Source organism: Rhinoderma darwinii, chromosome 13 (genome assembly GCF_050947455.1).
Source record: "Rhinoderma darwinii isolate aRhiDar2 chromosome 13, aRhiDar2.hap1, whole genome shotgun sequence".
Taxonomy (NCBI): Eukaryota; Metazoa; Chordata; class Amphibia; order Anura; family Rhinodermatidae; genus Rhinoderma; species Rhinoderma darwinii.
Genome location: NC_134699.1, coordinates 14,435,274 through 14,579,452, shown reverse-complemented (window position 1 = coordinate 14,579,452; position 144,179 = coordinate 14,435,274). Strand labels below are relative to the sequence as shown.

Here is a 144,179-nt window from a genome sequence, read left to right as displayed (position 1 = left end):
CAGGAAAAATAGATTAAAATGGAATTTCTGCAAAAAAATAAAAAATTTGCAAATTTCCCTTCCACTTTGCTTTAATTCCTGTGAAACGGAAAAAGGGTTAAGAAACTTTCTAAATGCTGTTTTGATTACTTTAAGGGGTGCAGTTTTTAAAATGGGGTGATTTGTGGGTGTTCCTAATATATAAGGCCCTAAAAGCTACTTCAGATCTGAACTGTTCCCTAAAAAAAGGCTTATGAAATTTTCTTGAAAATGTGTGAAATTGCTGCTAAACTTAAGCCTTGTAACGTCCTAGAAAAATAAACGGATGTTCAAAAAATGATGCAAACATAAAGTAGACATATGGGAAATGTTAATTAGTCACTATTTTGTGTGGTATAACCATCTGTCTTACAAGCAGATACATTTGAATTTAGAAAAATTCAAATTTTTGCACATTTTCTCTAAATTTTGGTGTTTTTCACAAAAAATATTCAATTTATCAACAACATTTTTTCACTAACATAAAGTACAATATGTCACGAGAAAACAGTCTCAGAATCGCTTGGATAGGTAAAAGCATTCCAGAGTGATTACCACATGTCAGATTTAAAAAATGAGGCTGTGTCATTTGGTCCAAAAGTGGCTGCGTCCTTAAGGGGTTAATATGGCATATTTCATCGGTTTCATTAAAAAAATATAAAAAAAACACAAACACTACAAATTTTAGGATGTCTACAGTGCATCTACACTTCTAGATTTGCAGAGATGTAATTTTCTTATCCTCCAACCCTGAAGAGACCGAACATCTGAGATGAAATCAATGTGCCAGTTTGACAAGGAACTATATATATATATATATATATATATATATATATATATATATATAAAAATTACTTGTTTTCCTGTGTAGACAATGATCACTCATCTGTCCAAATCTGTCACAAATGGGAACAGGGCAGAGTGACAACCCATAGGTCATTCTCTGAATCAATAATTAAACAGACAAGGCAGGATTAGTTTGTGGACTGTGCCACTGCATTTGTGGAGAGGAGGGTGTGTGACAGATATGCAGTCGTTTTATACGATTGTGTGGGACAGCACAGTATCATTTTGGGGCTGGTTCGGAATTTTATAGGAATGATCTTAGATTTTTGTTAAAATGTGTAACAGGAAAATAGAATACAAAGAAGTCATACTATGCACTCCATACAGGACATCTTCCATTCACTAATACATTGAGGTTTATCAAAAGGCTGCAAAGGTGGTTAGAGGTGGTTAATGCCATTAAGCCCATCTTATTCCTGCAACAATTGGATACAACATAAATTATGACATATCATGTTTAGATTTTAAACCACTTGTCACTTTTTAAATAGTTTCTGACAAAGTTAGTATTTGTAAATCCTTCAAGGCAGAATTGAACTAATGTTTGTGTTGAGTCTTAGCACTATTCAAACTCGACATCGAATGATTATTGTAGTTAGTTCTAAGCAAGAAGGAAATTCTACAATCAATTTTAACCAGGAGTACAGCTAAAATCCAGAAACTGAAAACTGCATGTACAGTTCCTGGCCTCCTGTGGCAAGTCAATTTCAATCTCTCTTCTCTCCTTTAATTCTTCAGCACCTAAAAATGACTTGAACTACCCACAGACTAAGCATAAAAAGACAAACTCTGCTTCACATTGACTGCAAATGGCAGTAAAAAAAATATCCTGGATACCATTATGTATATACTTTGTAACCTTTTGGTACTATATCTAAATATTCTGTAGCAAAAAAGTAAATAAATGTTGCTAGTTGAACATATTTTATTAACGATACACAATGTACTATATAAAACGCTATTTTAAAGTTTCAATTAACCAGTTCAGGACCGGGCTATTTTGAGCCTTCAGGACCAGACACCGTTTAGCCCGCGTTAGTTAAATGGCTATAACATTTTCTATTTGTTGGGATAACTACGTGATTTTCGCGATGTTTTTTCTATAGACAATGCAGGTTTCTTTTTTTATCGTTTTTATTCACATCCTTTTTGCTATTTTAGAATTTTTATTCAGAAAGTTTGAAAATAATAGTGAAAAAATAAGCTTTTTTACGTTTCAGCTATTTTTTCTTTGGTAATCACATAGTTTTACCCTAAAATAGACCTTTTATTTGTGATCGTCATTGTCTACCGTAAATTTTAATATATTACATGTCTATATTAGGGTAATTGGGTCCGGGGGTACAATCACCACTCTGAAAAGAGCCCATCGTGCTTGTTAAAAAGTGTATTAAATATATACTGCAATTGCTGGTTCGTTTGTGAACCCTCCTCTAATGGAGTATGCTTAAAGATTTTCCAGTTGGACCTCATCAATAGGTCTCTGGATAAGATATATTGATGACATGCTGTTACTTTGGAATTCCACAGTCGAAGATTATCATGCCTTTGTGGCAGCTCTGAACGAGAATGATCTAGGGCTGAGATTTACAAGTGAGATTAGTGATCTTTAACTATCATTCCTGGATCTTAAGATCACAAAAAGTAAGGAAGGCACAATTTGCACCAAAGTACACCGAAAACAGACAGCAACAAACAGTTTTTTACAATGGGACAGCTGTCATCCCTACCCCCTAAAACAAGGTATCCCCAGGGGCCAGTTCATGAGGATACGCCGGAATTGCAGCTCCTTAGATGACTTTGAGCTGCAGTCACAAGATCTTGCTACTAGATTGAAGGAGAGGGGTTTTCCAAAAGGGGTAATCAAAAAGGCCTATGAGGTGGCAAGAGATTCTGACAGAACGAGTCTCTTAGTTCCAAGAAAAAGAAAAGAGGAAAAAATGACTAGACTTATAGGCACCTTTGACTCCAAACAATCAGAGATTATGAAAATACTAAAAAGATACTGGCGTATTCTCAGTGCAGATGTAGACTTGGTGGATCAGATCACTCATCAGCCACGTTCCGAAGGGGTAAGAATATCAGGGACAGAGTGATGAATAGTTGCTTTGATCCTATACTACAAAAAGGAACATGGCTTGATAGGAAGATTCCAGGTACATACAAGTGTGGTAGTTGTAGAGCTTGCAACTTTATCCAGAATGGGAGAAAATTCATAAGTGTCACCACCGAAGTCGAGTATGATATACGAGATTTTGTGAACTGTAAAACAGCAGGGGTAGTGTATCTTATCACATGTCCATGCCCACTGAATTATGTGGGTAAACCTGTTCGGCAATTTCGGTGCCAGATTAGAGAACATGTTGGAGATGTGACAAATGAAAGGGATACTCCCATATCTAAGCATGTACATGCTAAACATCAGGGTAGAGCAGAATGCCTAAGATTTCAGGCGATTGAACTGGTGCGTCCTCCAAAACGTGGAGGGGACTGGGACAATCTAATTCTGAGAAAAGAGGCCCAGTGGATCTACAGATTGGCTTGTACACAGCCAAAGGGTCTAAACGAGCAGACGAATTATACCTGCTTTATTTAAACATATTAGGGAATGGATAGAAAAATAGGAATTTCCCTCTGGCTCATCCTTCGCAAATTCTGCACAATTTCTTGATTCTTTATCTCTGTTTCTCAATGAATTCCTTCTCTATACCATGCAGCATCTCTCAGGTTCAGCTAAATATCCAGGCATCGTCACCACGGAACAAAAGACGAGGAGAAGATCTACTCACATCCAGTATCGTCTGAAGCGGCTACGTAGGAGATGTGCACGCGAAAGGGCATCCCTAGGGGGAATAGAATACAGGCTACTCCAGACTTCGTAGTCTCCGGTCTGAGTTAATTTATTTTTTTTGCACTTTACTATTTTTTTTAATACTATGGTCTGTCCCTCAAAGGTCAAAAAAGACCTTCGAGGAACTTTATATATTTTTTTTCTTTCCTTTACACCATGCTTTTCCCCTGTAACTGGAGCTGCACAGCAGCCCTAGTTACAGGGGAAATCAGCCCTCTCATAGTGACGATTGTCACTAATAGGGCTGTGCTGGGTCTAGTAAGACCCAGCAGCAGTCTGTCAGTAATGGCACCCGGCGATCATGTGACCAGTCACATGAACACCGGGAAGAATAGAAACAGCGGCGTGAAGACAGAAGCAGCGAAAGCCGGAGACCCGATATTCAGCGGCCCGATCGCGCGGGCAGCAAGTTACAAGACTTTTTACAGCTCGGGTTTTAAGGACCCTGACCGCTGGCCGTAAAAACACAGCCAGCGGTCGGGAACCAGTTAAAGCGGTTGTATGAGATTGGAAACACATGGCTACTTTGTTCCAGAAACGGTGTCACTCTTCAGCCTATGAACATGGTTGGTGCAGTTTCTGGAAAAAAAGACGACTTGTTTTTCTAATCCCATACAAAATCTATTTTAAGATGTCGGTCAGGTTGTCATGATTATTACTAATGAGTTAATTCAGGGTTGGACAAATCCCAAGAGCCAGACACTAAATGCACCTACAAATTTGCAATTGGTACTTACCTTATTGGTTTGTTTTGGATTAATGTCTGTCTGTCTGGATCCTAAATAAGAAAACCCAAAACAGCTTCAGGGATGGCCCAACTAGCTCCTAAAATCCAAAGTATTTTGTCCACCCATGAAACCGTTTCACTTATATAAAGCTGGTCACATTCTGATTTAAAAAACAAAAAAAACATACATATACATGCATATAGTGTGTTTCCAGATCGTGGAGTCAATAAACGGCCTAATTCGGCATAGAAGGGTAATTAGAAGAGCGACTTCTCAACCTCTCACTCCATTTCTGGTAGCCCCCCCCCCCCCCCCCCCAATATGTGACAGAGTGCAAGTATGCTAGGTTTTTTCCCGATTACAGTTTTGATAATTTCTTCCATTAAGGTCTGTGGACTGGTAAATCTTTGAATCAGGAGAAACTATTTGCTCGTGCCTGCCACAATGGACCTACAAGATCAATGGGTTTACTGTTCAGAATCATGAAAAGGGAGTTAAGAATAGAAATTGTTAAGAAGTCAGCTTAAATGAGCCGTGATCTACCTATGTGTACTTAAACACATACACACTGTGTGGAGGAGGATGAGTGGGAACAATTGTTCAGGTAAATGTTCTTGAGTCAGAAAGTAATTTTAAAAATTCTGAATAATTTACTGACTGTAGAATCACTGCCTTCATCACACATGACTTACAAATGAAAATATGTACTCTTGCTTGTTGATTAAATCACTTTTTAACTTTTATCTTCAAAGAGAGTTTGTCATGTTATCAGCTCTGCTTTATATGGACAGTAGGAATAAAACTTAACTTCTTTAGCTCTTGGCAAAAGCAAGACACTACTATAATAACTTATTATCCATCCAGCACGATGTCATTCTGTAGCATCATCCATGATAGTATGATTGCACCACATTATTATTTTTTTTAGATGCACATGGCCGCGGCCATTATTTGCTATGAGCCTGGACCATGCCATGCACGGACCGTGGAAACCAGATTACACTCAACTTCCAACTAAGGCCCAGAGGAAACCGCGGCAGAATCAGCAGCAAAAAAAAAAATGGCCGGAACCAACTTCCATTGATTTCATTGGGAGACTAAGACTTTTTTTTCCGCGGCGACTTTTAACCGCTTGTGGTCAAAAAAAGCGGCATGCTCTTTCTTGCTGTGCTTCCGCCTTTGACCTCCCACTGAAATCGATAGCCGCAGCCGAGAAACGCCGCCAAAAAAATTGCAGGCAGGTAAAAATCTGCCTCAAAATTCCTGAAGGAATTTTTCTGCAGATTTTTTTGCCTGCAAAAAAACTTTGTGTAAACGGGGCCTAAGAGTGTATACTCAAACCTAGATCCCCCAGAGAACATCGCTAGTAATCTCTCATGAGTGAATCTCTCTTCCAAAAGCCATGGTTTAGCTAGTTCACATTTCTCACGTCCCCAGTGGCTCTGTGTCTCCAGTCTTCCTGTCATGTTAAACACACTTCCCGCTTGTTCTGCCTTTTTCTGCTGTCAGAATTATTTTTTAATTTTCTGTTTAAAGTGGAACGTTTAATTTTCTCCCTAGGTAAATAACTGCAAACTCCTGAAGGGTGTGGAGAGGGTGTAAACTAAATCTGCTCATCAAATTATAAACAGGGAAATCCTGATTCTTATATACACTTTTTATGATCATTCATAGAACATAAACTCGACTTGACTGGAGCAATTAAAGGGGTTATCTGAGATTATGAAAAATACAGAAGAGTAACTGCCAGTGTCTGAATGCTCACTTGGTGATGCCACCATAGTGCAGGAGTATTTTTTTTATTTCATTATCTATGTGCAGTACTGTTATATTGATGATGGCAGGACTTTCTGTGGACGGGATTACCATGTAATCCCGTCAACAGATTCCGATTCCCATGATTCCTCTCTTCTTTTACAGACGTCGCTTCTCTTTACAGCTCCTGCATGTCCCTTTATTACAAGGTGTAAGGTAGAGCTGTACTTACTCACTGTCTGCTATTAGGACATATCTCTGGGAAACACCATCCCTTGAGACAGGGAGGGATAGCAGGGGAGATAAGAGTCATGTGATGTGCGACATTTCGTACTTGTGAGGGAGAGAGGGGAGGAGGAGATAACCACGTGTTCAGAATACAAAACGTCACACAGTAGGAGATAAACACCAAGAGCATGATCATGTGACTGGATGTGAGACTTGTTTACAGAGGAATTTCAGCTACAGACAGTAAATTAGTAAGTGACTAATCTTACTGCACAAAACCATCTGCCCACAATTTAAGACCAGATAACTTCTTTAAGCAAGATCTGGACCACATTAAACACACCACAAAGGCTTAAAGGGGGTTTTGCCACTCAGCTTATTTATTACCTATCGTGAAGCGATCGTACAGTGAGGAGGAATGGGGGTCGAGGCTTTTTCACCCGGAATTCCCCGGATTATTACGCATTTTTTCCACCCTGTGTGAACTCAGCCTAAGTGGGCACCTTTGAGATGCCATTGTTTAAATTGCTTCTCATGCTTTATGACAAAAGCACAAATACAGTAGCATAGAATGAATATAACACACCCAAAGAAATCACACATAAAAAAAGTGTAAATACTGTACCCTATATACAGCAAAAAACAATTCAAAATTCAATATGCTGTACCAGTGGAATAATCGTTCAGATGCTCGTCTCTCCGAAAACTTTATTTAAATTCGGGAATAAACCTTATATTCTAGGCTATCTGTATTTTTGTACTAGTATTCCTAAAAATCCTGAAAATCTGATGCTCATGCTTGAAATATGATGCTGGACTGTCCTAGTTGTAGTGTAAATATGTATTTTTTAATTTAATTTGCACCCCTGTTAATGCCCATATAATTTGCTTTAAGACAATGTACTAATATCATATTTGAAATAAACGCTAGTACTCAACCTAATTATACTTATTCTGATTTTCAAAATATGATAACATTGATGGATTAGATTTATATATTAATCTATTAAAGAACTCCCAAGTTAGTTTTTTCTATTAGATAGCACAGTGCATGCATCGTTCACCCTCTCTCTTATAATTTTTACCTTTGTCCTCATTCATTGTGTAACTGCCTTCGTATCTTTCCGTGTCCAGCACCACGTGACTGCAATTATACTCACTAAACTGTTCTTGAATAACCGAACCATAAGACAGTTTGAGCGAACGCAGGGCAGATCTGAACTAAAGTGTGATGTCGCTCAGTGATAGCACCACAAACATCCTCCCCTGCAGATTGCACTTCCCCCCTACTGTAGTTACCGCTATTTGGGCTCCCTATGCGAGCAGAACCCCCAGCCAGAGCGTTGCCAATTCTCTGGCTGGGTATTCCGCTCCTAGAGGGAGCCCCTGACGTCCCTGTCCATACATGGACAGTGACGTCAGGGGCTCCTCCAGGGAGCGGTATACCCAGCCAGAGCGTGGCCTACGCTCTGGCTGCGAATTCCACTCCCATAGGGGGCTCTATTGGCTGTTAGTACAGGAGGGGGGAGAGCACGATCTGTAGAGGGGATGTGGGAGGCGCTATCTACAGAGAGGGGAAATGTGTGTTGCTATATACAGGGGGGTATGGCACTAACTACATGGGCACTGTGGCACTATCTACAGGGGACACTTTTTTTGTCAGGGGTTGATGGGCTTACCTGTCATGTAGGACTTGCAGTCACAGCCCTGGAAGAAAAGAAGGAGGAACTCGGCTAGACATGCCTCTTGCGAACTCTCCTATGTACGAGGCATTATGCGAGTTGTAGAAAGTAGAGACTTGCGTGGGGACTCAAGTTTCACGCTGTAGCACCCATATCTGGACCAGAGGGAAGGATAAAATATCAGATAAAGATGGCAGCGGAGATATAAGAATAGTTAGACTAAATTTCTATTACTAGCAATACAAAACAAAAGGCTGTAACATTACAATACTTCGGGTAAGATGACAGGCAGCCTTAGCCCAAAAAAAACAAAACAAACAGACAACTTGGGAGTGTTACTTTAACCCCTTCACTCTTTGGCCACTTTTGACCTTCCTGACAGAGCCTCATTTTTCAAATCTGACGTGTCACTTTATGTGGTAATAACTTCGGAACGCTTCCACCTATCCAAGTGATTCTGACTGTTTTCTCGTGACACATTGGACTTTATGTTACTGGCAAAATTTTCTCAATACGTTCGGTATTTAATTGTGAAAAACATTACATTTTAGCCAAAAATTGCAAAAATGTGCATTTTTCTCAATTTAAATGTATCTGCAGTTATACCACACAAAATTGTTGCTAATTAACATCCCCCATATGTCTACTTTAGTTTGGCATCGTTTTTTGAACATCCTTTTAATTTTCTAGGATGTTACAAGGCTTAGAACTTTAGCAGCAATTTCTCACATTTTCAAGAAAATTTCAAAAGGCTATTTTTGCAGGGGCCAGTTCAGTTGTGAAGTGGCTTTGAGGGCCTTATATATTAGAAACCCCCAATAAGTCACCCCATTTTAAAAACTGAACCCCTCAAAGTATTCAAAACAGCATTTAGAAAGTTTCTTAACCCTTTAGATGTCTCACAGGAATTAAAGGAAAGTAGAGGGGAAATTTACAAATTTCAGGGTTTTTTTTGCAGAAATTCATATTTAATCATTTTTTTTGTAAAACATAGTTTTACCAGAAAAATGCAACTCAATATTTATTGCCCAGATTCTGCAGCTTTTAGAAATATCCCACATGTGGCCCTAGAGTGCTACTGGACTGAAGCACCGGCCTCAGAAGCAAAGGAGCACCCAGTGGATTTTGGGGCCTTATTTTTATTAGAATATATTTTGGGCACCATGTCAGGTTTGAAGGGCTCTTGCTGTGCCAAAACAGTGGAAATCCCCCCAAAAGTCACCCCATTTTGGAAACTACACACCTCAAGGGAATTATTTAGGGGTATAGTGAGCATTTTGACAGCACAGGTTTTTTTACAGAAATTATTGTAAGTAGGCCGTGAAAATTAAAATCTACATTTTTTCAAAGAAAATGTAGGTTTAGTGATTTTTTTTCTCATTTGCACAAGAACTAAAGGAGAAAAAGCATCGCAAAATTTGTAAAGCAATTTCTCCCGAGTAAAATAATAGCCCACATGTGGTAAATCGCTTTATTCTGCAGGTCAGTCAGATTCCGCCGATACCTAATTTTATAGACCTTTTTTTTTTTTTTACAACATTCTGCACAATAAAATTACATTTGTAAAAATAATGTATTTCTTGCTGTCGCCAAGTTGTGAGAACCATAACGCAACTTTTTCGTCGACAGAGCTGTATGAGGGCTTGTTTTCTGCGAGACGAGCTATAGTGCGACTTTTTGATCACTTTTTATTCCAATATTTGTAGGGCAAAGTGACCAAAAAACAGAAACTCTGGTATAGTTTTTTACGCTGTTCACCGTGTGCAATAAATAATATATATCAAATACGTATGGTTTATTTTTTATTTTTTCAATAATAATGGACTTGATAAGGGAACAGGGCGATTGTGTTTTATTTTATTACTTGAAACTTTTATTATGTTTTCAAACTTATTTTATTCACTTTTTTTCAAGTCCAACTAGGGGGCTTGAAGGTCCAACTGTCAGATTTGTTTTTTTCTAATACATTGTGGGGCCTAATCGGCTTCCGTAATGGCAGAGCAGGAGGCTATTGTGTCTCCTGTTGCCATAGCAGCAGTCGCCAGTCCTGATTGCCTGTCAGGGCTGGCGATCTGCTAGCAACCGCTAAGATGCAGCGATCGCTTTCGATCGCTGCATTAAAGGGGTTAATGGCAGGGATCGGAGTTAGCTCCGGTTCCTGCCGTTACAGGTGGATATTAGCTGTAACATACAGCTGACTTCCACCGCTGATGACGCCGGATCAGGCTCCTGAGCCGGCGCCATCTTGCCGGCGGCTACGGAAGACGTTCAGGCTCCGCCACCGGGCGGGGGCTGCAAGTTTTCCATGCTAGGCAAACCGGGAGGTTAGTATTAGGCCTCCGGTTGCCATTGCAGCCACCGGAACCCCGGCAATTTCATTGCTGGGGTTCCGATGAGCTGCAAACATCTTAAATGCAGCGATCGCGTTTGAGCGCTGCATTTAAGGGGTTAATGGCGGGGATCAAAGCTAATTTCAGTCCCCGCCATTACAGCAGGATGACAGCTGTAAGATACCGCTGACATCCGGCAATGATGGCACCGACTCAGCTTCTGAGCCAGTGCCAAGCATTTGGCGTATGGATACAGCAAAATGCGGGAAATACTAGCTTTCCATGGCGTACCGATACGTCAAATGTCGGGAAGGGGTTAACTGTTCATACTGCAGGGGACTGAAGCAAATTACTATTTAGAAATTCACAACATCTTTTTTGCCAATTGAGGGTTCAACTGCATATTCACACCATTCCAAAACATCCAAGTGCTTACAAACATCAAAGAAAAACAGTTCACTTGTAGAGGTCAAGGAACCCTCTTCTTAGGCCCCATGCACACGACCGTGCCCGCAATCACGGCCCGCGATTGCGGGCACGGCCGGTCGCTGACTGACTGACAGCCGCATTTTCGGGCCGTGCTCCCATACACAGTATGGGAGCACGGCCCGCAAAATGCGAAAGAACGGACATGTTCCATAATTCCCGGAACATTTCCACGGCACTGACACCCTTCCGTAGTGCTACGGAAAGGTGTCAGTGTTCAATGAAAGTGAATGGCTCCGTTTTTGCGGACCGCAATTGCGGTCCGCAAAAACGGAGGTTTTTTGCGGTCGTGTGCATGGGGCCTTAGTCCTCATCCTCCAACTATAAATATCTCATAATATAAGCTAGGTATTTTGCTCTTGACATTTATTGCCTCCTAACATCCCCCACGCCCCAGGGGAACTGAAGCAATCTCATCTTATACAATTACTGGTCACAAGTAAGACAAAGCTCTAAAAGGGGAGGGAGTATGTACACACAATTCCCTATCACACTTCATTTCCAATAATGGCATCCCAGAACAAGGCTCCTTTTTAGTCAGGACTAGGTACTGATGTTGCTGTAATGCAGTCAACCACAAAGCTTGAAACACCATTCTTATGATTTCCAGCTTGCTGTCAAAACTGAAGTCCAAATTAATTCTTGTATGGCTTGTTTTTGCTATGAATGGTAAGCAATTTATCTTTACTTTGGCATTAACAGAATGTGTTGCCAGGAAAGATTTTGAACAGATTTTGTATGCAGATCTGGGCCCTAAACAGGGGAGGGTTTGAATGTTTGAAGGAAAACTTCATTCCTCCTTTTTCTGAATCCAATTCCAGTTTTGGCTTTAAAAAGATTAAAAAAAATAATAATAATAATCCGCTAAATAGAAGCATTTTATTATGCTAGGGCTAAGCAGCAACTTTGGCTGCGACACAAAGGACCAAAGATTGCAGTGTTGCCCCGCCTTAATAAAATTGAATCTGACCGAGTTGTGACCCGACAGTTGCAGAAAAGCCATCCGGGGCAACCTGGGGTCGCAAGACGCCCACATTCATTACACCGTGTTGCAGGCATGGAGACACAGCGTCTTTTGTCGTGCAACCCGTGTTGCGGCCAAAGTCGCCATGTATCCCTAGACTTAAGGGAAACATATACTGTATATATATATATTTATTTATATTATTTGCACAGTCACTGGTTTGGAGACCAAATAAATCTGTTCTTCCAGGATCGGAAGAGTTGCTATGACGTTAGATAGAGGTCAACTTTTCACAGCATGGTTTACAGCAAAGCAATATAATTTTCAGCTGAAGTTGTGAATGGTGAATAATTCAGTATTTGCCTTCAGCTAACTATCCATTCAGTGAAAGAGACTGGTTATCCTCTCAAGACGGTTAACAATGTTTATCTTGCGAAATCGTAAGGATGCTCAAAAGGTCAAAAGAGATTATCAGGTAAGCTCATGGGGACTTCATATGTGCAGACCTTGAAATTACTTCATGTCATCAGTCAAATCGTTCCTCATCCCATCTCCAGGTCCTTTACATACGTAACCGCTGTTTTCCTCGTCTCCACTCATGTTAGGGCCTGTTCACACGGAGTATTTTGACAAGCTTTTTGGAGCGGAAACCGCTCCGCAAAACTCGTCAAAAACCGACCGAAAATGCCTCCCATTGATTTCAATGGGAGGCGGGGGCAGTTTTCTCCCGCAAGCGGTAAAACCGCCTCACGGGAGAAAGAAGGGACATGCCCTATCTTCGCACGTTTACGCCTCTGACCTCCCATTGACATCAATGGGAGGCAGAGAGAGCGTATTTCGCAGAGTTTTTTGTCCGTAGCACTCAATGGCTGCGGGCGAAAAACGCGGCAAACGACGTGCAGGAAGGACAAAATCTGCCTCAAAATCCCAAACGGAATTTTGAGGCAGAATTTTCCTTCTGCAAAAAACTCAGTGTGAACACAGCCTTATAGACATTATGGTCAAAGAAGCAAAACACTGGGGAGCAATTTTAATGTTTTGTTTGTTTACTTGATTTTGTTAATTTTCTCTCTTATCTATCCAAAAGGCACAATGCTAGTTAACATAGCTAGATTCACATATGAAGGAAAAATACCATGAGCTGCTGGAGAATTGTAATTGTCTATCAGAAAAAATACTATCACATACAAGATATATATCACATACATATCATTATTCAATTTATTTGTACTTCGCACATAAATGTCTAAAATACACGGCTTAGAAAAAAATCCGACATATGTACTTACCCAACAATTTACCTTGGACAAGCTTGTTATTCACATATAAATGATAATGTATTGTGATAATTCTACAGTATGTGCAATGTGCATTTATCGTTCAGCACCATGGACAGTGTGATAAAATGTGTGAAATGTTCATAGTATTATGCACGTGTTCTCAAACAAAATGTTTTAAAGCGTAACTAAACTTTCGATCAACTTTTTATTTTCTAGTAGTGTGTGTGTAATATAAATCTATTTTGTGATATACTTTATTAATAAATTTGGGATACATTTTGTGTTATATGCGTTTGAAATAGCCACTCTGCCACTTTTCTACAACGTTTTCTTTCTTTACTTTTTGCTGTTGCTAAGAGAAATCCGTACACCATTTGAATGTATCAGTGTACGGACTCTGCTGCCTGTGAGTATGGGTAGGCGGAGGCCCCATCCTGACGTCAGATGTGCACGCACCCATCGTGACGCCAGGAAGGTCTCTCTGCATCTATATACTATACACAGTTCTCTATAAAGTAGCAGGCAGCAGCAGAGCGCAGGGAAGAGAATGTGATGCGCTCCGTTGCTGTCCGTGTGTACAGAGGTGCTTGGGAAGAAGAAGCCTCCATCCATCGCCACCTCCCTGCGCCCTCTCTTCCCCTCTATATACACTATGGAACCGGCAACAGCAGAGAATATTATGCGCTCTGCTACTGCCCGTTCCATAGTGTATATAGAGGCACTGTAGAAGAAGCCTCTATCCGGTGCACCCTCCCTGCACCCACTCTTCCCTTCTATATTCACTAGGGAACCGGCAGAGGCAGAGAATATGTTGCACTCTGCTACTGCCCGCTCCATAGTGTATATAGTGGCACTGTAGAAGCCTCTGTCCGGCGCCGCCGCCTCCCTGCCCCCTCTATATAGACCAGTAGTCTCAACAACGCGGCTCACGCCCAGCATACGGCCCCTGAGGCAGTCATCTGCGGCCCGCGGGACATAGATCCGCTAGTATAGGCTCTGCTCCGGGACTCTGTGGAATCCCGAGACATATATGGACAGTGATATCAAGGGCATCCACCAGGGCTCTGGGGTTGCCCTGACATCACCGTCCATATTTGGACAGTGTTGTCAGGAGCAGAGCTGGAATTGGCTCTGCAGCTCTGGGCAAGCCCCTGACATCACTGTCCATATATGGACACTGATGTCAGGGTCTTCCCCAGAGTTCCGGAGCAGAGCCTATACCAGTGCTCTGCTCTGGGACACCAGCTCTGGGGTTGCCCCAGACATCACATTCCGGTCCAGGAGGATCCCATGACGTCACTGTCTATAGTAAACTTGAGCTCCAAAAGTCCCTTCTGAACCCTGTCCTGTCTCCAAACAGCCGTTTATTACCACATATGGGGTGTTGCTCTGTTCAGAAGAGTTTGCTTTATGAAAGTTGGGGTGTTTTTACTCCTTTATTGTGAAAATGAAAAAAATCTGAGCTAAAACTACATTTTATTATAAAAAATTTAAGTTTTCAATTTCACGGCCTAATTCCAATAAGTTCTGCAAAAACACTGGGGTCAAAATGCTAACTATACCCCAAGATAAATTTCTTGAGGGGTGTAGTTTCCAAAATGGGGTCACATTTTGGAGGTTTCCACTGTTATGCTCCCTCCAGGGCATTGCAAACACAACATGGCACTGAAAACCATTACAGCAAAATCTGCGCTCCAAAATCCAAATGGCGCTCCTACCCTTCTAAACCCTTCCATGGGTCCGTACAGCAGTTTATTACCACATATAGGGTATTGCCATAATCGGAAGAAATTCCTTTACATTTGTTGGGGTGCTTTTTCTCCTTTATTCCTTGTCAAAATTAAAAATTTCTAAGTTTGTTCAGAAAAAAAGTCGTTTTTCATTTTTATAGACTGATTCCAATAAGTTTAGCAAAAACCTGTGGGTTCAAAATGCTAACTATACCCCTAGATAAATTTCTTGAGAGGTGTCATTTCCAAAATGGGGTCACTTTTGGGGGGTTTTGGTGTCACAAGACCTCTTCAACCTGACATGGTGCCTAAAATATATTAAGAACAAAAACAAAAAAAGGAGGCCCCAAAATCCACAAGATTCTCCTTTACTTCGGAGGCCGGTGCTTCAGTCCAGTAGGACACTAGGGCAACATGTGGGATATTTTTAAAAAAATGCAGAATCTGTGCATTAAATATTGAGTTGCGTTTCTCTCGTAAACCCTTCAGTATTGCAGAAAAAAAAGGTTTTACAAATGAATTTTGGCAAAAAAAACGAAAATTGCAAATTTACTTTGCTTTAATTCCTGTGAAACGTCTCAAGGGTTAAGAAACTTTCTGAATGCGGTCTTGAATACTTTGAGGGGTGCAGCTTTAAAGTGGGGTGATTTATGGGGACTTTCTAATATATAAGGCACTCAAAGCCACTTCAGAACTGAATTGGTCTCTGAAAAAATAGCCTTTTGACATTTTCTTGAAAAAGTCAGGAAATTGCTGCTAATGTTCTAAGCCTTGTTAATGGCCTAGAAAAATAAAAGTACTTTTAAAAAACGATGCAAACATAAAGTAGACATATGGTAAATGTTAATTAGTAACTATTTTGTGTGGTATTACTATCGGTCTTACAAGCAAATACATTTAACCCCTTCCCGACATGTGACGTATCCATACGTCAAAGGCGGGTCGGCGGAAAGTATGGAACGCGCTCACGGAGTGGCCAAAATAGACTGTGTCCTTAAGGGGTTAAAGGGGTTGTCCCACAAAACACATGTATCCCCACTCTATTCATAGGAAAGGGGATACATATTTTATCGTTGGGGTCCGACCACTTGAACCCACAGCGATCTGGAGAACGGGGGACCGAATGAGAATGGAGAACTTGTACGCACGCCTCACCAGCACTCCATTCATTTATATGGGACATCCGGGACCGTTTTTCGGTCCCTAAATCTCCTTATAGCTGGGGGACCCAGCAGTCAGACCCCCGGCGATCACACATGTATCCCCTATCCTGTGGACAGGGGATACATGTGTTTTGTGGGGCAATCCCTTTAAGATTGTTTTAATTATATAAAGATAATTGAAGTCAAACTAAGTGTTTTTAAAAGTCACGCATGAAGGCTTTTTATCCTAATCCCACCGACACCAAACCTTTATTAACAGTCCCTGTAGACCCTTTGTGGCAGTCACAAAAACTTAGTTATCACTAAAGTTACCCTGCTGCCTTCTTAAACTAGGACTATCTGAACAACTTGTTTCCATTCCTAAGGTTCCAGCAGTTCAACTTCTCAGTAAACCTTTTAATAAAAGGATATAAATTTTTTGGAGGTCTGATTTTAATGTTTTTAAGACATTGGTAATGACTTAAAAAAATACCTTTAAAAGGCAATGTCACTTTAGGTTATAGCGTGAACAATTCTATATTGTGCAGGCTCATGTTGGGGCACATTTAATCAGTGACTGCCATGTTGTAATTTCCCTTTATCACATCTACAGAGCAGATTCATTACAGCTCCTTGGCAACCTGCTCAGTTTGGCTAAAAATAAAGTGCTGTCCTGTGGATAAAAAAGCTGTCCGCTTTTCGTGTGCTAATTAAAAAGGACATGGTGGTGTTCATTACTCTGTTTATTTTATTGTTCACATATTAGTAGATTTGCTGTGACCACATCTCACTACCATAGTGCGCCACACAGCAACTCCGCTCTGATCTCCACCTTTTTAATTATCTTTCAAAAGAAGCTATTTGCATTCAGTCTCAAAACCAAAATTGCTAATATTTTTTTAAATAAATTTATTTTAATCATTGCCGATTTTTTGTCTCTGAGGGTAAGACTAGACAAGGCCAGTATTCCAGTCCAAGAAGTATTTTTCTTTTGTCTCTATGAATTTGAAGTGTATTTCCTCCCTTGTGTAGCAGTATATTTTTATAACTAATAGTCTACGTTTTTTGTTTTTATTATCAATGATAAAGTTAGTTATATGTGATGAATAATTAAAATGAAATTTGTTTTACAACTTACGGTGGTGCTACTAATCTTTGTAGGTTTGATATGCTTCGGTTGGGGGCAGACCCGATTGATCACTAAATTGGTGGTAAATATAGGTTTTTAAAAAGTATAATACTTAGCTGTGTAAGTTTCATATATTAGCATTACACATTGGAATTTTGCTGTTTTATTGCGGCAGTCATTAAAAAATAAAATACAATAAAAAAAAAAAAAGGTAGGGCAGTCATATTAGTTGTGATTTTATAATGAGTTTGTGGTTAAACATGCTTAAAGAATGACACAGTAGAACCTCATTCACATCACATTTTTGCCTTCCGTCTGAGGTATATGCTGAGAAGACTCCCGATATATACCTCCAACGAGAGACCAAAATGTATCCCACTGTATGGCATATAGTGGGATACATCACCCAGGGACTGCCTCTGGGAAAGCTCCTGAAGTCACTGTCCATATATGGACAGCGATGTCAGGAGCTTTCCCAGGGTCGATGTCCTAGAGCAGAGAATATACTAGCGCTTTGTCAGGAGTTCCCGGCCAGAGATTCGGAAACGCTCATGCCAGGGATTCCGGCCCTGGAGAAACTCACGGACGTCACTGTCCATATATGGAATAGGACAACTGGGTTTTACCAGTTGGAGGCATGTCCCTACACAAACTGATAGTCCCAATCAGTCAGTTGTAATTTGACATTATGTAGAGACACGCCCCTTTGACAAGGGAAATGGTAACACCCAGTGGTCAATTTAATCATACATTTCTAGGAGGAACAGAGGAATGGCAAAACACAAAATTCTAAGAGAATACAAGTATTTACCAAAATAGGCATGTCAGGAGAGGGGACACGTCCTCTTTAACCCCTTAATGACCGCCGATACGTCTTTTTACGGCGGTCATTAGTGGGCTTTATTCTAGAGCGCCGCCAAACTACGTCGCTGCATTAGAATAAAGTAAACAGAGCAGGGAGCCGTGAAATCTCCCTGCTGTCAGCTGCCAGAAGCAGCTGAGGGCTGGGGGCGTCCCTGCTCTGCCGGGTGAGATCGATATTAGTATCGATCTCACCTGTTTAACCCTTCAGATGCGGTGCACAATAGCGAGCACCGCATCTGAATGGTTTTGGAGAGAGGGAGGGAGCTCCCTCTCATCTCACTGACACCCGGCGATAAAATCGCCGAGTGTCTGTGTCTTCTATGGCAGCCGGGGGTCTAATAAAGACCCCCAGGTCTGCCTGCAGCGAATGCCTGCTAGATCATGCCGCAGGCATGACCTAGCAGATGCCTGTCCGTTTTAAACGGACAGGCAGTAATACACTGCAATACAAAAGTATTGCAGTGTATTATAATAGCGATCGGAGGATAGGGAAGTCCCCTAGTGGGACTAGTAAAAAAGTAAAAAAAGTTTAATAAAGTTAATTTAAAAAAAAAGTGAAAAAAAAAAAATTAAAAACCCAGCTTTTCCCCTTACAAAATGCTTTACTATTAAAAAAAACTACAATAAAGCAAAAAAGTTACACATATTTGGTATCGTCGCGTCCGTAACGACCCCGACTATAAAGATGTTACATTATTTAACCCGCACTGTGAACGCCGTAAAAAATAAAATAAAAAACAATGGAAAAATTGCTGTTTTCTGTTAATCCTGACTTAAAAAAAATGTGATAGAAAGTGATCAAAAAGTCGCATCTACTCTCAAATGGTACCAATAAAAACTGCAAGTCGTCCCGCAAAAAACAAGACCTTATACAGCTATGCCGACGCAAAAATAAAAAAGTTACAGCTCTTCGAATGTGACAATGGAAAAATCTAAAAAATGGCTTGGACATTAGGGCCCAGAATGCCAGCAGGGGTAAGGGGTTAAAGACAACTAGAACAGGATAGAAAAAGAGACACGGCGCCACATGGTGCAAAATAAAAGCTAGGTAAAGCAAGGGAGCACACTTATGAGGAATATGCTCACCTTGATCTGTGGACACTGGTAAGTGTCAAAAACGTATAGAAGCTGCTGCTGAAACGCGTAGCCCTTGTCATTAAAACCTTTTCTGTGATGTCCGTTTAAAAGTCCTTGCATTATTCCTTCACCTAGCAGCGCCGGTGGTCCTAACTTTTTTATTTTATCAAGTCTCTTTAAAGACAACACACTAGGGTTGGGCGATTAATCAAATAAATTCGAATAATTTAGTGGCGCCGTGCTGCAGGAGGAAGCTCCGCCCCGCCGCCTTTTCACTGCCTGATCTGCCCTGTCTGACAAGCTGCTCCCCGTTCTGTCTCTGCTTCCCCACAGGACTCCTGTTCTGTAGTGAACAAAAAGATACAGTACGGAACAGCAGTTCCGTGAGGTAGCAAAGACTCCTAGTATATATAGGCCCCCCCCTGTAGATACTACCCCTCTTCGCAGTTCGCGCCCCCATCCACCCCTTGCAAATCGCACCCCCCTTGCAGATCGCACTCACCCCCCTGGTAGATCGCAGCAACACCCCCCCCGCCGGCAGATCACAGCAGCAACACCCCCCCCCCCGCCGGCAGATCGCAGCAGCACCACCCCCCCCCCCCCCGGTGGATTGCAGCACACCCCCCCCCCCGCCCCCGGTACATGGCAGCACCACCCTCTTGTAGATATCGCCACTGTAGCTCCCACTAGTAGCTGTATCCCTGCTTAAAGTGTCAGCTGCGGGGCTGCGATCTACAAGGGGGGTGGGGGTGCGATCCACAAGGGGGGTGTGATCTACAAGGATGGGGGGTGGTGTTGCAATCTACAAGTGGGGGTGAGGCTGCGATCTACAAGGATGTGTGCCACTATATGGGGGGTGGCACGGTGGCATTATATGGGGGCACTGTGATACTATATGGGGGCACTATATTTTCACGGTCGTGTGAATCGGGCCTTAATATAATTTATTCAACCCTCCATCTTGAGGCCGGTACTGCACAGGGTCCTGCACACACTTCAGGCCCTATCTGCCTGGCCCTGCTGCAATTTACACTGCTCTCGTTTGCAATGTTGAAGACTGGCTTAGGTGGTGACGGGCAGAGGGGTATGTTCGTGCACGCAGCGCATCATTGATTATAGATTCTGTTAACCTGTTCCCTGCCGGGGAACACAGAAATTATAATCAATTAGACAAATTTTTCCAATACTATTAATGATAAAGTATTTGCAGAGGTTAAAAGTTGTGAAGTTACATACAATCACTATAGCAATATATGTTAAAAAGTTATTTATGTAAAGAAAATAATTTATTAAATGATCTCTTGGTATTTTTTTCAGTTAACCATTAATAACGAAGGGCTGAAAAAAATAAATCTATATTTTATTTTTTGGCAAAATCGCCCAGCCCTATAAGGAGCGCGGCTGAGCACCTTCCAAAATTCGCCCGCTCACTAAACTTTAAAGCCCGCGCACGGTCACGGGCGGCGGGCGGATGCAGTGGCGTCGCTAGCACCACAGGGGGCTCAGGTGCTAGCGACAGCCACATTCACTTGTATGTGCGTCCTCAGGATGCACATACAAATGAACACTAGAGGCTGCAGGTCACATTAGGCCTGCAGCCTATAAGGTGCTGGGAGTTGCACAGGACGGAGTGATGACGTCTATACAAGGGGAGGAGGGGGGCTGTGTAGTGCTATATACAATGGGAGGGGGGCTGTGTAGCGCTATATACAAGGGGAGGAGGGGGGCTGTGTAGCGCTATATACAAGGGGAAGGGGGGCTGTGTAGCGCTATATACAAGGGGAAGAGGGGGGCTTTGTAGCGCTATATACAAGGGGAAGAGGGGGCTGTGTAGCTCTGTATACAAGGGGAGAGGGGGCTATGTAGCGCTGTATACAAGGGGAGGACGGGGGCTGTGTAGCGCTATATACAAGGGGAGAGGGGGCTGTGTAGCGCTATATACAAGGGGAGAGGGGGCTGTGTAGCGCAATATACAGGGGGAGAGGGGGCTGTGTAGCGCAATATACAGGGGGAGGGGGCTGTGTAGCGCTATACACAAGGGGAGGTGGGGGGCTGTGTAGCGCTATACACAAGGGGAGGTGGGGGGCTGTGCAGCGCTATATACAAGGGGAGGGGGGATGTAGCACTATATACATAAGGGGAAGAGGGGGGATGTGTAGCACGATCTACAGGGGGGAATTGCTGTGTGGCACTATCTACAGGGGGGGTCTGTGTGGCACTATCTACAGGGGGGTCTGTGTGGCACTATCTACAGGGGGGTCTGTGTGGCGCTATGTATAGGGGGCTGTGTGACGCTATCTATAGGGGACTGTGTGACGCTATCTATAGGGGGCTGTGTGACGCTATCTATAGGGGGCTGTGTGACGCTATCTATAGGGGGCTGTGTGACGCTATCTATAGGGGGCTGTGTGACGCTATCTACAGGGGGGGGCTGTGTGGCGCTATCTACAGGGGGGGGCTGTGTGGCGCTATCTACAGGGGGGTCTGTGTGGCACTATCTACAGGGGGGTCTGTGTGGCATTATCTACAGGGGGGTCTGTGTGGCACTATCTACAGGGGGGTCTGTGTGGCACTATCTACAGGGGGGTCTGTGTGGCCCTATCTACAGGGGGGTCTGTGTGGCCCTATCTACAGGGGGGTCTGTGTGGCACTATCTATAGGGGGCTGTGTGACGCTATCTATAGGGGCTGTGTGACGCTATCTACGCTATCTATAGGGGGCTGTGTGATGCTATCTATAGGGGTTGTGTGACGCTATCTACGCTATCTATAGGGGGTCTGTGTGGCGCTATCTACAGGGGGGTCTGTGTGGCACTATCTACAGGGGGGTCTGTGTGGCACTATCTGCAGGGGGGTCTGTGTGGCACTATCTGCAGGGGGGTCTGTGTGGCACTATCTACAGGGGGGTCTGTGTGGCACTATCTACAGGGGGGTCTGTGTGGCACTATCTACAGGGGGGTCTGTGTGGCACTATCTACAGGGGGGGTCTGTGTGGCACTATCTACAGGGGGGGTCTGTGTGGCACTATCTACAGGGGGGGTCTGTGTGGCACTATCTACAGGGGAGTCTGTGTGGCACTATCTACAGTTGGGTCTGTGTGGCACTATCTACAGTTGGGTCTGTGTGGCACTATCTACAGTTGGGTCTGTGTTGCACTATCTACAGTTGGGTCTGTGTGGCACTATCTACAGTTAGGTCTGTGTGGTACTATCTACAGTTGGGTCTGTGTGGCACTATCTACAGTTGGGTCTGTGTGGCACTATCTACAGTTGGGTCTGTGTGGCACTATCTACAGTTGGGTCTGTGTGGCACTATCTACAGTTGGGTCTGTGTGGCACTATCTACAGTTGGGTCTGTGTGGCACTATCTACAGTTGGGTCTGTGTGGCACTATCTATAGGGGGCTGTGTGACGCAATCTACACTATCTATAGGGGGCTGTGTGACGCTATCTACAGGGGGATGTGCGTGACGCTATCTACAGGGGGATGTGCGTGACGCTATCTACAGGGGGGTTGAAGCTGTCTGCAGGGGGATATGTGTGGCGCTATCTACAGAGGCTGTGTGGCACTATCTACAGGGGCTGTGTGGCGCTCTACAGGGGGTCTGTGGCACTTTCTACAGGGTGTGGGTGTGTACGCGTCGCTATCTACAGGGGGGTCTGTGTGGCGCTATCTATAGGGGCAGTGGTGTAATGAAGAATTCTTTCAGTGATGCCTATATTTGGTGTTTATAACTTTCTATTTTACTGCTGTACTTGTAATATAGTATTTAAATATACTAATTTAAAATAAAAGTTTTTTTATTCTCTTATCAATCAACCATATTTCTTTATCGCTCTGCTCCATTAGGTAACAGCTATGATCAAGGACTGCAGTTTGGCTGCATTGTCTATTAGTGCTTCAGAAATCCATCTCTCATTAGAGGCTTAGGCTGCTGCATTCCCCCCTGATACCCACCATGCACCAAGCTGCAGCTCTGCTTATACAGAAATAGCAGTTCAACCTTGAAGTCAGTGAATGTAGTGTTGATTTCCTGGTACGTCTTGCTCCCACACTCCAGAAACACACCGATCATTTAACTGGCTTTCTATGAAATTGGCATGCGTGTGTGTTTGGCTGACATAGGAAAATTAATTGCAAGCCACATTGGGAACTGGGACAGATGTAAATTATGACAATATTGATACAATGCTACAAACTATGTGGGCGCTATATAAAATACAATAAATAAAATTATAAATACAGCAGGAAAGACAGGATTATCAAATAATTACCACACCTCGATAGGTCAGTGGGAAAAGGATATATAGGAGATCCTCTTAATTACAGAATATATTGTTATGCAGCATTTAATGATCCATAAAAAAATTATGATTTAGAAGCATGGTATGATTTTATAGTATAAATAACAGGTATTTTTATTTCGCTATAAAAATAAAATCAATAAGGGTATGTTCACACAGGGCAGATACGCTGCGTAAGAGCACACAGCGTATTCATCTTGTGTGTTGCATGGAATTCCGGTCGAAAAAACACACCAAAGTGTGGTGCAGTTTTCCGGCTGGAATGTCGGCTGCGGAACACCGCACGGAAAAAGAAAAAAGGATACTTAACATGGCACCGGGTCCCTCAGACGTCCTGACGCTCTGCAGCCCTGGGATAAATTTTCATTCCATGTGAACGCTGCAGCCTTTGATTGGCTGAAGTGGTCACATGGGATGAAACGTCATCTCAGGAGGCTGGCCTGGAAGAAGAAACAGACTTCTGGGTAAGTATAAGATGTTTTTTATTCTGAGTTTTGTTTTTGCAAAGGGAATATCAGCGATACCACTGCAAAAACCGCAACATCTGCTATTTGTTGCAGGTTTAACCTCACCATTGAAATCAATGGGGAAATCCCGCAACAAATAAGCAGCGTTTGCTGCGGATTAAAAAAAAACACACTGCATGTCTATTTCTGAGCGATTTTTCCGGTCAGCATTTATGCAGCGGGAGGATGAAATTTGTTCAAATCTCATCCACTTTGCTGCTACGGTATTATGCTGCAGATTTTCTGCAACAAAATCCATTGCGGAAAATCCGCAGGTGTTTATGCTACATGTGAACTGACCCTAACAGTGTAAGTACCTAGTGATCAAGAAGCAGATATAAACAATATCATAGCAATATTCACAATGCAAATTAACTTAATTACAAGTTAAATATAAATAACCTTTTGCATAATGGTAAAACTGTTGAAGGATGTGCAGATCAGAGTGTGGGTGAATATCTCAGAAACGCATTTTCATGTACCGTACTTTAATATTTTAAGCATGTGGGAGTATATGTTGCTACATTAGAATTAGAGAAATGATATCTCAGTGAAAGAGTGGTTTGTTTCTTTTATTTTCATGAATATAAATTTAGGAGTGGGCTTTTACAAGTTTGACTCTTGTTACAGAGTTTCACCGTATAGTTTACCTCCTACAATAATCAATTACTGCTCCCACATTGCAGAAATTTTCCACACGTTTTTAATAAGTCAAATCTTTCAACAATTGTTTAATTCATATACTGGACTATTATTTCTGTACATATAGAAGCTAGTTCCCTTTGGGTCATTGGTCATTCTCTGTGCAATGATGTAATGTCCCCGTGCCCGTGTGCATGAGCCCTAAAGCACTTACAACCATTTTTGTAGTCTTATCCTATCTTCAGCAAGTCTTATGATATCCTATGCAGGTGCTAAAAATGAATGCACTCTGAGGCTCCCTCTTGACTTATCAGCACGATCAGCCATCTGTACGTGTGTGTGGGTTGTGTCCGTTGCTGGCTGGAGCCTTTATGAATAGGCAGTAGCTGAAAAAGTCCTCATTCCCACTGAAAACAGTCCCCATTTATTTGCATATTTGACAAGAAATTGCGTTGCCTTAATATTAAACATAACAAGAGCAACAAACCTCTAAAATAAAGTCTAGTAACTCAATCCAGTGACTTGAAAACTTCCAACTAAATATGGTTTAGGGAACGGAAAACAGTGTCCATATACAGGAAGGTTATGTGAATTAGAAACAGGAACCTTTATTTATTTTTTTGGTATAATTTATTGTTATTTAGTTTGAAACAATGGGGTTCCCATTATAAAGAGGACCTGTCACCTCTCCTGACAGGTCTATTTTTAGTAAATACTTCCATTTCCCATGCAATAACAGTTCTGGAGCATCTTTTCTTAGAACTTGCAGTGTACCATTCCTCCATTATCCCTTCTTGAAATGTAAGAATAAATTGACAAACTGGGTGTTTCCATTCAGTCAAAGGGGTGTGTCCCTACGCAATCTCAATTGTCACCACTGATTGGACATTTTCAGTCTGTCTAGGGAAACACCCTCAACTGGTACCACACTGTAGCAAATTCTTCCATTAATTTCTAGGAGGAATAAAAGAGGAATAGCACAGCGTAAAGTTCTTAGAATAGATACTCCAGAAAGGATATTTTATGGAGAAAACAATTAGGTCAGGAGAGGGAACAGGTAATGTGACCATAAACATTAAGCAAAGCTCAGCCGATTTTGGCTTGCAATCTAATGTGTATGAGGGCCACTCGAAAGTTCCCTGATGGGGGAAAAAAAAGGGAAAGGATCCAACATACCCGATCCTTTGTTTCCACGGGAGAAGAGCCACCGCTAGCAGCGTTTGGCAGATGCTTATTCCCCTCTCCCAATTGAAATAAATGGCAGAACTAATGGCCAAACGAGCATTTAGACCAAGCCATGTGTAGTATAGTTGCAAATTCTTTCCGCAAAAAGACTATAAAGTAGAATAAAAAAATAAAATGAAAAAAAGGGAGGTACACTCAGAGAAAAGTTCCTTCAATCCAAGGCCAGATGCTATGTTTTTTCTTATTGACAGCTGACAATTGTTCAGTCATCATATAGTTCAGAACATACATATCAATTTTTCCCCTACAACACTGATGTCCGTGTCACAATGCAGAATACAGCGTACATCTATAGGGAGTTAAATCCTTATGTCATTTTGCAGCACGATCATGATTAACACAGGCCATACATTATAATAATTAAATTTTCTTGAGTAGCATTGTGCAGCAAAAGAGATTAGCAAAAGAGATTCAAAGGGACTTTATAAATAATGCCGAAGTGAAGCATAAAGCACGGAGATGCAGGTCATGCATATATGAAGAACCGTACACTAAACCAAGGACACATTAAATAACTAAGGCTATATTGAAATCTGCTCTCGCTTTTCAGTTTTTCTGTTCCATCATACGAATAGAAAATCAAGAAAAACAGAAGCGCCGAATCCGTTTCAAGAATTAACCTATTGACTAATATGTTCTGTTGGGTTTGCAGACACAATAGCGCTGCATGCTGCACTATTCTGTCTGGCAAACATGACAGAATCTGCGATGGAGTCTACTAACATATGTGAACAAAGCCTTAGTCTACACTTATCTGCTGCATTACACAAAACAAACTAAGAGTATGTTCACACGCTTAGCAAAAAACATCTGAAAATACAGAGCTGTTTCCAAGGGAAAACAGCTCCTGATTTTCGGCCGTTTTTTTAACAACTCGCGTTTTTCATGGCCGTTTTTGGAGCTGTTTTTCTATAGTCAATGAAAAACGGCTGTAAAAACAACTCAAGAAGTGACATGCACTACTTTTTCACAAGCGTTTTTTTACACGGCCACGTAAAAATACGCCCTGTCGGAACAGAACGGCGTATTTCCCATTGAAATCAATAGGCAGATGTTTGGAGGCATTCTGCTTCCGATTTTTCGGCCGTTTATTCACATGAGAGTATGTCATGTCAGTAGATCCAGAGAATAGAGCTAAAGTTACTTAATTATGCTATTAAAATGACCATCATTTTCTTTGTCTATATTTAAGATATGCATCATGTTCTATCAGATTAGGCTTCACTCACATCTGCGTCATGGCTCTATTCCGACGTTCCATACCTTTGATTTCAGTTTGTGTCAGTAAGGGCTCCGTTCCGACGGAACGTCGGATCGGAGACGACGCAGATGTGAACATAGCCTAACAACACAGATTTGACCCAGTTTTTAACCCCTTAAGGACGCAGCCTTGTTTTGGCCTTAAGGCTCAGAGCCCATTTTTCAAATCTGACATATTTCACTTTATGTGGTAATAACGTCGGAATGCTTAAACCTATCCAAGCAATTCTGAGATTGTTTTCTCGTGACACATTGGGCTTTATGTTAGTGGTAAAATTTGGACGATATATTCAGTGTTTATTGTTGTAAAATTGCAAAATTTAGGGAAAATTTATAAAAAATAGCATTTTTCAGAATTTAAATGCATCTGCTTGTAAAACAGACGGTTATACCACCCAAAATAGTTACTAGTTCACATTTCCCATATGTCTACTTTAGATTGACATCGTTTTTTGAACATTATTTTATTTTTCTTGGACGTTACAAGGCTTAGAACATAAACAGTAATTTCTCTTTTTTTTAAGAAAATTTCAAAAGCCTTTTTTTTTAAGGTACCTCTTGAGTTCTGAAGTGGCTTTGTGGGGCCTATGTATTAGAAACCCTGATAAAATACCCCATTTTAAAAACTAGACCCCTCAAAGTATTCAAAACAGTATTTCGAAAGTTTTTTAACCCTTCAGGCATTTCACAGGAATTAAAGCAAAGTGGAGGTGAAATTTGCAAATTTCATTTTTCTTGCTGAATTTCAATTTTATTCAATTTTTTTTGTGTAACACGGAAGGTTTTACCAGTGAAACACTACTAAATATGTATTGTCCAGATTCTGCAGTTTTTAGAAATGTCCCACATGTGGCTCTAGTGCGCTTGTGGACTAAAACACAAGCCCTAGAAGCAAAGAAGCACCTAGTGCATTTTGAGGCCCCTTTTTTATTAGAATATATTTTAGGCAGCATGCCAGGTTTGAAGAGGTGTTGAGGTGCCAAAACAGTAGGAATCCCCCAATAGTGACCCAATTTTGGAAACTACACCCCTGAAGGAATTAATTTATGGCTGTTTTTATCATTTTGACCCCACAGTTTTTTCACAGCACCTATTTTAATTGGGCTGTGAAATTAAAAAAATGAATTTTTTTCCAATAAGATGTAATTTATGATCAAAATTTCCTATTTTCACAGGGAACAAAATACCCCATTTTGTTGCCCAATTTGTCCTGAGTGCGGCAATACCCCATTTGTGGCGATAAACTGCCGTTTGGGCCCATGGGAGGGCACAGAAGGAAAGGAGCGCTATGTGTTTGTTGGAGTCCAGATTTTGCTGGATTGGTTTTCGGGTGCCATGTCGCATTTGCAGAGTCCCAGAGGTATCAAAGCAATGGAAACCCACCAGAAGTAACCCCATTTTGGAAACTACACCCTTCAAACAATTCATTTATGGGTAATGTGACTATTTAGACCCCATAGTTTCTTCACATAACTTATTTGAATTTGGCTGCGAATTTAAAAAAAAAAATTTTTTTCCAATAATATGTAGTTTTAGCTAAAAATTTCTTATTTTCACAAGAAATCAAATACTCCATTTTGTTGCCCAATTTGTCCTGAGTGCAGCAATACCCCATTTGTGGTGATAAACTGCCGTTTGGGCCCATGGGAGGGCTCAGAAAGAAAGGAGCGCTATTTGTTCTTTGGAGTCCAGATTTTGCTGGATTGGCTTTCGGGTGCCATGTCGCATTTGCAGAGCCCCAGAGGTATCAAAGCAATGGAAACCCATCAGAAGTGACCCCATTTTGGAAACTACACCCCTCAAGGAATTCATTCATGGTTGTGGTTATCATTTTGACCCCACAGTTTTTTCACAGCACCTATTTTAATTGGGCTGTGAAATTAAAAAAATGAATTTTTTTCCAATAAGATGGCATTTTTTATCAAAATGTCTTATTTTCACAGGGAACAAAATACCCCATTTTGTTGCCCAATTTGTCCTTAGTGCGGCAATACCCCATTTGTGGTGATAAACTGCCATTTGGGCCCATGGGAGGGCTCAGAAGCAAAGGAGTGCTATGTGTTTGTTGGAGTCCAGATTTTGCTGGATTGGTTTTCGAGTGCCATGTCGCATTTGCAGAGCCACAGAGGTATCAAAGCAATGGAAACCCACCAGAAGTGACCCCATTTTGGAAACTACACCCCTCAAGGAATTCATTTATGGGTGTTGTGACCATTTTGACCGCACAGTTTTTTCACAGAACTTATTTGAATTGGGCTGGGAATTAAAACAAAATTATTTTTTCCAATATGTAGTTTTGGCTGAAAATTTCTAATTTTCACAAGAAATAAAATACCCCATTCTGTTGCCCAATTTGTCCTGAGTGCGGCAGTACCCCATTTGTGGTGATAAACTGCCGTTTGGGCCCATGGGAGGGCTCAGAAGGAAAGTACCACCATTTGGCCTACTGGGGATTTTTTGGTGCAACGTCATGTATGCAGAAGCCCCTGAGGTACCAGTACAGTTGAAACCCCCAAGAAGTGACCCCGTTTTAAAAACTACACCCTTGAGGCATTCATCTAGAGGTGTAGTGAGCATTTTGACCGGAGACATACACCCCATAAACTGTAATGTGGGTTCTCACGGGTACGTCAATACCCTACATGTGGCTGTAATCAGCTGCCTAAGCACGCAGCAGGGCTCAGAGGGGAAAGACGAGGGGGGATAAGCTGTGCGGAGTGCATCAGGGTAAGTAAAACTGGGGTAGATTAAAAATCATGGGATGTATGATAAATTTTGAAGCACTCTTTCATACTGAGCCTTAGTTTTTCGGGACATGTGTCACATTGATATATTGTGTCATCCCTTATAGCAGACTTTGTACCTCTTTTGACTTGTTTCTTTCTTGCCAGTTTGGGGAACTTCTCCTGGAAAGTGTTGCCCTGGTACGATGCGTGTGGCCTCGCCTCCAGAAGTACTGGGTGCCCCCCCCCCTTCTTGGTCCATAAAAATTAGTTTCTTGATAACCACCTCTTGAAATTCCAGGAAAGTTCCCGTCTGGCCTTTACATCGATGTAGCACGTACGCGTTGTACAATGCCATCTGTATGATGTGCCCGGCCAGCTTCTTATACCACACCGCATAGCGCTGTAGGGCTTCAGGGCTTGATCTGACAAGTCCACCCCTCTCATGTACCTATAGTAGTCCAGGATGCAGTCTGGTTTGGGGGTCTCTGTACTGGTACCTCGTACAGGTACATGGGTACTGGTGTGGCATCTCTTTTGTCCTTGTACTTGAAACACAATATGTTGCTGCTAGAATGTGCACTGCTCTCACCCCTTCTGAGCGTTTGCCCTGCAGAGTCTTAGGGAGGCCTCTCAGATTTCTTCTAGCAGTGCCGCATGCCGCAGGACTTCTGGAAGCGAGGCACATGAAGAGTGGGACGCTGGTATAAAAATTATCCAGGTAGAGGTGGTGACCCTGGTCCAGCAGTGGGTGCACCAAATCCCACACAATTTTTGCATTAACTCCCAGTAAGGGGGGGGGGGGGCATTCTGGGGGCTGAATACTGGTGTCCTTCCCTTCATATATCCTAAATTTGTAGGTATACCCTGATGCACTCTCGCACAGCTTATACATCTTTACGCCATACCTTGCCCTCTTACCCGGCAGGTACTGGCGGAATTGAACCCTCCCTTTAAAATGTACCAAGGACTCATCAATAGAAATACACTTCTCGGGGGTGTATGCTTGGGAAAACCGGGCACTGAAACGGTCTAATAGGGGTCTCCATTTATACAAACGGTCAAAACTGGGGCCATCTCGGGGTGGGCACGGCTCATTATCAGTATAATGTAAGAAGCAAAGTATTGCCTAATTTATTTATTTTTTTAGGTTCCAGTTCAGTTCTGAAGTTGCTTTGAGTGGCCCATATATTAGAACCCCCAATCAAACACCCCATTTTAGAAACTAGACCCCTCAAAGTATTCACAACAGCATTTAGAAAGTTTATGAACCCTTTAGGTGTTTCACAGGAATTTTGAGCAAAGTAGAGGTGAAATCTACTTTTTTTTTTGTCAGAAAATCCTTTTTATACCACTTTTTTTTATAACACAAAAGGTGTTCAGAGGTATCAGAGAAACGCAACTCAATACTTATTGCCCAGATTCTGCAGTTTTGAGAAATATCCCACATGTGGCCCTAGTGCGGTAATGGACTGAAGCACCGGCCTCCGAAGCAAAGGAGCACCTAGTGGATTTTGAGCCCTCCTTTTTATTAGGCACCATGTCCGGTTTGAAGAGGTCTTGTGGTGCCAAAACAGTGGAAACCCCCCAAAAGTGACAGCATTTTGGAAACTAGACCCCTTGAGGAATTCATTGTAGTTTTCTTGGGGTGCATGCGGCTTTTTGATCAGTTTTTATTCTATTTTTAAGTGGCGTGGTGACTAAAAAACAGCAATTCTACTATTGTTTTTTTATTCTATTTTTTTTACAGCGTTCACCGTGCGCTATAAATTACATATTCACTTTATTCTGCGGGGCGATACGATTACGGCGATACCAGATGTTTATTGTTTTTTTTTATGTCTTACGGCGTTTGCACAATAAAATAAGTTTTGTAAACAATCATTCACTTTTTGTGTTACCTTATTCTAAGAGCCATAACGTTGTTATTTTTCCATCAATAAAGCCGTCCGAGGACTTATTTTTTGCGTAACGAACTGTAGTTTCCATGAATACTATTTTTAGGTACATGCGACTTTTTGATCTCTTTTTATTCCTTTTTTTGCGAAGTGAAGTGACCAAAGAATTGTGATTCTGGGACGGTTTATTATTATTTTATTTTACGGCGTTCACCGCGCGGGATAAATAATAAAATAATTTTGTAGTTCAGGCCGTTACGGACGCGGTGATACCAATTATGTATATTTTATTTTTATTTGTTTATATATTTTTATTAATAATAAAGGACTGATAAGGGAAAAGGGGGGATTTTTACTTTTATTACTTTTAAATCTTTTATTTTCTTATTTTTACCCATCTTTTTTTAACTTTTTTACTTTGTCCCACTAGGGGACATGAGGGCAGGAGGCCCTGATCGCTATTCTAATACACTGCACTACATGCGTAGTGCAGTGTATTAGAACTGTCAGCTACTCACTGATAGCAAGCATAGTGGGTCCTGACTTCGTCAGGACCCACTAGGCTTCCGTCTATGGAATAGCCGGACGCCATTGTTTGGTGTCCGGTTGCCATAGTCACCATCGCTGGCTGCTATCGTGTAGCAGGCCGGCGATGGCAACTTAACCCCTAAAAAGCCGTGATCGCTATTAAACACGGCTTTTCAGGGGTTAATCAGCGGGGACACAGCGATCGGTCCCCGCTGTAGGAGCTGTGACAGCTGCTGTACGAGACAGCAGCTGTCACAGCTCCTGTATGTGTCGGGAGGACGGCCGAAACGGCCGGTACTCCCGAGACGTACTATTCCGTCATGGAGCGCGAACAGGGCGCTTACCATGACGTAATAGTACGTCACTGAGCGTTAAGGGGTTAAAGAATGTCAAGAGTCCTATCTTATAAACATTCAGCAGATCAATAGTTTCAAATACCATTGGGCATGGGTTTCCTTTTATAAAGCACATTGGATTGGAATACACGTCATATACAACTATGAGCTTTTTTCCTAAAACCTTACTTTTGTCTTGTGCTCCAAACACATATTGTTTGTTACAAATAGGAACAAATCCCAACAAAGGAAAAGCAGGAACAAGTCCGATTCCCATTTAGATGGACACTAAAATAATTTTCAGGATGTCGACCAAAGCACGTAAATTGTAGAGATATATTTTACAGGAATAGGAACAGAAAAATTGTATTCTACAAAGAAAGGCCTGCAATTCTGCATAGTGGAGCTTACCTTTAGATAATTGCTTACACGCTACTATTGAATAGATAGTTATCAGTTTAGGCGAATCAAATAATGATTGGATCTGATGAATTCAAAACATAATTAATAGTATGCTTACACTACATATGTAAATATCCAGCCTACTAGACTTGAAATTAAAGTGTACCTGCAGTGAAAAATTCAGTGCTCTTAGAAGCTTTGCAGAGCCTTACCCTTCAAAACAGCTATTTTCATTTCCTTCTTCCTACTATTTCACTATAAGAAAACGGTTTGCATTGTCTGCCATGTTACAGATACAGTAGAACTGCAGCCTGGTCACCAGTCACTGCTTCTACAAGCTTGCTAGCACACATTATACCCTCCATCCCCTCCCACACTGCAGAGACTGCCTGCTTGAATCAGTACTAATGTTGCTGTGAAGACAGAAATATATTAGCCAGCAAGGCTATACACACACTCGCTGCTGGTCATCAAATTTGGGTAAGCCATTCAAGTTCTTTAATCCCCCTCTTAATAGAGAAGGATAAAATAACTTGAACAGCTTACCCAAACTTGATGACAAACTGTGAAGGGGGAACTATTAGGCCTAGTTCACACGGAGGAATTTGTAGGCAGAAAAAAAATTTGCCTCAAAATTCCTGAAGGGATTTTGAGGCAGATTATAACCTGCCTGCACTTTGCCGCGGTTTTAGTGGGGTTTTTTAGCAAACGCAGCCAAAAAGCTTTCTCTGCCTCCCATTGATTTCAATGGGAGGTCAGAGGCGGAACCGGGACAAAAAGAACACACTACTTTTTTTACCCTATGAGCAGCTAAAAGCTGCTGCGGGGAAAAAAACGCCTCCACCTGCCGTTGAAATCAATGGGAGGCGGTTTAGACAGTTTTTTTGGCGTGGTTTCCACATCAAAATCAGCGCCAAAAAACAGTGTAAACTGGCCCTTACTGGGTTGGGTACTAAGACGGCACTATTACTTCATGGGGTATTAAGGGGGCACTATTAACGTGTAGGGCACATAGAAAACACCATTACTGTTGCCCCATTTGAACCCCTGAGGACGCTACATTCGTAGCGAAACATGTCAGGGGTGGGCTTCTTTTCATGTTTTAATTCAATGCTCCATTGGCAGTTAGCTACATTCTCTATCATATTCATACTAATACAGCGTTCTGCAGGCGCTGTTTCCATTGATACATAGTACCACACTGACCGAGTGCTTCATAGCAACATGTCATGCAAATTCCTTACTGCCAGTGAACATTAGCTAACTTTTAAAGTGTGATTTTTTTGTCTGGTCTATTTAGTAATATCCAATAAAAGTTATATTTTAGCTTAGACTATTGCAGCCAGCCGTAAATTAGGGCCTCTTTTTGCTTAATTTCAAAATTTGTTAAAAATTTCTTGTGGTAATATAATGCCCGTCGGCTAGCAGGGTCTCCTATTGCTCTATTAATGTGTAGGGCACATGGAAAACACCATTACCGTGTAGGGCACTTAGAGAGCACTAAGTTAGACACTTACTGTCTAGGGTACGGTCTGGCACGTTTATGCTTGGGGGCACTTTCTGTGGGAGTATCATTTTTGCAGCAGTAGGGCACTGTTAAAGGGGAAGGATGTAAAGTTAGAATAGGTTGGAATGTGATGGAAAAGCATAACAACAGATATACGAGCAACAAGTCGTGTAGTCATCATGGAATAGGGAAAGTGAATGACGACAATGAGAAGGCGTAAAAAAGTACTACATAGGATAGTGAAAATGGAGGATAGAGTCTGTCCCAATGGATTGGTCCATATTCATCTTGTAATAATTACATTTGAGAATCATCGCACATCAGCAAACGTTCACTTCATTTTATTTAAGAAGGGAATACAAAAAAAAACAGCACCGTTTTGAATTACGCAGCTAGGTGAGGATGGTAAGAGATAAGTAAAAAGAACTTGTCCTTCAGTAGGTTGGCACTTATCTATGCCACGTTTTAGTAAAATGTTATTGTGTACTTTTGATATAATGCACAAGATGAGATCTCAACCATGCATGTGTAATTCTAGAGAATGAGGGGAAAAAACTCATGCCAACATGACTAGCACCTAAAAAAACTCATCTAGTTTTAAAATCGAGGACACCAATCCTGCAAAGCAACTGTGTTAACTGCTTAGCCTACATGTCTTCATACTTTTCATTATTTACAGATATTTGTCCGTTATGTTTTTTTCCTTTACTCGTGTAACATGTGGGGGATTTGCTATGGATTTTCTGTCCAAATTTGCATAAACACAGACACATTTTATATATTTGGAGTTCACGAGATCACCAGTGCGCTCTTTTTTTTCAAGAATGTACCAAACTGTTGATTTGGCCACTCCTAGCATTTGTGCTCTCTCTCTCTCTCTGATGGATTTCTTAATTTTTTTTCAGCCTAACAATAATCTGTTTCACTTGCATTGAGAACTCCTTTGACCTCATGTTATGGGTTCACAGCAACAGCTTCCACATGCAAATGCAAAACCTGGAATCAACTCCAGACCTTTTACCTGCTTGGTAAAATTGATGATGGATTAACAAGGGAATAGCCCATGCAGCCCATTAAATAGCTTTTGATATAATTGTCCAATTACCTTTGGTCCCTTGAAAAAGAGGCAGCTACATATTAAAGAACTGTAACTCCACAACCCTTCCTCAAATCAGGATGTGAATACGCTCAAATTAAAGCAGAGTCTGCACTATAAGCCCATATTGATTATATAACTGTATATTCAATATGTTTTGGTAAACAGCTAAAATATGTCACTGTCCAAATAATTCTGGACCTAACTGCGTACATAGAGAAAATATATATATATGAGATAGTGGGATTGTGAGAATAACACCTTGTGTAGGTGAAAAAACCTCAAAAATCAACCCTTGAAGTGGCGCTGGTCCCTTAGAATGTAATTCACTGTTGGTTCCTAGTGTCGCATAGTGAAGAAGACGATACTGCGTAGGTCAAATTGTCTTTAACCCCTTCCCGCCGCAGCCCTTTTTCAGATTTTCATTTTAGTTTTTTCCTCCCCACCTTCCAAAAGCCATAACGTCTTTATTTTTCCGTCGATATAGTCCAATGAGGGCTTGATTTTTGCGGGACGAGTTGTAGCTATTCGTAGCCCCATTTATTTTGCCATATAATGTACTAGGAAACGGGAAATAAATTATTTGTGGGGTAGAAAGTTTTGTTTATTTGCGCGCCGTTTTTACAGAATTCACTGTGCAATTAAAACAACATGTTAACTTTATTCTGTGGGTTAATACGATTACGGCGATACCAAATATATATAGTTTTTTCTATATTTTAAGTGTAAAAGAAGAAAATTTATTTTGTGTCGCCAAATTCCGAGAGCCATAACTTTTTTATTTTATACATCGATTAAGTGGTACGAGGGCTTATTTTTTGCGAGATAAACTGTCGTCTTTAATAATACCATTTTTAATTTTTTGGTGGGAGATTAGGTGACCAAAAAAATTGAGATTCTGGCGTTTACCATTTTTACTTTTACGGACGCGGCGATACCAGTTGTTTATTTATTTATTTTTTTACTATGCTCTAGGGGGAAAATGGGAAAAGGTTTTTTTTTTTTTACTTTTACATAAAAAAAAACAACTTTAACTGATTTTAACTTTTTTTTTTTTAGTCCCCCTAGGGGACTTCAATCAGCGATCGTTAGATAGCTTGCACGATATACTGCAATACTAATGTATTGCAGTATATCGTAATTCTGACAGGCATCCATTAAGCCCTGCCGGAGGCAGGGCTCAATAGGTGCACAAAGATGGCAGACCTGGGGGCCTTCATTAGGCCCCCAGGCAGTCATAACTACCATCGCCCCTACACGATTGCATTGCGGGGGGCGCAATGAGCTGTTAGAGGGGGTCACCCCCATCTTTCGAACGATTTAAATGCTGCGGTCACTATTGACCGCAGCATTTATCGAGTTAAACGAGCGGGATCACGTTCGAGCACGATGCCGCTCGTTACTCTGAAGTGTCGGATGTAACAAACAGCCGACACCGGCATCGTATGGAGCGTGTTCACTCCGTGAGCCCGTTCCATACTTCGCATACCCGACTTTGGCGTATGGATACGTCAAATGTCTGGAAGGGGTTAATAGATACAGGCGACGTGTTTTTCGGAGCCGAAGCGGCTCCTTCCACACACACACATACATACTATATAGACAAAAGTATTGGAACATGGAAACAAAGTGTACCTCCCTCTCTATCCCTCTGGATTTCCAAGGTCAATGACATCATGCTGATGGAAAACCTGACGTCCTCTGTTAATGACTCCTTTGACAAAATACTACAAAACATGGCACAACTAGATGCAATAACACTCAGAGCCCTACTGAGAACTCCTCCGCGAGACCTAAATTGACCAAAACCCCATCTTGATCCTATACCACTGCGGTTGGCTTCCCTGTGCCTCGGGCACACCCTAATACCTTTTTCATCTCTTCCCGTGGCAATAAGTGGAAGTTGTTTTAGCTGCAAAAGGTGGGACCAACTCCAGATTAATGCATTGCATTGCGGGGGGCGCAATGAGCTGTTAGAGGGGGTCGCCCCCGTCTTTCGAACGATTTAAATGCTGCGGTCACTATTGACCGCAGCATTTATCGAGTTAAACGAGCGGGATCACGTTCGAGCACGATGCCGCTCGTTACTCTGAAGTGTCGGAATGTAACAAACAGCCGACACCGGCATCGTATGGAGCGTGTTCACTCCGTGAGCCCGTTCCATACTTCGCATACCCGACTTTGGCGTATGGATACGTCAAATGTCTGGAAGGGGTTAATAGATACAGGCGACGTGTTTTTCGGAGCCGAAGCGGCTCCTTCCACACACACACATACATACTATATAGACAAAAGTATTGGAACATGGAAACAAAGTGTACCTCCCTCTCTATCCCTCTGGATTTCCAAGGTCAATGACATCATGCTGATGGAAAACCTGAGGTCCTCTGTTAATGACTCCTTTGACAAAATACTACAAAACATGGCACAACTAGATGCAATAACACTCAGAGCCCTACTGAGAACTCCGCGAGACCTAAATTGACCAAAACCCCATCTTGATCCTATACCACTGCGGTTGGCTTCCCTGTGCCTCGGGCACACCCGGATACCTTTTTCATCTCTCCTCTATCCCCCATTTGTAATTTTCTTTCTTGCCACTCTCTCATTTTCTGTTCTCTTTCTTTGTTTCTCATTCTTCCTGCGGAAAGTGCGCCTTGTAGCCTCCATGGTGCTTTGGGATGTTTTACCTATCGTTATTGGCTCCTTTGTACAGTTGAACTCGCTACATACCAGTGCCTGTGGGAATTTTTGCTCATTCATCCAGAAGAGCACTTGTGAGGTTAGACACTTATTTTGACAAGAAGGCCTGGCTCGCAATCCCTGTTCTAGTTCATCCCAAAGGAGTTCAATGGGATTGAGGTCAGGGCTTTGTGTGGGCCAGTCAAGTTCCTCCACACCAAACTCACCCAACCATGTCTTTATGGACCTTGCTTTGTGCACTGGGGCACAGTCATGCTGGAACAGAAAAGGGCCTTTCCAAAACTGTTTCCACAAAGTCGGAATCAGACCGTTGTCCAAAATGTCTCGGTATGCTTAAGCATTTAGATTTCCCTTTACTGGAACCAAGGGGGACTAAGCCAACCCCAGAAAAACAGCCCCATAGCATTATCCCTCCAAACTTTACAATGCAGTCCGGCAGGTAACTTTCTTCTGGCATTCGCCAAACCCAGATTTGTCCATCAAACTGCCAGATAGAGTAGCGTGATTCGTCAGTCCACAGAACATGTTTCCATTGTTCCAGAGTCCAGTGATAGCGTGCTTTACACCACTCCATCTGACACTGGGCATTGTGTTTGGTTATGTAATGCTGGCATGAAGCTCCCGACAGTTTTTGTGGAGAAGCTAACGCCAGTGGAGTTTTAGAGCTCTGCAGTTATTGAGTTAAGCAGACTGTAACGGTTAAAATACATGGCTAGGTGTTTGTTTTTCTACACCCGTCGCAATAAGTGGAAGTTGTTTTAGCTGCAAAAGGTGGGACCACCTCCAGATTAATGCCTATGGATTTAGAATGGGATGTCATAATAGCTCCTGTAGGTGTAAATTCGAGACAAAATTGAAATCTGCGGATTTGAAAATCCGCAGCATGCTCCTTTTTTAAATGCAGATATTTTTTTTCCCGCTACATGTGGATAGTTTTTTCAAAACTTCATCCACATGTGTTGTACTGTAATTGGCTGCAGATTTGCAGTGCGGAATTTGCACCGCAATTCCAAAGCGAGTGAATTTCTCCTAACAGTCGTTTGTGTTACTGGCTCCTGGCGTACGTGAAAGGGTTGTGGGGCGTGACTACGGTAGTAACATCCAAATGATTGATAGCCATGGAGAGAGAAAGGAAAAAAGAGGGAGGTGGGAAGAATCTGGAAGCTTAGGCACATAAATACAAATGCTACAGAAGGTGCAGTGCAAAAGAAAAATTATATACCAAACCAGTCTAAGCTCTATATTAATACACACAAACCTTCAAATCTTCACATAAAAGGATAAGATGCCTTTATAGACATTTAAAAGATAAAAACATTTAATTTCATTTATACATTTTACATGCTTGTTAGGATCACTGCATCATTAGTGGCACACCCCTGAGAGAGGAAAGGAAGAGGGAACATATGTGGGAAATTCTCAAGACATATTCTTTAACGTAGCTCCAAGGTCGAGGTTTAAAGTTTGGAGATAGAAGGGGATAACAAACCATTTAAATCTGCATGGAGGTGGAGGGAAAAAAAGGGGGAAGAGAGAAGTACTTGGAGGAATATGCGTGTGTGGGAGAGGAGGGAGATGGAATGCAGAAAGGAGGGAGCTAGGTGAGGATGGTAAGAGATAAGTAAAAAGGAAATAATTGCATGGATACAGAAAAGGAGATCTGCAACTGAGAGCTGAACAATTACAGGGAGGGGTGACGAGAGTTCGGACTATATCCAGCAGCAAAGCGAGTGGGAGAAAAGAAAAAAAACGGAGGCTGCACGGCTTCTTTTATAGGAGGTGAAGGGATTCCCCCACATGAGGGGAGCCCCCCCTCCAGGTTAGAAGAGCAAACAGCTGATGTCGCTGCCTTTGCTGACTGTCACAATACAGCGTTGCCTCTGCAGTGCAGGGACGTTTGGCTGTGTAATCTCTGGAAGGGACGCAAGGGGCTATGAAAGTCTCGTTGACAACCTGCGGATAAACTGGCGGGGGCTCGGCCTGAATAAGACAGGACATTACTGCCATCAAGAGGGTGAGACTTTAAGATATATAAGGGGGACTAAAGCATGGGTTCCAGAATACAGCTTCTCACTGCTCGAGACTGCTCTTTCTTAACATAGGATTCAAAGCAAGCATCAGTGAAATATTTCACTGTTCATAGAGCTAGTGATATTAGGGTTAGGGTAAATTCATCTTTACAGTCTGGTATTAAAGGTTATTTTTGCATAAGAGTATATAAAGCTATTCTGCACTTGTAAAATCACTATCAATGATAAGTTCTCTCTTTAACTATCAAGCAATTAATTTGAAAAGAGGTAAAATTCGGGGTATAGCAGTTTCCACACAAACAGACATTATGTGCATCACCCATATGAAAGATCAGGCAGTGAGAGACTTATGTAATCTTATAGCAAGCAAGTATTCTTAGCAGCAAATAACAGTTCTAATATATAATGCTAATTGGAAATACCTTCCTGGAGATCAGAAGGGAGGTTTCTAATAGGCGGTATTATTTCGCTACCATGTACTAATCAATGCAAAAGTCATAGATAGGCATGTGGACTTAAAAGAAACTTATTGTTATTCTGATCAAATTAAGACCAGTAATAGTAGAGAGCTAAGTGGTCAAGTAAAGAATTACAAAAAGGCTAAAATAAAATAAAAAATGTACAGAATCGAAAGCAGTTATCATACAGCTGTTCGAGTAAAATGAGACCAGCACTGGAATCAAACCAAGTAAAAGGTCTTATTAGCCAGTTGAGGGATTTGTCACAAGACATTCTGACCCTGTAACCTCAGGTCAGACAGGATTCAAGGACACAACGCATTTAACGAATTTGATTCCAAAACTTCCCCTGACTCCTCCATTGAGATGACTTGCAAGACTATTACAGTAACTGGAGAAACCACAAAGTATTTTTTTTTTTCTGCACCATTAGGGTCACATTTAAAAAAAAAAATAAAAAAGATATACAACCAAGTTTTTTTTAGCAACTGCAAAAGAGGAGAACAGATAACTGGAAATAAGAAACAAACTAGAGCTATCGGAATATATGCATGTCTAAGATATGTGTAATGTATTGTATAACCGGGACAAAGGAAGAGCGCACACATTTAGACAATTTAAAATAATTTCATGGTGTTCCGAAGACTACCATGTGGTGTTGTAACCGGGGAATTCAGTTAATGTTTGGTGTAAAGAATAGTAACTTTGATCGTAGCGTGCGCCTACATTCAGTTCAGGCTTAAGTAATTTTAGTATATGGCCAAGTGCCTAGAGAGCCCTTAAGAACTGCCGTCAACTCATACCACTCACACCACTCACATACGATATTGACAGCAAATTCTAATTCTACATCATGTCTTGATGACTTTTACAGTACAATTCAAATTTCCCTTCTCAAAATCATCCTTTTCTGCACTAAGGATAGTAGAAAATCAAAAGAATGTAACAAATAGCAAATTAATTTACGAGAACCTATAGGTGCACCTAAAATAAATCCGTAAGGTGTATCTAATAGAACACACATGCATATCGATCATAACGTAGAATGATATATGATGAGTTCACTCATCTCTTCCCATCTAAAGAATGTAAAAGTTACTAGAAGTTTAAAAGAAATATTTTTTCTTGTAGGTTTAAAATTTTCTATGGGGCAAGGAAACGTGCTGAAGCTGTGATCAACGGATGAGAAGACGGTTGGAAGAGGGATTGTACCTTGGGAGAGAAGGCGAGGGAGGGTGGGAGAAGCAGGAAGAGAGGAGGAGGGAAAGGAGTGCAGAGAAAGGCAGAGAGAAAGAGGCAGAGGTAGAGAGAGATGCATCAAAGAAAGGAGAGAGGAACGGATGTTGCTGGAGATCGATTGTACTGAACCTACAGTGCACAAGAAGGAAAAATATAGCAGAGCAGACACGCAGGAGGAGACAGAAGTACAAATGAATGAGAACGGGATGAAGGATATTGGAACACCGATTAGTAGTTAAACGCGGATAAAAAGTGGGGAAAACAGCAAGATAAAGAGAGAATTTGCAAAGAAAATGTAGCGATGTGAAAGGAAGGAAAAGGTACAAGAGGCACTAGGACCATTCCCGGCTGTACCTCCGGTCTGCACCTGTCCCTTTAAACTACTGCTCCTTACAAGTGCTCGAACTCGCCTACCTCTAACCTGTGGACCATTCCACCTTTTCTCTTCATACAATAATCCCTCTGCTCTGGACTCAACTGCCTTCTCTTCGGCAGTCTTCTCTTTTTGGGCACCTCCTTTACTTGGAACTACTTCACATCATGTGTTCCTGTGGGTAAAATATAACAGCCTCTTGCCTAATCTTAGCCCCTCTAATGGCATAAGTATGATTCTCACTAAAATGAATGGGTGCACAACGACCAGTTAATAGAGTTTCAGCGTTCTAGAGAAAATAACTCCCCTCACTGGGCTGTTGGATCACAGTTCCTAATTTTGGCAATCTCGTTAACCTTTTAATGACAGGATGCTGCCGTTCAGGATTCCATCGATCCTTTTAGTTCAGGTAAGAACTACAATTACTTACAAAGGGTATTTTATATATGGCTGCTGTATATGAATAAACAAGATGTATATGACGGTATGAAATCAAAGGATGCCCAGAGCAAACAGTGAATATATTTTAGTAACGCCGCTTCTCACATAGTCTTCACAGCGTGACGTTGGTATTTAGGATATACAGTAGGGTAATCCCATTGGCCTAAGAAGCCAAAAAATGTTTTCCCCCCTTTGGAGACTAGTTTGCATAAGACAAGCATACTATACAAGCATTGGTCACATACAACAGAATGCTAAAGGATGCAATGCACGAATAAGGCTTTCTGTTTGGGGAACCCATGAATGGAAACTAAATGGAAACCATAGCTTTCCATTTGCATGAATATTGATTTCAATGGTAATCCTTCCGTTGCAAATGGTTTCCGTTTGTCTCCGTACGGCAAGGTTTCCGTTTTTCTTTTTTTGCGGGATCAACAGCTCCGTCGACTACGCTTTTAATTCCACCAAGAATACCAGAAACCTTACGGTGCGGAGACAAATGGAAACCATTTGCAACGGAAGCATTACCATTGAAATCAATGGTAATGCAACAGGAAAGCTATGGTAAAATGTTATATTTCCTCGTATGTATACTGCTTATTTTTTTTTAAAATTATTATTCTATTAAAACTTTTGTTTATACTATATACTCACATATGGTATCCTTAGACTAGGTTCACACTGAGTTTTTTGCAGGCAGAAAATATGCCACAAAATTCCGTCAGATTTTTTTCTGCCTGCACTTTGATTTTAAAAAAACGCTGCAAAATATGCTTTCTCTGCCTCCCATTGATGTCAATGGGAGGTCAGAGGCGTAAACGCCCAAAGATAGGGCATGTCCCTTCTTTTTCCCCTCAAAGTTTCGCCTCCGCCTCCCGTTGAAATCAATGGGAGTAATTTTCGGCCGTTTTTTGGTGCGTTTTCCGACGTGATTTCCGCGTCAAAAAACAGTGTGTGAACTCCCCCTAAGGCTTCCTTCACTTTTTTTTTTTTGTAGCAGCCAGATGTTACATACCAACATTTATACAATCCATATCACACAATACAGCGGTTCTGCTAACTGCAGCATGCTCTATTCCTGTTTTCCCACTCATGTCAATAACAAAAACATTTAGTCTTTCAAATAGTCTTATCAGTGTGGCACTGGAGGTACTCCCTGCTGTATGACTACATCCAGGTGTGATAAGAGACTCTCTTTTTTAGTACCCCATTTACCAGACTGCAATTCTCATTTTAGAGGCTATGTAGACCTTTGAAAACTTTTTTTTCCCCGTCAATAAAAATGTGTATCAGTGTGTTTGTTGCAACTTTGTGATTACATTTTCTTAAAAATAATTTAAACTTTTCGAGATACAGCTGCTTTGTATCCTGTATACAGAGCAGCTGTATCTAGCTTTGAAACCTCTATCAGTCAGGTCAGCGGCACAAACGGGTTCAGTATTAGCGGGTCCGGAGAGACACAGGACCCGCTGACACTAAACCCGTCAGTGTCGCTTCAGGTCTTAGTGCTAGATACAGCTGCTCTGTGTATACAGGATACAAAGCAGCTGTATCTCAAAAAGTAAAAATAATAAAATGTCATTACAAAGTTGCACCAAAAACAGATACACATTTTTATAAAAAAAATTAAACCGTTTTCAAAGGTGTACATAGCCTTTAACCTCCAGCCCACTGCTGTCCACCAAAAAGTGGTATGTTTATCATAACCGGAAACAAAAAAACACATTTTTATTTTTAGCATGGTTTACTGTATGACTTCTGCTAATAGTACAGCATTTCATGTAGGCTGTTCTGAGACATTGAACATCTGAGGGTGAGGCCAGATATTACAAATTTGCTGCAGATTATGCAACGAAATTCTACAGCAATTCACAGTACGATACAAGTGGATGGGGTTTTCAAAAGAGAAAAAGTTTGCACGGAAAATCTGCAGCATGCAGCAAAAACCGCCGCAAAATTGCAACAAAATTCGCATATAACACATGAAGATTTTGTGGATTCACCACTGATTTGCAGAAAAATCCGTGGCGGAATTTATCCGCAACGTCTGGCCTCATCCCTAGATGTTTCAAAATATAATCACTCTAATCCAAGCTAATGCATTATGACAACTTATTGGGCAAGACAAATTGCCACTTCGCAGAGCAATTGCGTGTACTTTCAAAATGGCAGCCGCCAGTGAGTTTCATTTAGCAATTTTACCTTCTAAATTCAATAGGAGAAAACTACCAGAGAAATCTGAAGAAACCAAAGCAAGAGCTACACACTACAAACTGTGTGAATGGGAATTTATATATCAACTACCCATTCGCTCATAAGAAACATCTAGCTGGTGGGTTATATTAAATGCAGTATAGCAGATTAAAGAAAAGCCAGATAAACGCCCTGTCTAGAAGCAGACTTAAAAGATGAAAGAAGGTGCCCTATCCTATTTTGCTTCTCTATATACCGAGCAAGGAGAGGAGACAACAATATGTCCTGAGAATACTGCTCTCTCCCAGACAGCCAGCGGCTTCGCTGCAGAAACTCACAGGGAGGCAGCTGCCCAGGATCGAGTTCTACTAATAGCAATGAAGTCCTGTTCCAAACACAGAGACTTTGGATGAGCACCTATTCACAAGGTTTTGAACAGCACCTTCCAAGCATGTTTCTGAAAGGTACAAGCTACTATATTGAAAAAGCAAAAGGCCTAAAACATGCTGCCATCTGGGGGGAACAAGTTCATCAATGTGACAAGAAATAATATATGTAAACCGTTACTTTTTAACGGCACTAAATATTGTAGCCAAGTCAGTGGGCTGATAGATGAAACATATGGCATATGTCTTCCTGTTATACGATTAAATTCATCTGCGAACAAAACAAAAAGGAACCACATACACAGTATGGGCCAAATATTATATGTCGCTATGTCACCCTCGCTCTGCAGGTATAAACACTGGGATGTGTCCTTGTGATATTACGTCAATGTGTTCACAACATAAAATCATATGACCAAATTGTTCCTTGCTCAGTGCAGTACACCGCAGCACATAAACAGATGGGCTAAGCCAGGTACGATACCTCAAGAATGGTACTTTATGCGGTGTCCAGTATTGGCGAGTACATTATTTCATTTAGTATTTTTTTTATAACAGTTCATTCATGGGCAAAAATATAAAAAGCCTACCTTTTAAGGGGGCCATAAAACAATAGATCAACTTTAATAGCACACTACTGTTTTGGTGTGCGCTTCTTTTTAATTAAGCCCTTCCCGCACCTTGCCGTTAACGCACGTCGAGTTGAGCAGTAACTTTGCGCACCTCGACGTGCAGTTACGTCAGTGCTTTGACAGTTAACCGCCGCGCGGCGCTACAACGCAGCGGCGGTTAACTGTGCAGGGTGTCTGCCCTGCATTCCCTGTTGCCGATCAGCGGCCCATCGCTTCCGATTGCCACATCTAAGGAGTTTAGCGGAGATCGGCAGCCCCCACGTGAAATCACGGGGGCTGGCGATGGTACCCATGGCAACCGGACGCCCGACAATGTTTCCGGGCTGCCATGTACAGAAGCCTATGAGGACCAGCGCCACGTCACAATGACAGTTGGAATGCATTACACTACGTGTGTAGTGTAATGTATTCCAGCAGCGATCAGAGCTGCAAGTCTAAGTGTCTCCTAGTGGGACAAGTAAAGAAAGTTAAAAAAAAAAAAAGAATACAAATATTTTTTTAAAAAGTGTAAAAATAAAAGTTATAAGTGACATAAACAAGAACTGCTTTTTTTCCTATAATAAGTCTTTTATTATAGGAAAAAATGAACGCATAAAAAAAAAAGTACACATATTTGGTATCACCGCGTTTGTAACAACCCCAACTATAAAACTATAATATTATTTTTCCCGCACGGTGAACACCGCAAATAAAATAAACGAAAACCAGTGCCAGAATCACTATTTTTTCGTCACCACCCCTCCCAAAATATACAATAAAAAATCAAAAAGTCGCATGTACGCCAAAATGGTACCAATACAAACTACATCCCGTCCCGCAAAAAACAAGCCCTTACACAGCTTTTTGGACTGAAAAATAAAAAAGTTATGGCTCTCAGAAAATGGGGACACAAAAAATAGTTTATTTTATAAACAAGTTCTTTTATTACATACGAAACGATTTTGGGGGATGGTACAGAAATATATTAAGGACCATTGGAAAACGAATCTCCCAATGACGCCTCAAGCGTTACTATTCCATCAGGCGCGGCCACCGGAGGAAGAGGGTGCTCGAGGAGTAAGATCACCTCCCGTGTTGGTGCACACGATTTTACTGGTAGCTTTGAGATGCCTCCTGAGTCACTGGTTAGAGGCAGACACGCCGGGGTTAGAATTGATTGTGTCACGGCTGAAACAGTTATTGGTTCTTGAGAGGGTGGAGGTGGAAAGGCGGAAGGAAACGGGAACCAAGAAGCTATTTGATAAGTGGCAAGCATTCATAGAATCGCAATGTACAGCAGCCGAAATAGCGGAAATTGTTAGGCCTTTCCAGTACACGAAGTGGTACTGCACACAGCTCTTGGCAGGCGCGTTAGGGGGGTTGCAACTTTGAACCAGCTGGGGGAAAAAGGATGAGTGGAAACTCATTGATGATCTGGGTCGTGTTGGAGTTGGGGGAGTCATGTGGTGAGAAAATAAAAAAAGTTCTGGCTCCCAGAATATAGCGATGCAAAATGTGCAGTGTTCCAAAAGCGGATAAGATCGGGCGCCATTTAGAAGTGCGACACTGGCCACATATCTGCAGATTATTGTTTATTTACCCAATTATTATACCCTCTTATTATGCCCCTGATGTACTCTGCCCAGCCTACATGTACCCCCACATTATAAACTGAAATACTAAATGGCGCTCCCTCCCTTCTGAGCCCTACAGCGTGCCCAAACCGCCGTTTACGTCCACCGATATGGCATCGCCATACCCGGGAGAACCCGGTTAATATTTTATTTGTGGTATTTGTGCCACAAACTGGGCACAACATATAGTGCACTAAAATGGAACATCAGTCGAAAATTTTAATTTTCACTTTGCACCATCCGCTGCGCATGAAACCTTTTTTCGCACCATGACTTAATAGCATGTCGTGGTGTGGGGGGTGATGTATGGAGCGTCTCACCACTCACTGAGCCCGTGCCATACGCTGCGGGTGTCAGCTGTGTATTACAGCTGACACCCGGGACTAACGGAAAGAAACAGCGATCGCGCTGTTACAGGAGCATGTGAGGGTATGTGCACACACACTAATTACGTCCGTAATTGACGGACGTATTTCGGCCGCAAGTCCCGGCCCGAACACAGTGCAGGGAGCCGGGCTCCTAGCATCATACTTATGTACGATGCTAGGAGTCCCTGCCTCGCTGCAGGACAACTGTCCCGTACTGTAATCATGTTTTCAGTACAGGACAGTTGTCTTGCAGCGAGGCAGGGACTCCTAGCATCGTACATAAGTATGATGCTAGGAGCCCGGCTCCCTGCACTGTGTTCGGTCCGGGACTTGCGGCCGAAATACGTCCGTCAATTACGGACGTAATTAGTGTGTGTGCACATACCCTAAAAATGACAATATACTGCAATACATTACTATTGCAGTGTATTCTACCAGTGATCTAACGATCGCTGGTTCAAGTCTCCTATGGGGATTAATAAAATGTGTAAAAACAAAAAGTAAGTAGTTATTATTAGTGGAAAAAATTAAATAAATATTTAAAGTTAAAAAAACAACCTTTTCACATTTTTTCTCTAAAGTAATGTAAAAAAATACACAAAATTGGTATCGCTCCATCCATAAAAGTCCAAACTATTACAATATACGAATATTTAACTCGCACGGTGAACGCCGTGTAAAATAAAGAAATTAAAACGGCAAATCTGCTGTTTTTTGGTCACCTTGGCCCTAACAAAAAATGTAATAAGTGCTAAAAAAGTTGTATGTACCAAAAAATGGTACCAATAAAAACTACAGCTCGTCCCATAAAAAATAAGCCCTCACACCGCTCTATTGACTGAAAAATAAAAAAAATAATGGAGCTCGGAAAGCGGGGAGGGAAAAATTAAAAAGAAAAAGCAAAACATGAATCAGTCCGGAAAGGGTTAATTACTTTCTAATGGAAAAACATTTATGACCACATATGGGGTATTGCCGTACTCGGGAGAAATTGCTTTACAAATGTTGGGCGGCTTTTTCGCCTTTATCCTTCGTGAAATTGAAAAAATTCTACATTTTAGTGGAAATAATGTTGATATTAATTTTCACGGCCTAATTCTAATAAATTCTGCAAAAGACGTGTGGGGTCTAAATGCTCACTATACCCCTAGATAGATTCCTTAAGTGGTGTAGTTTTCCAAATGGGGTTACTTTTGGGGGGCGTCCACTATTTTGGTCCCTCGGGGGCTTTGCAAATTCGACATGACACCCAAAATCTATTCCAGCTAAATTTGAGCTCCAAAAGCCAAATAGCGCTCCTTGCCTTCTAAGCCCCGCTGTGGGTCCAAACAGCACTTTATTACCACATATGGCGTATTTACGTAATCGGGAGAAATTGTTTTACAAATGTTTGGGTGCTTTTTCTCCTTTAATCCTCGTAAAAATTAAAAAGTAGATTTTTACCTTTACAGACTAATTTCAATGAATTCAGCAAAACAACTGTTTGGTCAAAATGCTAACTTTACCACTAAAAAAAATTCCTTGAGGGGTGTAGTTTACAAAATGGGGTCACTTTTGGGGGGTTTCCACTATTTTGGTTCCTCCAGTGCATTGTAAACGCGACACGGCACTGAAAACTATTCCAGCAAAATCAGAAATCCAAATTCAAATTGCGCTCCTTCCCTTCTGAGCCCTGCTGTGGGTCCAAACAGCAGTTTATCACCACATATGGGGTATTGCTATAACCTGAAGAAATTGCTTTACATATATTGGGGTGTTTTTTCTACTTTATTCCTTGTAAAAATTAAACATTTCTATGTTTTTTCAGAAAAAAAGTAGATTTACATCTTCACATACTAATTCAAATACATTTAGCAAAAATACTGTGGGTTCAAAATGCTAACTATACCCTTAGATAAATTCCTTGAGGGGTGTAGTTTCCAAAATGGGGTCACTTTTGGGGGGTCTTTACTGTTTTGGCACCACAAGACCTATTCAAACCTGACATGGTGCCTAAAATATATTCTAAAAAAATGAAGCCCCAAAATCCTGTAGGTGCTCCTTTGCTTCTGAGGCCAGTGTTTCAGTCCATTAGCGCACTAGCCACATATGGGATATTTCTAAAAACTGCAGAATCTGGGCAATATGTATTGAGTTGCGTTTCTTGGGTAAAACCGTCTGTGGTACAGAAAAAAAATGTATTACAAATGAATTTTGGCAAAAAAAATAAATACATTTGTACATTTCACCTCTACATTGCTTTAATTCCGTTGAAACGCCTAAAGGGTTAAAACACTTTCTGAATGCTGTTTTGAATACTTTGAGGGGTGCAGTTTTCAAAATGGGGTGATTTATGGGGACTTTCTAATATATAAGGCCCTCAAAGCCACTTCAGAACTGAACTGGTCCTTGAAAAAAATAGCCTTTTGAAATTTTCTTGAAAATATGAGAAATTGCTGCTAAAGATCTAAGCCTTGTAACGTCCTACAAAAATAAAAGGATGTTCATAAAAATGTTGCAAACATAAAGTAGACATATGGGAAATGTAAACTAGTACGTATTTTGTGTGGTATTACTATCTGTTTTACAAGTAGATACATTTAAATTTAGAAAAATGCACATTTTTGCAAATTTTCTCTAAATCTTGGTGTTTTTTACAAATAAATATTGAATTTATTGACCAAATTTTTCACTAACATAAAGTACAATATGTCACGAGAAAACAAATCTCAGAATCGCTTAGATAGGTAAAAGCATTCCGGAGTTATTACCACATAAAGTGCCACGTCAGATTTGAAAAATCTGCTTCGTCCTGAAGCCAAAACAGGCTCAGTCCTGTAGGGGTTAATGAAGACCTGTAAATACTCCTTTATTAAAAGCATGGTTACAAAAAGAGAAGATCATGCTATTTACTTATGCTTAAATAGTACCAACAGATTCCTCTGAGCTGTACAAAGATCTATCACTCATATGAATCCTTGTCCCGAACGGGACTCACACCAGGGCCAATTTCATAGGAAGCAAATCAACCTACAAGTATGTTTTTTGGAGTGTGGAAAGAAAACGTAGTACACAAAGGTAGCCCATGCAAACACATGGAGAACATACAAACCATCACACCAACACTGAGCGGCTGAACAGGGTTTAGGGGGCCCCGTTCTGGAGATAGGTGCGGGTCCCAGAGGTGGGACCTGCATCTATCTCACATTTATAACCTATCCGGTGGATAGGTCATAAATGTCTGTCATGGGAAAACACGTTTGATGTAAACAAAATTCCGTCCTCAACTAAAGGCTCTCTCTAAGGCCTTATTCACACAAACTTAGTTCATGTTCTGTCTGTTTAAATAACTGACAGCACACTGACCAATGCAATTCAACGGGGATATTCACACATCAATATTTTTTCCACGGAGCGTGTGTCCCTTACGCCAAACTCACCGCATGTCCTATCCTATTTTGGTCCGTTCTTGCGGATCAGATTTGCCCACTGAAGTCTATGTGTGCGCGAACAACACAGACAGCACTTTCACAACATCCATGTGCTGCACTGTTTTGCACGCATCAGTTGCTAAAGAAATGCAGAGGAAAAAAGAAAAGTGAAACCAGGAAGTGTTTGCAGCCTAAAAACACAGACGAGAAATATGGGTGACACGGAAACCACATTGACGCAACTTTTTTTGCGGATGCAAATCGGATATACTCATCTGAATAAAGCCTAAGGATGCAGAATGATAGAAAGTACATTAATAAAAAGGCAACCAATTAACCTCCTGTCACCATGAGCATCAATATAGCAAAACTGCCTTTTTAATTACAGCTCCCATTTTGGGCAAAAAGTTACCTTGTGGTACAGATTGTATACTTAAAATTTTAAGCCAGGCTCATTTGTATAAAAAAAAGTGAAGTCATAGAAGATAACATTAACCGTTGAACTGGTCAGAATTAAAAAGCTGGAGTCTGAAACTTGCTATCGAAGTCTACAGGAACAGCACATTGCATTCCAGCTTAAACCTTGCTCACTGCTACGTGTCTAATTTACAGTCTTGCACCCCTAGAGCCTGCAATCAGAGCAAGGAGCCGGTAATCCCTTGCACGCATCAAGACCGCCTCATTTCTATCTGCATGAATAGAGTCAGTAGGTTATATTGACTCTCTAATCCTTAGATTATGTCTCCCCATTGGGCACATGGAAACAGAGCACAAGGAGGAAGAATATGTACATGCATTTAAAATATCCCAGCTGACGGAAATTTTACACCAAAGTGCACATCCATTAAGAAAGATTCCATACAGATAAGGAACGTTCCAGGCTACACTAAACAATTAACAAATCTTTTGGTTCTGCCGAGTACATACAGTATGAAGAACAATATCCATGGCACCTTTTTACAACATGCGCCTATATGAAATGTGCAACTTGTTTAACTCATCAACCCATAGGACGTGATACTGAATGCTTTACAAACATACCTGATTTAGGACTTGATTTCCATATAGGGAGGTTTCAATATTCTAATGTTCTTTTATCTTTAACTAAAACCATCTTTATTTTTTTGGCATATTTTGTTTTAGTGAACGGTTTATAATGGAAGTACACTGATCAGTATCATTAAATGGAGATGACTGGTGAGAAGAAAGAGATTGTAATGCATATTACAGTGGATATCAAGGTGCACTATATGTACAAGGTACTAAATATGGTTTTATACAGCAGGATTTCCCATCAGAAACATTTATGACAGATCCACGGGATCTGTCATAAATGTCAGATAGATGCGGGTCCCACCTCTGGGACCCGCACCTATCTCTAGAACAGGACCCCCTAAACTCCAATCGACTGCTCTGTGTTGTGGCTGAAGCGTGGGATTCCTGACCATGAATTACAGAAAAAGCGTAGCTTGATGTGCTACGCTGTTTCCGTAACGAACATTCAGTTCCATGGGACTTTCAGAAACGTAATTCATGGTCGGAAATCACGCGCTTCAGCCACAACACAGAGCAGTAGAAAGGGGATCCTGTGGATATGTCATAAATGTCTCTGATGGGAAAACCCCTTTAACTATGGTCGCTATCATGAGGAATCCCAGCGGTCGGACCTCCACTGAACTAACATTTATCACATTCTATGGGTAGGTCATACATTTCATTCATAATAATATTCATCTTTCCTCTTCTACTAAGTTTTTACTCCTTGAAGTGAACTTGCCACATATTTAACCCCTTAATGATCGCCAATACGCCTTTTCAAGGGTACTTAAGTCACAGCGCTGTGAAAAGGCGGCACTCTGGCATAAGACCAGCACGGGTGTCCTGTGCCGGGTAAAGCGGGTGTCGGGCAGTCTAAAGACAGCCGGGCAAAATATGGATAGTCCGAGTATACTGCACTGGCAACAACTAGTGAATAAATATATACCGAAGTATAAAAAGTTGTATCTTAGCAGGAAATGTCCAGATAAATTTGGGAAAATTTGGTCCAGGTGGATAGAGACTATTGACACTGAAGTTTAATAGTCGCTTGAAAATGACCGAGATGTGGGGGGGGGGGGTTTCGGAGCACAAGGATGTTTTTGTGTGAGTGTTTCGATTCAGTTAGGCTTTCGGAGGTTATGCAGCTGTACGATGTGTTACTGTTGTTAAATGAATATGATCTGACTTGTGATGATACAGCCTCTCTGAATGTCTTTATTTTGTACTGTTTGTGAATTTGTACAACAAAATTTTGAAAATAAAGCCTTTTAAATAAAAATAGACAGCCGGGCACCTGCTCGAACGGGCGGGATCGATTTCAACATCGATCTCACCCGTTTAACCCCCTTGGATGCTGCGCTCAATAGCGAGCGCAGAATCCAAGTGGTTTTGGAGGGAGGGTGCTCCCTCTCTTACCCCATCAGCACTCTGCAATTGCAACCGCAGGGTGCCGATGGCTTCTATGGCAAACGGGGGCCTAACAAAGGCCCCGAGGTCTGCCTGTAGTGGATGCCGGCTAGGCCATGCCTGAGGCATGACCTAGCAGGTGCCCGTCAGTTTTACACTGACAGGCAATAATATGTTGCATTACAGAAGTATTGCAGTGTATCATAAGAGCGATCATAAGATCGCATAGTGAAGTCCCCTAGTGGGAGTAAAATTAAAGTTATCAAAAAGTTTAATAAAGTTAATAATAAATAAAAATCCCAAATAAAAAAAAATATGAAAAACCCACTTTTTCCCTTATAAAATACCTTAATATAAAAATAATTAAAACATTACACATATTTGGTATCGCCGCGTCCGTAACGACCCCACCTATAAAGCGATTACGTTATTTAACTCGCACGGTGAACGCAGTAAAAAAAAAAAAATAAAACAATGCCAGAATTGCTGTTTTCTGTTCATCCTGCCTTCAAAATTTATAAAAAGTGATCAAAAAGTCGCATTTACTCCAACATTGTACCAAGGCTAGAAGTCGTCCCGCAAAAAACAAGCCCTCATACAGCTGCATCGGCGTAAAAATTAAACAATTATGGCTCTTAAAACATGGTGACACAAAAACAAATAATTGTGAAAAAAAATGGTTTTACTGGGTAAAAGTAGCAAAACATAAAAAAATCTATATAAATTTGGTATCGCCACAATCGTAATAACCCATTGAATAAATGTTATGTTATTTATACCACACAGTAAACGGCGTAAATGTAAGACGCAAGGTGCATTTATTTCAACGAGCCTGGAACGCAAAATGCGGCCGTACTAAGACATGTCCTATCTTTTTGCGGTCCAGGCTCCCGGGCAATGCACGGCCATGTGCATGAGCCCATTGAAATGAATGGTGCCGCAATTCACCCGCACGCTAGCGGGGGAATTGCGGCCGCAAAAATATGCTCATGTGCATGGGGCCTATGAATTCTGGTAGCCTAAAGCATTTATATTAACATTCAGATTGGTTTAAGAAGCACTTTTTATTTCCACACCCTCCCATTTGCAAATGTAATGTAGTGTAATGTAGACGGCTATTGACTTACCTGTTGCTGTATTTCACGGGACGCTGATTCGTTTCGAGCTGCTCACGTAATCTGTAATTGGATGACCCAAATCCTACAGCGTCTACTGTAGAAACCGGAGACCGTCAATCTCTCAATGCAAGTTTATGAGCTTCACATTGAGGCGCTCATAGACATGTATTGAGAGCCAGACTTACGGTCTCTACAGCAGTCTTGAATATATATATATAATCTTGCTTGGCTGCTAACTTCATGTTTGAGTTTTGGGATTTACATTTACAAATCTAACATTTAGGCCCTGTTCTGCATCAGAGACTCTGCAAGGGGCTTCCGTCACAGATTCCGCTGGACAAAATAACACAATATGCTGCGCTATTATGTCTGGCAAAACAAGGGAACCCATGACGGAGACCCTATGGAACCCATTAAAGTCAATGGCTTCCATTGAGCACCGTTGACTTACATCGTGCAAGAGATCTCAAGCTTCAGGAATTCTCGTTGTTCTGCTCCTATGATGGAGCAGAACAACGGAACCCAGACGTGAACAGAGCCTAATGCCTCACGCACACGACAGTGTATGCCGGCTAAGTCCCGTCAGCGATCCATGGAAAGATAGGGCATGTCCTATCTTTCCACGGATCGGGAAGTCTGATCCGTTTTCACGGCCCCAATTCACCCGCTAAAGTGAATGAGTCCGTGAAAACTTTTGGGTGCCAATCAGATGTTGTGAAAAACTGCTCTAGTAGAACTCGGTCGTGTATAACGGGCATAAGCCTTTTTTTTCTACAACGCCAACTCCTATACTCACTAACCTCAGACTATTTATAGTCAGTGAAAATAGCCTAAGATACAGCTTTTCAGGGAACAATTGGCGTTATGGGAACCAGCATGCTATTATCTGCCTCTTCCATTATTAAAATGCTGATCCTGGGTCACTGGTGTCCTGGAGGAGCAAAAAAAAAAAAACAAAGTTGAGGAAAAAAAAAATCAAACAGTTTCTCCATGGGCTTAGCCACAATCGCGCATGTGGTTTTGAATAGAGCAACCGGCATCTAAAAAAAAATCTGTGTGTATATATTTAAGGAGCCAGACAGGGTGACCAATAGTTATGTTTTGTCTATATCCACCTTCAAAGCCTAAGCAAAAGATTAAATCAGAGATAAATCTGTAATAGAATGAAAAACGAAATATGGGCTAACAATGTCAGTGTATACATATTTGTTCTTAATCATCATTAACCCCATTCCGACATGCACTATAGATCGTGTGCGCGATTGGACGGTGCAGTCACAGTAGCGTTGCCCGCACAATCCATGGTGTGTCAGTCATTTAATAGAGCGGACACCAAGGCCGGGATCGGCGAGGACTCAGATCCCAGCTGCTTAACCCACCAAAAAAGGTTAAAAAAAAAATCAGAGAAAACATAAATAAAAAAAAATGATGGCTCTCGGAGCAAAGTGATCTAACATTTTTCAATCTGCAGCATGTTAATTTCTAACTCGCTTTCAAATTGGCTAATGACAGCTCACAAAGAATACAGCAGACACACAGTTATTCTTTGTTAGTTGCTATTAGCCAAAACGGGAGCGTAGTATGATGACAGGTCTGGTCTTGGTATTAATTGTCGCTTCATGTAGGTTATTAGATTTTTTTAATCCTGTTGGTAGAATGGTTAGAGATGGATTGGCTTATATGGAAAAGCAATTTCAGGTTTAGGAATAATTGTTTTACCAAAAAAAAAATACTTTTCACCTATGTTCCATGATGATGGCTCATCCATCATCACCTTTAAAGAGCACATTATAAAAAAGAAACAACGTACAGAAACTAATCTATAAGTAATTGGAAACCATTTAAATTGATATTTTATTGCGAAGTAAAATAATCAAAAATGTTGATGTGTTAGGTACCTGAAAAGACGGATATAGGATTAATTTCAAAAGAATAACACAAGCTTATTTATTAGAAAGGCCTAAAGGGACAGCTAAGTATATCAAGCACTTCCATTCTTTCTCAGCAATGCAATAATCAATACTGTTGTTTCACTTGTGTATCCACAAACAAATAAGAAACCATAATCTGTGTGCATGAAAATAATGTAGTGGGATAAAAACCAAAAACTGTCAGTTGCACTTTTATTTATCACAAACTCTCCCAAGAAAGAGAAAAATAAGAGTCTTGAAGTATAAAAATAAAAAACGTATTTAATATTTTAAAGACTTTAACAGAATCACACTGTGCTGTATGATATTACCATATTATCTCATCGATCAAATTTACAAAGCTTACCGTACAAGGCATGCGTTACCACTTCATCATATGTAAAAGCCCAAGATCTGGAACCAATGTCCCCTATACCCTATAGAGCACAGCTATTTAAAGAGTAATTTTAAGGCTCCATTCACATTGTTTTTTCCCTATGTCAACGGTGTGTGCCGGGAAGCCCCAGGTATACATGTCCATAGGGCTCCACTAGCATGATAAAGGTCAAAACAGTGTCCTTTTGGCTTTCGTCGGACTGGTATACAATCGGTAGACTACGCTATTCCAAACAACGGAATACTGTAAACTAAAAACGACCTACTTGCTTTCTCCGCTTACTTCCTGTCTGACGTAAATGTATGGCGTGATAAGGGATTAAAATGTACACCATGCGAATAAAACTTAAGAATCTCTCACACAAGTTAAAGAAAAACGGTGTCAAGAAGATCATAACAAAATCCCACCTGTCAGCCCTATGCTTCTTAGGCTTTGTTCCATCAGGCGTTCAAGTGTTTTTAAGAAAAATAGCATAGTCTGCCGTCAACGGAATTCGTTGGGATCTATTTTAACATGATGATGTCAAACCAGTCGGGGCTCCGATATGGAAACCAGTACAGCAGACATAATAATAGCCAAACATTGAAAAGTAGCAATTGGACGGCTAGTATATTTAGATAGGAAATAGTTGGCACAAAAGGTGTATATCTGAAGAGAGGTTCCCCAATGAAGTTTGAAAAATTGTGGGCCCATGGCTAGATGTCCCAGGACTAGTTCCCTTGGGGTTGACATGCGATCGAAGTTTTGGTACTTTATCTTCTTAGCCTAAATGCACACGTTGCGGAATTTGGTGCAGAAAATCGGCATCAAAACCGCAGGTATATGCAGGTAACCTAAGTGTGCAGTTTTAGGTGAGGTTTTTACATTGTGATGCGTAAATAGGTACGTTTTTATGCAGCGGATTTTGGTGCGTTTTGTTTTTTGGTTTGTTTGTTTTTTATTTATTTCAGTAATTAAATTCAAAAAGTGAAACTCATATGTTATATAGATTCATTACACACAGAGTGATCTATTTCCAGCATTTTTTTATTTTAATGTTGAAGATTATGGCTAACAGTTAATGAAAAACAAAAATTTAGTCTTTCAGAAAATGAGAATATTGGGTAAAAGTTGAAGATTGTAGACTCATGGTGTCACACTCTAACCAGTTAATCAACAAAAAACACCTGCAAAGGTTTCCTAAGCCTTTAAATGGCCCAACACTCTGGTTCAGTAGCTACACAATCATGGGGAAGATTGCTGACTTTACAGTCGTCCAGAAGACAGTCATTGACACCCTCTACAAGGAGGGGAAGCAACAAAAGGACATTGCTAAAGAAGCTGGCTGTTCACAGAGTGCTGTATCCAGGCATATTAATGGAAAGTTGAGAGGAAGGAAAAAGTGTGGTAGAAAAAGGTGCACAAGCAACAGGGATAACCGCAGCCTTGAAAGGATTGTCAAGAAAAGGCCATTCAAGAATCTGAGGGAGATTCACAAGGAGTGGACCGTGGCTGGAGTCAGTGCTTCAAGACGTATCCAGGACATGGGCTACAACTGTCACATTCCTTGCGTCAAGCCACTCATGACCCAGAGACAACGTCAGAAGGGTCTTACCTGGGCTAAGGAGAATAAGGACTGGTCTGTTGCTCAGTGGTCCAAAGTCCTGTTTTCAGATGAAAGTAAATTTTGCATTTCATTTGGAAATCAATGTAGTAGGCCAACATTTCGGTTTTAAAAATAATTTTTGAAATTGGGCTTATATAATATTCTCATTTTCTGAGATACTAAAATTTGGTGTTTTCATTCACTGTTCGCCATAATGATCAACATTAAAAGAAAAAAATGCTGGAAATAGATCACTGTGTGTAATGAATTTATACAAATATATGAGTTTCAATTTTTGAATTGAATTACTGAAATAAATTAACTTTTTGATGATATTCTAATTCATTGTGAAGTACCTGTAAGCTACCTACGCCAGGGGTCTCAAACATGTGGCCCCTGAGGCTGTCATCTGTGGCCCGCAGGGAACCGTAGCTCCCTCTGGGAGAGGAGAGAGCAGGCCGAAGAAGAAGCCAGAAGCATAGCAGGCGTCCAAGGCAGAGCGCTAGAAGTGGCTCTGCTCCGGAACTCCGGCTCTGTGGAAGCCCCTGACATCACTGTCCATATATGGAGTGTTGTCAGAAGTAGAGCTGGAGTTCCAGGCAGAGCGGACTAAGTCTCTGGGGTTGGCCCTGACATCACTGTCCATATATGTATGGACAGTGAAGTCAGAAGCAAAGCTGGAGTCCCAGGCTAGTAGCGCTCTGCCTGGTACCCTGGCTCTGGGGTTGCCCGTGACAAAAGTCTCAATATATGGACAGTGATGTCAGGGGCTTCCCCAGAGCTCCGGAGCAGAGCCTATACTAGTGCTCTGGGATTCCGGAGTTGCCCAGGACATCACATGCCGGTCCAGGAGGATCCCCCTGACGTCACGGTCTATGGACAGTGACGTCAAGAACTCCTCCAGCAGAGGAATCCCCGACAAAAGCGTCGGCAACGCCCTGGCTGGGGATTCCACTCCTAGAGGGCACGGCGGCGCCCTCTATGGAGGGCACTGCTTCTTTGTGTCTGCCAAACGCTGCTAACTGAGCCGCCAGACTGCATTTAGCACCACAAACTGGAAAAATGGATTGTTTTAATAAGCACATGGAGTAAACTCGCAAATTTAAAGAAAGTTTAAACCTAGCGGTAGTATTATAGTAATGTAGTATTGTTATAGCAATGTAGTATTGTTATAGTAGTTCAAATAACGAAAGGATTAACAAATAATTTAGTTTCGTATCCAATTTGAAAGTAATGTGGACCGTCAACTTCAATTTTTTTTTAATGTGTGGCCCATTTACCCTGCCGAGTTTGAGACCCCTGAATTACGCGTACCATAGTTCTCATATGTACAAGGGCATGGTAATGGCTTTAGCTACGTTAGTAATGGAGAAAAAGATGCGGGCGGGATAAAAATAAGTCGATTTAGTGAGTACTTATCATAAAATCCTTTACTTGTCCAGTTCATTGGGGGTACACCGATTGAGGCAATGTTGTTGCCACTAGGAGGTTTGACACTAAGGCTATGCTCACACAGGACAGATACGCTGTGTAAAAGTACACAGCTTATCCGTCCCGGAACCTGCAGGAAATTCCGCCCCAAAAAAACACATAAAATTGTTGTGCGGTTCTTTGGGCGGAATCTACACTGCGGAAAGCAGTGGTTGTAAAAATAAAAAAATTAAATAAAAAAAAAAAAGGCAATACTGACCCCGTTGTCAAAGCAACACTTCCTACTGGTCTCCATGAGGCACGGCCTCCTGAGATGACGCTGGCCTAGACACTATCACATTTTAATTTCTGAAGAGAGGTAACATTTTAGACGGAAGCTGTTCGTATAACCTCTATTTAGCCGACATAAGGAATGTCACATGCGATGTCTGGGGCTTCCCCAGAGCCAGAGTCCCGAGCAGAGCGCTGGTGTCTGCTCTGCTCCGGGACTCTGTGGAATTCCCAGACTTCGCTGTCCACATATGAACAGCGATGTCTGGGGCTTCCCCAGAGCCGGAGTCCCGGGCAGAGCGCTGGTGTCGGCTCTGCTCCGGGACTCTGTGGAATTCCCTGACATCGCTGCCCATATATGGACAGTGTGTCAGGGTCTTGCCCAGAGCGGAGCAGAGCGCTGGTGTCGGCTCTGCTCCTGGACTCTGTGGCATTCCCTGACATCGCTGCCCACATATGAACAGCGATGTCTGGGGCTTCCCCAGAGCCAGAGTCCCGAGCAGAGCGCTGGTGTCGGCTCTGCTCCGGGACTCTGTGGAATTCCCTAACATCGCTGTCCACATATGAACAGCGATGTCTGGGGCTTCCCCAGAGCCGGAGTCCCGGCAGAGCGCTAGTACAGGCTCTGCTCCGGGACTCTGTGGAATTCCCTGACATATCTGCCCATATATGGACAGTGTGTCAGGGTGTTCCCCAGAGCGAAGACCCGGGCAGAGCGCTAGTATCGGCTCTGCTCCGGGACTCTGGGGAAGCCTCTGACATCGCTGTCCATACATCGACAATGATGTCAGGGGCTTCCCCAGAGCAGGAGTCCCAGTGATGTCAGGAGCACAGCTGGAGTCCGAGGAAGAGCCTACTAGCGCTCTGCCTGGGACTCCAGCTCTGGGGTTGCCCCTGACATCTCTGTCCATATATGGACAGTGATGTCAGGAGCAGAGCTGGAATCCCAGGCAGAGTGCCAGAAGCGGCTCTGCTCCGGGACTCCAGCTCTGGGCAAGCCCCTGACATCACTGGGGCAGCCTCTACAGAGGGCACTGGGGCAGCCTCTACAGAGGGCACTGGGGCAGCCTCTACAGAGGGCACTGTGGCAGCCTCTACAGAGGGCACTGTGGCAGCCTCTACAGAGGGCACTGTGGCAGCCTCTACAAGTGGGTGTGTGGCAGTATCTGAAGAGGACACTGGCATTATCTAGGGGTGTGTTGCATTATCTACAGAGGGCACTGTGGCCTTATCCACAGAGGGCACTGCGGCACTATCTAAAAAGGGGCTGCCCAATCTTGACATGTGTGCTAACTGAGCCGCCGGACTGCATTTAGCGACACTTAAACTGGAAAGCTGGATTGTTGAAATAAGCACGTGGAGAAATATCTCAAATTTTAAACCTAGCGCTATTATTATAGTAATGTAGTATTATTATTCTAGTAATATAGTGTTATAGTAGTTCAAATAACTAATTGATTAACAATAATTTTGTATTGTATCAAATTTGAAAGTAATGCGGCCCGTCAACTTCCCATTTTTTTCTATATGCGGCCCACTTACCCGGCCGAGTTTGAGACCCCTGATGTAAACTATGTCTGCAAAAGGCATCAACGCCGACTTATGAGTAGGGGCTTGTTTCCATTTAGGCCTCACATCATGCCCTAGATCAGGGGTGCACAACCTTTCCTGTTCCGAGGTCCACATTGTCAGACTGTACTGCTCCCAATGGCCAGAATAAGACATAATATCTGACAGGAGAGGATTTCACTTTTAAATGACTCCCACCTCTCGGGAATACACAAATAGCTGAGAGTTTCGCATCTCCCGTAAAACTTCATTGGAAAGAGCAGCCTGTATGCGTGGTCAAGTGTCAGAGAATCAAGGGATATGCCATAAATGCATCAAATGGGAATGCTGATGCACTGCTTTTATGCCTCATTCAGGACCTAAGAAGCGGTGCATGACACAGGGATTCCAAGACCACCAAAGAGAAAGTACCAGTCAACAACTGCCAGCTCAGGCCTAAACTAGGCATAACACCGTAACAGTTTTGCATGGATTGCTCCTTTAAGTTGCTTAAAGTGTAACTCATGTAGCCATGCTGTGTCCTGATGGTTTGGGACTGTGCAAAAGCATTGAAGGGAGCATGTGGCCCCCCGGGCTGCAGGTTGTGTACCCCTACCTTCGTGGAGGAGTCACTTTCCTGAGACATTCTCTTGCTTACTTAATGGATAAAAGTATAGGCCTAACATAAGTATCGCAGTATTTCACAGAACCTAGTACTGCGGCTTACAAAAATAATAAACATGAGGCCACTAACTGCAAAAATAACTGTTAGAGCTTGCCCACATGTAACGGCATTGCTGCAGAAAATTTCTACAGCAATTACGCAGAAACTAGCAGAAATTCTGCTGCGGAAAAAACGCACCCTTTCCTGCGTTTTTTACTGCAGAAAATGGTGCGTATTTTGCTACATTTTTCTCAATGCTGGGAGATGCTGAAATCTCCTCTGAAAAAAGCAGCAATTCAGTCCACTTTCCGCAGCAGGAATTGACATGCTGCGTTACGTAAAACATGCACCGCAGGTGAATTTCTGCATGAAAATTTTACACAGCGTGTGGATGAGATTTGATAAACCTAACCCACTTTGCTGCTACTGTATCCGCAATTCCGAACGGAAAATACGCAGCAATGCCGTTACGTGTGGACAAGTCCTTACAGACTGGATTTGTCAAGGCTAACCATAAATTGTAAGGTTTAACACTGTACTGTGTGTTGGGAAACAAAGAACTGACTTGGTCCCTGATTGAAGGGGATGTCCAGGATTCTATCCTTAGAATAGGCCTCTCTTTATTATATTGGTGGGGGTCCTGTTCTTTATTTCTATTCATACTTGCACACACCGCTAAATTTGTAGCGGCATGTGAAAGGTATTGCAGCACATGAACGGGACGACGCTGCAATAACTTGCGCAAGCGCTACGAAAGTAAGGGCGTGTGCAAGTATGAACAGAAATTAAATCAATGTAAACATTGAAAGGGCTGCAGCGCTATAATGTGTCTGAGGGAGAAAACCATTGTAAAACAGCATGCTGCAATAGCTTTTTTTTTACAGATTCCGTATGAGAGAGAAAAAAAATTCAGTGTGGTTCCATATAAAATTGGATATGGTATCCATTATGCAAAATAATAATTACTCTACAAACATGAAATATTTATGAAATATATCAAGCAAAACCGTATAGGACAATCTATACCATAAAAGGGTCAGTGGACCTATATTAGAAACTATTTTATGCAGTGAGACATAGAACATGCTGCCTTTAATAGTAATTGCTCCACTAAGCATAAAGCATCCTTGTACCGGTACAAAGATCTGAATCAACATTTGTTTTACAATCAAGTATAGGGTAAATAGGACTTATACAAACCAATTTAATATATTAATCGATACATAGAGGATACATCTGTTCATTGTGTAAATATTTATCGATTAAAAGGACAGATTTTTTTCGAGGCTGGGTTGTTTTAAAGTTTTGATTGGTGACCTTGAGGTTGCAGATCATCATCCGTCATGTTCAGCCAACAGGGTGTAAGTACAAATACACTTATAAAGTAGAAGGCTTATATATGGAAGTTGAAATTTAACCTGATTTGCTACTGTACTCAATAACAAGTGATATACTCTAACCGCTGTAGTTCCTAATGCTGATAGCAAAGAAGGTATTTTCTGTTTTACAAACTTTTTGTACAAGATAATTGTTAAAACGGTAAAATAGGTGGAACCTAGGGATGTCACGATACCAGAATTTGGACTTCGATACCGATACTTCCAATTCGATGCCAACAGTAATAAAAAAGAAAAAGTTCTCCCATTTTCTGATGTGAGGCGCGTGGTGTGATGATGAATTTAACCTCATCATGTTTCTCAGTCATAATGGGTTATTATGTAAGGTATATGATGGGGTTAATTACTATTAATGTGAGGCACGTGGAGGTTAAATTCATCACACCTTGTGCCCCACAATAAGTGATAGAAAGCAGTTTTTATTTAATTTTTTTGACAGCGTACACATCATAAATGATGCAAAAAAATAGTTGTGCAGGTTATTACGGCCGCGCCAATACCGAATATGTGTATATTTTATGTATTGAGACTTATTTTAATGTTTATTGTAAAAAAGGTGTATGTGTATTTTTTTAAATTTAACATTACTTTATGTTTTTACTTTATTTTTTAAACTTTAATGTACTGGCATATATCTATATTACAGCACATTAGCCTGTGTACTGATGGTACACAGGCAGTTGTTAGGCCATACCTAAGTATGCCCTAACAACAGGAAATATGGTAGGACAGCCCTGGGGTCCTTCAATGGACCCTGGGCTGTCTGCCCATATATGGTATGTCCCTCAATCGCGTCACAGGAATTTCCTGTGACGCGATCCAAGGGGCATCCCCCCTTCTCATTTTTCCCTGAATGCTGCAGTCCGCTGTGATCGCAGCATTCACGGGAATAATGGCGGAGATGAGAGGTTTCTCTGATCTCCGCCAGCGGGGCTGCGGCTGTGTAATACTGTCATTGCCCCGCTCCTGACCGGAAGTGCGCGCGTGGTCAGCATGAGGTGATGCGGCCAGCGCTGCACTAATGAGCGGCGGTTCAGGCACTGAAGACAGAACATAGGGGTGTTTTGTAGTGCGCCCGACATGTTCTGTCTTCAGTGCCGCCGCTCATTAGTGCAGCGCCGGCCGCATCGCATCATCCTGACCCAGCGCACTTGTTATCAGGACTCAGGACTGTATTACACAGCTGAAGCCCCGCTCTCATACATTCATGTGTTACAATACTGAGCTGTGCGGCCGCACAGCTAAGTATCGAAATACATGATAACGGTATCAAACCATTTGGGGATGCAGAGTATCGAAACAGTATCGAAGTTTCGATGCATCGTGCATCCCTAGTGTAACCCTAGCCTTTTTGATAGTAAAGTGCTTGGCCTCATTCACATCTGCGTTTGAGACTTCATTAGGGGCCCCCAATGCAGATCCGGCCAAGATTAATGGAGACAATAGCGAAGCATGCTGCGCTATTGTCTCTGGTAAAATCTCAGACACCCAGATGGAAAGCCAACGGAACTCATTAAAGTCAGTGAGTTCTGTCGGCAGCGTCCGTTGTGCAACGGAACCGTTGCTTCAGTTATTCCTTTGCTCTGCTCCTGTGACGGAGCAGAACGACGCAACACACCGACGCAGGTGTGAACATAGCCTTATACCAGCAAAACAAATCAACATAAAGACGTACAGCAAAATAATTACGTTTATCAACCTGCAATTCAATTAATGAAATTATGCTTAAAAGACAAGCCCTATCTACGTGCCCTACGAGGGCCACTTTAGACCCCCTTTATTATCCAAAATGGAGAGCTGCTTACAGGGCAGACACAGACACGACCCATTCATGTATTACATGATCGTCCATTAACGCCTTCCCGACCGCCGACCATCTTTTGACGTCAGGCAGTGCAGGTCCCCAGTCTACAACTACGTCTTTTGGCGTCGCTGCAGATCAGGCTGGTGAGCGCTCATCCTCTAAGGAGGAGCTGTAGCTAACAGCTCCTGATCTCAGAGAAGCCTCCTGAATACAGCTGGGGAGGCCGGAAAACCCTCGGACCCCAGCTGTTTAACCCTTTGATTGCCGCGGTCCGTGACCGTGGCATGTTCATAGGAAATTCCCCTCTTTGATCGCAAAACTGTGGGGGAAAAAAAATACAATTTCTCTCGCATAAAACAAGGCCTCATACAGCTACGACAATGAAAAAATAAAAAAAGTTATGGCTGCTGAAAGGCAGAGAGGCAAAAACAGAAAAATGTAGCTGGTCATTAAAGTCTTTTCAGGCACGGTCATTAATGAGTTCATTCCACAGCAACAGGAAACGTATGGCGATAACAAAAACTTGCACTGGATTTCTAAAGCCAGTCTTGCAGAGATCAGCTGACCGCGGGGTCGACATTAATTTAAAAAAACAAAAAAAAACAAAACTGGAGTTTTGGTGTGAAAAACCTTCCATTACTACTGAAAAGTTATAGGAGGAGAAAAGAAAAATCTTTTTTTACCAGTAAAATTTGATATCAAATGTAATAAAGTAGACCAGAACCCTGGGATTATAAAATTTAAAGTTATTGCAGCTATGGATAAATACTCTACTTGGCATACTGGATACAAATGGTAATTCAAAAGTTATCTAAGCCCCTACATTTTGCTAAAGATCATATTTATTTACAATGTGTTAGGGCAGATACACACGAACTTTGCGTTTTTGCGCACCCAAACAACGCAGCGTTTTGCGTGCGCAAAAACCATTTGACAGCTGCGTGTGTCATCCGTGTATGATGCGCGGCTGCGTGATTTTCGCGCAGCCGCCATCATAGAGATGAGGCTAGTCGACGCCCGTCACTGTCCAAGGTGCTGAAAGAGCTAACTCTTTCAGCACCCTCGACAGTGAATGCCGAACACAATATCGAAAAACCTGTTAAAAAAAAAAGAAAAAGTTCGTACTTACCGAGAACTTCCCGGCCGTTGCCTTGGTGACGCGTCCTTGGTGACGCGCCTCTCTTGACATCGGGCCCCACCTCCCTGGATGACGCGCCAGTCCATGTGACCGCTGCAGCCTGTGCTTGGCCTGTGATTGGCTGGAGCTGTCACTTGGACTGAATTGTCATCCCGGGAGCTCAGACTGGAGGAAGAAGTCGGGAGTTTTCGGTAAGTCAGAACTCCGTTTTTTTTTTTACAGGTTCATGTATATTGGGATCGGAAGTCACTGTCCATGGTGCTGAAACAGTTTAACTCTTTCAGCACCATGGACAGTGACTGTCTCCTGACGTCGCGGACCGGAAAAATTTTTGCCGGGTTCGGCCAAAACGAGTTCGGCCGAACCCGGTTAAGTTTGGTTCGGTTGGCCGGGTTCGCTCATCTCCAAGACACTCCGTTTGGATGCTTGGAAACAGAAAAGCACGTGGTGCTTTTCTGTTTACATTCATCCTTTTGACAGCTGGTACGCTGTTTCAGTCGGTTCGCACGGAAGTGCTTCCGTGCGACCTGCGTGGTTTTCACGCACCCATTGACTTCAATGGGTGCGTGATGCGCGAAATACGCAGAGTTATTGAACATGTCGCGCTTTTTGCGCAGCGAACAAACGCTGCGCAAAAAGCACGGACTGTCTGTACTGCCCCATAGACTTGTATTGGTCTATGCGTGGCGCGTGAAAACCACGCGGCCCGCACGGACCGAATACACGCTCGTGTGAATCCCCCCTTAGGCTGATCCTGTAAGTAATTGACTTTGTCCACTCAGAATTGGGACAGTTAAAGCTCATGCTTAGGATCGACGCTTTTCATATGCAGCGAGAGGTTTAAAACGGTAACAAAAATCAGCTATACAGCCAGAACGATACTTATTTTTGAAAGATGCAAATGTATTCCCATAGACTGACTGATTAGCCAGACATGACCTATGAATAGGGATTGCTGACAATTAACAGCAAGTGCCGGCAGGAAGAATTCAGCACACTAGAGAGGTACTTTTTTAAAAAGCTGCTGCAAAAAGATATAATCACTGCACAAATGTGCCTTTACGTAAAATAAAAATCACAGAGCTCTGCTGATAACATTTATCAGGCCACAATAACAGGTGTTGTATTTTCCAAGTGAAATTGTAAGTCATTTCCTAAAAATAATATGCGAGTTTGACAAAGAGGGATGAAAAGCAAATAACCCTTGTCCAAATGTCCCTTGCTTGAGTGAGAATTGTGTTTTTATGCCTTTGCTGGTTCCCAGCTATTAGGCCAGAATCACACGTACAGTTTTTGGTGCAGTTTTTTAGCCAAAGCCAGCAGTGGATCCAAGGGGAAGTAAAGCTATAAAGAAAATACTAAGGCCTCATTCACACGACAGGGTTTCCCGGCCGGGTGCCGGCCGTTCATAAATCGGCCAGCACCCGGCTGCATTAGGAATAATAGACCCCTAATGGGGCTATTCACACGACCGAAGTCTATGGGGCCGGGTAATACACGGCCATCACCGGAATGTGTCCCGAGTGATGGCCGGGTTTTCCGTCGCTTGCACTCTATCTCCTCCTCCTCACAGCGCAAAGTGCATATCGTGTCACGACCGGGTCCCGCCCGAGCCCGAGTGTCGGCCGGTAAAATCGGCCATTTTGCCCGGCCTTTTTGCATAAAGTTTTGCATCCGTTCCGGGCCGGACAGATCTGGACAGTGACATCAGTGGCAACTCCTGAAGGGGAATCCCCATGTGTTCGGGGATTCCGCTTCAGGAGTTTCCCCTGATGTCACTGCCCAGATATGGACAGAGACATCAAGCGCTCTGTCCAGGAGCGGAATCCCCGAAAACACGGGGATTCCGCTCCTTCAGGGAGCTAAGGTGGGGCTAGCACATAGCAGAGCGGGGAGATACCTCCCTGCTCTGCTATAGTGGCGTCGCTACAGTAGTAGCAGCCGCAGCAGCTGCTAGCGGAGCCATCGAAGGTGTCGCCGGGCCAGGGCGCTTTTAAAACAAGCGGGGGAAGGGAGCCAGCGCAGCGCTCCCTTCCACCTGCTGTACATCCCGGCCCTGCCACACAGTGTACAGCGTAGCCATTCGTCCGAATGGCATAAACTCCTCCTCCTCACATGCACTCTGCGCTGTGAGGAGGAGGAGATAGAGCGCAAGCCACGGAAAACCCGGCCATCACTCGGGACACATTCCGGTGATGGCCGTGTATTACCCAGCCCCATAGACTTCTATGGGAGCCGGGCGGCCGGGTACCCGGCCGAAAATAGAGCATGTCCTATTTTTTGACGGCCCGTTTTCCCGGCCGTCGAAAAATCGGTCGTGTGAATAGCCCCATTAGGGGTCTATTATTCCTAATGCAGCCGGGTGCCGGCCGATTTATGAACGGCCGGCACCCGGCCGGGAAACCCTGTCGTGTGAATGAGGCCTACGAGTGTCAGCCGTTTTTGGCCGATTTTCCCGGCCGGTTTGCATCCGTTCCGGGCCGTGTTGCCGTTTTTCCCGGCCGATTTGGACCCGATTTGCATCCGTTTTTTCCCTGTCCGTTTTAAAATCGGATGAATTTCATTTAAATTTGTTGCCACACACAGCCCTTTGTAGATAATGCCACCCAGCCCCCTGCAGGGACAGTGTAGTCACTCACTTCTCCTGTAGCGGAATCCCCGGCCATAGAGTCGGTGATTCCGCTGCAGAAGTGAGTGACTTCGCTGTGTCCATATATGGACAGTGTAGTCACTCACTTCTCCTGTAGCGGCATCCCCGGCCATAGAGTCGGGGATTCCGCTGCAGAAGTGAGTGACTTCGCTGTGTCCATATATGGACAGTGGAGTCACTCACTTCTCCTGTAGCGGCATCCCCGGCCATAGAGTCGGGGATTCCGCTGCAGAAGTGAGTGACTTCGCTGTGTCCATATATGGACAGTGTAGTCACTCACTTCTCCTGTAGCGGAATCCCCGGCTATAGAGTCGGGGATTCCGCTGCAGAAGTGAGTGACATCGCTGTGTCCATATATGGACAGTGTAGTCACTCACTTCTCCTGTAGCGGCATCCCCGGCCATAGAGTCGGGGATTCCGCTGCAGAAGTGAGTGACTTCGCTGTGTCCATATATGGACAGTGTAGTCACTCACTTCTCCTGTAGCGGAATCCCCGGCCATAGAGTCGGGGATTCCGCTGAAGTGAGTGACATCGCTGTGCCCATATATGGACAGTGTAGTCACTCACTTCTCCTGTAGCGGCATCCCCGGCCATAGAGTCGGGGATTCCGCTGCAGAAGTGAGTGACTTCGCTGTGTCCATATATGGACAGAGTAGTCACTCACCTCTCCTGTAGCGGAATCCCCAATCCCCAGCCGGGGATTGGGGATTCCGACTCCTACAGGGAGCAAAAAAAGACCCTCCTCCTCACATGCACTCTGCACTGTGAGGAGGAGGAGGAGAGAGAGAGCGCGAGCGACGGTAGACCCGGCCAACACTCAGGACACATTCCGGTGATGGCCATGTATTACCCGGCCCCATAGACTTCTATGGGAGCCGGGCGGCCGGGTACCCGGCCGAAAGGCACTGTTCACATCTGCGTTGGGGTCCGGTTCTGACGCTCCGTCTGAGTTTTCCGTCAGAACAAGACCCAGAACAGACACAAACCAGAGGTTTCCGTTTCCATCACCATTGATTTATTTCAATGGTGACGGATCTGGTGCCCATGGTTTCCGTTTGTCTCTGTTGTGCACCGGATTCGTCGTTTTGCCAGAAGCAGTAGTGTTGTTGATCATGGAAGCAGTTTGAGGAACATTTTCCTTTAAACTACCTGCACAAACATGCACCTCTAACGTACTTTTCACTCTGTGGGTGCGACTATGAAAGGCACTAAGTGTAAACAGGTCCTAGCAACATTTCATCTGACCTATTGATAAAAAATTGCTAACGTAATGCTTGGGTATGACGGCAACATACGCTTGTATGTAACAATATTGAATCACATTTCAACATCCAGTCCAAATTTTAGTTAAACAGAGTCCTAGGCTGGGTTCACATTGTACATTATTGTTACACTTGCCAACAAAACAAATCTGAAAAATGCATGCGTTTTGTAAAAGTTTCAACTGTAGGATACATCCACACACAGCATAAACACTGTGGAATTTCCATCCAGATTTTCAGTGTGGAAATTCCGCAGCGTTTTTGGAAGAGAAATAGACATGCTTCAGACTGAGAGTCCACAACGCAGAACATTACCCGCACGTTTTTCTGCAGGTTTTTTCCGCAGAGCGTGGATGAGATTTCTTCAAATCTCATCCGCTTTGCTTCTACTGTAATATGCTGCTGAATTTTCGGACGGAAATTCTGCAGTGTTTATGCTGTGTTGGATGTACCCGTAATCTGGTCTTGAACTAAATTATTGGCAATAGTCTTACAGCTGCAACATTTTGTAAAAATGCGTGGGTACCTAAAAAAAAAAAGATGCACTTCTTTTGGCTGCGTTTAAAAAAGCACAATGTGAACCCAGCCTAAACGTGGTCCATGTTTGGCAATATACTTTCTAATTAAAAATGTTATTGCAGTCCCTATACGTAATATAACATGAAAATATGACCCTCCTACCAAAACTGTGCCACTCTCCTAATTATATCACAAGAACTAAAGCTCATATATTATTGCATTAGTCCCCAGCTTTTGATTTCTACCACATTTTAATAGCAGACAATTAATTAAGCAAGCACGAAAGTCAATCATGTGAAAAGGGACCTAATGGAAAGAAAGAACAGGACATGCAATGTTCTAATTCTGCCATAGGACACTTTTTTTTTTTTTTACAAAAGCCTCATTCAAAGTCCTCCATTTAGCGACATAATTAAAATGTTTCCCTATACTGCCAACCAAAGTAATTAATGGCTTTAGCAGCATCTTACCACTGGGCCGTTCTCTGTCCCATGACCCGACACGCGATTAGTATTTTTTCATACAGTCTACAAATATTCATCATTGTACATTTTCTGGGCATAAATCCAGGCTGGCCACTGTGCACAATAGTGGCAGCAACCCTATTTAGTGTCTGAGACAAAAACGCTGGCTACAATCTGCACTTCCAGCTACAAACAAGAACTGAACTGGCACACAACACATGGCATTCAGTGGGGTAGCTGTAGCAAAACTAGTGCAAGTTAAGTGGAATTGTTGCCAAAAGCAACCAATCCGGTTACAGCACAAATTTCTCTGACGCCCTATAAAGAACAGGAGTAGGAAAATCCTCATTGTTTCTCCCATTTCCAACTGATCCCATTGTTTCGCACAAAATTGCCCCGGTCAAAAAATGTAGAAACACTGATGTTTGTGGCTAATCTTCTGACCTAAGTACGGCCTAAGGCCTTATTTACACGAGCGTATTTCACGTCCGTCGACCTGTCATTTACGCATCGTCGTTTGACAGCTGTCAAACGACGACGTGTAAAATGACTGCCTCGTCAAAGAAGTGCAGGACACTTCTTTGAAACGTAATTTGAGCCGTTTTTCATTGAATTCAATGAAGAACAGCTCAAGATTACGGGAGTCAATGACGCCTCGCATAATGCGAGGAGGAGCAATTACGTCTGAAACGATGGAGCTGTTTTCTCCTGAAAACAGTCTAATTTCAGACGTAAAAGCCAGTTATCATGTGCACATACCCCAACTGTACTGCCCAGAATGCAGGAGCTTCTCTCCATGCCCAATGTTAGTTTAGATGGGATAGTATAGGGTCCATTCAAACACTGCGGTGAAGGTGCGTTTTAACTACGATTTGATGTTTTTCGCAACCACATTGAAAAATTCATCAAGTTTAGGTTTTTAGATGCAGTTCTAACAGCACATTAACACCTGAAAACACCTTAAATAGAGGGACACTTAATTTGCATCCTAACTATGGTAACTTAATTTTACTTTAAGCCCCATTCACATGTTCTGGATTTCACACGGATTCCGCACTGAAATCCGCCTCCCGTCGATTTTAATAGGAAATCTGCTTCTGTGTGCAGACGTGGCCGATTACCTGCGGCAGAAATCAGATAAGGCTCATATTCCTGCCGCGGATTGGGCAGTAAATAGTATTACATGCGTTTCAGTTCCGTGTGGTATCAGTGTGCTTTCCGTGGGACATCAGTGTTCCTGGTTTGTGTTTTTTCTTCAATTCCTTAGCTACTGGTGCGTGAAAAACACACAGCACACAGATGTTGACCAGATGTTGCCCACGTGCTGTCCATGTTTTTCACGCATCCATTGACTTCAAGCGAGTTTCACGTAACGGACACGCTGCGTGAAAAAGCATGGATGCGTGAATAGCCCCATTGAATTGCATAGGTCCATGTGTTTTTTTTGGTTTTTTTTATGGACAGCAAACGGACTTATAATACGCTAGTCTGAATAGGGCCTAAGGATTATTATTTTGGTTGAAAGATGGGAGTTTATGCATCAAAACAAAAAAAGCATATTAAAACGTAACACAACGCATAGTGTGAACCCAGCTTAAGGCCCCATGCACACGAACGTAAAAACGCCCATAATTACGGCACGTTTTTACGGACCCATAGACTTCTATTGGTCACGGATACCACCCCGTATGCTTACGGGAAGGTGTCCGTGCCGTTAAAAAATATAGAACATGTCCTATTTTAGGCCGTAATTACGTCACGGGTAGAAGTCTATGGAGCTCCCGTAATTACGGGTGACTACGAGTGTGCATCCGTAATTACGGGAGCGTTGCTAGGCGACGTCAGGGGATAGTCACTGTCCAGGGTGCTGAAAGAGTTAAACGATCGGCAATAACTGTTTCAGCACCCTGGACAGTGACTTCCGATCACAATATAGATAAACCTGTAAAAAAAAAAAAAAAAAAAGAAGACGTTTATACTTACCCAGTACTCCCTGCTTCTTCCTCCAGTCCGGCCTCCTGGGATGACGTTACAGCCCATGTGACCGCTGCAGCCAATCACAGGTCAATCACAGGCTGCAGCGGTCACATGGACTGCCGCGTCATCCAGGTAGGTCGGACTGGATGTTAAGAGAGGGACGCGTCACCAAGACAACGGCCGGGTAAGTATGAATTTCTTTTACTTTTTCTGCGGAAAAGGCTGTCCCTTCTCTCTATCCTGCACTGATAGAGAGAAGGGCTGCCGATTACTGCAGTGTAATTTTGCAGCGAACACGTGCCCGTAAACATGGGTGGAATACGGGTGACACCGGACCCGTATTTACGGGCACGGGTCCGTAAATACTGGTGCAATACGGGTCGAATACATGTGACCAAGAACCCGTATTTACGCCAGTATTTACGGGAGGACAAAAATACGTTCGTGTGCATGGGGCCTAACACAGGAGTCTTCATCTTCGCTGCTGCAACTCTCTTTTAGCATTACAGTAATTGTGTAAGAAGTCTAGTAATAATGCAAAGGTTGGGACACAATCTATCTCCATATAGATCATCTACTCATCTCATCCTCTAACATTTGTAAAAGGATCATGCCTGAGGATATATTTGATAGGAAAATAAAGTGAACAGGATTGCTTTGTCTTTAAAAGGAACATCAAAGCTAAAACTGATCAATGTGCTGCAAGTTTAAAACTGGCCTAAGGGGATATTCAGATGGTGCTGTCAAATCACTGTTAATTACTGTGCAAAACGCAACATATTTAGCAAAAATTGCCTATAGGAGCAACGTAGTATGGGGACGGGCTTGTGCTATCAGCCAAAACGGCACATAAAATATAGGTGTAATCAAAGAATATATTGGACTCCTAGTACGGTTTATTCACACGGTGTGGTCAAATTGCAGTTTATTGCTACAATTATAGTTTTTTTTGTGAAATGTCAAACCGTGGCATTTTGCTGAGCTTTTGAAGTAATCGCTTTAAAAACCTGTGATTTAGCCACACCATGTGATTAGACCCTTATTTGGCCGCTATATTCATGAGGTGAGATGGAAGCGCTCTCTTAAAGGGATAGTCCCAATTGAGACATTTATGGCATATCCACAAAATATGCCATAAATGTCTAATAGGTGCAGATCCCAGCATTGGGACCTGCACCTCTATCGAGAATAGAGGTCACACAACCCCTGTCTAACCTGGCTAGTCGGCCGCTATCCACAGATTCCAGGACAGAAATAGAGTAGAGAGGGCCGCACTGCTCGGCTGTTTCCGTATCTGATATTCAACAGAATAGAGCGCCATCTCTCCACTAGTTTCCACCTAAAGTCTGCAGCCAGTGGTCGCCTCCCCAGGCGAAACGGGTGTTGGGTGACCACCGTTCTCTATATAGATGCGGGTTTCAGAGCTATCAGACATACATTTAGAGCATTTTTACAGGATATGCCATGTAAAAGTTGGGAATACCCCTTTAATAGTGTAGGTTTTGGCTAATAGGAAAGCAGATCTGTCCCCAAACACTTCACATAGGGCAGCATAGTCCGATGACCGTTCCGTATAAAGGTGCATTTAAAGGAGACGTTTTTCGCTGCGAAATATAAAAAAGAAAAAACGTGGTTTGCAATGCAGTTGTCGCCTGTGCGGTTCTAAACAAGTGAACCATTTGAGAAGTTTCACCTTTAAAAACCGTACAGGTACCGCGTCGCCAACCGTGGTAATGTGCGTTTTTGCCACAGTTTTTTCTGTGTATCGAGCTGCCAGAAATGTCTCATCTAAAATGCATTTCTAAATCCCCGAATCCCCCTTTAGGCTACATGCACACGTTCCGTATTTTGCAGCGTGGGATCCCCTCTGGGTATGTTTCCACAAGCACTATAAAGCTTCATTGACATCTGCGTTGGGGTCCCGTTCTGACATTCCGTCGGAGCTTTCTGTCAAAACGGGACCCTGAACAGACACGTATCCATTACTATCGATTTCGGTGCACAACAGAGACAAATGGAAACCATGAACACCAGATCTGTCCCCATTGAAATCAATGGTGATGGAAACAGAGGTTTCCATCTGTGTCAGTTTGTGTCTGTTCAGTGTCCCGTTCTGACAGAAAGCTCAGACGGAACGTCAGAACGGGACCCCAACGCAGATGTGAACGAGGCCTAACCTGCAGATTTTTGCAACAAAAAAATCTGTAGCAGAAACTAAAAAAAAAACGCTGGTAAATCAGTCAGAAATCGGCAGCAAAGTGTTTGGTTTTTTTGCTGCGTATATATTGCTGCAGAAAGGCTGCTGTAAATTTTTCCAGTGGTTTTTACCTGCGGATTTAGTGTGAAGCCAATTTCACGCGTACCTGCGAATTTACAGCGAATTTTCGTAGAACAAAAAAACGAAACCTGTGTATTTTATTCGGGGTATGTGCACACTGAGTTTTTTGCAGGCATATAACCATAGCTTATAACGGTTAAAGAAAGTTCATTATGCGAATGCTCCATTGTTTCTTCGAAGTCCAAATTTACAAAAAGGCGCAACTAGCATAATGTAAAACAATTTATGAGAGAATTCTTGCACATTTTGCTTAGTAAATCCACCATTGTCCCTGCATCTAAGGGACCCCCACAGCCCCTGCATTTGCAACCACATGCGCAATAAATAAATATATATTTATTTCTTTCTTTTTTTTTTTAAAACGTACATATACATCACAAAAACTTTGGGGCAGTAATAAACCAAAATTTAGAAAACAGCTGCAAAAGTACAAATTATTTATATAGAACATATAACTTGTAGAACAAAAAATGTCACCTCAGCCAGGTTTGCCACAAACTCAAGAGCAGGAGATAGAAAACATATATATATATATATATGAAAAATAAAAAAAATAAAAAATAAAGATAAACTTGCCTTTAAAAAAAAAACAAATATGTAAATATTAACAGAAATAGATATATATATAATATACACAAAGTATGAAGAATCTCTACAATACATACACGCACACAACGCTATTCATGCAGCACAATATACACATCTAAATATTATACATACATTTCGACAATATTGAAAACTAAATCCATATTCTGTAAACTTTAGGTGCCTATAAGCTTCGGGAATCCATTGAATCCCCTCTCACTTTGAATCTGAGAAAATGTTACCTCACGTTTGGTTTTCGCGGCTTTAGCGGCAAAATCCGGCGCAGCTGCCTCTCTTCACCTCACACCTGTGCCGCTCTGCAGTCACGTGACCTTGTCCTATGCCGCTCCCCCTAGTGGCCGTTCAGCAGAGCTGCCTTTGATACGTAATGGCTTTCTACTTCTACACGTATATTGATACCGTAGTAATGTACTCCTGTATACTGTAGTTCTGCTGAGTGGTGATGGTCATTTAGCGGTCTGCTTGTAGCTTCTCCCTTTGACAAGCCATGTTGTGACCTGTAGTGTTTTTTGTTTTTTTTATAGTTTTCTAGTAGCTAGGTATGGTATGGAAAAATAATCTATGTCAAACCTATGTATAGGGGCTGATTTATTAAAAAGGACTATAAGGGTATGTTCACACAGAGTGTTTCCAGGCATATTTCACGGCGTTTACGCCTCGAAAAACGGCTGGTAAAATGGAAGCAGAACGCCTACAAACATCTGCCCATTGATTTCAATGGGAAATACGGCGTTCTGTTCCGATGGGGCATTTTTTTACGCCTCGTTTTCCAAAAACAGCACATAAAAGGACTTTTTGGGAGCCATTTTTCATTGACTATAGAAAAACAGCCCCAAAAACAGCCATAAAAAACGCAGTGAAAATCGCGAGTGGCTTGAAAAATGTCTGAAAATCAGGAGCTGTTTTCCCTTGAAAACAGCTCCATATTTCCAGACGTTTTTGATTTTATGTATACACATACCCTAAGGCTCCATGCACACGAACGTGCTTTTGCGGCCGCAATTGCCCCCGAAAATACACGGGAGGATTGCAGCCTCATTCATTCCTATGGGGCCATGCACACGACCGTGCATGGCCCCGGAGCCGGGACCGCAGAAAGACCGGGTAAGCCTTATTACGGCCGTGTTCTGCAGTCCGGGCTCATTGAAAATAATGGCCGCGGCCATGTGCACAGCCCACGATTTGCGGGTGGCTCGCGGCTGTCATTCCGTGGCCGGCCGACCTGGAATTCACGGCCGTGCACATGGGTACGAGGCCTTAGGGTATGTTCACACGGAGTGTTTTCATCCGTATTTTGGGACGTAAACGTCCCGAAAAACGGCTGAAAAATCGATAGCAGAACGCCTACAAACATCTGCCCATTTCAATGGGAAAAACGGCGTTCTGTTCCGATGGGCCGTTTTTTACGCGGCGGTTTTTAAAAAAACGGCCGCAAAAAAGAAATGCATGTCACTTCTTCAGCCGTTTTTGGAGCCGGTTTTCATAGACTATAGAAAAACAGCTCCAAAAACGGGCGTGAAAAATGCGAGTATGATTAAAAAAATTCTGAAAATCAGGAGCTGTTTTCCCTTGATAACTGCTCCATATTTTCAGACGTTTTTGGTTGAGTGTGAACATACCCTTAGGGTATGTGCACACACACTAATTACGTCCGTAAGTGACGGACGTATTTCGGCCGCAAGTCCCGGACCGAACACAGTGCAGGGAGCCGGGCTCCTAGCATCATAGTTATGTACGATGCTAGCAGTCCCTGCCTCTCTGCAGGACAACTGTCCCGTACTGTAATCATGTTTTCAGTACGGGACAGTAGTTCCACGGAGAGGCAGGGACTCCTAGCATCGTACATAAGTATGATGCTAGGAGCCCGGCTCCCTGCACTGAGTTCGGTCCGGGACTTGCGGCCGAAATACGTCCGTCAATTACGTAATTAGTGTGTGTGCACATACCCTTAGGATGACCCACAGAGGATTTTGCAGTTTCTAATATGCAGCAAAAATTCCCCAAGCAATGCAGAACGTGACATGCTGCATTTGCCGCGTTATTTGTTATTTTTGTTGCTACGGATGTCCATCGTGGGTCTAAAACAGGACTCTTATATTGATGTCCTATCCTTAGGATAGGTCATAAATAGATTTGTGGGAGTCCAAATTTCGGTGCCCCCACCAAGCAGCTGTCTGAAGGGGCGACAGTGACAAATGCTGCAGCCTCTTCATAGTTTACCAGACACAGCACCGCACACTTCCGTAGCGGCTGTGCCTGCGATTTCAGTTCTCTGCACCCCTGGTCCCATTCACTCCCATTCAATAAGACTGAAACAGCAATCCCAGGCACAGCCGCTACGGAAGCGTGAGGCGCTGTCACTGATAAACTATGAAGTTTGCCACCATGGCCCCTTCAGACAGCTGATCAGTGAGGATGCCAGGAGTCAAACCCCCCACCGATTGATGACCCATAAATATAAAAGTCCTGGAGAACCCCTTTAAATCAGTACTGCAGTCCCCCAATCCTAGGGTCGGGTGGCCCAGAAAAACTGTGCACGCTACACTGTAATTACATACTAGCGTGCTGCTCGGCGGTGCACTTGTATTAGTAAATGTGTAAATTATTACGCAGGTATTCTTTCCTAGAAGCATTGCTCATGGAGGCGTCATACGTTACCTCTGTGAGCAATGCTTCCATGGCAGTATACAATACATGAATAATACGGCATTCACTGGAGAATGCAATATGAAAAACTGTAAGAAAAAAAATGCCCTGACTGCACTTGGAGGTAACGTATGGGGCACTATGCATGAGGCCATGAAAGACATTGCATCAATTAAATTATTGCAATATTTTACACAGCACCATAAGGCTATGTTCACACACTTAGCAAACAGCATCTGAAAATACGGAGCTGTTTTCAAGGGAAAACAGCTACTGATTTTCAGCTGGTTTTTTTAGCAACTCGCAGTTTTTGCAGCTTTTTTTACGGCCACTTTTGGAGCTGTTTTTCTATAGAGTCAATGAAAAACTGCTCCAAAAACATCCCAAGAAGTGACCTGCACTTCTTTTTCGTGGGCGTCTTTTTACGTGCAGCCTTTAGAAAACGAGGCATAAAAAAACGATCCGTCGGAACAGAACACCGTATTTCCCATTGAAATCAATGGGCAGATGTTTGGAGGAGTTCTGCTTCCGATTTTTCAGCCATTTTTCGGGACGTTTACGGCCCGAAAAACATCCGATAATAGCCCGTGTGAACATACCTTCACTTTTCCCCACAATAGTATCAATAATAAATTTGCCCCAAAATGTAAATGCAACTTTAGTCGCCACTACGGTTAGCGTGTGGGGAGTGCATGTGATAACAAAGTTTTACGTGCCCGCGATATCTCAATAGCAAAAAATATAACAATGCCAGTGTAATAATTGTGCCGCATATTACCCCTGTGAGGGCTGGGCCTTAGGCCACCGGCCACCTGTACATTGGATTGAAATGCTGCAGAATTTTCATCTGGAAATTCTGCAGCGTTTATGCAGGATAAATTGACGTGCTGCAGATTGAAAATCCGCACCGCAGGTTAATTTCCGCAAGTGTTTTCTGCAGATTTTTTCTGCAGTGTGTGGATGAGATTAGTTCAAATCTTATCAACTTTGCTGCTACTGTAATCTACTGTGCAATTTCATCACGGATAATCTGCAGCATTTCCCTCCCGTGTGCAGAAGGCCTAAAGTTGGGTTCCCACAGTCCAGATTTGGCGCAGATTTTGCATGCGTTTTTTTTTTTACCCAAAACCAGGAACGGAACCTAAACAGAAGAAATATAAAGAAAAGCCTTACAAGGGCACCCTGCACATGCTGCAGATTGTGTTGCAGATTTTGTGCTTGCGGCAGAAACAACCCCATTTAAATGAATAAAACTGAATTTCAGTCACAGAAATTTCTGCAACAAGGGCCATTCACATGTTGCGGTTAGAAGCGCTTAGAAAAATGCATGCGTTTTTCTTCGATTTGTTGTGGGAGGGGTTTACGCGCTTGCGGATAACATGTAACCGCATTGAAAATTGCACTAAATAGCAGTTAAGCAGCATGTGGCTTTTGGATACGGATTTTCAAAGCGGTTCTAACCACACCTCAACTGCAACAAGTGATTGGACCCTGAGATATGAGCAGTCAATCAGTGGCGTAACTACCGCTGTAGCAACCATAGCGGCTGCTACAGGGCTCACGGCATAAGGGGGCCCGCGGCAAGTGGGGCCCGTGTTAGCCCGCCGTCACGGCCCCCACATTCCCGTTGGTGCTGCTGTGGCTGCTACAGTGGTAGTGACTCGACATTAAATAGTATCTGCGTCAGGCCGCTCGTAGGAAAGGGGACCGTTGTATGATGCTATCTACAGGAGGGGGCCTTTGTATGGCGCTATCTACAGGAGGGGGGATCGTTGTATGGCACTATATACAGGAGGGGGCCTTTGTATGGCGCTATCTACAGGAGGGGGACCGTTGTATGGCACTATATACAGGAAGGGGCCTTTGTATGGTGCTATCTACAGGAGGGGGGACCGTTGTATGGCGCTATCTACCTGAGGGGGCAGTATAATGCTAATCTACAGGAGGGGGACCATATGGCGCTATCTACAGGGGGAGCTGTATGGCGCTATCTACAGGAGGGTTTATGGCAGTATCTATAAGGGGGAGGTGGGGGCGCTACCTACAAGTGGGGTGTGACACCATCTACATGGGGTGCTGTATAGCACTGTCTACAGGGGGGATCTATGGCCCAAGCTACAAGGGATACTATCTACAAAGAGGAGCTGTGTGTGGTACCTAGGGGAGGGGGGCCCAGTCAAAAGTTTGCTATTGGGCCCAGTCTTTCCTAGTAACGCCCCTGTAGTCAACATACCCTGATTTGCTTCCTGCCCGTTGTGAGTGATGGAGTGCTAAAGACTTCTTGGTATTGAACTACTACTCCAAGTATTCCCTGAAAGTTGTGGCTGGCTGGGTGCCTGGTCAGTGCTCTGTTCTCTGAACTATGGGTATGTTCACACGGCCTATTTTCAACCATTTTTCGGGCGATAAACTTCTGAAAAACGGCCGAAAAATCGGAAGCAGAACGCCTCTAAAAATCTGTCCATCGATTTCAATGGGAAAAAGGGCGTTCTGTTCCGACGGACCGTTTTTTTACGTGGCCGTTTTGAAAAGAGGTGCAGGTCACTTCTTGGGACGTTTTTGGAGCCTTTTTTCATAGACTATACTGAAAACAGCTCCAAAAACAGTCGTAAAAAACAATGCGAAAATCACGAGTGGCTTCAAAAACGTCTGAAAATCAGACACTGTTTTCCCTTGAAAACAGCTCCGTATTTTCAGAAGTTTTTGAGTTTGCGTGTGAACACACCCTAAGTGTTTCCAGTTCTATGGTTATTTGTGCTAATGTAGTGCTGAACGAGTGACTTTTAACATGAGCGGGAGGAAGGTGTAGGGGTTAATTAGTTTGCTTCTATAAATACCACTAATAATAATAGGGAGATATGATATGTTAGTGGGGTTTCATATCCATGAGCTGTACATGTGGGTGGCTCTCACTGCATCTGCCTGCTGCAAATTCACATTATTCCTCTTAATCGTTTGAACATCTGCTGCTTTCACATTTTCTATCACTGCCCTAATCTCCAGAGCCACCCCTTGTTAACCCTGGTCCTCCCCGTCCACAGAGCTCTTTTATTAATGGATCAATAAATGAGAATGCGTTTGTGTTACTGACCTGGGCTTTTCAGCCAGCTCATGGTCTACTCTATACAGTATTGTTTGCATATTATCTGATGCGCTGTCCTGCTACTAGATAGGCTCGTCTGCTCCTTCGGGATATTGATCATATGTCATCTATGCAGGGCTGGCCTTAGGATAGATGGCGCCCCGTGCAAAATGATCTTTCGGCGCCCCACCCCATCATAAAAAAATGTCCCATAAAAAAAGTATAATGCCCCCCACAGCCCCCCACTCACAGTAAAATGACCACCAGCCCCCCACCCACAGTAAAATAACCATCAGCCCCCACTCACAGTAAAATGACCATCAGCCCCCACTCACAGTAAAATGACCATCAGCGCCCCACTCACAGTTATGGTATGTGCACACGAGAACTGTCTTTTACGTCTGAAAAGACAGACGTAAAAGCTCCTCCTCGCATTAAGCAAGGCGCCTTTGACGCCCGTAATCTTGAGCTGTTCTTCATTGACTTCAATGAAGAACGGCTGAAATTACGTTGCAAAGAAGTGTCCTGCATATAATATATATAAGTGTCCTGCATATAATGTATATAAGTGTCCTGCATATAATGTATATAAGTGTCCCGCATATAATGTATATAAGTGTCCCGCATATAATGTATATAAGTGTCCCGCATATAATGTATATAAGTGTCCCGCATATAATGTATATAAGTGTCCTGCATATAATGTATATAAGTGTCCTGCATATAATGTATATAAGTGTCCTGCATATAATGTATATAAGTGCCCTGCATATAATGTATATAAGTGTCCTGCATATAATGTATATAAGTGTCCCGCATATAATGTATATAAGTGTCCCGCATATAATGTATATAAGTGTCCCGCATATAATGTATATAAGTGTCCTGCATATAATGTATATAAGTGTCCCGCATATAATGTATATAAGTGTCCCGCATATAATGTATAGAAGTGTCCTACATATAATGTATATAAGTGTCCTGCATATAATGTATATAAGTGTCCTGCATATAATGTATATAAGTGTCCTGCATATAATGTATATAAGTGCCCTGCATATAATGTATATAAGTGTCCTGCATATAATGTATATAAGTGTCACGCATATAATGTATATAAGTGCCCTGCATATAATGTATATAAGTGTCCTGCATATAATGTATATAAGTGTCCCGCATATAATGTATATAAGTGTCCTGCATATAATGTATATAAGTGTCCTGCATATAATGTGTATAAGTGCCCTGCATATAATGTATATAAGTGTCCTGCATATAATGTATATAAGTGCCCTGCATATAATGTATATAAGTGTCCTGCATATAATGTATATAAGTGTCCCGCATATAATGTATATAAGTGTCCCGCATATAATGTATATAAGTGTCCCGCATATAATGTATATAAGTGTCCTGCATATAATGTATATAAGTGTCCCGCATATAATGTATATAAGTGTCCCGCATATAATGTATATAAGTGTCCTGCATATAATGTATAGAAGTGTCCCGCATATAATGTATATACGTGTCCCGCATATAATGTATATAAGTGTCCTGCATATAATGTATATAAGTGTCCCGCATATAATGTATAGAAGTGTCCCGCATATAATGTATATAAGTGTCCCGCATATAATGTATATAAGTGTCCCGCATATAATGTATATAAGTGTCCCGCATATAATGTATATAAGTGTCCCACATATAATGTATAGTAGTGTCCTGCATATAATGTATATAAGTGTCCTGCATATAATGTATATAAGTGTCCTGCATATAATGTATATAAGTGCCCTGCATATAATGTATATAAGTGTCCTGCATATAATGTATATAAGTGTCCCGCATATAATGTATATAAGTGTCCTGCATATAATGTATATAAGTGTCCCGCATATAATGTATATAAGTGTCCTGCATATAATGTATATAAGTGTCCCGCATATAATGTATATAAGTGTCCCGCATATAATGTATAGAAGTGTCCCGCATATAATGTATATAAGTGTCCTGCATATAATGTATATAAGTGTCCTGCATATAATGTATATAAGTGTCCTGCATATAATGTATATAAGTGCCCTGCATATAATGTATATAAGTGTCCTGCATATAATGTATATAAGTGTCCCGCATATAATGTATATAAGTGCCCTGCATATAATGTATATAAGTGTCCTGCATATAATGTATATAAGTGTCCCGCATATAATGTATATAAGTGTCCTGCATATAATGTATATAAGTGTCCTGCATATAATGTGTATAAGTGCCCTGCATATAATGTATATAAGTGTCCTGCATATAATGTATATAAGTGCCCTGCATATAATGTATATAAGTGTCCTGCATATAATGTATATAAGTGTCCCGCATATAATGTATATAAGTGTCCCGCATATAATGTATATAAGTGTCCCGCATATAATGTATATAAGTGTCCTGCATATAATGTATATAAGTGTCCCGCATATAATGTATATAAGTGTCCCGCATATAATGTATATAAGTGTCCTGCATATAATGTATAGAAGTGTCCTACATATAATGTATATAAGTGTCCTGCATATAATGTATATAAGTGTCCTGCATATAATGTATATAAGTGCCCTGCATATAATGTATATAAGTGTCCTGCATATAATGTATATAAGTGTCCCGCATATAATGTATATAAGTGCCCTGCATATAATGTATATAAGTGTCCTGCATATAATGTATATAAGTGTCCCGCATATAATGTATATAAGTGCCCTGCATATAATGTATATAAGTGTCCTGCATATAATGTATATAAGTGTCCCGCATATAATGTATATAAGTGTCCTGCATATAATGTATATAAGTGTCCTGCATATAATGTATATAAGTGCCCTGCATATAATGTATATAAGTGTCCTGCATATAATGTATATAAGTGTCCTGCATATAATGTATATAAGTGTCCTGCATATAATGTATATAAGTGTCCCGCATATAATGTATATAAGTGTCCCGCATATAATGTATATAAGTGTCCCGCATATAATGTATATAAGTGTCCCGCATATAATGTATATCAGTGTCCCGCATATAATGTATATAAGTGTCCTGCATATAATGTATATAAGTGTCCTGCATATAATGTATATAAGTGCCCTGCATATAATGTATATAAGTGTCCTGCATATAATGTATATAAGTGCCCTGCATATAATGTATATAAGTGTCCTGCATATAATGTATATAAGTGTCCCGCATATAATGTATATAAGTGTCCCGCATATAATGTATATAAGTGTCCCGCATATAATGTATATAAGTGTCCTGCATATAATGTATAGAAGTGCCCTGCATATAATGTATAGAAGTGTCCTGCATATAATGTATAGAAGTGTCCTGCATATAATGTATATAAGTGTCCTGCATATAATGTATATAAGTGTCCTGCATATAATGTATAGAAGTGTCCCGCATATAATGTTTATGTGTCCTGCATATAATGTATATAAGTGTCCTGCATATAATGTATATAAGTGTCCTGCATATAATGTATATAAGTGTCCTGCATATAATGTATAGAAGTGTCCCGCATATAATGTATATAAGTGTCCCGCATATAATGTATAGAAGTGTCCTGCATATAATGTATATAAGTGTCCCGCATATAATGTATAGAAGTGTCCCGCATATAATGTATATAAGTGTCCTGCATATAATGTATATAAGTGTCCTGCATATAATGTATAGAAGTGTCCCGCATATAATGTTTATGTGTCCTGCATATAATGTATATAAGTGTCCTGCATATAATGTATATAAGTGTCCTGCATATAATGTATAGAAGTGTCCCGCATATAATGTATATAAGTGTCCCGCATATAATGTATAGAAGTGTCCTGCATATAATGTATATAAGTGTCCCGCATATAATGTATAGAAGTGTCCCGCATATAATGTATATAAGTGTCCCGCATATAATGTATATAAGTGTCCCGCATATAATGTATATAAGTGTCCTGCATATAATGTATATAAGTGTCCTGCATGTAATGTATATAAGTGCCCTGCATATAATGTATAGAAGTGTCCTGCATATAATGTATATAAGTGTCCTGCATATAATGTATATAAGTGTCCTGCATATAATGTATAGAAGTGTCCCGCATATAATGTATAGAAGTGTCCCGCATATAATGTATATAAGTGTCCTGCATATAATGTATATAAGTGTCCTGCATATAATGTGTATAAGTGCCCTGCATATAATGTATATAAGTGTCCTGCATATAATGTATATAAGTGCCCTGCATATAATGTATATAAGTGTCCTGCATATAATGTATATAAGTGTCCCGCATATAATGTATATAAGTGTCCCGCATATAATGTATATAAGTGTCCCGCATATAATGTATATAAGTGTCCTGCATATAATGTATATAAGTGTCCCGCATATAATGTATATAAGTGTCCCGCATATAATGTATATAAGTGTCCTGCATATAATGTATAGAAGTGTCCTACATATAATGTATATAAGTGTCCTGCATATAATGTATATAAGTGTCCTGCATATAATGTATATAAGTGCCCTGCATATAATGTATATAAGTGTCCTGCATATAATGTATATAAGTGTCCCGCATATAATGTATATAAGTGCCCTGCATATAATGTATATAAGTGTCCTGCATATAATGTATATAAGTGTCCCGCATATAATGTATATAAGTGTCCTGCATATAATGTATATAAGTGTCCTGCATATAATGTATATAAGTGCCCTGCATATAATGTATATAAGTGTCCTGCATATAATGTATATAAGTGTCCTGCATATAATGTATATAAGTGTCCTGCATATAATGTATATAAGTGTCCCGCATATAATGTATATAAGTGTCCCGCATATAATGTATATAAGTGTCCCGCATATAATGTATATAAGTGTCCCGCATATAATGTATATCAGTGTCCCGCATATAATGTATATAAGTGTCCTGCATATAATGTATATAAGTGTCCTGCATATAATGTATATAAGTGCCCTGCATATAATGTATATAAGTGTCCTGCATATAATGTATATAAGTGCCCTGCATATAATGTATATAAGTGTCCTGCATATAATGTATATAAGTGTCCCGCATATAATGTATATAAGTGTCCCGCATATAATGTATATAAGTGTCCCGCATATAATGTATATAAGTGTCCTGCATATAATGTATAGAAGTGCCCTGCATATAATGTATAGAAGTGTCCTGCATATAATGTATAGAAGTGTCCTGCATATAATGTATATAAGTGTCCTGCATATAATGTATATAAGTGTCCTGCATATAATGTATAGAAGTGTCCCGCATATAATGTTTATGTGTCCTGCATATAATGTATATAAGTGTCCTGCATATAATGTATATAAGTGTCCTGCATATAATGTATATAAGTGTCCTGCATATAATGTATAGAAGTGTCCCGCATATAATGTATATAAGTGTCCCGCATATAATGTATAGAAGTGTCCTGCATATAATGTATATAAGTGTCCCGCATATAATGTATAGAAGTGTCCCGCATATAATGTATATAAGTGTCCTGCATATAATGTATATAAGTGTCCTGCATATAATGTATAGAAGTGTCCCGCATATAATGTTTATGTGTCCTGCATATAATGTATATAAGTGTCCTGCATATAATGTATATAAGTGTCCTGCATATAATGTATAGAAGTGTCCCGCATATAATGTATATAAGTGTCCCGCATATAATGTATAGAAGTGTCCTGCATATAATGTATATAAGTGTCCCGCATATAATGTATAGAAGTGTCCCGCATATAATGTATATAAGTGTCCCGCATATAATGTATATAAGTGTCCCGCATATAATGTATATAAGTGTCCTGCATATAATGTATATAAGTGTCCTGCATGTAATGTATATAAGTGCCCTGCATATAATGTATAGAAGTGTCCTGCATATAATGTATATAAGTGTCCTGCATATAATGTATATAAGTGTCCTGCATATAATGTATAGAAGTGTCCCGCATATAATGTATAGAAGTGTCCCGCATATAATGTATATAAGTGTCCCGCATATAATGTATAGAAGTGTCCTGCATATAATGTATAGAAGTGTCCTGCATATAATGTATATAAGTGTCCCGCATATAATGTATAGAAGTGTCCCGCATATAATGTATATAAGTGTCCTGCATATAATGTATAGAAGTGTCCTGCACTTCTTTGCCGAGGCAGTCATTTTATGCGTCGTCGTTTGACAGCTGTCAAACAACGACGCGTAAATGACAGGTCGTCTGCACAATACGTCGGCAAACCCATTCAAATGAATTGGCAGATGTTTGCCGACGTATTGGAGCCGTATTTTCAGGCGTAAATCGAGGCATAATACGCCTCGTTTACGCCTGGAAATAGGTCGTGTGAACCCAGCCTGAGGCTTCAATAAACGTACAAAAGGACACTAAATGAAAAAACGCCACTAAAACCTCCATAATAAATGCATGTTACATTTTGATAAGGCTGACGCTTTTTAATGCAGTTTAAATTGCCAGAAAAAAATTGTGTGTGACGGATATGTTCACACGACATATTTTCAGGCTGGTTTTGGAGCATAAAAAGGCTATGTTTACACGCTTAACAAAAAACGGCTGTAAAATACGGAGCTGTTTTCAAGAGAAAACAGCCTCTGATTTTCAGCCGTTTTTTTAAGCATCAAGCGTTTTTTGATGCATTTTTTACGGCCGTTATTAGAGTTGTTCTTCTATTGACCCAATAAAAACGTCTCAAGAAGTGAAATGCACTTATTTTTGTACGCACTGTTTTTGTACGCACTGTTTTTGTACGCACTGTTTTTCCAAACGGCCACTTAAAAAACGCCTTGTGGAAACAGAACAGTTTTTCCCATTGAAAAACGTCCGCGGAAATAAACGTCCTCGAAAACTGCATGTCACTTCTTGAGCCGTTTTTGGAGCCATCTTCATTGACTCTATAGAAAAACAGCTCCAAAAACGTCTGTAAAAATGCAGCGAAAAACACGAGTTGGCTTAAAAAACGTTTGAAAATCAGGAGCTGTTTTCCCTTGAAAACAGCTCCATATTATCAGCCATTTTTTGTTAAGCGTGGTGTGAACATACCCAAAGAGTAGACATTTTAAGTCCTTCCTTTATATATTTCTTCTGTTTAGGTTCCGTTCCTGGTTTTGGCTTAAAATATACATGCAAAATCTCACTGTGTGAACAAGGCCTAAGGTTGAAATTAGTTTATAATTTGTGCACACTTTATACAACCATAGTTTGCATAAAGCCAACCAAGCTTTGCATTTAAGCCATAGTTGGTAGTTATTAAGCCCCCTTAATGCTTTCTGTGTTCTAGCTCCTTTTTCATCCTCCTTCTCTCTTCCTGCCACCCCCTGTTTTCTGCTCTCAGTCTGTGCCCCCTCTCTCTTATGTGCGCCCCTTATCTCCTACACTTTCACTATGAAATATGGTATTACCTTACTTCTTACTATGCAGGTAAAAAGCCGGTGAAACCGACGCAGCGATCAGCCGTGGATGCCTGTCAAAATAATGAGGCCAAATCACAAGAATGCGTTAAGTGTTTGCTAAAGATTGTTATTTTGTTGTGAGGGTGGAATTGTACAGAAACCACAAAGGATTATTTAATTGTACTGGATACTTGGCTGTTCTGCTGAAGAAATAGCTGCTTTGCTCTATTAGGTGATGGATTCCATCTTAAGTGCTTTCTGCAGAGATAAGAATATATTGCAGTATGTGTCGTGAACTAAATACATCACCGTCTAAGGTTCTTGTTTGGGAAATAGAACAGTGTTCGATTGCTGACGCTAAGGGTATGTTCACACAGAGTGTTTTCAGCCTTTTTTCGGGCCGTAAACGTCCTGAAAAACGGCAGAAAAAATCGGAAGCAGAAATACGGCGTTCTGTTCCGACGGGACGTTTGTTTGTTTACGCATCATCTTCCAAAAACGGCACGTAAAAAGACGCACGTGATAAAGAAGTGCATGTCACTTCTTGGGTTTTTTTTGGAGCCGTCTTTCATGGACTCTAAGGGTGAGTTCACACAGAGTTTTTTTGCAGGAAGAAAATCTGCCTCAAAATTCCGTTTGGAATTTTGAGGCAGATTTTCCTCTGCCTGCACGCCGATTTTCGCAGCGTTTCGCAGCGAAATACGCTTTCTCTGCCTCCCATTGATGTCAATGGGAGGTCAGAGGCGTAAACGCTTGAAGATAGGGGATGTCCCTTCTTTTGAGATCAATGGGAGGCATTTTCGGCTTTTTTTTGTCGGGTTTTGCGGCGCGGTTTCCGCATAAAAAAACTCGTAAAAAAAACTCAGTGTGATCTCCCTCTAAAGAAAAACAGCTCCAAAAATGGCCGTAAAAAACGCAGTGAAAAACACGAGTTTCCTTAAAAAACATCTGAAAATCAGGAGCTGTTTGCCCTTGAAAACAGCTCCGTATTTTCAGACGTTTTTGATTTTGTGTGTGCACATACCCTAAAGCTCAACCTTTTCCTTCCGAATTAAAATTTCACAGCTAATGAGAAATGTACAACTCCAAAGTAATCAAAAACCTACAGAGTAAAATTTAGTACATGAAAAATTCATTCCACTGGAGTATTCAGTTAAAGCTGCCACCTCCTTTTTTTTCCCCTTAGAATTACATTTTGGGGACTTTAGGGTGACAAGACAGAATGTCTTTATTATTAAAAATAATTTTCACTTTTTGAGATACAGCGGCTTTGTATCCTTACACAGAGCAGCTGTATCTAGCGCTAGAACCTGTATCCGTCAGGTCAGTGGCACTGACAGGTTCACTGAAAAGCAGCTGCATATCAAAAAGTAAAAATTATTTTTAATAAAAAGTATTTTAAAAACTTGCACCAAACACACTAATAGACATTTTTTCCTTTTTTAAAAAAAACTAAACTATTTCAAAGATGTCCATAGCCTTTAAGACAATGATAGGATATGGCATCAATGTCCAATCAATTGGGGTGTGAACGCTGCGATATAAAGCGGTAGCAGTGGTGCTAGGAAAGCGCAGCACTCTTTTAGCTCCTGTGAGCTCTGAATGACTTTTTTCGGAGGCCTAATTGCAATCTAAGGGTATGTTCACACGGGCTATTTTCGGCCGTTTTTCGGGCCGCAAACGGCCGAAAAACCGCCAAAAAAAATCGGAAGCAAGAACACCTCCAAACATCTGCCGATTGATTTCAATTGGAAAAACTGCGTTCTGTTCCGACGGGCCGTTTTTTTATGCGGCCGTTTTGAAAAACGGCCGCGTAAAAAAATGCCTGCGAAAAAGATGTGCAGGTCACTTCTTGGGACATTTTTGGAGCCGGTTTTCATAGACTTCATAAAATGCGAGTGGCTTGAAAAACGTCTGAAAATCAGGAGCTGTTTTCCCTTGAAAACAGCTCTGTATTTTCAGACGTTTTTGAGTTTGTGTGTGAACATAGCCTAAATGTTATACCTACCTGCTAGCTGGTCTATCTCAGTCTAATAAATAATGCTACATTATCAATATAAGCAGTTAATAATACTTGTACTGTAATTTGCATGTCCATGTTGATTCCCAGGCAGATTTTCATATATAATAGTCGATATTTCTTCTACAGACGTTCAGCGATATTTGGGTCTGATGTGACGGAATTTTCCATATCGTATAGAATTCTCTTCAGACCTTCTGTTGAATCTGATCTTGTAGGAGAAAATATACGGGGAAACTTCTTTGGGATGACCACACAAAATTGCAGTGAAAAATTATATTTTAGAGGAATGGCCTTTTTAGAGAAGATGGCCAATATACATGGGATATAAGAGAATTGAAAATCTTTCACAGAAAAATCTGGTTTAAATAAAGGGTTATCTTCTTAAAGATTTTCTTTTGGAGAGGTTCAATTGAAATTTAATTGATAAACTAGAAGCGATCACCTGTTACAGCCGCTGCTCCCTGCCGCCGTATACTTACCGGGTCCTGGTGTCTACTGGATCCTGGTCGGTGCCGCTCCTCTGCTCCAGCCTCTGTTGCGGGCAGTCTCACATGCTGTTGCCGCTTCTGACTTGGCATCTGGGATTCCTAGAGCGCGTGCACGTTGACTCTTCCTGCCTTAAAGGGCCAGCGCGCCAGCTTTCCCTCAGCATGAAAGGACTTCTCTCCCCTGGAATAATTGCCAGAGAAATTTGGTCCTTCTATAGATCCCAGTGTTCCTAGAGTCCGAGCTATCTCGTTTATTGGATTTCCGTCTTTTGACCTCAGGCTGTACCTTTGACCATCCCTGTCTGCCACCTGTCCTGACCATTTGCTACATAACCCATTACGTACCCATTAGTGCCCTGACCTTTTGCATAACCACACCACGCTTACTAGCACTACGCCTGTTACGTTGGCCAACACCAAAGCAGACTACTCTGGGGGTTGTGACCTGGGGTTCCCCTGCAGAAAAGTCCAGATTCTTGTATAGGGGTTTAAGGGTGAATACCAGTGGTACCCTTAGACTCTGGTCCCTGGTTTAGCCCCACGTCAAATCCCTTGGTGACAAAGTTGGTTCACATCCGACTCTGCTGGCCCCACGGCATCACCATTAAGGGAATGCATGATCAGCTGTAATCTGTAGGGAAGCTTGGATAATAAGTGTTTAATTTCCCTGCAGTGCCACCGCAGTGTAAATGAAGAATTACACCATCTCCATTCAAATCAATGGACTGTGCGTGTAATGTACGGACTTGCCAAGTCCTCCAGAGTGAGATCGTCTTTATAGTGGCTATCTGCTTTAGCTAATTCAAGAGGGTCTTGAACGAGGGACCCCGCTGCATTAAGACAGAAATCTCTAATAGTATTTAAAATTGAGCAGACAACCACTTGAAACTGTTCATTTCATGATGTTAGACTTAATAATGGTAAATTTAAGAAGGAAAGATTATTTCAAATACATTTTGAATAATATTTAATTCCTAGTCCTTTTTGCTTGCTAGGGGCGGCTGAATTATTCTGTATTGCCCAAAATATAATTGCTTTTGGTCCTTTCTATATTTATTACACATAAAGAGAGGGGAAAAGCGTGTTCCTGGTAATATTTAATATGGAGCCCATCAGAGCGTGTCCTCAAGCAGAGCTGGAAATGAATGGTGCTAAAAATAGGGAGAAAACTGACATTATGAAAAAAAATATATGAATAAATGATGTTGTAGGTTGTGAGTGGATTGTTCCTATGTAACATATACACTTGTGTTCCCTGTCACTTTGACATGCCCAATGCGCTGCGAAGACGTGATTACTGTCCATCTTCTTCAGATCTGTTTACAATATAACATCACCCTCTTGTGTGGGTGGAATTTGATGTGTGGTCAGCTGGGGAGTGATCTCGATAGAAGCATTTTCGATAAATATATCACCGTGTTCAACAAACTTAAATTTGAGCATAATGGGCGCAATAAAAAAAATTCTCTGTCTGATCCTGCTGTACTCTTGGAGAGAAGAGTTTCCAGAGGTGTCTGGCAGTCACTTATCTCCCCATCTCTTGAAATACGGTACAAGTTCTGCCAAGATGAAAGTGCATGGTACTGGGTAAATGGGACGGATATCGGTCAACTGAAAAGTTATCTTATATCTGTGACCTGCTTTAGCTAAGGGGCTTAGACAATGCGTCTCTTAGGCGATATTGGCAGCCATATGATTTACATCTGAGGATCCTACAGAGACAAAACTTCAATTGATTGGGACAGTTCTTGGCCAGATTGCTTAGATAATGGGTAATAGCAGCAAATGTAATCTTTGCCCTGGTTAAAGTAAGCCGAGCTATGACTCTAGCCAAGGCAGAATGGCTTTTTAGCACCCCCATGACAACTAGTATTTAGGGAACGGACATGTCAACCCCCCCAGCTACGCCTTTGCTTTAATTTAATGGTTCTAGTTAAGAAAGTAACAGAAAATCAAAAGCCAAAGCAGTTTTCTGCATTATAAACATTAACAAGATTTTCTGTTAGATGTATTTCTATAATGTTATACTGTATATAAAATGATACCATATGTCTACAATATCCACTCCCATGATATATTCTGCATTAATTCGTCATACTCTGCCTCCACCTCTCCCATGCCAGACGTAATCATTTGTATCTTCTCACTTCTACCAATCTGTTGTCTTTGCCTGACGTTATCTCCCCGACTCCTGCCTGTGTATCACCCCCTCTGAACCCCTCACTTTTTCTTTCTTATCACACCGCTTCTATTTTTTTACATTCTGTCACCCTGTCTCTCCCCTTTCCAGCACCGCAACATGCTCTGCGCTCAACCTTTCTATCTGTATTGCGCAGATGACAGCGCTATCACTCAGACTGCTAGAAGAGAAATGTATTCATTACTATTCCCTGTGTTTGCAAGTTAAAGAGGCTTGCAGAGGTCCATCATTCATCCTGGCACTGTGTTGTCAGATGGATTGTATCGCTGGAGGTGTGCCTAACCATTCTGCTGCCTGTATAGCAACAGAAATTGCTGCCTTCCCTTCCTTGACATAAAATAACAAGAATTCCTATGCATTAAAAATAGCAAATATTGACATTTTAATTGTGATTATCTCTAGCAGCAATGAAGGATCCTCACACATTGGCTGCGGGAGCAAGAAAAAGTAGATTTTATAATCAGATTTGTTGCATTTACTCTACTTGGTATTGCTGTCAGAGACAGCTGCATCATTATAATGTAACGCATGTGGGCTGCCAGCAAACAAAGGTGGGCGTTCTTTGTCTCCAATAAAAAAAAATAATCATCTCAACCTCCTCTTCAGAGATTTGGCTGATGAGTCTGTTGGTGTCCTTGATAGTGACATAATAATAACAGCTCTAGTTTTTTTTAAGATTACCCTACTTTTTTTATCTACTGTCAAATGCAATTTCCAGTGGCTTTTAAATACTGGGCACTTACTATATAGTTACAGAACCCGATTGTAAATCTATGCCCAGAGCCATTATGATATAATAAAATAACAATGACCCTCAGAATATATGTATCTGTACCCTCTGTATAATGGACAGTAATAGTCAACATTATTATAAGTAGGATATATCATGAGACATATTATATTATATATAGACATATATACCATGCATCGCAGTCTTGTGGCTGAGATCACGCGGTGTGAATGACAGGCGGCAGGCAGTCTATACAAATTGTATTAGACAGGAACATGCTGAGATGTAGTGTTATTTCATCCTACATCCTTATCCTTGAGATACAGGACCAGTATGCATATTGGATTTGTGGTCACCATATGCACAGGAAGGGGCACGCAATGGAAAATTGAACACAAATTTTTCTACAAAGGCCACTATACTGGCATTTTTCTAGCATGTGTTTCATTCATTGCAGCTACGTTACCACCATTTAGACCAATATGTTTAGCAAACACTTGTCAACACTACCGAGTTATAGTCTATGTACATTAAACATTCAAGGGTTAATAAACACAACAAAAATTTAAATGGGACGGATTTTCATCTGTTTTAAGGTTAAGGTGAAGTCACAACACACTTGGTAACTTTGGTATTAATAGAGGAAGGGGGCGCCATAGGAAAGATAAAACTTAGGGGCCTTTAAGCAGCTGCTTGACACCATTACAGTCCTAGAAAAGGAAAACTGCAGCACACGTGTATTTAAGTATGGCTTGAAAAAGACCCACACTAGGGTCGAAATGTCACTGTGATGGTGAAAAAAATGTCCTGTGCCTTTTTTTGATACCTTAAATACAAGTGTGTTGCATTTTTCCTTTTCTTGATGTCTGTTTGGAGTTGATAGGCTTCGACTCTCATACTGCGTGCATCGGATGCATGAAGCATTGGTAGAATTACCCTCCATGAATATTGGGACTGTGATGTGCTGCTGCTCTCTCTTTCTTCTACCATTACAGTCCTAACCAGACACAACAAGAGGCCCCGGTGCCCATATCCTATTTTCATGACATATTCCACTTACATGTTTACTTGTGGCACCTTGGAACAACACCAATCTGGAAAGGCCCCTCTTCTCGCATGGGCTGCCTCTATACACCCTTGAAATAGACATACAAAATACTCTGTTATTTCTTATTAGATTGAAACTTGAGACACAAGCATTTTATTTTACATAGATGACCTTTCGAGTATACATTGTTCAAAAAGCACATAAAGGCTTTTGTTCACACTACCGCCATAGTTTCCGTTTATAATGGAGCCACGACCGGTATAACATATACATTTCATCAGAGATTCAAATGGACTCTGATGGACCCCATTGACTTTAATCCGAGGCAGTCATGGATTCCGTCAAAAAAACAAACACAAGTGTGAACTATGTCAAACCTTACCTCTACATCACGCCTTTTCATTTGTGCAAGTAAAATATTCACTAATGAACCCTTCCTAATATGTTTTTTTTATGGAATAACTTGGACTTGCTAAACTTCTTTTTGAACGTCATCAGTCCCACTATATATCTAGCTGAGAGGTCAGCGCCCTGTGGCACCGGTGCCATAGCCTGCATATGGGGCATGGTTTGCAGGCACACTTCCCTCTCTCGGTGTCCAGCGACGTGTGCTTGGCGGCGCAGAACAGAGGGAGCGAGTGTGGCACTTCATTTTGTGTTTGGCGGTGCTGATCACCATGAGAGAGAGCTGGGCTTCATTGTGTTTGTTGCTGCTGAATACTTGGCAAGCACACGATGCAGCACTGCTCTTTCTCCTGGCGTTCAGCATCGCCAAGCGCAAAATGAAGCGCTGCTCTCTCCTGATGATCAGCGCTGCAAAGACGGAGTTCAGTTACCGCTCTATAAAAGAAAACATTAGCAAAAGTTAGCAGCTCTTTCTCCTATGTGCACCTCAAGCTGGTCTTCAGTAGATGTGGTCTCTCCTATGAGCACAACCCCCAAGCTTGTGTTCAGCAGTCACGGTCTTTCCTATGTGCACCACCCAAATCTAGTGTTCCGTAGCTGCAGTCTCTCCTATGTGCACCCCCTCAAGCTAGTGTTCAGTAGTCGCTCTCTCTGTTCTTTGTGCAGCACCCCCAAGATCGTATTCAGTAGCCACGGTCTTTCCTGTGTGCAGTTCCACCTAGCAGGTGTTCAGTAGCTGTGGTCTCTCCTATGTCCACCCCCCCTTCTCCAGCTGGTGTTTAGTAGCCATTCATGGGTTCATAGATGTTCATGTTTGGATGGCACACTGAGTACTTCATCATTTATTTTATTTTTTTATCGGCATGCCATACAAAAGAGGTTGCCTACCTCTGGTCTAGCATTTCATATCTATGTCCTTGCTATTGTCTGAAACCTGGCAGTGTGACAACTGATTCATTAGTGCTCTATAGATCTGATGTCGCAAATTTGGCAGATTGGCGTCTGATTTTCCCAAGTTCACAATAACCTATGTTTATTTCCAATTTACTAAAATTGTGTAATTGACCATTGAGAATGATGAAACAATAGTCATGTGTTAGCTCGGCGAGTGCATGTATCTTTTGCTTAATGGCATATTGGCAGGCTGGCACGCTTCATGTGGTGTTCGGATTTTGCCAGTATTGAATACGTAGTTTGGAGGTGGCTGTCCATGCATTTCCTCCTCTGATTTAAATGATTAGCAGGCTGCAGACTTTCTGCTGTCCCTGTCTGGGCCCAATTAGAGCAACAAATGAAGCTTAATGGAAGCATGGAGATGCGTGTCACATCCATGTAATGCACTGATCATCTGAATCCTAAGACACCAGTCTCCTGACTGCTTGCTGTCATGAAAGCCTGGAACAGATTGCACTGTATCATCATTACTCAGAATAAATAATATGAAAGGGAACATTATGCTATGTAAAGATCCAGTTAAACAAGGTAATGCATATCTCCCAACTATCCCAGATTCAGCGGGACATTCCCGGATTCCAGGCGGTGTCCTGCTGTTCTGGGTGGCCAGTGGTATGTCCCGGTTCCAACTGTATCTGCATCTTGAGGATGCTAATACAGTTGAACCCAATGCTGAAGCAAGGAGCCGTCAGGTCTCTGCTCCAGCATTCAACTATAGAGTCCCGTGCCAGAACTGCGCAAGCTCTCTGGCCGGGGACTCCTGTCTTGGGAATGCGCTCGACATCAGTCATAGTCAGTGGCTCCTCCAGAAGCGGAATCCGCGGCCAGAGTGTTGCCGATATTCTGGCCGGGGATTCTGCTCCTGGAGAAGCTCCTGGCGTCACTATCCATACATGAATAGTGACATCAGGTGCTCTTCCTGAAGCAGAATCCCCGGCCAGAGTGTTGCCGACGCTCATGTGCACTGTGGCATGGGCACTGTGGCACCATATGGGCACCATCTACATGGGCACTGTGGAAAAAAATATGCAAACAGTTTTCATCTCTAAGTAAGAATACTGTGCGATGTCAGGCAATATCTCACTGCAGATGGACTCTGTTATTAGCTGGAGAACTAGAGACGGCTATTTGTCTTTTGGACCTCATAAGCACAGCTTCTGGTTAGCTATGTAATTCAAGATGATCGGTTATTAAAAAAAAATATTTCCTTTAAAGGGGCAACATCTAACCTGAAACTGTTATCTATGGATAACCTATCATCAGTATATTAACGGTGGGAGTCCGAAACCCGGACCCCGCCCAGGTCAGCTAATCCGGCTGCCTCAGGGCACTGGATGTCCATGCCAGAAGCAGATGGCTCCGGTCACAGAATATCGAGCTGCAGTACTGAAGTATTCAAGTGAATAAGAGCAGAGTTGCAGGTCTGCAGCATGGCCGCTATGCAGTGTACAGAGCCATCTGCTTCCGACTCTGAACACTGCATAGTATCCGGTGCTCGGAGGCACAGCTGATTGGTGCGGGGTTCGATTGTCGGACCCCAACGGATCAATATACTGATGACCTATCCTGTGGATACGTCACCAGTTGGCCATGCCCGGACAACCCCTTTACGGCCACTTTCACACTGCAGCATTTTGGTCAGTATTTTGCATCTGTATCTGTAAGCCAAAACCAGGGGTCGGTCCAAATCAGGGTGCCAGATGTTCAAATCTTTCCATTATACTTTTTCTTTGTGTAGGATCCACTCCTGGTTATGGCTTACAAATACTGATGCAAAATGCAGTCACGTAAAAGTGTCCTTGGTTGACAATTGGGGAAAGGAAGTGCAACTTTTGTTTGTGTCACACACATTTATGTATCCAAAGCCATCGTAATTTAGGCACAAGGGCAATCTTAGTTCTCTCATTACTATAGATTGGACAATCCGATCTTGGTTTGCTAGTTTTACACTATGAGGATTTCATGAACTGAATGTTATGTCCTGTATGTATGGTTACAATATTGAGCTGTTAGATATTAATATAGTATATCTGCTCTGTCTTCTTTTAAAGGTCATCACAACAGGGATCAGTCTTGCCCTAACCTCTATGCAGGACCAGTGTGAAAATCTTCAGAATAGTTTAAACCTCACAGGTGAGTCATAAAACGTTCAACCAGGGAATCGTGATAATTCATGTCTGGGCTCTAGAGAGTGGTTATGTTTTTTACATTAACACAGTTAGAAGGATCTAAGCTAGATTTAGGTAATAGATAACAAAGCTGCCGCTCAGGGTGCCGGTGTGTGTTCATGTTGTTTATGAGCGTCTAACACATTTGACAATGAAACCCTGATTTATCTGCTAAGAATTGTGAACATGAGCTAATTATATAATGAGAGGTAAAAAAAAGTGCAGTCATAGGAAATGGCAGTTCTTTTATTGCACCTCATATCATTGCTTTCACACCCATTGAAAACACATTCAAAACATACTAGATGCAAGTGTTGGTATTCGATGTCTGGAAGTGTCATATATTTATAGTAAATGATTTAAAAACCCAAAAGATCTAGAAATGATAAAAAAAAATGAACAAAAAAAAAATCTAGAAAAAACCTCTGTATGACTACGTAGACAAAAATATGTGGACAGCTAAAGTTTACATCTATGAGCATTTTGAGCATCTTTATTTAAAAAAAATACATGGAGTTTGCACCCACTCTCTGCCATTCCTAGTCTGTATGTGCCCCTACACGAGCTGCCGCCGTTCTGGGAACGCCTTCCACTAAATTTTAGAACATAGTCCAAACAATGAAAAACTGTACTAGACCAATACTGCTAATCTGCCAATCTTTACAGTTGACTTTACATGTTTGGGCAGTAAGAATTCTCCTGGCATGTGACAAAGCCACAATCCTCCGTCAAACTTCCAGGTGGTAAAGCAAGACTCACCACGTCAGTGAACGTTTCCACAGCGCTCCAGCTATTTGCCATTATTCATAGAGATCTCAAGCTTATGGTGAGCTGATCAGCCATGGAGACCTAATCCATGGAGCCCATGTGGAACATTTCATATGCTGCTATTGTTTCCAGAGGCAGTGAGTGTTCTGGATTGTAATCACCTGGATACAAGGCGGTCTATAGTTTATTGGGTACCACCAGAAAGCCAGGAATGACCCCTACACTAGAAACTGAACTGCAGGAATGCAACAAAATAACTTTTGTTTACTTGAGCAGCAACAAAGGGATCCATAATATTGTTATATAGCAAATCTACTGCACAAAAGTAAACCCACTTAGTAATGCTATATAGCTAACATAATGACTCCCCTTGCCCTTAGCCCCCCAAAAATTCCTGAGCCAGAGAGGCCTTCTTTAGATTGTAGATCCTGTACCAGTTTCTGTGGCTAGTTACATCCATGGATTATTGGCAGATTATACAAATCTGGCAAAAAATATATATCTGTCTATTGGTGCCATTACTGTAACACTGATGCATGAAGACATTACTGTAATACTTTACCTCATGTAGAAATTGCACATTTTTTTTAAACTTTTTTGTACTGGATCCACTTTAGGCTTTCTATCAATAAAATTACATCTGGTCATTACCACAACCATTGCATGCTAAACGCCTTTCTGTTGACATTGTTCACTTGCGCACTTTCTACAAATAATTTTCAGACTGTGAAATGGACTCATTTTGTATTGACATTTAATAGTTACTTCCATTGTTTCTTTACAGGTCTAGCCTGCAATATGTCCATTGATATGATTGGAACATGCTGGCCACGCACACCAGCTGGACTATTGTTGGCCAGACCCTGCCCGGAATATTTCCAAGGCGTACAGTACAATACGACTGGTAAGACATTTCAGTTATGAAAATCTAGCAGAGAAAAATAGAGAAAAAAAAAATGAAGGATGATTGGGAAGAAATTGTAATAAGACAGAAATGATAGATTATAAAGAATGGCAAAATATAGAAAATGTCCTATGTGTTAGCATTTATGTATATGAAATCACATATTCTTTAATATCCGTAAGAATAACCCTTGTCCATGTGCCCTATTAGGGCATAATGACATCATAGAGGGGGTCCCCTACTCAGGACCCCCTATTTTTAATTCTGTCAGTGGTTCTTGTTCTGGTGGACTTGGCTCAGCCACGATTTACATGAATGGTAATTCATTTGAATGGCTGTCATGTAATTAATCGAATTCACTTGGTGTGAGTCCGATTGCTGGGACTTCCACCGATCGCTAGAAGGAGTTATGAATTTCTCAGTATTTTTCTACTAATTTATTAATAGTGCAGTATCAGAGCGGGGCTATGGGAATGCTTTTTAATTTTGACTATTTAGACACATCAGTATTTCAAAAAAATAAACATGAGCACAGTTTGGCCTAAATTATATCAATGTTTTTAAATAAATAAGAAATATATGAAATAGGAACCAACTGTGAAGTGAATCATGTCGGTTACATCAATGAATTAATAAATTTGACTCTGTGGTTATGTCCTACAAGTGTTGGGCATTAGGCCAATGGTATTAAGATTTCCAGCAGTGTTTAAGATCATTGACTCTAAAGCTGACAAATTCATACAGTGAATTAGTATTTTATTAGGCAGCAGAGTAGATGATGAAATAATATAAAACCACGTTCCTCACCTTGTTCAACCATGAGCAATATTATATCTGGGAATCAGCTGCAGTTGCTTTACAGTTCTGTCAAATGAAGAAAGGAACTATTACCATTAAGAAATATGACAGGTATAGGGGCATGTTTCCTCTCATCTGTACCACCACGCATGCTGCTACTTCCTCCCTCGATTATGTCGTCTAACTACATTGGCCAGAAGCCTACCTGGCAAGTTGTCCACTGGAGAGCCATCAATACCTATAATTCAATGTAACTATTTTGTGGGCTCCCAATGCTCAACTGTATTATTTAACTGCTTATGGCTTCCCTGATATTGGCCGTCAAGAGAGCTGACAGAATGAGGGAGAGGTAAGTGTGATTACACAAAGACTTAAAGCGACCCTCCGGTCTCAGGACAAAATGATAAATGTGATGGTGTATATAGAGTAATATTACCTGGTGCCCTCCAGTTGTGACCCTCTGTCGTGGATCTGTTGTTTTAAGGGTCCCCTCTGTGTTTCCTCAAGATGGCTGCAGCGCTTCTCAGACGGAGTCTAGGACAACCCCTCTGTACTCTAATTGGACAGAACCGCTCACGTGGGAGTGTCTCAGACTTATAGTCTAAGAAGCGCTGCAGCCACTTTAGAGTAGCACAGAGGGGACCGTAAATCGGCAGATCGATGGTAGAGGGGCACAAATGAAGAGCACCAGGCAATATTACTCCATATACACCATCATATTTAAAATGTTGTCCCTGGACCGGAGAGTCGCTTTAAGGGTTTTGTGCTTGATCAGTGGACAATTATATGAGCCCCATAGGAGCAAACATGGCTGACAGGAAGTAGTTTTTTTTTACATTGTAAGAAACTGAAGTCTAGAAAATAAAAATACCTGAGTTTACAATGGAAAGACTACAATGGAAAGTTACTAGATATCAGGATTCTGTAGCACAAGTTTTAATGTGACAAGTTTAAACAAGACTCTCTCAACGTATCTTTTAGGGACTTTTTGAGGTGCTCAAAGGCAGAGTTGCCTGCAAAATCCAGCGGTCACTGAGATTTCTACTGACCATTAAACTGTTACATGTGCTTAATTTGATTGCAGATCATTCATTACAGAGCATTGTGAATAAATGATGTATGAAAATACCCTCCACTGGAATATACACTTCATGTGCACTGTGTGAACCAGAAAACATAAAGTGTTTTACCATGGGTAAAGGCAGAAAAGGCAGTAAAAAAAAGTGACCCTCTCTTTGCCATTAATGTGCCAAGAGCAGAGGTTAATTCCCTTCCCCTGCAAGACACTGACATATAGTGCTTACATTTTTGTAATAGTTGAGCACTATATATAGTGGAATTTGAGCTTTGTTTGGCACTATTATGTAGATGCTGTGGACAGAATTATGTAATAGACAGAGGCTGAATGAAACTCTCCGTAAACAGCATGAAGTTTGTAGGTGGAGTAGTTGTTTAAAGGGGTTACCTGCTTTGGACAAACTTTTTTAAAGATTTGAGGTTCCTGGAAAACAAGCGGATAACAGGGGGTACTTTGTTTTGGGGGCTGAACAGCTTTGTAATTACTCAGAAGCAGAGGCGTAATTTAAAGCTTCTGGGCCCTAATGCAAAATCTATAACAGGGCCCCCACCTACCATATATAATTGATAACACTGGTGTATTTTTATGCGGCTGAGGGGCTTTTGGGCCCCCTCAGGCTCCAGGGCCCAGTTCTGAGCTATCTCTGTACCCCCTATAGCTACGCCCCTGCTAAGGACGCATTACACAACACCCAGCTATATCCATTGGCATTTCTTTAGCACATGGGGGACCCCCTCTGTCAGCTAAAATCCATTCGCACAGCTATATTTTCAATCTGTGTGGGGTCCGTATATTTCCTGATACAACAGTAGTGAGGTCCGATCAGAGGAACACAGGAAATCCTTACATTTCCAACCAAAAATGGGAGTGGATTAAGGAAAGGTGAGACAAATATTGAGCTTTTATGCTGTTTTCAGTGCAGTTTTTAACGCCAAAGCCAGGAGTGGATACCTAGTATCAGCCTTTCCTATGTACTGTTTCTTCCTTTTGTATCCACTCGGCTTTAGGTACAAACACTGCATTAAAAACTGTATCAAAACTGCACGCACATATCCAGCCAATCGAAAGTTTATCTTACTGTCACCAAATGGAATCTGCTACCTTTTTTTGTTGTTGCAGGGAATATATAGACCTCTTGCAGGTGAAAATACGACAAGGTGTTTTCTAAACCAGACAATTCAATATAAATATACAGTGTGACTATGCGCTGCCATGCCATGTTCAAAAGCTTTCTGATTTATACTGAAGGTAGATCCACGGACTCTGAAGCAGGAGAATAAATGTATAAATAAAATGCATATTTGACATCGGAAGTTTGTTAATGATATAAAATTGCCCAATGTCTTTTTTACTGTAGGTAACATCCAATGTTTCCCCATCTGTCTCTATAACATTGAATTAAACAGATGAATCCTATTATTGGAGACACTTCAGTCTTGCCTGACTGAGCTTTTGATTCTGCTAAAACATTATTTATCTTTATTACTGTGGCCTGTTACCGGCGCGGTCTTTGATGCCTGCAGCAATCTTCACTCATTCTGATGGCTGTGTGATTTGTGATGTGTCGGCAGTGGCTCACTTATCTGAAGCCTGATGAGCCAGTGGGGGGTGGATTAGATTTCCCTACTGTTTGGTGTCAGGGGCTACATCTGGCCTGCACCTGAAGCACACAATATCAGCTTCACGCGAGAAGGAGGCCCTCAATGGGTCATTGGTCTTCTCTATGTCACTAAAGGAATCAATCGTTGAGATGGTCACTGATGAAATGTTTCAATTTCTAGAAGGGGTCCTGATCAAGGACCCCCTTTACGAGCCTGCATTCACACAAGAGGGGCCCAGTATGTTATGATCGGGTGCTAGTTCCTGCACTGTAATGTACACTTTTGTCACGATGATCTTGTGGGTGCTGCCGGTGCACCCGTGAGATCCCGCTGCAACAACCAGGATCGGAGGTAACTTCGATACCGACAATTTAACCCCTTATATGCCACAGTAAATAGCAACCACATTCTTAAGATGTTTGTCAGAGGAGGGGCGATCATCACATCGACGACCCGCAACGCAATTGTAAGGCGCAGATGGGTTGCCATGGGAGTTGGGGGTCTTACAAAGGCCCCCAGTCCTGCCATGGCCTAATGAATTGTTTGTTACTTTACTACTAACAGACATTAATACTTTGGTATACTGAGTATACCAAAGCATTATATAACCGATCTGAAAATCACATTGTGAAGTCCCCTAGTGGGACTAAAAAAAAATGTATAAAATTTAGTTTAATAAAGTTTAATCAAAAGTCTAAGAATTTAAAAAACAAAACAAAAAAACAATTCCCATAAAAAGGATAAAAGTGTGAAAAATACACATATGTGGTATTGCCGCAATGGTTATAAACCGTATAATAAAGTAAACATTTTATTTAAACCGCACAGTGAAGAACGGCAGGATTATTTCTTTCTCAAAAAAAATAATAAAAGTTAATCAATAATCAATATTAGTGTTAAAAAAATAGTAAAGCACTTAAAAACTTTACATGTTTGGTATTGCCATAATCGTACCGACTAATGGTATAAAGATAACACATTATTTATGCAAAAAACAATTTTTTTCCCCATTTATCCCCTCAAAAAGTTAATAAAAGTTCATCAATAAGTTATATGTACCCCAAAATGGTGTCGTGGAAAAATACATATCATCCCACAAAAAGCTAGTCCTCACACATCTGCATAGACTGAAAAAGTTGTGGCTCTTGGAATAGGAGGATGAAAAAAAATTTGGTCCTTAAACAATGTTTTTTTTTTAAAATTTATGATTAAGCAACCTTCAAGTTTGGGCATTGAGGCAAATGATCGCAGTGACTGCTTAATATTACCAATGCTTTTTTCCACTACAGATTGAGGCAGATGTTTGCTACTGCATAGACTGTACTTCATATTTCTCAGGGGGAACGTTACTTTTATACTTGCTTTTATTTAAAGTCACGTTTTGTACAATACACATTCAGTACATAGCTTATGCTTCCGTCATGCCACATTCTTAAAATGAGGACACTCTTTCACATACAGTACTTGCCAGCATTTTATTTAATTTGAAGACCTGAAAACATCGATCATTGCTGTCTTTCACTCTCTACAATCCCTGTGGTGTCAGTGTATCATTTATTTTACATTATGACTAGTCCTCTTCAATATTTTTATTACTATCCCTCAGAGACCATGTCAAGCAAATCTAGGGAATTTAAAAAAAAAAAATGCATGTTGGCTATTTATGACATGGACCCCCTTTTAGTTTGTGGGTGCAGTCTGTTGAGTATCTGCCCAGGTAAAGCTGTCCTGGTCAACATCACTGTACTAAACAGGTACTGATATTGTGAAGTGCTCCTACGGGTGACAATTTGGCACCACACTGAGGCTATGGAGCCACGGGGAAACATTTATTTATAAACTGATATACTAGGTACGAGCACATACAGCCATTCCCTAATATATATCTATTATCAGAGTCAATCTCCTTAGGCCCTGTTCACACAGCATGTACCTGAGGAGTATTTTTTTGGTGCGTTTTACGCACCGAAATATGCAATAAAAAACGCTTGATTTAAGCCTCCCATTGACATCAAGTGGAAAGCGTGCCATTAGTGAATACAACATGCTTTTTATTACGCAAGCGTATTGACTCTGGACTTGATATAACACAGTGGACCAACACTGCTGCTCAGTGTCCAAAGTCCTGTTCTCAAATGAAAGTAAATTTTCCATTTCATTTGGAAATCTCGGTCCCAGAGTCTGGAGGAAGAGTGGAGAGCCATCAATCCAAGTTGCTTGCGGTCCAGTGTGAAGTTTCCACAGTCAGTGATTTTTTGGGGGCCGTGTCATCTGCTGGTGTTGGTCCACTGTGTTATATCAAGTCCAGAGTCAGCGCAGCGTCTACCAGGAAACTTTCGAGCACTTCATGCTTCCCTCTGATGACAAGCTTTATGGAGATGCGGATTTCATTTTCCAGCAGGACTTGGCACCTGCCCACACTGCCAAAAGTACCAATACCTGGTTTAATAACGACAATATCACTGTGCTTGATTAGCCAGCAAACTCGCCTGACCTAAACCCCATAGAGAATCTATAGGGTATTGTCAAGAGGAAGATGAGACACCGGACCCAACAATGCAGACGAGCTGAAGGCCGGTATCAAAGCAACCTGGGCTTCCATAACACCTCAGCAGTGCCACAGGCTGATCGCCCCCATGCCACGCCGCATTGATAACACCTCAGCAGTGCCACAGGCTGATCGCCCCCATGCCATGCCGCATTGATAACACCTCAGCAGTGCCACAGGCTATATTGCTCTTATTGTGTATTGTATATGTACTAGCAGGCCTGACCGCAGCGAGGTCCACGTAATGGTACGTATGTTCGCACACTGAGTCAAAAACGGCTGAAAATTACGAAGCGATCTAGATGTTTTTGGAGCTGTTTTTCCATTGACACAATGAAGAACAGCTCCAAAAACGGCTCAAGACGTGACATGCTCCTTCTGTCTATGGGGCGTTATTTTACGCGCCGTTTTTTTTAAAAACTGCCCCGTCTGATCGAAACTCAGTTTTTCCTATTAAATTCAATGGGCAGATGTTTGTAGGCATTTAGCTACCGTTTTTTTAGCCGTATTTCAGGACATTTACGCCCGGAAATACACCTGAAAACATAGCGTGTGAACATACCCTAATTTGTGTAGGGAAATCCAGCTTGTGGTATATTGAAGAATAGTGCTGTCATTTGTTCGGAAGGGTTTCAGGTGGGTGCAAATACTTATGGTTGTGACCTCCCTTTGCCAATCAGTACTGTTGCCAGAATCTACAGCAGGTAGAGCGCCATTTCATTATAGAAAAAAATGGATGTACACAAATGAAATCCAGCAGTCACATGAAAGCCTATGAAATGTGATTAAAATAAATAATTACATTGAGTCGCAGCTGCGGTACAATGTCCAAAGTAAAGAATATGAAATAAAATGGAATACATTACACAGTACTTTTCATACAGACATTTGCTCCAGGATAAAATAGGACATGGGCCAGCTGAGTCCTGAGATGCTCATTCAGCAATAGTCCTATAAATCCGCAGAAATGTATAAGTAAGATTAAAATATAAAATTACATGAACATTAGAACTAGAATGGGTGGACAAGTCTTTGTAGAAGATTTCGATACATTTAAAGGTTATGTACAACTTTACAATTTATTTTTTAAATAAAATTGTCCATCAGTGTGATTGGTGCAACGTCCTAAATACATTTTATTCAAATTTCTTTTAACTTTTTGAGACACAGCTGCTTGATATCCTGTATACAGAACCGCTGAATCCTGTATCGGTCAGATCAGCAGCACTGACTGGTTCAGTTTCAGCGGGTCCTGCATGTCTCTGACATCTAACTTAGATGTGATCGACTACAGGTGGATCCTGCGTGTCAGAGACAACGCAGGACCCGCTGACACAGAAATCGTCAGTCCCGCTGAACTGACCGATTCAAGCCTCAGCGCTAGATGCAGCTGCTTTGTATACACAATACAAAGCAGCAATATCTCAAAAAGTAAAAATAATTTTTAATAAAAAAGTATTTAGGAAGTTGCACCAATCACACGGATGCACAATTTAAAATATATATATAAAAGATTTCAACGATGTACATAACCTTTAGGCCTTATTTACACGAACGTGTGTCATCAGTGTTTGGTGCGTGTCTGCGCTATTTTTGCGCATATGGCATCCTTATGTCACGTGGTTTTGACGTATGCAAAATGAAATGAAGGAGGTGGTTTACTTTTTCTCCATTTCTTGAGCAACTATTGCGCGAATCACGCACAGCACACGGATGTGCGTCCGTGTGATGTCCATGATTTTCAATGGGTGCATGATGCGCAAAAAACGCTCAAGTATAGGACATGCAGTGAGTTTCACGCAGCGGACACACGCTGCGTGAAAAACACGGAATGCCTGAATGGCCCCATTGACTTACATAGGTCCGCGCGATATGCGTGATTTTCACACGCGTATCACGGACGTGAAATACGCTTGTGTAAATGAGGCCTTAAGGTGTTAGCTGCTTTCGCTGTTGTCATTTTGATGTCAATATTCCCAGAAAGTGGTGCCCGGACATACTGGAATTTGGTACAATTATTACATATTATTGTACTGCTTTGTATTGAGTGGGCTTGGGGGGGGGGGGGGGAGCTCTCAAAGTCATAGGCATAACTATAGGGAGTGTAGAGGTAAGTCACACCCAGGCCCTGTTGCATGAAGAGGCCCAACTGCACCTCTGCCACATAAGAAAACACCAGTACTATACATAGGACATGATAGTTGGAGGCCCTTTTACATATTTTACATAGGGGCCCAGAAGTTTAAAGTTCCGCCTCTGCTCAAGGTCCTAACAGTCATCTATTGTAGTATTGTAAAGTCTAATGCCCTACTGGTTTGATTACCAAGCTTGTCTGTGAATATGTATTGGAAGAACACAAGGACATTTCTTCTTTTAAAACATAGTGGGGTTTCAGAGGACATCCATTGGCGTCTGCATTTAATTAAATAAAGTCTACGCTATAAAACGTCCCATAAATGTTAAAATAGTAAATATACCTAGCAAAAAAGTCTATTATGGAGTGACATGACATGGAAGAAATTTGGGAACAATTTGTTTATGTTTCCGCTTTGGACAATTATTTGTTGTTAAGGGGGCCCAAAATATTTTTTGACCCCAAAAATAAGCTGATCACAGGAGGTCTTTCTTCTAGGAAGCACCAGTGATCAGCTGTCATCTGCAGGACCTGGAAGAAAGTATTCAGTTCCCCTGCAGCGCCACCACAGGGGAAATGAAGCATTACATGGTACCCATTGAAAGTAGTGGCCTGACTGTGGACATGTTAGGTCCTCCAGAGTGAGAGACATTATTTTTTGCTGCTTTCCTCTCTGGTTAATTGATGGAGGTTGTGAATGAGGAACTCCCCTCTATTAATGAAGGATATTAATAAGGTATTTCAAACTGATTTCCTTAACCAGATAACCCCTTTTAAGTGGGTTTTTTTTATTCACGTCTTGCTCTTCTAACTATGCACATGTCTGATTGTTTTTGAATGTGATTCTTTATGTTTGAAAGAACCCTTGACCCAAAGAAAATGAGACAACATGCTCCTCATTCCACAACTCAATCTTCAAACCACAAGCAAAATGCATTTGTCTGTAAGTAATGAGAAACCGAGGCAGGCTGAAAACCAATTATATTCTTATATATACACACCACTGCAGTGTATTAAATATGTCTTGTGTAGTGTGCAATACTGAAAAAGTTTTCTGCGCATAATAGAGATAACCACGCTAGCGAAATACAAATCAGCTCCGTAATATGCTGATGGTTAATCTGTCCAGCAAAGGATTCCGAGACAGTCTCATAGGGAGAGAATTGATTATGTTGTCGTTACAAGGGCATTGTGAAGTATTGGGAGGAGAAGGGTCATCTGTGGCAAGAGTCATCAAACCTGTATTCGTAAATAGTACTTCTCCCCCCCCCCCCCCCCCACCCCCCGTGGCCTTTCCGCTCAGCCAGCACTTAGCTTCTTGCTCATGCAGCCTGCAAAGTGCTGGAGCCAGCGTGGGCCGTGGGAATGTCACAACATCAATCTTCTCCCCTCTACAAGAACCCGCAGGTCCTTGAATGCAGAAGGTGACAACAGCAAGGGTGACAGCTAACTCGAGGGAAGAGCAGACCCTGCATAGAAAGCAGAGTCACTTTGTGTTATGATCTGGCAGTTACCTGTTCTCTGCTGGAGTAACACAGTCCTAAAAGGAGCTGGAGACATTAGCAGAGATTTACTGCAGACCCAGCAATGTCTACCCAGTAAAACAATACTAGGCTTGTTGAGATCCAGCGCTAATGATCCCAGAATCTACTGATGTAAAGGCACTAAATATCTGCAGTGCAATGCAGGCTTAATTCTTCTCAATAATCCTCAGGCTACAAATTAAAACAAAACTGTAAGGTCCCATGCACACGACCGTATTTTTCATCCGTAATTACGGACCCATTCATTTCTATGGGCCACGGAAACCTTTTCGGATTTTTAGGGATGGGCGTCCGTGCCGTAGAAATGATAGAACATGTGCTTTTTTTTACGGTAATTCTGGCATGGACTCTCCATAGAGGTCTATGGGCGCTTCCGTAATTAGGGACGGCTACGGATGTGCATCCGTAATTATGGAAGCGTTGCTACGCAACACCAGGTGATTACTCTAGATTCCTCCCTGTTTTTTAGTGGATCTGTAAATACGGATGCATTACGGATGCAATACGGACCGTATTTATGGACACCCTTTTGTTTATGCGGATGGTTTACAGATGACTATAAATGACTACGGATGGATGAAAAATACGGTCGTGTGCATGGGGCCTTATGTCTCAGTATTAGGCCTTATTCAGATTAGAATCTTAATCGTCCATTTTAACAACTGACAGCCCTATGACCTATGCAATTCAATAGGGCTATTCATGCATCTTTTTTTTTTACACGGATCGTGTGTCCATTGCAAGACACTTACTGCATGTCCTATACTGGTCTGTTTTTGCGGACCAGACTCGGCCATTAAAGTTTATGGATGCCTAAAAAAATAGAGAGTATACGGTTGACATCTGTGTGCTGTCCATCTTTCACTCATCAGTTGCTAAAGAAATGCAGAGGAAAAAAGAAAGGTGAAACCAGGAAGTGCTTGCAGAGGAAAACACGGACAGGAAAAATGTATGACACACATGAAAACCATACTGACACAACACGGACAGTCATATGCATGAAAAACGGCCCGTTTTTTGTGGACACGCTCGTGTAAATAAAGTCTTATTATTGGAGATTGCAATTTTATTGGTCAAATTAACAATATCACAACTAGTTTTTTTTTTTTTAATGGACAGTTTATATGTTTATTATGGTCATGTCACTGATGTTTGTGTATGCTATAAGCTATAAATTGAAATGATGCCACTCTTGACACCTAGTAAGCTTAGTCATTACAGATAAAAGAAAACCCATGGCCATAGAAGTAGCTCATGCGGCTGCTCTGGGGCCCTGGAGAGAGTAGTCTACCCTGTTTGGTCCCATTGCTGTTGTAGGATCCGGAGTAGGACTGCCTTCCCCTGAGGAACTTCATTGTTTGTGAACAAGGTGGTGGGATATTGGCCCAATAGTCATGGAAACGCCGTGGAGGGGAAAACATACACAAGATCCTTCGGTCCTGGGTGGCAAAACTGGGCACCATAATAGGCGGCCCAGTTTGACCTTTGCTATTGGGCCCTCTTTCTTCCATGTACACCACAGAACTTTGTTTATTGGTATTATCATGCAGTTGAAAGATAGATTGTATACACTGTAATAATAGTATTTATTTTTTTAAATACTTAGGAAGTCTCCTAAAGACTGAATGCATATGGCCCCATCAGCAAGTCAGCAGCCACTAAAAAACAAGTTGATTATTGGTAGCAAAGGTCTGCAAAAAACGGTTCGCTGGCTCAGTTTTTATCCTTCTTGCCACTCTCTTTCATGCCCGTTTTCTTTGGGGGGGGGGGGGGGGGTTTAATGGCAAGGGATGATAAAGGTGAGAGGAATACATTAGTATGCACATTGAAAAATGTGGTGGAGAGATTTCTGTCCAGAGTTTGAGCTGGATTGCATAAGCTTTTATTCCACGATATCAATGTGTTGAAGCTGTTTTGCAAAGAGGAATGTGCCAGAAGACCTCTAACCTTGTGTGAGATATGGATGAACAGTTTCAGGAAACCATTGCGGTTTAATTATGTATTATCAGTTCTTAAATCTAAAGGATCACTTTTATTTTTTTCCTAACAAGAACAATGAATCAATATGTTCTGAAAATACACCATTAAGTGGCTGTGTACATTGTTAAAAACAAATTTATTTTTGTAAGTTGTCACCATTCAACATGCAGCCTGTTCTATACTTTTTTGTTTTGTACATTTAAATAAAAAAAATAAAAATAAAGAACTCCTACAAAAACTACTCCCCATGAAATCAATGATCTGGCAATCAGAAGCAATCCCTGGATAACTATTAATATCACCTAAAGGGTTGTCTCTGTAAAGACATTGATGGCATATTGCCATAATTGCTAGAACAAAGTGGCAGAAGTACTAGGAATGCACCCTGCCACTCCGACTCGTGTCAGTTCCACTCTACTTTTTATGTAGGCTGAATTGTCAGCCATTGACTATGGTCAGTTGACTATGCAACCTGTGGAAGAGGCAGAGTGAAGGCGACAGGAAATTAAGTGGAAAAGATGGGGACGTGTGGGCACCACTATGTATGAAAGAAATCTATATGGGGTGCTGCGGTAACATGCAAAAAATATGCATAATAGGAGAGAGGAAAAGGCACATGTACAAGTGTAAAGGATCTGCCAGGCACTACGTCTGTGGATACTCCCAGGATTAATCAGTCGACACCTGAGGCCAGACCTCTTAGACTGACACCGGCTCCCACCAATCAGGGTGGCAGGCTCAGGAGTGGGAGAGCCTATCGCGGCCTGGTCAGTCGGAGTTAGCTCCGCCCCCTGTCCATTTATACCTGCCGTTTTCTCTTCCTCATTGCTTGTTATTCTTCTGGGATTCCTGGCCCCACTGCTGCCTTGCTCCAGCCTGCTTCTGCCGTGCTTCTGCCTGGCTTCAGTTCCCGCTTATCCTGCTTCGCTCTGCCCCTGGCTTGCTTCCTGCTCCGTGCTCTGCGTTTGTATACTCCACTACATCCTGATCCTGACTGGCTCGTTCACCACTCCGTTTCCTCACGGTGTTCCGTGGGTAGCCCCTTCCCTTGCTTGTTCCCTGTTTGTATTCCCTTGCACTTAGTCAGCGTAGGGACCGCCGCCAAGTTGTACCCCGTCGCCTAGGGCGGGTCGTTGCAAGTAGGCAGGGACAGGGCGGTGGGTAGATTAGGGCTCACTTGTTCCCTTCACCTCCTTCCTGCCATAACAACAAGATTGCGCACACTCAAAATAATAAGAAAGGGATATAAAAAAACGGGAATGAAAAGACCAAACTTTATTATACACTACATACAAAATATACACACAAGAATATAAAGTGCAAGAGTGCAAGATAATATCTATACCGCAATGAGGGGAAACTATAGCCACATAAATTTGAAAAAATTACATATATATATTTGCTTGGTGAACCTATCTGTAATAGGCAGGTACAGCACTGACCACTCGTCGTCACACGCTGTATGGTTCTAGGCACAAAAAGCAGATGCAATTGGATCTAAAGAAAAATGATCATGATAGGGAAAATGGATGCATGACCCAAATAGGCTGTGTAATAAGGACAGGTGGCCCGTTAAAGAAATTAAGTGGCATATCGCTTTTCTACCGCCACTGCCACTGCCACTTTGTTCTAGTGATCGGTGAGGTTCACAGCAGTCAGCCCCACACCAAGCGGACATTGATGAAATATCCTTGCGATATGCCGTCAATGTCTTTACTGAGGTGAACCCTTTAAAGTTACACTCCAAGCATAGGATTACAGTCTTATATATATATATGGTTCCCACTGATTGTGGGATCCACAGATTTCTTCTGGCAGGTTGCTCCTGTAGCCTGCCTTTACGCTGTTAGGAAACCTGTTAGGAAACCTCTGTCACTATTAAGTTGTCGTGACTACTAGTCAAGCTTCTGGGTGGCTCTGGTTGAGTTGCAGAGCCGCACCTATTTCTCATTCTGCACCTTTTACGGCCATGGGTGGAGTATTTGAATCTGTTCAGTTTTCTCATTGTTGCTTGTGATTTCTTGTGTAAGAATGTGTCTGATCAAGCTCCTGGTTACACCCTGTATCACCTTGATGGATTGGACTCTTTGAACTTGACTTTTACTTTGTCTTTGAATTTACCCTCTGCTCACTGATTTGGACATTCTGCTTCCAGCTGGTTTTGACCTCTGCTACTCCTGGTATTCTTCTGACTTTTAGTATCTCCTGGTTTTGTACTCTGCTTGCTGATTACCCCTCTGGCTTGTCTGGTTATCCGTTCTGGTAGTGCCTGCAGTTGCACCTCCTGTCCAACACCGTATTCTGTAAATGCAACCTGGGTTCTAGGTAGCAAAATCCAACCTGCCTTGCAGTGGGCTCTGGTGAAAACCATAGAGTAGCCTTAGACTCTGCTGACCAGAGTGGTGACGGACTTGAGGTAGCTGATTTACCTGCACGCCTGATCCAGACAGTCTCTAGCTGTTTTTGGGGAATTGCTCATATAATAATTCCATAAACTTGCACTCTGGGGAATTGCTCAAGTATTGATTCCTTGACAACGAGTGTGTCCTAGGCAGTAGTGGTCATAACCTTAAATGTGTTTCTTTCTTCATTATGCTTCTTCCTGCCGCACCACTAGAAATATGTGTTTACATGTCATTACTTCATAGTACATTACAATAAGGAACATCTGACTCATTTTACAAACTGGGACCAGTCTACCTCTCTAAATACTCCTGTTAGAATTCCACAATAACTTTCCTCTTCTTCTAGAGTCAACATATGGATTATATCTTGAATGTACCACTTTGGGTTGCTGATAAAAGCCTACTCAATTGCCTACTGCCTTCAGGAGAAATCAGTCTTACAGTTTTCTATTTTTAGCCTATCCATCGGAGAATAACAGTAACTCAATATTTACAGATTGAAGTCTAGGAAGGTTAGCTTCTCATTGTTTGCTGAGCAATCACATTCGCTTACAGGGGGTGATGCATTAATGGATGCTGGAGGGATATGGCTTCATAAACCAAATGTAATGCTTTGCTAATAAGCAGTAAGAATGCATCGATCTGCCTTTGTACTGTAGATGGACTCTACTGTAACAATGCCATAAAAGAAATATGCTGTCATACCAACACACCCTCCCTTTGTAGCAAGCTTCAAGTTGTTATGGGACTTTTCAAACCAATTTTGCTTGCTGTAAGTGAAGCTTCTTTTATCTCATACTTCCTTTATCTCGAGGGATGAAGAGTGTTCGGTCTTATCTTTGTGTCCATGTCACATCTGATGCAAGGACACACAGTATTCTGTAGCTTGGATGCTATGGGCAATAGAATAACATAGAATTGATACAATGTATAATAGTTATATGTGATGACTTGTTCTACATTGATTGTAATGGTCTCTCCTTATGCTGGACATCTTACTTTTTATTTACTTGTCCCCTATTAATAACTTTTAAGTACACTTTATTTTACAGAATGGAGGATTGCGATCTGCAAAACAAAATTAATGATCAATTAAGAAAAATTGAAGTGGAATTATATCATAGGCGATAAGAGGCCAATGTCCCTAGTCAACTAATTCCATGGTTTGGCCCAAAAATTGCCCCTGTGTGAAAACCGCAACTGTTCATTAAAATATTTATTTAGTAATGATTATTTAAATTCAAACAAAGGGTAATTAACATTTTTTGCTCTTTTATTTTTTTCTAAATATAAATATTTTATTGTTTTAGCCTTAATGATCAGAGATGAGCAATTTGTATTACGTGCGATTATAACTATTAATACCTTTTTTGGTTAGCACATTTTAATTGCTTCAGTGTGAAAAATCATGAGCATTAGGCTGGATTCACACGAGCATGGCGTTTTTGCGCACGCAAAAACGCGGCGTTTTGCGCGCGCAAAAACCACTTACCAGCTCATTATGACACTCCATTTGGATGTTTGTAAACAGAAAAGCACGTGGTGCTTTTCTGTTTTCATTCATCCTTTTGACAGCTAATGCGCGAATCACGCTGTTCGCACGGAAGTGCTTCCGTGCGACATGCGTGGTTTTCACGCACCCATTCACTTCAATGGGTGCGTGATTCACGCAAAACGCCCAAAGAACGGACATGTCGTGACTTTTTTTCAGCGGACTCACGCTGAGTAAAAATCACGAACATGTCTGCACGGCCCCATAGACTAATATAGGTCCGTGCAACGCGCGTGCAAATCACACGCGTTGCACGGACGTTTTTCCCGTTCGTCTGAATAAAGCCTTATAAGTAAGGCTGGGTTCACACGACCTATTTTCAGACGTAAACGAGGCATATAATGCCTCGTTTTACGTCTAAAAATAGGGCTACAATACGTCGGCAAACATCTGCCCATTCATTAGAATGGGTTTGCCGACGTACTGTGCCGACGACCTGTCATTTACGCGTCGTCGTTTGACAGCTGTCAAACGACGACGCGTAAAAATACAGCCTCGTCAAAAGAAGTGCAGGGCACTTATATACATTATATGCGGGACACTTATATACATTATATGCAGGACACTTATATACATTATATGCAGGACACTTATATACATTATATGCAGGACACTTCTTTCAGACGTAATTTGAGCCGTTCTTCATTGAACTCAATGAAGCACAGCTCAAAATTTACGGCTGTCAGAGAAGCCTCGCAAAATGCGAGGAGCAGCATTTACATCTGAAACGAGGCAGCTGTTTTCTCCTGAAAATAGTCTGTCTTTTCAGACGTAAAAGCCTCTCATCGTGTGCACATACCCTAATACACAGTGTCAAACAGTGTTAATTCCAAAGTGTTTTTGAGTATTTACAGTAACATTTGCTAATACTTTTTTCTTTTTTATTTGTTAGGCTATGTAACGGATTTTTTCTACTTTTATCCATGTCAGATAAAACTTTATATCTGCTTTATATCTGTACAATTTTGGTATCCTTTGTGTCTAATTACAATTTCTTCCCATTATGTCTCTAAATATGTTTAGAAGATGATATTCTTCTTGTACATAATCGCTCTCCATCCAGTTCTTTAATAATCCCACAAATGCCACTGTGGGTTATTAATCATCCTTTTGCTAATGACAAAGCTTTCTGGTTTTCTGCTTAGGTAATGTCTACAGAGAATGTCACCTCAATGGCAGCTGGGCAGGAAGAGGAGATTATACACAATGTCAGGAAATACTGAAACAGGAGGTAAGACATCATTTACAGGTTCACAGTTCGGTTCTCCAGGAATATGATATAAGAAAAGTCTTATATCATGGCATACTGTATTAAAAGATGAACAACTTTGTACTTAAATAAATATATTTATTATCTACTGGCCACTGCTTTGTTGTTCCCATTGTTTACAATGTTGAGCAGCTCTATGTGGGTGGGACTGCATATTAATGTGTGTTGGCCTAGAAAGCGCTGCTCTGAAACTGTAAAAGCTTATTAGCCAAGTCATCTGTTAAGAGAAAAACTGCACATAGCTATCGGCATTAGGCCAAGATCACAAACAAAGTATCGATGCAGTTTTTGGCTTTGTTTTTTGTCACAAAAGAAAGGAGATGCATCAGTCTTTTCTTCATAGCTTTCCTCCCCTTCGGATCCACTTTTGGCTTTGGCTGAAAAAACTGCACCACAAACTTCATCAAAACTGTGTGTGTGATCCTGGTCTAAAGCAAAATTTTCAGAGAAAAATAAGGCCCTTTTACACGGGCCAATGATCTTACAAACGAGCAGTCATATGAACGCTTGTTCCCGATCATTGCCCTGTGTAAATCCCGATGAATGAGCAAATTCTGATCGTACCGTTTATGCAGCACAAAATATTATCGTTGTCGGCAGCAAATCTCCCTGTGTAAACCCATACATACAGACAAACAAACGAACAAACAAACAAACAAACAAACAAACAAGACAGACTCGTGTGTGTGTGTGTGTGTGTCTGTGTGTGTGTGTGTGTGTGTGTCTTACACCACTATTGCTCAGCAGCACGGTAATAGGGAGTAAATAGGTATATAGAATAAAGCAGTCTACTGTCGGTCCTCTACGCATACACAAGCATGGCTCTCTCCACCAGATACCATATATTGCTTTCTTACACCGTAGGGTGAAGAAATAATGCAGATCTGGACACAATTGGGAACATGAACTAATTCTGGAGAAAATTTGCTATTGATGTAAAAGCGCACTCACTGATATGCCAAATAGAGATGCATCCAGAATTCCTTGCTGATTCATTTGGTTAAATTTGCATAATTTTTGCCAACATAAAATTCATGCGTCTTACAACACGATTGATGAATATACAGGTTAATTATGTAATAAGGGGTTTCTCTGGTACACGCTGACTATTCTCCTACCAGTAAAGTGGTTGCTAATTCTCTCATTAACAGTGTAAAATAGTCACCCCGATCCTTAATGTGAATATCCTCCTGTAATTTCTTGTTTTTTAAAAAACATATAAATAGATCCAAAATTCGTTGCTAATTAGTTTAATATATCTTTATTGCGGATACTCCATTTTTCTGATACAAAGCTACAAATCCCCTGCATAGACATACGAGAAGACGTATTAAGACTGCGCCAGTCTTAATAAAAAAAGCTTTAGTGAGATGCAACAAATGTATTAAATTTGTCACATCTTTGGCTGTCCATGCACCACTAAAGGAAATCTACGATGGCCAAGAGCTGGTGTCGATTTTAGCTATAATGTAAATTATCTAAATCAGTGGTTCCCAAACTTTCTGAGGCTGGGACCCACTTTTGGCAGAGACTTTTGTTTAGGACCCCCAACTACCGTACTTAGCCCTATTTCGTCTGACGTATGTCAACTTAATTCGTAGTTAGATGTTGGTACTTAGCTCCATAAGAAAAATAAGTCCCTGCAATATCGAAAAAAACGATAATTGTGCGGACGAGAGATGGGGCAGGCTCAAGGTATCCTACTGCAATGCGTCGCTGAGGCCCGACTGAGGCTGCTGATGGTGGGTCATGTGACCAGACCAACCCCTTAGGGGCATAGCTAGGGGTTTAGCACAGGAGGGTAAAACACATCTGAATGGGCCCCAATCCAGTGGGCCCACAACACAGTATAATGATCCCTTAGTGGCCCCCACGCAGTATAACGCTCTTATAGCTGCCCCACACAGTATAATGCCCCTATAGCTGGCCCAAACATTATAATGCACCTAAAGCTGCCGCTACACAGTGTAATGCCCCTATAGTGCCTCCATACACAGTATAATGGCCATAATGCTGCCCCCACACAGTATAATGCCCCCATAGCTGCCCCCACACAGTACAATGCCCCCATAGCTGCCCCCACACAGTATAATGCCCCATACCTGCCCCCACGCAGTATAATGTAAACACAATGTAAATGCTGACCCCACAGAGTAGAATATCCCCATAACCACCACCATAGCTGCCTTCCAAACAGTATAAAGCCCCTATAGTGCCTCCCTACACAGTATAATGCCCATAAAGCTGCCCCACACAGTATAACGCCCCCATAGCTGTCCCCACAGTATAATATCCCCACAACCGCCACCATAGCTGCCCCCACACAGTATAATTCCCCTATAGTGCCTCCGTACACAGTATAATGCCCCTATAGTGCCTCCGTACACAGTATAATGCCCCTATAGTGCCTCCCTACACTGTATAATACCCGTAAAGCTGCCTCCCACACAGTATAATGCCCCCATAGCTGCCCCCACACAGTAAAATGCCTCTCTAGCTGTCCGGACACAGTAGAATTCCCCTATAGCACCTCCTTACACCGTATAATGCCTGTAAAGCTAACCACACAGAGTATATTGCCCCAATAGCTGCCCACACACAGTAAAATGCCCCTATAGCTGCCCCCATACAGTATAATGCCCCTATAGCTGCCCCCACATAGAATAAGGCCCCTATAGCTGTCCACCCTACAGTATAATGCCACTCATAGCTGTCTCCACACAGTAAAATATTGCAATAACCGTCACTATAGCTGCCCTCCACACAGTATAAAGCCCCCATAGCTGCCACCTCACAGTATAATGCCCCACAGCTCCCCCACGCAGTATAATGCCCCCATAGCTTCCTCCACACAGACCCAATAGTGCCTAATAAAAATAATAAAATACATATATGCCTGTGCCTGTTCCCACGATGGGTGGAGAAGATCCTTCTACTCCTCCAGTCTGTGCAGTGAGTGGCTCAGCACAGACAGGCGCGATAACATCACTACAGCGTGTGTCTGCGCTGTGCCGCTCACGGCATGGTGAATGCTGGAGCAAGGAGCCGTCAGCTGATACAGTTGAAACCGGAAAATCCGTGAGGTTGTAACCCACAGTTTGGGAAACCATGATTTAATTGATAGTAAATGACTCAGGCCGCGGGTGGCCATCCATGGAGTTAAATAATAAAATTCTGGATGTCTCTGGTCACCCCTAGGGGAAGCTTAGGATCTTATTGCCTATTGTTCATACATTGAACTCAATAATAAAACAGTATGCAGACAGCTCCCTCTAGTGGTTGCAGAAGACAGACAGAATTTTATCATTAAACGCTATGTCTATGCAGGGGATTTAGAGCTCTGTATCAGAAAAACAAAGCTGGGACACCTATAAAGATATATTAAGAGATGAAAGTGTTGAAAAGTGAAGAATCACTTTAAAATGGCCACTCTCAGGGTGTTATAAAAAAAAAGGTGACTACAGAAAAAAACTACATGTCTGCAATTTCCAGTTAAAGTAACATGACTAGTTATTTGTTGTCTGTTCTCATGTCCCTTTGATATGAATCTGTGTGAATAATACTCATAATACCGAAGAAGAGATCACTCAGTCAATGAAATGATGGTCTGTCTGTATCATTAATAGATGCGCCCATATTTTCTGGCTGGTGTCCTCTGCTAAAATTGGCATTAATGGCTGATTTACTGTAATGACGGTTTTGCCTCAGGAAATGAGACCAACAATGTGTATCACAGATGTCTCCAAGCATTTGTATCATCCATAAATGCACCTTCATGAGCACATTGAAACCCCTGAAATGCCATGTACAGGTCACATCATCTCATGAACGGAAATATAGAGCCGAAGATAAGGTTTTTGTTTATTTAAAGGGTCTTTAACTGCATACTCAGGAATACCAAGTATTAAATGAAGCTCTATGCTGCGGCCGCATCTGATCACCTAATCATCCTTCTTTTATATATTACAATTCTACCGTTCTCATGTCGATTGCATAAAATAGTTGATTCTCCTATGATGTTCTGATTCAGTCCAGATCTGCATTGTTCTGTAACTGACCTTGGGTTAAGTTCTATAATATCCGGTGTTTCCAATCATCAAATAAGAGTATGTAAATGAATGCAAAAATCAAGCAAACTTACATAACCATTTATTTAACAGATTGTTCTTATGTAACCTTGAAGCGTCAAAAGCACTCAGGGCCTTGTTAATGGCGGCTGTCAATGACCCTTATAGACTTAATTCAGGGCCACTCATCTCTTCACATCCTAATGCAGCAGCATCCGTGTCAGGGATCTGATCCAACAGTGATTATTTCATTGATGTGTTCTGTCTTCTAGAAAAAGAGCAAGGTTCATTACCACATAGCAATTGTGATTAATTTCTTGGGACACTCCATCTCTTTGTGTGCTCTACTGGTGGCGTTTACTCTCTTCTTAAGACTCAGGTAAGCATTACGGATAGGATCAGTATAAGATATAATGAAAAATTACGTTGGTTGATGACAATGGCCGTGGTCTCCAACCTGTGGCTCTCCAGCGTTTGCAAAACTACAACTCCCAGCAATCCCTGAAAGCCATCAAATGGAGGAAGATAGCACAAACCATAATTTAACAACATAATATAAAAAAGAACAATATGGCGGTGAGCAAGTGAGACAGACTATAAGGATGCAGTCACATGTTGCGTAATTGACTTGTATATATGCAGCGTATTTTTACCATGTACAATGTAAGCCTATTGGAAAAATATTTTCGCAACTGAAGAAATTGAGAAATCTGTCTCATTTGCTAAATATTTTTTGCCATTGGACATTATACAGCTTTTCACAGCATAAAAATACAAAAATACAAATATGGACACAAAGGGCCAAGGGGTACAACAAAGCCTTTGCAACAGCATTTAATTTGCAAAAAGGCACAAAACGTCATATTTGTACAAAACCACCTCTTAAATTACCAAAAAACAAACAAAAGACCTTTCTCGAAATGGTAGAATCAGACAAGATTTTTTTTTAATATAAATGTACTCGTTACACCTTTTTTTTAAATTTATAAAATGTTTATTTGAAGTTAATAAAAGGGTTCAGAGGTACAAAAAAAATATCTGAATTGCATTATTCAATATATACACATTACCCAAATAGAGCATATACAAAAAGAGAACCATCATATAGCGTGTATAGATCAAAATCCAAACAAATGAAATAATTCCCTTTTTATCCCAATTTCCACCTCCTTAATTATTACCCTTACGATAGACGTAGGGAGGTGAAGGGTCACCAGGTTTATTTTATCTTTATAGCCTTTAAATGGCAGACTAAACGAAACGCAACCTTTTCACACGCGCTTTAAAAAAAATACAAGGTAACGGTAAAGGTGTGTGTCATCTATAAGCCAGAGAGGAGAACGGATTTTTACATGCTGTACAATCCTAATCGTGGTACCTGCCAGCAACACACAGGTTAAATGACTCTCAGCCCATTACCTCACAGGAGACATGATTCAGCCTTGTCCATGGAGATCCCATGACTTCTCCATTGTCTCTTGAGATTCGATGAATGGCTAAGTACTATTTATGGCCAGTGATCAATCTAATCCATCGTACTGCATACTTGTCAAAGAGCTTATGCTTTATTCCTTTCTATTTCAGGAGTATTCGTTGCCTGCGCAACATCATACATTGGAACCTTATAACTGCATTTATTCTTCGTAACATCACCTGGTTTGTAATGCAGCTCACACTAAGCCATGAAGCCCATGACAGTAATGTGGTATGTAACCTTGACCTTCGGAGATGGTTCTCTGCCCTCTAAATGTGACATCTTTGCTGCACTGCAGTGATAGGTATCTCTTAGCTGTCTATGTCTCACCCTCACCCAGACTTTACTGTTACTGTCTGGCTGCATTTTCATGCTAATATAATAGCTGCTGATGGCATACTGTAACTTCTGCCTGTCTGGCTCTTTTTTTATTCACACTGGTGCATTCTGGCAAAGTACTGCCATTGTAATATTGCTGAGAGTCTCCTCAGCGCCTGCTTTGTCTGAGCCAGCGGTTTCCTGTATGTACTGTATATCAATTTTGTGTAAAGGTGGCAGGAGCAGAATCTTCTTCCCAGCAATCAAGTATGTACAACCTGCAGAGGCACATTTTTTGGCTGCCCATCATGTTGCTGCAGGTGGCACTAGCACAGAATGCAGAGACTAGAGGTTGGCAGACAAAAACATGCTGGGCAATAGAGAGGAAGCGAGTGAATAGAATTCTAATGAATGGGACTGAGCTGCAATAGAATATTGACAAAGCAGCCATGTTTTAATCACATACAGCCTCTTCAATGTTCTTGCTTAATTTCCTGATCTTCAATATATGTATAATTAAAGTGGATCGGTCAGATATTAAGGTCTTGTTCACACATTGCAGATTTGCTGTAGATTTTGCCAGTATTTTTCAAGCCAAAACCAGGAATGGAACCTAAACAGAAGAAATAAAGGTCTGCGCTTCTGCATCCAATTCTGGTTTTGGCAAAAAAAAAAAGTACTGTGGGAACATACCCTTATGATGCCCTGTCTGAGGGTAGCATAAAGAAATGACAGACGCAGATATAAGACTGCTGTCACTTATTAGGTAATGTTAAAGAGGATCTGTCACTAGTTTATTAAATCCCTATCTCCTAACTAATCGAATAGGGGCTACGATGCGGATATCTACAGTGTGATTTGTTTTTCAAAATGTTTATTTGCAAATTTATGAGCATTTTTCTAAATATGCTAATGTGGCTAAACTTGCCAAATGGGAGGTGACTCTTTCTTTTCACTCTGGGCGTTGTAATGTTATCTGTATGACACTAATTTACCCACAAATGCGACGTTTCAGTCCAGCAGGACATTTCTCAAGCATGGGTCCTGCTGGACTGAAACGTCACATTTGTGGGTAAATAAAATTCCTATTTTTGGATGTGCTGTCTTGTTCCTTGAAAATTGTTGGTTCCATTTGTGGAACCTTGGATCAGGTTCCTGTAAAGGCTTGCACCCATCATATTACATCAAATATTCTCTCCGGTGCTGTGATCATCTTCCTTTCTTCATCTGTATGACACTGTCCAATCAGCTTCATATAGTTTCTGGTTGTTTTACAGCTAGAACTGCGATCCTGGTGTCACATGAAAGATTATAATCTCATCTTTCATATACCACCAGACCCACTTGTTCTAGGTGGTCCGCAGCCAGAGATATGGCTGTTTGTAGTGATTCCCTTCCCTCCAGCCTCAGTCTCTCACACTGTGTGAAGCAGCTTCATGCTGATAGGACAGCGTCAGAGGCTGTGAGGAGGCTCCACCTCAGGAGAATCGCTGGTGTTAACACCCACTTTTCTAGTATAGCCTAATTTGCATATTTAGAGAAAAGCTCATAAAACTTTTAAAATAATAAACTTTTTGGGACAGATTTTCACTAGCACTATTAGATTAGCTAAGAGATAGGGCATTACTAAACTAGTCACAGATCCTCTTTAAGTAGTTATTGCATATTTAGAACTAATATTTCCAGTGCATGGCCAGCGCTACAAGTGTGAGTGCAAGTATATTTATATATTCACGCTCCCCTCGCCTCTTCCGAACTCCGCTGATTGACACTTTTCTCTGTATTACTGTGCATAGGGAAAAATGTGTCAATCATGGGCTGGAGAGCGAGGAGAGCGTGAATATATGAATATACTTGGACTCATACTTGCAGTTCTGGCCACGCAAAAATAACAGTTAACATGAACAAGTAAGTAACACGCTGAAATCAGAGGCTGTCACTTCTCTATGCTGCCCTCAGACAGGGCAGCATAAATATCTGACCGATGCGCTTTAAGGGAGGGTTTCCGACTAAAAGGCTATACACTGGAGATGTCTTAAAAACCAGATTGGTGGAAGTCCAACTGTCGGGACTGCTTCTGATTCCGAAAACAGGAGCTGCCAGTCCCCATTCCTAGTGGACATGTGCGGCCATTTTCCATATAAGTCTATTGCATACATGTTGGTTTTTACAACTCCTATAGATTTTAATGGAGAGTGGTCACACAAACATCGAAAATGGGGACCGGCCAACCTTATCACTTTCACTGTAAGAAACGGGGCTCGAATACTTCAGTTCTTGGGATTGATGGGCACCCAGTGGCCATGGTATGGTATATTTTTGGTGGATATGCGATACAAGTCCTTAATCAGAAAATCCCTTTAAAGGATAAATCTACCCTAATTGTTAATTTATTCAATATTCCTTAACTCAAGGTTGAGAAGGACATAGAACTGGGGCATATAAAGTGAATAATATGTGAATATTACACTCTATCTCCCAACTACACCAATAATAATTGGTGTTATTTTATACAGGGTGATATGTTGGTGGTAGGTTACTTCATTAGTAATTTTGATTCTGCCGTTTTCCTTTTTCTTAGGTTTGGTGCCGTCTGGTCACTATTGCTCACAATTATTTTTATGTCACTAACTTCTTCTGGATGTTTGGTGAGGGTTGCTATCTGCACACGGCCATTGTCCTGACCTACTCTACTGACAAACTGCGCAAGTGGATGTTCATCTGCATTGGCTGGTGTGAGTCATTGTGAAATGTGAGGAATTGTGGGTTGTGAGTTGACCAAATATTCATAAGAATGCAAGCTAGAGTAAGGAAGAAACGTTGTCACACGTCAATCATGCAATTGCAACCATGTAAAAGATTGATTTAAAGAGGCTCTGTCACCAGATTTTGCAACCCCTATCTGCTATTGCAGCAGATCGGCGCTGCAATGTAGATTACAGTAACGTTTTTATTTTTTAAAAACGAGCATTTTTGGCCAAGTTATGACCATTTTTGTAGTTATGCAAATGAGGCTTGCAAAAGTCCAAGTGGGTGTGTTTAAAAGTAAAAGTCCAAGTGGGCGTGTATTATGTGCGTACATCGGGGCGTTTTTAATACTTTTACTAGCTGGGCGCTCTGACGAGAAGTATCATCCACTTCTCTTCAGAACGCCCAGCTTCTGCCAGATCATGCTGTGACGTCACTCACAGGTCCTGCATCGTGTCAGACGAGCGGGGACACCGGCACCAGAGGCTACAGATGATTCTGCAGCAGCATCGGCGTTAGCAGGTAAGTCGATGTAGCTACTTACCTACAAACGCTGATGCTGCTGCAGAATCAACTGTAGCCTCTGGTGCCGATGTGTCCGACACGATGCAGGACCTGTGAGTGACGTCACAGATCTGCACTGCCAGAAGCTGGGCGTTCTGAAGAGAAGTGGATGATACTTCTATACACAACGCCCAGCTAGTAAAAGTATTAAAAACGCCCCGATGTACGCACATAATACACGCCCACTTGGACTTTTACTTTTAAACACACCCACTTGGACTTTTGCAAGCCTCATTTGCATAACTACAAAAATGGTCATAACTTGGCCAAAAATGCTCGTTTTTTAAAAATAAAAACGTTACTGTAATCTACATTGCAGCACCTATCTGATGCAATAGCAGATAGGGGTTGCAAAATCTGGTGACAGAGCCTCTTTAAATAGTAAAACTCTCATATATCTTGCTGCTCAGCCTATTATGGCTCTAGTAAACATATTGTAACACTGGATGTTAGCCTTCTTTTCTTATCCTGCCTAGTTGATCAGTATTTTGTAAAAAAAACTATTTTTATGCAACATATACAGTATCAATAAGTGGTCGGGTTTAAGAAATGCATTTTCAAATACCCTATTAGGGAATTCTGAATTAGAATAGGGGGGGGGGGTTCCACTGTTTAGGACCCTAATCTTTTAGCCATAGTGGTGAATGACTACTAAGAGTGTCTCTCTCTGGAGGGCCTAGAACTTCAATGCATTACATGGACTGCCCATTGATTTCAATGGGAACTGTGTAATACCTCACCCCCACTGTGGTGGTGCCGCAGGGGAAATGCTGCCGGGTTTCCAAGCAGATTAGAGATGATCAATAGGCGCCCCAGCAGCTAGACAGCCTGTGATCAGCTTATTGTTAGCGGACCCATCTCAAATAAAAAGATTGTCCAAAGTAGACTACCCTTTAAAAGTGGATCTCTCAGCTCTTCCGACATGTCTGTTTTAGCAAATTCTGGTACTTATTTTCTTAGAACGTTGTGCCATTCCTCCGTTATTCCTCCTAGAAATGTATAAATAAATTGACAGCTAAGTGTTTCCATTCCTCTTGTTGAAGGGGCGTGTCCCTACACAGTTTTACTCTGCCAGCACCGATTGGACAATGGACACACTCCCAACTAGTAACACCCAATAGTAAATTTATATATACATTTCTAGAAGGAATAACAGAGAAATGGCAGAAAGAAGAGTTCTAAGAAAATCCTCAAGAATGGTTATTCAATGGGGAGACAAGCATTTACTAAAATAGACATGTCAGGAGAGGTCACAGGTCCTCTTCGAATAATTATTGATGTCATGCATTAATACAAGTCACCAAGGTTTTTTCCAAATAAATATATCATAAGAATAATAATATACTAAGTCAGGTCATTAACATCTGATTTGGTGTAAATAGAGCGATGGGACAGAGGGTTTTGTATTTAGATGTGGGTGGGGGATTAAAAGGTCAAATATTGGAAATATTGTAAAAATGTACAATGGGATCAATGTTCTGATCAATTGCTTTTATTTAATTATTTTTCTTCGTTACAGGCATACCATTCCCCATCATTGTGGCGTGGGCCATTGGCAAGCTTTACTATGACAATGAGAAGTAAGAATCAGTGATTGGGAGGAGTAGGGAAGGCAAACTGAGTAGATATGGAGAAGTGTGTGAGGATCGGGCAGAGGGTCAGATAGAATTTGATTGATAGCCATGATTGACTTGGCTTCATTAACTGTTAAAAGTACCAGAAGGCCCTCTGACAGTAGCAATAAAATAAAAATAAAAAACCCTATAACATACTTTATACTAGGAAATGTTTGGGATATTCATCTAATTGTAGAATGTTACGTTCATACTGTAGAATTCAGTATCTCCTTTCAATTAGACTCACCAATGACTATCATTCAGGGTTGGACTGGCCCACTACCCGAGAACCTGGGGATTTCCTAGTGGGCCCAGGCTCTGACAAGGTACTGGGGACCCATACACTACAGGGCCCATAAGGGCTTGCTGCTAGACTTTATCACCTTTTTGGTTAATTCATAAATGCCCCTATGTGTTGTCCTTATTAATGATATAAATAAATAAGATGGAAACAATGGATAATGGAGGGAGCTGCAATCACTAGAGTTGTGCAACTCTATGTAGACGGCTGGTCCTCCGATTGGCGTGGTTGCTGCTTCACCTGCAGACCTTGTATATTGAGTCCAAGAGAGATCATCGAATGAAAAAAAGTAGGAAAAAGCAGGATCTAATGGGTAGGTTAGAAGGAGCGGAGGGATCTTAAGATCATAAAAAACGTTTATTTAGCCAGGGTACGACACGTTTAGAAGTCTTTCTGGCCTCTTCATCAGGTGCCTAATGAAGAGGTCAGAACGACTTCCAAATGCGTTGTACGTTGGCTAAAAAAAATGTTGGAAGTTCTTATTATTGATATAAACTGTGTGTGCAATTAGAGCAACAGGATTTATTATGCATTTAAAGGGGACATGGATTTGTTCTGTATAGTTTATAGTTGGAGGGTGGTTCCTCATAATCACTACTCCGGTGGGTTTTAGGTACCCCAGTCCAATGCTGCTACTATTGCCGACACTGGTCAAATGGCACGAGTGCCATCATTGTCCTCCCAATGCTCTTTATACCAACACACAACAACTATTATTGCAGAGCATTCTATATGCCTCAATGTTTATTGTGTATATATTGTTCACATGTGTTTATTTATCACCAGGTGCTGGTTTGGGAAGAAGGCAGGAGTGTACACGGATTTTATCTACCAAGGCCCTGTCATCCTTGTGCTTCTGGTGAGGACACAAAGCAATGTAATTTCTGAGCTGGCATAGACAAACAGCTATCTATAATTTATTTAGAGTCTATCACATAGCTTTAATGCATTCAGGTGTGTTCAGAGAAATGACTAAGCCCCAAATGTTGCAAAGTTAGTCTGAGCCACCAAGTCGCTGATGTAGTGGTTGTACTATAAATGATAACAATGCACTCATCAGATCTATCCCATCCCTCACTATCCATGCATGAGTTTTACTATTAAAGTTGAGGATTCCCATTGCTTCTCTGTAAAGCACTAAGTCCTAAGCATAGGGACGGCTCTTTAAAATATGGGTCATGTATAAAAACTAGCGCAAAATGGCCATAGCAACGAATCAGATTCATTTTTAACCTGTAACTTGCAAAATGGTTGAATCTAACTGCACTTAAAAGCATTGCAAGTTTTATATGTCCCATTTTCGTACATGACCCCATGCGTTTTGTCTGGGATTAGACCTCAAAAAGTTGTTACAATAAGGGTATGTTCACAAGCAAAACGAAAAACGGCTGTAAAATACGGAGCTGTTTTCAAGGAAGAACAGCCTCTGGTTTTCTGCCGTTTTTGAAACACAAACATTTTTTGAGACTTTTTTTGCGGCCGTTTTTGGAGCTGTTTTTCTATTGACACAATGAAAACCATCTCCAAAAACGGCTCAAGAAATGACATGCACTTCTTTTTACAGAGCATTTTTTACGTACCGTTTTTTCAAACCTTCGGAACGAAACGTGTTTTTTCCCATTGAAATCAATGAGCAGATGTTTGGAGGCATTCTGCTTCCGCTTTTTCAGACTTTTCGAGGCGTTTACGCCCAAAAAAAATGGCTGAAAATAAGCCTTATGAACATACACTAAGTCTGAACAATAACTACAATGGTCGGTCGCCAAGGTTATAATTCTGGTGACACATTGCAGATATCCGTGGTGTAACAATGGCCATTGTCCTTTTCTTGTAGATAAACTTTATATTTTTATTTAACATTGTGCGGATACTGATGACAAAACTCCGTGCATCAACTACGTCTGAGACCATCCAGTACAGGTAAGTTAACCCGTCGTCTGTTCTCTTGTTCGATCGATTCCACCTTTTAGTTATTCTTGAGAGTCGTGTCTAAATTATGTGATTTTTTTCGGTCTCCTCTACAGGAAAGCAGTCAAGGCAACTCTTGTCCTCCTGCCGCTTCTGGGAATCACCTACATGCTTTTCTTTGTGACTCCAGGAGAGGATGAAGTCTCAAGAATTGTGTTTATCTATTTTAATTCCTTCTTGCAGTCATTCCAGGTAATGAGGGAAGATTTTCTGCTATGCTTTCATTAATGCTGTCACATCTCAAAGACATTCAGCCATTAGTAAGCATAGCTAGATACATGTAAATCCCAAATTCAAGGACATTTTAAGCCTTACCCCTGGCCAGAAACTCCACGAAAACAGCCATTTAATAGTTTGAATACAAATTTGCCATGCCCCTTGTAAGGTCTGATTTCTTGTAAGGTCTGGTTTGCATGACAGTCCCGCAAATCAACGGGACTGTTGGCAGGTATGAGTAAGCATACAGCGCACTGATAGTGAGCCACAGAGGCAAAACTTAAACTTCCTGGGCTCCAATGCAAAATCTGTAACTGAATCCACCATCACATGGTATATATAACACTGGTGTCCTCTGATGTATCAGAATGTCAATGGGCCCCTATTGCCCCAAGGCCCGGGTGCAACTACAACATATGCACCCTCTATAAGTACACCCCTGTGGAGTCAGTGATGCATACACTTGGCACAAGCATTCAGACAGCAGTGCCTACTTGCCCAGTCAGCAGTGCCACCACTTCATATGGCAAATCTTTGGGTAGACATGAGTAGAAGGTGACAAAATATTGTTATTTCTAGTCTTTCATTGTTGCATTTCTAATATTTCTTGCTTCTTTTATTCTACAGGGATTTTTTGTTTCTGTTTTCTACTGCTTCCTAAATAGTGAGGTGGGTATTTGTCCCATTGCAAAAAATTTCTACCCATTTACCGCCTTTTATTAAAGTAGGCATGACCTTAGTTAGGCTGGATTGATTTATTTGTAATACAGCCATATTTTCGTGTTCCTATTAGGGCTGAGTTATCCAGACTCTCCATGCTTTTACTTGACCAAACTAAGATTACTATAGGGTTCTATGGTTATTTACATTCAGTGCAGTAAATTTAGTATTGGGATTTGGTTGTTGTGGCCGTAAAGCAGACACTAAAATAAGGCAGAAGTACATTAGTGTGAAACCGAACGTATACTTTTGCTCGTACCATTGGTACCACTAGTGATATATATATATTATACATGGCCAGAACCTGTAGATATTGAATGTTTGTGCCCTTAGATGCCTTGAGTACAATTTTTCATTAACTTGACACCCTAAAATGTAGCTTAGCTAAGAACCCAGATTGTGAGATCTTTGGGGTCTGCGCCCTCCTGGCTTTCACTTCCTGTTGTCGCCCAGTCAACGGGAATTGAAAGAAAGGAGTTCGGGTCCCAAGTTAAGTAAGAACTTGGAAGAATACTGTTGAAGATCGCTGAAAACTGCACCCAAACTGTGCTTTCAACTCTTTGTAGCAGTCCAGCTCTAAGTATGTTCCCTTTCTATGGCAAACTAAGATAATTTAAGGTTAGTAGCACTTCTCAAAGGGTAAATCACGCTATTGTAAGAGGGATCGTGACGTGTCACTTGTAATATATGACATTGTTTATTTATATTCCCTACTAAAATATGAAACAATTTTGTGTCATTTTTGTTTTTTTAGGTACGTTCTGCAGTCAGAAAGCGTTGGCATCGCTGGCAGGACAAACACTCAATCCGTGCTCGAGTAGCCCGTGCAATGTCCATTCCCACATCACCCACACGGGTCAGCTTCCATAGCATCAAGCAATCTTCTGCTATCTGACCCACATGTTGGAGAATGATGCAGTCGCCCTCTCTGGAGTTTCCCAACACTGGAACAGGAAGGTGCAGAGGCGTGAGCCTCCTGCATGGTCAAGATAGTGAACAGAACCCGAAAGACCACATTCCATGTGTCCGATGAGTTGTACCTTGACAATCAAAAGAGGGTGGAGGGAGCAAAGAGGACCCTAACCCTTAGTGCAATATTGGTACTGCTAGGTTTGAGGAAACTAGCAGATAAACCAAGAGACCGAACATTGCACACAGCACAATTCATAAACTTCTGATATATCACCAGCCACAACCAAATGATTGCTGAGAAACCTGCATCCTGGCTGTATAGCCAATCCTCCGTGCCTCTCAGTGGAAAAAGAACAGCATCAGGCTTAACCATTGCACGAATTGAAATATCATTTTGATGCTTCTTGTCCCATCATATACTAAATTGCTACAATGTATGAGCACAAAATATAATCTGTTAGTGTGCTGGGCAGAAAAATATCTAAATCCAGGTTGTATGGAGTGCCATATGATTGTGTATCATGGGGACCAAATCCATATATGAAATCATGGGACAAGCTTCCATTGGAGGTGGATGGGGTGAATCAGTAAAGCAATGGAGCACTGTGTTAAGACAAAGAATTGAGAATATTGTTCAGAGAGTAAAATTCTATTATTGTATTCTTTATAATGTGAGAATATCTTGCAACATGAAAAGTGTCTGTACCTGTCTATCTCTTGTGTCCGCTTCATATAGTTTCAATATACAGGGAGAATACAGGACGGGACCTATAAACATCTACGTTTGTATTTAAAGCCCTTAAATTAGAATAATGGAAAAGAAAAATATATAGTATTTTCTGCAGCTTTGTTCAAAGAGATTCTATAAGTGAATGTTCTAATGTTAGACCTATATAATGCCTGGCTGGGTCAGAGGAAAAAGTGCCACTGTGGACTGGATCTGCAACTCAAGACGTTACATATTATAGGTATTTTTTACTGCACAACTATAAAGTGTTAAAGTGTTGCACTACAATCAGTAAAATGTCTTTATATAAAGTCCTCACAGTATACAAATAAATCCTTAAAATTGTGACAAAAGTTGTCAAATCATATGTGCAGAGGTTCGCACATGCAGCTTCTTCTTTCACAAGAAGTGTGTCATTTAGAAGAGATCTTATGGAGTGGACTGTGTCAGGCTACTATAATATATGGAAATATACAAATATTTCAGTGACTCGTGTCTGGGGTGTTTCATTTTAGTGGATGTATGCATCAAACATATGAGCAGCAGTGGCAGTTGCCTTGGGTGCAGCATATTTTAGGTATTCATAAACCATCTGTGGTCTCCAACCAGTGAATCTCTAATGATTCTGAAACTACAACTCCCATCAAGCCTTGACATTCCAAAGCTTTCCCTGCTTTCTGTGACACTGACATAGTGACAACTTGGGTCAGCACTATTGAGGAGCTCACTGCAATCTCTAAGTAATTAGCTCCCCCTAGTGGTAGCTGCAGGCAGACAAATTTTTTTTTTTATCAAAAATGAGCTGGACTCTATAGATATATTATGAAATTAATTATCAAAAAATGTTGGGCCTTAAAAACAGAATGGTAGACATTAACTATACTAATAAAGCTAATATAGTACATATAGGATTCAGGTAGTCCCTGTTACATTACTTTAAACCTTGGTTGCTGCTGCTTACATTTACTTCTTTTTTCTTTAATCCAATGTGCATAGAAACTTACAAAAAGTATATATTTACACTCAGCAACTACCCAAATACCCATATCCAACCAAAAATGAAAAATTCACATTGGAGAAAAAGATTTCCCATACCAACTACACCCCGATTCTGGGGCAAGTTCTGCACTTTTTCCCAGATAGGTCAAATACCCATTCTTTCTCAAGCAGGAAGCGTATGTCAAACCTGATATGTTATGTGGCTGAAGTCTGGTCTTCTTTCTCAAATTATAAACACCATGTTCCCCGGAGATCTCCTCCACCATGTACCTGTCAGTCAGTGTGAGTAGGAATAGGGATTCAGTTTATGGGCTAAACCGCTGACAGGCTGTGACACTTGTGGGTTTTCAGAAATACGGAGAGATCTGAACAAGTGAGCAGTCCTGCTTCATTTTTGGCAATGATTAATATGTCAAGGATTATCAAATATTCTGGACTAGAAGTGTAAATAATCTATAGGAAGGCTGTCCAAAATAAAATCTGCTGTTATCACATTGTTTATCAATGAGTAGAGTCTCATAATCTCAGGTCAGTTTTCTGCTTCTGGTCTAGTGAATTCCAGATAAGGCTTCGTTCACATCTGCGTCAGGACTCCGTTCATGGGTTCCGTCTGAGCTTTCTGTCAGGGGAACCCATGAACGGAATCCAAACTGAAACCAACGTAAACCATAGGTTTCCGTTTGTCACCGTTGTATAAAGGTTCCGTAGTTTTGACAGAAACAATACGGTAGTCGACTGCACTATTTATTCTGTCAAAAAAAAAATGGAACTCTTAGGGTATGTGCACACGATAGCAGGCATTTAAGTCTGAAAAGACAGGAGAAAACAGCTGCCTCGTTTCAGTCGTAAATGCTCCTCCTCGCATTTTGCGAGTCTTCTCTGACAGCCGTAAATTTTGAGCTGCTCTTCATTGAGTTCAATGAAGAACGGCTCAAATTACGTCTGAAAGAAGTGTCCTGCATATAATGTATATAAGTGTCCTGCACTTCTTTTGACGAGGCTGTATTTTTACGCGTCGTCGTTTGACAGCTGTCAAATGACGACGCGTAAATGACAGGTTGTCTGCACAGTACGTCGGCAAACCCATTCAAATGAATGGGCAGATGTTTGCCGACGTATTGTAGCCGTATTTTCAGACGTAAAACGAGGCATAATACGCCTCGTTTACGTCTGAAAATAGGTCGTGTGAACCCAGCCTTACACAACGGCGACAAACGGAAACCATTTGCACCGGATCCATCACCACTGAAATCAACGGTGATGCAACTTTGGATTCCGTTCATGGGTTCCCCTGACAAAACGCTCAGACGGAACCCATGAACAGAGTCCCGACGCAGATGTGAACGAAGCCTTATCCTGCAGTTCTGGGAGTTTTGGATTCCAGATTAAAGAAATTACACTTTGTGTCCAGAACAGATATTATCTTTTTTAAGTGGAAAGTTGAATTGTTAAATATGTGAAAATGTATTAAGTCTGCTCTTTGGCACTACACAGTTTGGCTTTTGACAATTGTATCCTAAAGGGTCTTCTAAATACACCACGCCAAGAGGCAACACAAGTCCCCTTTTAGGCCTCATGCACACGACCGTGGTGTTATTCTGGTCCGCAAATTCCAGGACCGTGTTCCGTGGAATGTCATCCGCAGTTCATCCGTATGTAGTCCGCAGTTCATCCGTATGTAATCCGCAAAAATGCGGATGAAAAAAAAAAAAAAAAAAAAGGACTTTTAAACAGGATGCCAAAAGCTTGGTCAAACCCCCTTTAGAAGGTCACATGATCGCTCTGGAGCCATTTCCTGCTGCATTTTCCCTGATCTTTGCTTTGTGCGCGTTCAGTGAGATTGCGCTGCTGATATAGCTGTGGTTTTTGTCAGTTTTACTCACTGCGAACATGTCTTCTGATGATGTGGATGATGTACTCCTGCACTGGCTCCTCTCCAGGCGATTTGGACAGCAACCACCAATGCTGGACGAAGAACCGAGGAGGAGGAGGAGATATTGGGTTCACCCCATTATCTCACAACGGCTTAGGAAGGGGCATTTTAACATGCTGTACTCAGACCTGCGGCAGCACCCGGACAAGTTCCTCAGCTACTGCCGTATGTCCGTGCAAACTTTTGACTGTCTGCTGGCGGACCTTCGTCCTGGACTGATCTTCCAGGACACCACCATGAGACGTTGCATTTCTCCAGAGGAACGCCTGATGGTCACTCTGAGGTAAGAAAACCTAAATCCCCTTCTACGACATGTCTCTACCCTGCAAACAATATTAGTATAGTTGTCCCCTGTTCATATTGCCGCCTTGCCACCGTGTTGCAGATATTTTTCCTGTCTGTGCATATTTTGATATATATGTTTTTTTACAGATTTCTTGCTACCGGCAACTCCTTTGCCTCGCTACATTTCCAGTTTCTGCTGGGGTGCTCCACTATTTCGAAGATTGTCAAGCTTACCTGCGAAGTCATCTGGCAGCAACTTCGAGCAGCAGTTATGCCAAAGCCCAAGCCAGAGGACTGGATTCGGATTGCCGATGGCTTCTTCCAATCAGCACAGTTTCCCAACTGTGTTGGTGCGCTGGATGGTAAGCACATCCGCGTAAAAAAGCCTGCTCACTCAGGGTCTCAGTATTTCAATTATAAGCAGTTTTTCTCGGTGGTGCTGTTGGCCTTGGCTGACAGTGACTATCGGTTTATAATTGTCGATATTGGGGCCTATGGAAGCTCTGCGGATGCTGGCATCTTCAGGGCTTCCAGAATGGGTGAACGGCTAGCATCTAACCAGCTCGACCTTCCGGAACCTAGACAGCTTCCAGGATCTACAGGACCACCAGCACCCTTTGTCATTGTGGGTGATGAAGGTTTCGGACTGTCCCCTCACCTGATGCGTCCATTCCCTAGGCGTGGCTTAGATGAACAGAGGCGCATTTTTAACTACCGCCTTACACGTGCAAGACGGTATGTGGAGTGCGCCTTCGGAATTCTAAGCAGCAAGTGGCGTGTGTTCCAGAGCTCCATTCAGATGAATCCTGAAAATGTGACAAAGGTTATACAAGCGTGTGTTGTCCTCCACAATTTTCTGAGGATTCATGAGTCGGCAGTGGACGCAGAGCTGAACCATTTCTCTACTAATTACATCCCTTTGGACTACACACCACATAGAAGACCTGGAGTGTCTGGACTGGCAGTCCGTAATTTGTATACAGACTATTTTGTATCACCTGAGGGAGCAGTTCCTTGGCAAAGGGATGTGCTTCGTCTGCCAAATTAAAATTTGAGAGGGACTGTTGTATTTCCGGTTTATGTTACAAATGTTAGTAGTTAAAGTTGCAGTAGTAGAGTAGGGACTCGCAAGAGAATGAGGACCCTTGACGCGGGTTGCGAGCTAATGTATTTCTGTTTTTTTTTTTTTAATTCTTTATTAATTAAAAAAAAAAAAAAGCGATTATTTGCATTTGGCAGAAATGCAGACCAATACCTCATTATGTTTTGCAATAATAATAAAGACAAACACATAATTAACTATAAACTTATTTTATTTCTTGCATAAAATAGTGTCAACAAACATTACCAAAACTATGTTATATAAGTAAATTATAAATTGTAGAAGGATTGCGAAGGTGCAGGTTCATGATGTGGTCGTGGAACTCACTCCCCCTGCTGCATGTGCCCATACTGTTGCTGAGAAGGTCCTGGCATGCCATAAACTGAACGATCGTCACTGAATAGCGGCATTGAGTCTACATATGACGGATGCTGGATGCCTTGCGCGGTTGCTGCAGGTGCTGGAGGGACAGAGTTGAAGGTGCTTGCATCACACCCCCGTCTATGAAACTCGATGGCCTGATGCATTGCACGTGGGTCAGGATGTGTCGCAAATATTTCCACGACTTCCATTAGTGCTGTTTGGCACCTTATCTGTCTGGAAATTGGCACTCTTTTAAGAATATTAGAGAGAGCGCGACAGAAGGTGCCCTCTTCAGTTTCAGTAGCTCTTTTCTCTAAGTGCTCTAATACACGCAAGTCGACTTCCTGCCTTGGCTCTGTACGTGTTGGACCTTTGGCAGAACGTCGACGTTTACCTCGGGGGATAATTTCTTCGTCCGCGGCACAGACTGGATTATCCATTGTTGTTGGTTCCGCTGTCACAGGAGTGGAAGTGGACCTAGCAGTCCCCAAAGCTACGTCAGGCTCTTCAATTTGAGTCTCATCAGAGTCTTGTTCTTCCTCCAGATTATCCTTGGTTCTGTTTGAAAATGAAAACATAATGTTAGGGAATTTTTGTAGGAATTTAATGTCATGTCTACAGCTGGGCAAATACACTATGTATGCATCACTACATGCAGAGCCCTAACTAGGAAAGACAGGGCCGCATAGCAAACTTTTGACTGGGGCCATCCCTCCACTGGGTGTAACCCCCCCCCCTTGTAGATAGTGCCTTTTTTGCTGCCCCCACCCCTGTAGATAACGCCATACAGCCCCACACTGTACACTGTATGGCATTATCTACCGGGGTACTATATGGCGTTATCTATAGGGGGACTGTACGGCGTTATCTAGTGAGGGGGCTGTATGCCGCTAACGCCATACAGGCCCCCCTCCCCGCCCCCCGGACAAATGCCACCTATAGTGTGTCCTACAAATACATGCCTTATCGCTGGCAGCGATAGGGTGAAGGGGGGACTGAAAGTCCCCTTAAGTTCTGTCGTCTGCACATCTCCCAAAAATTGAAAGGAGCGCTGGTTATGTATGCGCACAAGCACGACTTTGGCTCCATTCATTTTGACGGAGCTGGCGAAAGTACGAGGTTTGGGATGGAGAAGTTCAGGGTACTTTCTGTCCCCCGTTCTCCCTGTCAATGCCAGCGATCACACATGTATCCCCGATTCAGTGGTTAGGGGATACATGTCTGTTGTTTAATGTCAGAGCGGGGAGATACCTCCCTGCTCAGCCGTAGTGTTCAGTTGCGTCCCGCTGTAGCCGTCATAGCGGCTGCTAGCGGAGCCTCCGGACATGGTGGAGTCCCCTCATGCCGCGGTCCCCGTAGCGGTCGCTACGGCTGCTACAGCGGTACTTACACAACTGGCTACATGGGCAGACTACAATGGTCAAAGTATATAAGCAATACTTACGGGCCAACCTGCATTACATCAAGAAGAAACGAAAGTTGTTTGGTGTACATGTATGGCTTTTTTTTCAGACGTCCGTCTCCGCTCTTCCCCTTGTCATTTATCTCACGCTTTAATTGGTCTCGGCACGTGTTCCAGCGTGTTTTGACGTTTTCGACTATGATATAAAATAAACCAATCACAGATCAACATTTTAGAAGAGTACATTACTAGATATTAGGAAATGTGGTTTATTATATGAAAATGATGCCGCAAACAAATCTGCACCTACATTTGAATATTTGACAGGTAATTCCGACGTTGCAGAAACTACAGCAGACTTGCCACGTTTTCCATGTGCCCACACGACAGCGTCCGTAACGGCTGAAATGACGTTGCTGGTTTCAGGAGAAAACATCACCCGTAATTTCAGACGTAAAGGCATGTGCTGGCGCTTTAACGCAGCGTCTTTTACGGACGTAATTGATTTTCATAGGAGGCCATGAATAACGGCTCCAATTATGGCACAAGAAGTGACAGGTCACTTCTTTGACGCGGGCGTCTATTGACGCGTAAATATACACGCCGCTTGAACACACAAACGTCAGCCCATTGCTTTCACTGGGCAGATGTTTGTCAACGCTATTGCGGCGTATTTAGCGTGCGTAATAGAGGTCAAACACCCCCGAATTACGTCCGTAATTAGTGTGTGGGAACATACCCTCATAGTGACATGTCACGTTTTGATCGGTGCTGTTCAGAGCCATGAGACCCCCACAATCTCACGTGCACTTCTGCAGCTTCATTTCAGCGATTGGTGGGTGTTTCAGTGATCCAACCGCCACCAATCAAAACGTCAGGCATGTCATTATGACATGACAGGAGTACTCAGAAACCGCATCAAGGTGTGAAACTTACCCATGCGCTTCTTTTGCACTTTAGTTGCCTTCTCCCACTCAGGATGCACCTCACTGCAGACCTCCTGCCAGGCAAGATCTTTCATATTCCTGTCTGCATATTCTTCCACCCGCTTATTCCACAGACAGGGCTTGTGCTGGACCAGGATGATTAGTTTCTCAACGTTTATTGAAGCCATGCTGCTCTCTGCTGCTCTCTGCTGCTCTCATGCACTGTCTCCAGACTTCACGACGACAGAAGTCATTCCCGGTCGTCGCCTAGCAACACTTCCGCAAATCCGCAAACTGCGGATGACACACGGCGGTGTATCCGCAATTTCCACGGGCCCATTGACTTCTATTGGCATGTCCGCACCGCATTTGCGGCCCATAATAGGACATGTCCGGAGTTTCTGCGGCACGGATGTGCGGACATGCGGAGACCCGTGAAAACACGGATAGTGTGTATGGGCCCATAGAAATGAATGGGTCCGCAATTCTCCCGTGGATTTGCGGGGGAATTGCGGACGCAAAAACACGGTCGTGTGCATGAGGCCTTACTTTGTCATGTTGTCACTTCCATATACTTAGGACAGATCAGATGTGACAGGCGAAAAGCCCGACTCACATTACTAAATGGGTAGAAAATCTTCTTACTTTACCCCTTATTCTGTCACCATTGTATCTAAGCAACGGGTGTCGCAAGTCACCTTCAAAAGGAAAATGGTGGAACATGTAGGGTCCAATTACTGCCTACCTGGGCTTATCAGGCTTGGGCATTAAAAGAATAGTACTCATCTTTTCAAAACTTGAAATAATCGCCCCATTATATGAGACGACATAGAGTGTAGATACGAGTGTAACATTAGCACAGGGTGGAGGGAAGAGACTAATGCGGAGCTAAAATCACAAGGTCAGCACAGAACAGCCCGCAGGGACTCATAAGAGAAATAACGTCATTCAGACCAAGCAATCCCCACTCCACATTCACTGTGTTATTACACTTATAATAAAATGTCTTTCTTATAACAGCTGACAGATACATCATCTGATGTGAGGAATTGAATTAACAAAATCTTCCACCGATCAACACCAGGAAACATTTGATGGAATAAACTTCCTATTAATAAAAAATAAAAAAAATGTTTCCTTCATTCTCTACATAGTAACACAGGTCACAGTTTTTGTAAAAATTTAGGTTTATAAAAACCTAATTAAGAAATTTAAAAAAAATTATAATTTAGGTTTATGGTGCAAAACGCCAAACATAGAGCATGCTGCATTTCGGGGAAAAAACATCACAGGGACCAAAAAACACTAAAAATACTGTGAAGAATATGGATCAATACTGTTGTAGATGCATCAGACAGCGATAAAGTTCGACAAATTCTCACGCGGCACACTTTCTAGGCATGTTGGACTCTTTCTCTTCCTTATGCCACCACTTTATATGCATAGATATATAAATGAGATAGAGTTTTTGTTGGATCTATAGAGAACCAAGACTATATTTGCAAAAGAGACTGGCAAAGGATAAGCTTAGCAAAGGTGTGAATCTAGCTCTACAGCGGCTGCCCCGTAAGCAGGGACTGTGTGTAGGCCGATTGGCCTTCAACAAGGGGCAATATGAAGGTGATTCTCTCTCATGACAGTCTAGTAAATCATTCACGAGTGTGCATTTGTATAGTCTCTTCCATGTCATCTAGAAGAAAGTAGGATAAACAGTATTTGATTTTCTCCTTCTGGTAGCAGGACCTTTTTCTCGTCCCTTTTATTTTTTTCTTACCAAGGCTCATTGATTTTCTTCTTACCAATAATATAGAGGGTGTTTATCCATACTCGCACAAAATGGAAATGGATCCTTTTAGGAAAAAATGTATTCTACTTTCATTTCATATGATCTATTCCGATTTATTTCAAGAAATGCGGCTGAAACTCTGACTGAAAATAGAACTGTGTGAATGAGCCCTATGAGGGACCTACAGCAAGATAAATAAATATTCTGCAATGTATGTGCATTCAGTACAGTCATGGTCCGTACATTTCTATCCAGTTTTTCTTTTTTTGAGCCAAAGACATGTGACTCTGTTCACACTAGTGTGATGGCTTCTGTTCTTAACAGAGCCATGACCAGTATGATGGATCATTTTTCAAGTGGATCCCAACTAATGCTGTTGGATCGCATGGATATGATTATACAGTGGGTCTGATTTTCTTTTTGATGGAAAAAATAGCGCTGCAGAGTACATTATTCTTGCCATCAAAAATACTTGAACCCTGATGGAAAGAAATACAACAATCATGTGAACAGAGCCTAAAACAAATGCAAAAATAAATCCCATTGATTTCAATGGGATTTTGCTTTATTCAAAATGCATTACTTATTAGGGGAAATTTGGGTTTTGCAGACTTATTTAAAAAAGTGGACAAGGAAGGAGGGATGCATAAAAAAACGAAGCATTATTCACCTCTCAGATCCCCGTCGTTTCATCACCGCTGCTTCAGTCCTCTACGCTGCTGTTTATGGACATGGGTGCAGCGATGATGTGCCCGTATACCCACGTGGACGATGCAGCTAATCACTGGCCCCAGTGATCCTGTGCCGTATACCCACTGAGGCCAGTGATTGACTGCAACAAATTGTGGGTCTATAAGCACGTCATCGCTGCAGCCATGTGAATAGACAGCGGCGGGAAAGAACGAAGCTGAAACGACAAAGATCTGCGAGTTGAGTAATGCTATTTTTTTTTTTAACACATCCCTCCTAACTTGGCCGCTTTTTTTAATGTCAGAAAACCTCAA

General features: G+C 41.8%; 1 protein-coding gene across 1 annotated transcript; it reads left to right on the top strand.

The window, feature by feature from the left end:
* Positions 1 to 39,905: 39,905 nt before the first annotated feature.
* Positions 39,906 to 134,839, top strand: CRHR1 (corticotropin releasing hormone receptor 1). Its single transcript, XM_075846996.1, has 14 exons — positions 39,906 to 40,272; positions 41,878 to 42,767; positions 100,050 to 100,131; positions 101,719 to 101,838; positions 118,624 to 118,709; positions 123,088 to 123,194; positions 124,400 to 124,520; positions 127,189 to 127,342; positions 129,439 to 129,499; positions 130,623 to 130,695; positions 131,671 to 131,756; positions 131,861 to 131,996; positions 132,648 to 132,689; positions 133,495 to 134,839. Exons 2-14 carry the CDS (start codon positions 42,729 to 42,731, stop codon positions 133,633 to 133,635), a joined length of 1,248 nt encoding a protein of 415 aa, XP_075703111.1. The 5' UTR covers positions 39,906 to 40,272; positions 41,878 to 42,728; the 3' UTR covers positions 133,636 to 134,839.
* Positions 134,840 to 144,179: the final 9,340 nt, after the last annotated feature.

Coding starts and splice junctions, on each gene's coding strand:
- CRHR1 (XM_075846996.1), top strand. CDS start 42,729: ATGCTGCCGTTCAGGATTCCATCGATCCTTTTAGTTCAG. Junction 42,768..100,049: donor CATCGATCCTTTTAGTTCAG/GTAAGAACTACA, acceptor CTTCTTTTAAAG/GTCATCACAACAGGGATCAG. Junction 100,132..101,718: donor GAATAGTTTAAACCTCACAG/GTGAGTCATAAA, acceptor GTTTCTTTACAG/GTCTAGCCTGCAATATGTCC.